The sequence below is a fragment of the Asterias rubens genome, chromosome 3, assembly GCF_902459465.1.
Source record: "Asterias rubens chromosome 3, eAstRub1.3, whole genome shotgun sequence".
Taxonomy (NCBI): domain Eukaryota; kingdom Metazoa; phylum Echinodermata; class Asteroidea; order Forcipulatida; family Asteriidae; genus Asterias; species Asterias rubens.
In genome coordinates this window covers 11202108-11333255 of record NC_047064.1, presented here as the reverse complement: position 1 = coordinate 11333255, position 131148 = coordinate 11202108, and the positions used below count along the sequence as shown (strand labels likewise).

The 131148-nt window shown below is 37.5% G+C and overlaps 1 protein-coding gene across 6 annotated transcripts; it reads right to left on the bottom strand.

The window, feature by feature from the left end:
• Positions 1 to 38710: 38710 nt before the first annotated feature.
• LOC117287869 (poly(rC)-binding protein 3-like) lies at positions 38711 to 128656 on the bottom strand. Of its 6 annotated transcripts, none has more exons than XM_033768440.1 (17): positions 128533 to 128656; positions 113244 to 113305; positions 98722 to 98795; positions 87967 to 88036; positions 77592 to 77820; positions 73002 to 73025; positions 67871 to 67903; positions 66873 to 66989; positions 65749 to 65886; positions 61489 to 61617; positions 60520 to 60594; positions 58353 to 58406; positions 57057 to 57135; positions 55905 to 55999; positions 55735 to 55784; positions 54641 to 54760; positions 38711 to 43114 (listed from the first exon to the last, which is right to left on the bottom strand). In XM_033768440.1, exons 5-17 carry the CDS (start codon positions 77679 to 77681, stop codon positions 43078 to 43080), a joined length of 1041 nt encoding a protein of 346 aa, XP_033624331.1. In that variant the 5' UTR covers positions 77682 to 77820; positions 87967 to 88036; positions 98722 to 98795; positions 113244 to 113305; positions 128533 to 128656; the 3' UTR covers positions 38711 to 43077. The 6 variants fall into 6 exon arrangements, with proteins under 6 accessions (XP_033624331.1, XP_033624326.1, XP_033624328.1 ...); XM_033768435.1 differs by lacking the exon at positions 38711 to 43114 and adding an exon at positions 44395 to 52689; XM_033768437.1 differs by lacking the exons at positions 38711 to 43114; positions 113244 to 113305 and adding an exon at positions 44395 to 52689.
• Positions 128657 to 131148: the final 2492 nt, after the last annotated feature.

Genomic DNA, 131148 nt, shown 5'->3' with positions numbered 1-131148 from the left:
TAATTTTTTGCATGTTTATGTTGAGATACATCAAGTGAGAAGACTGGTCTTTGACAATTATTACCAAAGGTGTCCATCCAGTGTCTTTAAACAAAAATGTGAGGATGGCAATTTTAATGTACGGGGGGGGGGTAGATAGTGGGTGGGGGGCATGCATAGTTCAATGACACCAGACGGTGTTGGCTTCGTGTTTGTTCACTTTTATTTTACTACTAACTTGTGAGACCAGCCGTCGACTTCACCAAACTCTTCCTAACTTAGGATTAATCTTAGGACTAAGGACGAGTAAAGTTCCGTATTCAAATACGTAGGGACGCATTGAACTCATCCTAAGTTAGGACGGGTTACTCATCCTAACTCGAGTTAGGATTCATCCTAGCGTTTCGTGAAATCGGCTGCAGTTCCTGCAAGTTCCTCGATATGGGAATGGGATATAGAGAGTTACTCATGAGCTGTACGCGACGACAAACATAGCGCATGCGCCCTAGAGTTGAAGTGCAAACACTCTTGTCGAACTATATTTCTCATATCAATAAGACCTTGAGAAAATGTTTGTTTTTACGCTTTTGTACGAGTTCATGGGTAAAAGCGACGCGATTGTTTGCAAGGATGAATTTGCAAGGTAACTGAGTGAAAAGTGGCAGTCATTGCTTCATTTCGAAATTGAAAAAAAAAGTAGCAGAGAAAAAGGAATATTCTGAAAAATGTTCATTATTGATGTTGTTAAACATACACCTGGTGTTAACGCGAACTGGTTTCACAAGCAATGTCAGTGACGAGTGGTGTTCTTAGCCAAATATCACGAGAGAAGTGTCTCAAGATCTCCCTGCCCTTTATAAAGAAGACACTTCATCTATTGTCACAAATCCACTGTCTCTGTTCGAAGAGCCAAATAATAATTCTAATTAGATGAATTGCCCGCTGTGACGTGAAAATTTGCTTCGCATTCGCTGGAAGTTTGACCCTGGCTTGAGTGTGTCCATGTCAGGTCACCTTGAACTCTTTGAGTTCAAGATACTCTCAGTGCACAAGCTTATACCAATGATACTATTTGCTTATACCACCGAGAGGTCAGTTTCGAATACAGACCTAAAATATTTACCAGATGGTTTTCATTGATTTATTGCAAGGGTTACAGCGAGTGAACGGGTCCAGGTGGGAAGTTCATTGTAACACGTCTTCCCTAAAATGGGTACAACATTTATCGACAGCATTAATTTTGAGAAGAAATAGCGTTCATTAACATCAAATAGGCAATACAGAATGGCAAGTGAGGGCGCTATCAACATTTTGGCTAATATTTGTTTTGCTCAGCCGCCAGAGCCTTGTCAAAGGCACTTGGATGGATGGGCTGATCATGGGCTGATAAATGCCTATGTATGCATCGGACCATTCCACTGACCTAATACCCAACGGTTGAAAATGGCGCCCGATTACAGCGTAGTTCTTCTTACAACTTTGCAACTATGGCGCTAATATCGTTTACATTTGCCATTGAGCCTCATCATGTTTTGGGGCATGTTGTAATATACAAATATTGACTGCTTCGAGTGCTATGGTTAAAACTATGACTCCCGAGGTGATCCCGGAGCGTTCTATTTTCCCGTTGCTACGGGGATCACCGAGGGAGTCATAGTTCTAACCATTGCACGAGTAAAAGCAGTCAATATTTGTTTTATAACACCCCAGACATTTCTAAATACTGTACTACTATTATTAAGTTACAGACCCGAATGCTACAATCAACGGACGACGAGAATACAGATTGGAAAAACTTTTACTGTGCTGCATGTAGTGTCGTGCAATCCGAAATGGTTACAGATTATTAATTTATAATCCTCGTATACGCAATGGACGTCTGGGTACTGCACGCCGTGCGGACTAGCGCACGGCAAACCGACGCACTATCACACGGCCGTCGTCTAGCAAAACTAAGACATGTCATGTGACGCGCTCTAAACCAATGAGCAGGCAGAATACTTGTAAGGGGTGTTATAATAGTTATTATGCAATTCAGTTGTATACTAGATGGGCCAAGTATCGTTGTTTTTAATATCCATTTTAATTACAACGTAGGCTATAGCACATCCCTGTGCTTCATCTTAAACTGCGACTTTTATGACAGTGTAGAAAACTTGAGCAATAATAAAGCTACAATCCCGGCTAAATCTCGTTGGGCCCCCCCTGCCCCCTTTCAATGTTGGTTCAATTTGCCGACTGTGTTCCGAATTACAGTCAACATTGAGCGGGGGCGGGCAAATGTTTTGAATGTAAATGGGAATGGGAAGTGCACAGGAAAGGGTGGCCCAAGCATTTTGGCCGGGATTGTCTGAGTGAATTTTTGAATTTTTTTGAAATTTTTGAACATGCAAAGAACGCTTCCAAAAGAGAATGAATGTCCAAACAAAGTGAATTTCTATTTTTAAAAGTGATTACTTTATGGGGGTAGTGGTGTGTTGGTTTTTTTTTTTTTTTTTTTTTGGGGGGGGGGTGGGGGTGGGGGGGTGGGGGGGCCGGGTGAGGGACTGGCAGAGAGTGTTTATTGCTGGGTCAATGGGGGTAGTGGTGTTTTGGGTTGGATGGTGAGAAAGCAGAATTTTTTGCAATCTTATTTGTATCAGCTTACTCGCCATACAATTAATATTAAACGCTTATACCCATTCTTTCATTTTCAAAGTGCATTTTTTATACTACTATTTTACTTATTTCTTATTAATGCTGACAACATAATACGGGCCTAATGGTGCAACCCCCCCCCCCCCCTTCTCAAAGAAACAGATAAAATACAAAAGTTGCCTGTGTGTGTACTTTTGTGTTGACACGCTGTACTCGGCAATAAATAATAATTTCTGTTAATGCACAATACAGTTAGCCACCTTCCCCAACCCTACAAAACAGCATTACTGATTTGCTAGTGATTTAGACTTTTTCCCGCAACCAAACATAATTGACTGTCAATTCCCATCATAGTCAGACCCCCGCCCCCCCCCCAGACCCACCCCAACAAAAATTCTTGCTGATTTAAAATCCGTTTTAATGCCCTACTCAGTTATAAAGGCATATCCAATGTCTTTTGATATTAACAGTCCTGTAAAAGCATTATCTCCTAATTTAAAAACAGGAACAAAATTACGAAATTAACTCAGACTGTCTGAGTGAATTTTTGAATTTTTTTGAAATTTTTGAACATGCAAAGAACGCTTCCAAAAGAGAATGAATGTCCAAACAAAGTGAATTTATATTTTTAAAAGTGATTACTTTATGGGGGTAGTGGTGTGTTGGTTTTTTTTTTTTTTGGGGGGGGGGGTGGGGGTGGGGGGGGGGGGGGGGGGCCGGGTGAGGGACTGGCAGAGAGTGTTTATTGCTGGGTCAATGGGGGTAGTGGTGTTTTGGGTTGGTTTTTTTTGTGATTTGTGTTTTTGGTTTTTTTTGGGGGGGGGGTGGAGGAGGGGGCGGGTGAGGGACTGGCAGAGAGTGTTTATTGCTTGGTCAATTGGGTGGACAGTGAATGTTTTTGAACGATGGGAATGGGTGGCCCAAGTATTTTGCAGGCGATTGTTTGCAAGTTCGTTTAGTTTATGTTGGCCACGGATTTTGCACGGGATTGTTTGCTAATTGGTAGAGATTATGTTGTGCAGTTGATGACTGCACGCACATAAAATTAATTGCAATCTTTGGTGGAGGAGAGAGAACGTGAAGCAAAGCTTTTCGATTGCATATTCATGCTCGCTTTCACAAATAAAACATAACTATATTCATGGGTTACACCTAAATTAATTATGTAAGTTGGCTTGCATCTTGTGTTGTTCGGTATAAAGTCCATAAAATAATATAAATGAAGACATGTGTAACTCCCGAAATAGGCCGTGCAAAATCTGCATTGCCTTTTACTCTGAGGCGCGATGACGATTCCTGACACGAGCGCCTTGCGCCTGCGCACACAAATAATGTACCTGTCCAATATTAGTTGGTTGCGTTCATGTCTGACGGTTCACCACACGGTTAACCGTAGCATTTTGACTGCTAACTTACCGGGAAATGTTTTTTTTTTTCAACACGAAAATGCCATTACAGTCCACAAAGAACACATAACCTGTTGTTATTTATTCAACCACCTCATTGTTTTTTTTTACACAAACTCAAACGGTTAACCCTTTATACCAAATAGAAAAGAAAATTCATTAATTTCCTTATTTACTTTACTACGGTGAACCGTGTAGACTTGATCCAAGCCTGCAATCGTTTCTTCCAGTCAACTTGATAGCAAATACAGTATTGCCCCAAATAGCGCCCTATTGTTACCTTGTCCCATGACAGCTAACCTATTGCGGGCGTATTTCGTGTCTCATACAGAGGAATAACAGCCACCTCAGACTTGAAATCAAGTCTATGGACGCTGAGCATCACTGTGCTTGAATTTGTATGCGACTCCATCATGTAATTACTAAGAGATACGCTTTACAAAGCATAGTTGAAGCTAAAATGACTCCAGGATGGTGAGAAAGCAGAATTTTTTGCAATCTTATTTGTATCAGCTTACTCGCCATACAATTAATATTAAACGCTTATACCCATTCTTTCATTAGCTGTTCCGATCCAGTCGGAACAGCTATTGTTTTCGTCGAGATTTTTATTATTTTTATTATTAGCTGTTCCGATCCAGTCGGAACAGCTATTGTTTTCGTCGAGATTTTTATTATTAGCTGTTCCGACCGTCCGTCGGAACAGGTATTGTTTTCGTCTAGATTTTTATTGTTTTTATTATTATTATTCTTTGTTTCTCCCTAAATCCCATAGTGTTTGTACACGTTTTTGCGGCAGCCTAATCTCCTAAACCATAATACGAAAGAGTGAGTTTATTATACCAAATTGAAGCTTAGAACATAAGCTTAATTCTTATCGTAAAAAATGTAAAAAATTTTAATTAATAAGCCTGAATTAAGCTTGTGAATATTTAATTAGCAAACCTAGTTAACACCATATCTCAAAAATTAGACCGCCGATCCTGAAACTTTTTTCAGCTATACACTAGTCAGGTCCTGTTAATGTGATTTCCGACATAAAATTCTGGACGACGTCACCATGACGTCATGTAATGCACGTTTTGTGTCTGTGCACAAACACAATGGCTCTTCAAATCTATAATTTAAACTGGTCAAAAACACAATAACTTCTAAATAATTTATTTGTTAGTTTCCTAAATATCATATTATGTGTAGAAAAATACACTGATTCTAATAAGATTTGTTTCAGTCCATAAAAGCAATCAATGTTTGTCTATTAATTAATTAATCAATTAGAATCTTGGCATCATGGGTACAACGTAGTACTTCATAAATTGGGGCAGTCACTTTCATTTCAGTATTTAGACATCTCTATGGCTCTTGCAACACACTGCGGACCTGTATGGGTTGAGGACTCTCGGGGAGAGTCTGAGAAGACGATGTCGTGATGTTTGCATCTTTAATTTGTTTTTGAAAAATGGCAACTAGTAACTAATTAACCACATGACCCTCATTTGCATATTCAATCAGAAAATCTTTGCAGCACCATATCTCAAGAAGCATACAGCCGATTTTAAGACTGTTTGTTGCTAAAGACTCTTTGGGGATTGCAGATTAATTTTGAAAAATCGTGACCTCAAGTTGACCCCTACTTCCGGGTCGGCCGGATGTGGGACCATATCTCAAGAACTATACAACAGATTATAAAACCTTTTTCAGTTATAAACTCCTTAGGCATAAAAATATAACTTTTGACAAACCGTGACCTCAAGTTGACCTCTACTTCCGGGTCAACCTGAAGTGGGACCATATCTCAAGAAATATACAACCGATTTTCAAACTTTTTTCAGTTATAGACTCCTTGGACATTCAAGATTAGTTTGAAACACATTTGACCCCACGTTGACCTTTACTTCCGGGTCGACCGGAAGTGGGCCAATATCTCAAGAAGTACAAAGCCAATGTTCAAACTTCAGTTATAGACTCTAAGGCAATAAATATTAACTTTGAAAAACTGTGACCCTATGTTGACCTCTACTTCTGGGCAACCGGAAGTGGGACTATATACAAGATCTTCACAACCGATTGCTTAAACTTTTTCAGTTATAGACTCCTTGGCATTGCAGATTAGTCTTTGGTAGCTGTGGGCCCATTTTGACCTTTACTTGTGGGTCAACCGGGAAGTGTGACCTAATACCAAGAGCTACACAACTTTTTTGAAACTTTTTTTTCCAGTTATATATTCCTTGGGCAATGAAGCACATAATCCAAGCAAAACATCACGGAACAGCTTCGTGTTTGTTCACAAACACTTAATGTCTAGTTAGCTGTTCCGATCCAGTCGGAACAGCTATTGTTTTCGTCGAGATTTTTATTATTTTTATTAGCTGTTCCGATGCAGTCGGAACAGCTATTGTTTTCGTCGAGATTTTTATTATTTTTATTATTAGCTGTTCCGATCCAGTCGGAACAGCTATTGTTTTCGTCGAGATTTTTATTATTTTTATTAGCTGTTCCGATCCAGTCGGAACAGCTATTGTTTTCGTCGAGATTTTTATTATTAGCTGTTCCGATCCAGTCGGAACAGGTATTGTTTTTGTCGAGATTTTTATTATTTTTATTAGCTGTTCCGATCCAGTCGGAACAGCTATTGTTTTCGTCGAGATTTTTATTATTTTTATTATTATTATTATTATTCTTTGTTTCTCCCTAAATCCCATAGTGTTTGTACACGTTTTTGCGGCAGCCTAATCTCCTAAACCATAATACGAAAGAGTGAATTTATTATACCAAATTGAAGCTTAGAACATAAGCTTAATTCTTATCGTAAAAAATGTAAAAATTTTTAATTAATAAGCCTTAATTAAGCTTGTGAATATTTAAGTAGCAAACCTAGTTAACACCATATCTCAAAAATTAGATCGCTGATCCTGAAACTTTTTTCAGCTATACACTAGTCAGGTCCTGTTAATGTGATTTCCAACATAAAATTCTGGACGACGTCACCATGACGTCATGTAATGCACGTTTTGTGTCTGTGCACAAACACAATGGCTCTACAAATCTATACTTTAAACTGGTCAAAAACACAATAACTTCTAAATAATTTATTTGTTAGTTTCCTAAATATCATTTTATGTGTAGAAAAATACACTGATTCTAATAAGATTTGTTTCAGTCCATAAAAGCAATCAATGTTCGTCTATTAATTAATTAATCAATTAGAATCTTGGCATCATGGGTACAACGTAGTACTTCATAAATTGGGTGCAGTCACTTTCTTTGCTATGTTGAAACATCTCTATGGCTCTTGCAGCACACTGCGGACCTGTATGGGTTGAGGACTCTTGGGGAGAGTCTGAGAAGACGATGTCGTGATGTTTGCATCTTTAATTTGTTTTTGAAAAATGGCAACTAGTAACTAATTAACCACATGACCCTCATTTGCATATTCAATCAGAAAATCTTTGCAGCACCATATCTCAAGAAGTATACAGCCGAATTTAAGACTGTTTGTTGCTAAAGACTCTTTGGGGATTGGAGTTTAATTTTGAAAAATCGTGACCTCAAGTTGACCCCTACTTCCGGGTCGGCCGGAAGTGGGACCATATCTCAAGAACTATACAACATATTATAAAACTTTTTTCAGTTATAAACTCCTTAGGCATAAAAATATAACTTTTGACAAACCGTGACCTCAAGTTGACCTCTACTTCCGGGTCAACCGGAAGTGGGACCATATCTCAAGAAATATACAACCGATTTTCAAACTTTTTTCAGTTATAGACTCCTTGGACATTCAAGATTAGTTTGAAACACATTTGACCCCATGTTGACCTTTACTTCCGGGTCGACCGGAAGTGGGCCCATATCTCAAGAAGTACAAAGCCAATGTTCAAACTTCAGTTATAGACTCTAAGGCAATAAATATTAACTTTGAAAAACTGTGACCCTATGTTGACCTCTACTTCTGGGCAACCGGAAGTGGGACTATATATCAAGATCTTCACAACCGATTGCTTAAACTTTTTCAGTTATAGACTCCTTGGCATTGCAGATTAGTCTTTGGTAGCTGTGGGCCCATTTTGACCTTTACTTGTGGGTCAACCGGGAAGTGTGACCTAATACCAAGAGCTACACAACTTTTTTGAAACTTTTTTTCCAGTTATATATTCCTTGGGCAATGAAGCACATAATCCAAGCAAAACATCACGGAACAGCTTCGTGTTTGTTCACAAACACTAAATGTCTAGTTAGCTGTTCCGACCGTCCGTCGGAACAGGTATTGTTTTCGTCTAGATTTTTATTGTTTTTATTATTATTATTCTTTGTTTCTCCCTAAATCCCATAGTGTTTGTACACGTTTTTGCGGCAGCCTAATCTCCTAAACCATAATACGAAAGAGTGAGTTTATTATACCAAATTGAAGCTTAGAACATAAGCTTAATTCTTATCGTAAAAAATGTAAAAAATTTTAATTAATAAGCCTGAATTAAGCTTGTGAATATTTAATTAGCAAACCTAGTTAACACCATATCTCAAAAATTAGACCGCCGATCCTGAAACTTTTTTCAGCTATACACTAGTCAGGTCCTGTTAATGTGATTTCCGACATAAAATTCTGGACGACGTCACCATGACGTCATGTAATGCACGTTTTGTGTCTGTGCACAAACACAATGGCTCTTCAAATCTATAATTTAAACTGGTCAAAAACACAATAACTTCTAAATAATTTATTTGTTAGTTTCCTAAATATCATATTATGTGTAGAAAAATACACTGATTCTAATAAGATTTGTTTCAGTCCATAAAAGCAATCAATGTTTGTCTATTAATTAATTAATCAATTAGAATCTTGGCATCATGGGTACAACGTAGTACTTCATAAATTGGGGCAGTCACTTTCATTTCAGTATTTAGACATCTCTATGGCTCTTGCAACACACTGCGGACCTGTATGGGTTGAGGACTCTCGGGGAGAGTCTGAGAAGACGATGTCGTGATGTTTGCATCTTTAATTTGTTTTTGAAAAATGGCAACTAGTAACTAATTAACCACATGACCCTCATTTGCATATTCAATCAGAAAATCTTTGCAGCACCATATCTCAAGAAGCATACAGCCGATTTTAAGACTGTTTGTTGCTAAAGACTCTTTGGGGATTGCAGATTAATTTTGAAAAATCGTGACCTCAAGTTGACCCCTACTTCCGGGTCGGCCGGATGTGGGACCATATCTCAAGAACTATACAACAGATTATAAAACCTTTTTCAGTTATAAACTCCTTAGGCATAAAAATATAACTTTTGACAAACCGTGACCTCAAGTTGACCTCTACTTCCGGGTCAACCTGAAGTGGGACCATATCTCAAGAAATATACAACCGATTTTCAAACTTTTTTCAGTTATAGACTCCTTGGACATTCAAGATTAGTTTGAAACACGTTTGACCCCATGTTGACCTTTACTTCCGGGTCGACCGGAAGTGGGCCAATATCTCAAGAAGTACAAAGCCAATGTTCAAACTTCAGTTATAGACTCGAAGGCAATAAATATTAACTTTGAAAAACTGTGACCCTATGTTGACCTCTACTTCTGGGCAACCGGAAGTGGGACTATATATCAAGATCTTCACAACCGATTGCTTAAACTTTTTCAGTTATAGACTCCTTGGCATTGCAGATTAGTCTTTGGTAGCTGTGGGCCCATTTTGACCTTTACTTGTGGGTCAACCGGGAAGTGTGACCTAATACCAAGAGCTACACAACTTTTTTGAAACTTTTTTTTCCAGTTATATATTCCTTGGGCAATGAAGCACATAATCCAAGCAAAACATCACGGAACAGCTTCGTGTTTGTTCACAAACACTTAATGTCTAGTTAGCTGTTCCGATCCAGTCGGAACAGCTATTGTTTTCGTCGAGATTTTTATTATTTTTATTAGCTGTTCCGATGCAGTCGGAACAGCTATTGTTTTCGTCGAGATTTTTATTATTTTTATTATTAGCTGTTCCGATCCAGTCGGAACAGCTATTGTTTTCGTCGAGATTTTTATTATTTTTATTAGCTGTTCCGATCCAGTCGGAACAGCTATTGTTTTCGTCGAGATTTTTATTATTAGCTGTTCCGATCCAGTCGGAACAGGTATTGTTTTTGTCGAGATTTTTATTATTTTTATTAGCTGTTCCGATCCAGTCGGAACAGCTATTGTTTTCGTCGAGATTTTTATTATTTTTATTATTATTATTATTAGCTGTTCCGACCGTCCGTCGGAACAGGTATTGTTTTCGTCTAGATTTTTATTGTTTTTATTATTATTATTCTTTGTTTCTCCCTAAATCCCATAGTGTTTGTACACGTTTTTGCGGCAGCCTAATCTCCTAAACCATAATACGAAAGAGTGAGTTTATTATACCAAATTGAAGCTTAGAACATAAGCTTAATTCTTATCGTAAAAAATGTAAAAAATTTTAATTAATAAGCCTGAATTAAGCTTGTGAATATTTAATTAGCAAACCTAGTTAACACCATATCTCAAAAATTAGACCGCCGATCCTGAAACTTTTTTCAGCTATACACTAGTCAGGTCCTGTTAATGTGATTTCCGACATAAAATTCTGGACGACGTCACCATGACGTCATGTAATGCACGTTTTGTGTCTGTGCACAAACACAATGGCTCTTCAAATCTATAATTTAAACTGGTCAAAAACACAATAACTTCTAAATAATTTATTTGTTAGTTTCCTAAATATCATATTATGTGTAGAAAAATACACTGATTCTAATAAGATTTGTTTCAGTCCATAAAAGCAATCAATGTTTGTCTATTAATTAATTAATCAATTAGAATCTTGGCATCATGGGTACAACGTAGTACTTCATAAATTGGGGCAGTCACTTTCATTTCAGTATTTAGACATCTCTATGGCTCTTGCAACACACTGCGGACCTGTATGGGTTGAGGACTCTCGGGGAGAGTCTGAGAAGACGATGTCGTGATGTTTGCATCTTTAATTTGTTTTTGAAAAATGGCAACTAGTAACTAATTAACCACATGACCCTCATTTGCATATTCAATCAGAAAATCTTTGCAGCACCATATCTCAAGAAGCATACAGCCGATTTTAAGACTGTTTGTTGCTAAAGACTCTTTGGGGATTGCAGATTAATTTTGAAAAATCGTGACCTCAAGTTGACCCCTACTTCCGGGTCGGCCGGATGTGGGACCATATCTCAAGAACTATACAACAGATTATAAAACCTTTTTCAGTTATAAACTCCTTAGGCATAAAAATATAACTTTTGACAAACCGTGACCTCAAGTTGACCTCTACTTCCGGGTCAACCTGAAGTGGGACCATATCTCAAGAAATATACAACCGATTTTCAAACTTTTTTCAGTTATAGACTCCTTGGACATTCAAGATTAGTTTGAAACACATTTGACCCCACGTTGACCTTTACTTCCGGGTCGACCGGAAGTGGGCCAATATCTCAAGAAGTACAAAGCCAATGTTCAAACTTCAGTTATAGACTCTAAGGCAATAAATATTAACTTTGAAAAACTGTGACCCTATGTTGACCTCTACTTCTGGGCAACCGGAAGTGGGACTATATACAAGATCTTCACAACCGATTGCTTAAACTTTTTCAGTTATAGACTCCTTGGCATTGCAGATTAGTCTTTGGTAGCTGTGGGCCCATTTTGACCTTTACTTGTGGGTCAACCGGGAAGTGTGACCTAATACCAAGAGCTACACAACTTTTTTGAAACTTTTTTTTCCAGTTATATATTCCTTGGGCAATGAAGCACATAATCCAAGCAAAACATCACGGAACAGCTTCGTGTTTGTTCACAAACACTTAATGTCTAGTTATTCTTTGTTTCTCCCTAAATCCCATAGTGTTTGTACACGTTTTTGCGGCAGCCTAATCTCCTAAACCATAATACGAAAGAGTGAATTTATTATACCAAATTGAAGCTTAGAACATAAGCTTAATTCTTATCGTAAAAAATGTAAAAATTTTAATTAATAAGCCTTAATTAAGCTTGTGAATATTTAAGTAGCAAACCTAGTTAACACCATATCTCAAAAATTAGATCGCTGATCCTGAAACTTTTTTCAGCTATACACTAGTCAGGTCCTGTTAATGTGATTTCCAACATAAAATTCTGGACGACGTCACCATGACGTCATGTAATGCACGTTTTGTGTCTGTGCACAAACACAATGGCTCTACAAATCTATACTTTAAACTGGTCAAAAACACAATAACTTCTAAATAATTTATTTGTTAGTTTCCTAAATATCATTTTATGTGTAGAAAAATACACTGATTCTAATAAGATTTGTTTCAGTCCATAAAAGCAATCAATGTTCGTCTATTAATTAATTAATCAATTAGAATCTTGGCATCATGGGTACAACGTAGTACTTCATAAATTGGGTGCAGTCACTTTCTTTGCTATGTTGAAACATCTCTATGGCTCTTGCAGCACACTGCGGACCTGTATGGGTTGAGGACTCTTGGGGAGAGTCTGAGAAGACGATGTCGTGATGTTTGCATCTTTAATTTGTTTTTGAAAAATGGCAACTAGTAACTAATTAACCACATGACCCTCATTTGCATATTCAATCAGAAAATCTTTGCAGCACCATATCTCAAGAAGTATACAGCCGAATTTAAGACTGTTTGTTGCTAAAGACTCTTTGGGGATTGGAGTTTAATTTTGAAAAATCGTGACCTCAAGTTGACCCCTACTTCCGGGTCGGCCGGAAGTGGGACCATATCTCAAGAACTATACAACATATTATAAAACTTTTTTCAGTTATAAACTCCTTAGGCATAAAAATATAACTTTTGACAAACCGTGACCTCAAGTTGACCTCTACTTCCGGGTCAACCGGAAGTGGGACCATATCTCAAGAAATATACAACCGATTTTCAAACTTTTTTCAGTTATAGACTCCTTGGACATTCAAGATTAGTTTGAAACACATTTGACCCCATGTTGACCTTTACTTCCGGGTCGACCGGAAGTGGGCCCATATCTCAAGAAGTACAAAGCCAATGTTCAAACTTCAGTTATAGACTCTAAGGCAATAAATATTAACTTTGAAAAACTGTGACCCTATGTTGACCTCTACTTCTGGGCAACCGGAAGTGGGACTATATATCAAGATCTTCACAACCGATTGCTTAAACTTTTTCAGTTATAGACTCCTTGGCATTGCAGATTAGTCTTTGGTAGCTGTGGGCCCATTTTGACCTTTACTTGTGGGTCAACCGGGAAGTGTGACCTAATACCAAGAGCTACACAACTTTTTTGAAACTTTTTTTCCAGTTATATATTCCTTGGGCAATGAAGCACATAATCCAAGCAAAACATCACGGAACAGCTTCGTGTTTGTTCACAAACACTTAATGTCTAGTTAGCTGTTCCGACCGTCCGTCGGAACAGGTATTGTTTTCGTCTAGATTTTTATTGTTTTTATTATTATTAGCTGTTCCGATCCAGTCGGAACAGCTCTTGTTTTCGTCGAGATTTTTATTATTTTTATTATTATTATTCTTTGTTTCTCCCTAAATCCCATAGTGTTTGTACACGTTTTTGCGGCAGCCTAATCTCCTAAACCATAATACGAAAGAGTGAGTTTATTATACCAAATTGAAGCTTAGAACATAAGCTTAATTCTTATCGTAAAAAATGTAAAAATTTTAATTAATAAGCCTTAATTAAGCTTGTGAATATTTAATTAGCAAACCTAGTTAACACCATATCTCAAAAATTAGACCGCCGATCCTGAAACTTTTTTCAGCTATACACTAGTCAGGTCCTGTTAATGTGATTTCCAACATAAAATTCTGGACGACGTCACCATGACGTCATGTAATGCACGTTTTGTGTCTGTGCACAAACACAATGGCTCTTCAAATCTATACTTTAAACTGATCAAAAACACAATAACTTCTAAATAATTTATTTGTTAGTTTCCTAAATATCATATTATGTGTAGAAAAATACACTGATTCTAATAAGATTTGTTTCAGTCCATAAAAGCAATCAATGTTCGTCTATTAATTAATTAATCAATTAGAATCTTGGCATCATGGGTACAACGTAGTACTTCATAAATTGGGTGCAGTCACTTTCATTGTAATGTTTAAACATCTCTATGGCTCTTGCAATAAACTGCGGACCTATATGGGTTGAGGACTCTTGGGGAGAGTCTGAGAAGACGATGTCGTGATGTTTGCATCTTTAATTTGATTTTGAAAAATGGCAACTAGTAACTAATTAACCACATGACCCTCATTTGCATATTCAATCAGAAAATCTTTGCAGCACCATATCTCAAGAAGTATACAGCCGATTTTAAGACTGTTTGTTGCTAAAGACTCTTTGGAGATTGGAGATTAATTTTGAAAAATCGTGACCTCAAGTTGACCCCTACTTCCGGTCGGCCGGAAGTGGGACCATATCTCAAGAACTATACAACAGATTATAAAACCTTTTTCAGTTATAAACTCCTTAGGCATAAAAATATAACTTTTGACAAACCGTGACCTCAAGTTGACCTCTACTTCCGGGTCAACCGGAAGTGGGACCATATCTCAAGAAATATACAACCGATTTTCAAACTTTTTTCAGTTATAGACTCCTTGGACATTCAAGATTAGTTTGAAACACATTTGACCCCATGTTGACCTTTACTTCCGGGTCGACCGGAAGTGGGCCAATATCTCAAGAAGTACAAAGCCAATGTTCAAACTTCAGTTATAGACTCTAAGGCAATAAATATTAACTTTGAAAAACTGTGACCCTATGTTGACCTCTACTTCTGGGCAACCGGAAGTGGGACTATATATCAAGATCTTCACAACCGATTGCTTAAACTTTTTCATTTATAGACTCCTTGGCATTGCAGATTAGTCTTTGGTAGCTGTGGGCCCATTTTGACCTTTACCTGTGGGTCAACCGGGAAGTGTGACCTAATACCAAGAGCTACACAACTTTTTTTAAACTTTTTTTTCCAGTTATATATTCCTTGGGCAATGAAGCACATAATCCAAGCAAAACATCACGGAACAGCTTCGTGTTTGTTCACAAACACTTAATGTCTAGTTATTCTTTGTTTCTCCCTAAATCCCATAGTGTTTGTACACGTTTTTGCGGCAGCCTAATCTCCTAAACCATAATACGAAAGAGTGAGTTTATTATACCAAATTGAAGCTTAGAACATAAGCTTAATTCTTATCGTAAAAAATGTAAAAAATTTTAATTAATAAGCCTGAATTAAGCTTGTGAATATTTAATTAGCAAACCTAGTTAACACCATATCTCAAAAATTAGACCGCCGATCCTGAAACTTTTTTCAGCTATACACTAGTCAGGTCCTGTTAATGTGATTTCCGACATAAAATTCTGGACGACGTCACCATGACGTCATGTAATGCACGTTTTGTGTCTGTGCACAAACACAATGGCTCTTCAAATCTATAATTTAAACTGGTCAAAAACACAATAACTTCTAAATAATTTATTTGTTAGTTTCCTAAATATCATATTATGTGTAGAAAAATACACTGATTCTAATAAGATTTGTTTCAGTCCATAAAAGCAATCAATGTTTGTCTATTAATTAATTAATCAATTAGAATCTTGGCATCATGGGTACAACGTAGTACTTCATAAATTGGGGCAGTCACTTTCATTTCAGTATTTAGACATCTCTATGGCTCTTGCAACACACTGCGGACCTGTATGGGTTGAGGACTCTCGGGGAGAGTCTGAGAAGACGATGTCGTGATGTTTGCATCTTTAATTTGTTGTTGAAAAATGGCAACTAGTAAGTAATTAACCACATAGCCCTCATTTGCATATTAAATTAGAAAATCTTTGCAGCACCATATCTCAAGAAGTATACAGCCGATTTTAAGACTGTTTGTTGCTAAAGACTCTTTGGGGATTGGAGATTAATTTTGAAAAATTGTGACCTCAAGTTGACCCCTACTTCCGGGTCGACCGGAAGTGGGACCATATCTCAAGAACTATACAACAGATTATAAAACTTTTTTCAGTTATAAACTCCTTAGGCATAAAAATATAACTTTTGACAAACCGTGACCTCAAGTTCACCTCTACTTCCGGGTCAACCGGAAGTGGGACCATATCTCAAGAAATTTACAACCGATTTTCAAACTTTTTTTCAGTTATAGACTCCTTGGACATTCAAGATTAGTTTGAAACACATTTGACCCCATGTTGGCCTTTACTTCCGGGTCGACCGGAAGTGGGCCAATATCTCAAGAAGTACAAAGCCAATGTTCAAACTTCAGTTATAGACTCTAAGGCAATAAATATTAACTTTGAAAAACTGTGACCCTATGTTGACCTCAACTTCTGGGTCAACCGGAAGTGGGACTATATATCAAGATCTTCACAACCGATTGCTTAAACTTTTTCAGTTATAGAATCCTTGGCATTGCAGATTAGTCTTTGGTAGCTGTGGGCTCATTTTGACCTTTACTTGCGGGTCAACCGGGAAGTGTGACCTAATACCTAGAGCTACACAACTTTTTTGAAACTTTTTTTCCCAGTTATATATTCCTTGGGCAATGAAGCACATAATCCAAGCAAAACATCACGGAACAGCTTCGTGTTTGTTCACAAACACTTAATGTCTAGTTTTTATTATTATTATTATTATTATTATTCTTTGTTTCTCCCTAAATCCCATAGTGTTTGTACACGTTTTTGCGGCAGCCTAATCTCCTAAACCATAATACGAAAGAGTGAGTTTATTATACCAAATTGAAGCTTAGAACATAAGCTTAATTCTTATCGTAAAAAATGTAACAAATTTTAATTAATAAGCCTTAATTAAGCTTGTGAATATTTAATTAGCAAACCTAGTTAACACCATATCTCAAAAATTAGACCGCCGATCCTGAAACTTTTTTCAGCTATACACTAGTCAGGTCCTGTTAATGTGATTTCCGACATAAAATTCTGGACAACGTCACCATGACGTCATGTAATGCACGTTTTGTGTCTGTGCACAAACACAATGGCTCTTCAAATCTATACTTTAAACTGGTCAAAAACACAATAACTTCTAAATAATTTATTTGTTAGTTTCCTAAATATCATATTATGTGTAGAAAAATACACTGATTATAATAAGATTTGTTTCAGTCCATAAAAGCAATCAATGTTCGTCTATTAATTAATTAATCAATTAGAATATTGGCATCATGGGTACAACGTAGTACTTCATAAATTGGGTGCAGTCACTTTCATTGCAATGTTTAAACATCTCTATGGCTCTTACAACACACTGCGGACCTGTATGGGTTGAGGACTCTTGGGGAGAGTCTGAGAAGACGATGTCGTGATGTTTGCATCTTTAATTTGTTTTTGAAAAATGGCAACTAGTAACTAATTAACAACATGACCCTCATTTGCATATTCAATCAGAAAATCTTTGCAGCACCATATCTCAAGAAGTATACAGCCGATTTTAAGACTGTTTGTTGCTAAAGACTCTTTGGGGATTGGAGATTAATTTTGAAAAATCGTGACCTCAAGTTGACCCCTACTTCCGGGTCGGCCGGAAGTGGGACCATATCTCAAGAACTATACAACAGATTATAAAACTTTTTTCAGTTATAAACTCCTTAGGCATAAAAATATAACTTTTGACAAACCGTGACCTCAAGTTGACCTCTACTTCCGGGTCAACCGGAAGTGGGACCATATCTCAAGAAATATACAACCAATTTTCAAACTTTTTTCAGTTATAGACTCCTTGGACATTCAAGATTAGTTTGAAACACATTTGACCCCATGTTGACCTTTACTTCCGGGTCGACCGGAAGTGGGCCAATATCTCAAGAAGTACAAAGCCAATGTTCAAACTTCAGTTATAGACTCTAAGGCAATAAATATTAACTTTGAAAAACTGTGACCCTATGTTGACCTCTACTTCTGGGCAACCGGAAGTGGGACTATATATCAAGATCTTCACAACCGATTGCTTAAACTTTTTCAGTTATAGACTCCTTGGCATTGCAGATTAGTCTTTGGTAGCTGTGGGCCCATTTTGACCTTTACTTGTGGGTCAACCGGGAAGTGTGACCTAATACCAAGAGCTACACAACTTTTTTGACACTTTTTTTTTCCAGTTATATATTCCTTGGGCAATGAAGCACATAATCCAAGCAAAACATCACGGAACAGCTTCGTGTTTGTTCACAAACACTTAATGTCTAGTTATTATTATTATTCTTTGTTTCTCCCTAAATCCCATAGTGTTTGTACACGTTTTTGCGGCAGCCTAATCTCCTAAACCATAATACGAAAGAGTGAGTTTATTATACCAAATTGAAGCTTAGAACATAAGCTTAATTCTTATCGTAAAAAATGTAAAAAAATTTAATTAATAAGCCTTAATTAAGCTTGTGAATATTTAATTACCAAACCTAGTTAACACCATATCTCAAAAATTAGACCGCCGATCCTGAAACTTTTTTCAGCTATACACTAGTCAGGTCCTGTTAATGTGATTTCCGACATAAAATTCTGGACGACGTCACCATGACGTCATGTAATGCACGTTTTGTGTCTGTGCACAAACACAATGGCTCTTCAAATCTATACTTTAAACTGGTCAAAAACACAATAACTTCTAAATAATTTATTTGTTAGTTTCCTAAATATCATATTATGTGTAGAAAAATACACTGATTCTAATAAGATTTGTTTCAGTCCATAAAAGCAATCAATGTTCGTCTATTAATTAATTAATCAATTAGAATCTTGGCATCATGGGTACAACGTAGTACTTCATAAATTGGGTGCAGTCACTTTCATTGCTATGTTTAAACATCTCTATGACTCTTGCAACACACTGCGGACCTGTAAGGGTTGAGGACTCTCGGGGAGAGTCTGAGAAGACGATGTCGTGATGTTTGCATCTTTAATTTGTTTTTGAAAAATGGCAACTAGTAACTAATTAACCACATGACCCTCATTTGCATATTAAATTAGAAAATCTTTGCAACACCATATCTCAAGAAGTATACAGCCGATTTTAAGACTGTTTGTTGCTAAAGACTCTTTGGGGATTGGAAATTAATTTTAAAAAATCGTGACCTCAAGTTGACCCCTACTTCCGGGTCGACTGGAAGTGGGACCATATCTCAAGAACTATACAACAGATTATAAAACTTTTTTCAGTTATAAACTCCTTAGGCATAAAATATAACTTTTGACAAACCGTGACCTCAAGTTGACCTCTACTTCCGGGTCAACCGGAAGTGGGACCATATCTCAAGAAATATACAACCGATTTTCAAACTTTTTTCAATTATAGACTCCTTGGACATTCAAGATTAGTTTGAAACACATTTGACCCCATGTTGACCTTTACTTCCGGGTCGACCGGAAGTGGGCCCATATCTCAAGAAGTACAAAGCCAATGTTCAAACTTCAGTTATAGACTCTAAGGCAATAAATATTAACTTTGGAAAACTGTGACCCTATGTTGACCTCTACTTCTGGGTCAACCGGAAGTGGGACTATATATCAAAATCTTCACAACCGATTGCTTTAACTTTTGCAGTTATAGACTCCATGGCATTGCAGATTAGTCTTTGGTAGCTGTGGGCCCATTTTGACCTTTACTTGCGGGTCAACCGGGAAGTGTGACCTAATACCAAGAGCTACACAACTTTTTTGAAACCTTTTTTTCAGTTATATATTCCTTGGGCAATGAAGCACATAATCCAAGCAAAACAACAAGGAACAGCTTCGTGTTTGTTCACAAACACTTAATGTCTAGTTTTCAAAGTGCATTTTTTATACTACTATTTTACTTATTTCTTATTAATGCTGACAACATAATACGGGCCTAATGGTGCAACCCCCCCCCCCCCCTTCTCAAAGAGACAGATAAAATACAAAAGTTGCCTGTGTGTGTACTTTTGTGTTGACACGCTGTACTCGGCAATAAATAATAATTTCTGTTAATGCACAATACAGTTAGCCACCTTCCCCAACCCTACAAAACAGCATTACTGATTTGCTAGTGATTTAGACTTTTTCCCGCAACCAAACATAATTGACTGTCAATTCCCATCATAGTCAGACCCCCGCCCCCCCCCCCAGACCCACCCCAACAAAAATACTTGCTGATTTAAAATCCGTTTTAATGCCCTACTCAGTTATAAAGGCATATCCAATGTCTTTTGATATTAACAGTCCTGTAAAAGCATTATCTCCTAATTTAAAAACAGGAACAAAATTACGAAATTAACTCAGACTGTCTGAGTGAATTTTTGAATTTTTTTGAAATTTTTGAACATGCAAAGAACGCTTCCAAAAGAGAATGAATGTCCAAACAAAGTGAATTTATATTTTTAAAAGTGATTACTTTATGGGGATAGTGGTGTGTTGGTTTTTTTTTTTTTTGGGGGGGGGGGTGGGGGTGGGGGGGGGGGGGTGGGGGCCGGGTGAGGGACTGGAAGAGAGTGTTTATTGCTGGGTCAATGGGGGCAGTGGTGTTTTGGGTTGGATGGTGAGAAAGCAGAATTTTTTGCAATCTTATTTGTATCAGCTTACTCGCCATACAATTAATATTAAACGCTTATACCCATTCTTTCATTTTCAAAGTGCATTTTTTATACTACTATTTTACTTATTTCTTATTAATGCTGACAACATAATACGGGCCTAATGGTGCAACCCCCCCCCCCCCCCCTTCTCAAAGAGACAGATAAAATACAAAAGTTGCCTGTGTGTGTACTTTTGTGTTAACACGCTGTACTCGGCAATAACTAATAATTTCTGTTACTGCACAATACAGTTAGCCACCTTCCCCAACCCTACAAAACATCATTACTGATTTGCTAGTGATTTAGACTTTTTCCCGCAACCAAACATAATTGACTGTCAATTCCCATCATAGTCAGACCCCCACCCCCCCCCCCCCCCCCAGACCCACCCCAACAAAAATACTTGCTGATTTAAAATCCGTTTTAATGCCCTACTCAGTTATAAAGGCATATCCAATGTCTTTTGATATTAACAGTCCTGTAAAAGCATTATCTCCTAATTTAAAAACAGGAACAAAATTACGAAATTAACTCAGACATGTCTGAGTGAATTTTTGAATTTTTTTGAAATTTTTGAACATGCAAAGAACGCTTCCAAAAGAGAATGAATGTCCAAACAAAGTGAATTTATATTTTTAAAAGTGATTACTTTATGGGGATAGTGGTGTGTTGGTTTTTTTTTTTTTTTGGGGGGGGGGTGGGGGTGGGGGGGGGGTGGGGGCCGGGTGAGGGACTGGAAGAGAGTGTTTATTGCTGGGTCAATGGGGGCAGTGGTGTTTTGGGTTGGATGGTGAGAAAGCAGAATTTTTTGCAATCTTATTTGTATCAGCTTACTCGCCATACAATTAATATTAAACGCTTATACCCATTCTTTCATTTTCAAAGTGCATTTTTTATACTACTATTTTACTTATTTCTTATTAATGCTGACAACATAATACGGGCCTAATGGTGCAACCCCCCCCCCCCTTCTCAAAGAGACAGATAAAATACAAAAGTTGCCTGTGTGTGTACTTTTGTGTTAACACGCTGTACTCGGCAATAACTAATAATTTCTGTTACTGCACAATACAGTTAGCCACCTTCCCCAACCCTACAAAACATCATTACTGATTTGCTAGTGATTTAGACTTTTTCCCGCAACCAAACATAATTGACTGTCAATTCCCATCATTGTCAGACCCCCACCCCCCCCCCAGACCCACCCCAACAAAAATACTTGCTGATTTAAAATCCGTTTTAATGCCCTACTCAGTTATAAAGGCATATCCAATGTCTTTTGATATTAACAGTCCTGTAAAAGCATTATCTCCTAATTTAAAAACAGGAACAAAATTACGAAATTAACTCAGACATGTCTGAGTGAATTTTTGAATTTTTTTGAAATTTTTGAACATGCAAAGAACGCTTCCAAAAGAGAATGAATGTCCAAACAAAGTGAATTTATATTTTTAAAAGTGATTACTTTATGGGGGTAGTGGTGTGTTGGTTTTTTTTGGGGGGGGGGGGGTGGGGGTGGGGGGTGGGGGGGGGGCCGGGTGAGGGACTGGCAGAGAGTGTTTATTGCTGGGTCAATGGGGGTAGTGGTGTTTTGGTTTTTTTTTTTGTAATTTGTGTTTGTTGTTTTTTTTGGGGGGGGGGGTGGAGGAGGGGGCGGGTGAGGGACTGGCAGAGAGTGTTTATTGCTTGGTCAATTGGGTGGACAGTGAATGTTTTTGAACGATGGGAATGGGTGGCCCAAGTATTTTGCAGGCGATTGTTTGCAAGTTCGTTTAGTTTATGTTGGCCACGGATTTTGCACGGGATTGTTTGCTAATTGGTAGAGATTATGTTGTGCAGTTGATGACTGCACGCACATAAAATTAATTGCAATCTTTGGTGGAGGAGAGAGAACGTGAAGCAAAGCTTTTCGATTGCATATTCATGCTCGCTTTCACAAATAAAACATAACTATATTCATGGGTTACACCTAAATTAATTATGTAAGTTGGCTTGCATCTTGTGTTGTTCGGTATAAAGTCCATAAAATAATATAAATGAAGACATGTGTAACTCCCGAAATAGCCCGTGCAAAATCTGCATTGCCTTTTACTCTGAGGCGCGATGACGATTCCTGACACGAGCGCCTTGCGCCTGCGCACACAAATAATGTACCTGTCCAATTTAGTTGGTTGCGTTCATGTCTGACGGTTCACCACACGGTTAACCGTAGCATTTTGACTGCTAACCTACCGGGAAATGTTTTTTTTTTTCAACACGAAAATGCCATTACAGTCCACAAAGAACACATAACCTGTGGTTATTTGTTCAACCACCTCATTGTTTTTTTTTTTACACAAACTCAAACGGTTAACCCTTTATACCAAATAGAAAAGAAAATTCATTAATTTCCTTATTTACTTTACTACGGTGAACCGTGTAGACTTGATCCAAGCCTGCAATCGTTTCTTCCAGTCAACTTGATAGCAAATACAGTATTGCCCCAAATAGCGCCCTATTGTTACCTTGTCCCATGACAGCTAACCTATTGCGGGCGTATTTCGTGTCTCATACAGAGGAATAACAGCCACCTCAGACTTGAAATCAAGTCTATGGACGCTGAGCATCACTGTGCTTGAATTTGTATGCGACTCCATCATGTAATTACTAAGAGATACGCTTTACAAAGCATAGTTGAAGCTAAAATGACCATCATAGTCAGACCCCCCCCCCAGACCCACCCCAACAAAAATACTTGCTGAATTAAAATCCGTTTTAATGCCCTACTCAGTTATAAAGGCATATCCAATGTCTGTTGATATTAACAGTCATGTAAAAGCATTATCTCCTAATTTAAAAACAGGAACAAAATTACGAAATTAACTCAGACAATCCCGGCCAAATCTCGTTGCCCCCCCCCCCCCCTGCCCCTTTCAATGTTGGTTCAATTTGCCGACTGTGTTCCGAATTACAGTCAACATTGAGCGGGGGCGGGCAAATGTTTTGAATGTGAATGGGAATGGGAAGTGCACAGGGAACTGTTGTATCAGGAAAGGGTGGCCCAAGCATTTTGGCCGGGATTGTCTGAGTGAATTTTTGAATTTTTTTGAAATTTTTGAACATGCAAAGAACGCTTCCAAAAGAGAATGAATGTCCAAACAAAGTGAATTTCTATTTTTAAAAGTGATTACTTTATGGGGGTAGTGGTGTGTTGGTTTTGTTTTTTGTAATTTGTGTTTGTTGTTTTTTTTTTGGGGGGGGGTGGAGGAGGGGGCGGGTGAGGGACTGGCAGAGAGTGTTTATTGCTTGGTCAATTGGGTGGACAGTGAATGTTTTTGAACGATGGGAATGGGTGGCCCAAGTATTTTGCAGGCGATTGTTTGCAAGTTCGTTTAGTTTATGTTGGCCACGGATTTTGCACGGGATTGTTTGCTAATTGGTAGAGATTATGTTGTGCAGTTGATGACTGCACGCACATAAAATTAATTGCAATCTTTGGTGGAGGAGAGAGAACGTGAAGCAAAGCTTTTCGATTGCATATTCATGCTCGCTTTCACAAATAAAATATAACTATATTCATGGGTTACACCTAAATTAATTATGTAAGTTGGCTTGCATCTTGTGTTGTTCGGTATAAAGTCCATAAAATAATATAAATGAAGACATGTGTAACTCCCGAAATAGCCCGTGCAAAATCTGCTTTGCCTTTTACTCTGAGGCGCGATGACGATTCCTGACACGAGCGCCTTGCGCCTGCGCACACAAATAATGTACCTGTCCAATTTAGTTGGTTGCGTTCATGTCTGACGGTTCACCACACGGTTAACCGTAGCATTTTGACTGCTAACTTACCGGGAAATGTTTTTTTTTTTCAACACGAAAATGCCATTACAGTCCACAAAGAACACATAACCTGTGGTTATTTGTTCAACCACCTCATTGTTTTTTTTTTACACAAACTCAAACGGTTAACCCTTTATACCAAATAGAAAAGAAAATTCATTAATTTCCTTATTTACTTTACTACGGTGAACCGTGTAGACTTGATCCAAGCCTGCAATCGTTTCTTCCAGTCAACTTGATAGCAAATACAGTATTGCCCCAAATAGCGCCCTATTGTTACCTTGTCCCATGACAGCTTGCGGGCGTATTTCGTGTCTCATACAGAGGAATAACAGCCACCTCAGACTTGAAATCAAGTCTATGGACGCTGAGCATCACTGTGCTTGAATTTGTATGCGACTCCATCATGTAATTACTAAGAGATACGCTTTACAAAGCATAGTTGAAGCTAAAATGACTCCAGGATGGTGAGAAAGCAGAATTTTTTGCAATCTTATTTGTATCAGCTTACTCGCCATACAATTTATATTAAACGCTTATACCCATTCTTTCATTTTCAAAGTGCATTTTTTATACTACTATTTTACTTATTTCTTATTAATGCTGACAACATAATACGGGCCTAATGGTGCAACCCCCCCCCCCCCCTTCTCAAAGAGACAGATAAAATACAAAAGTTGCCTGTGTGTGTACTTTTGTGTTGACACGCTGTACTCGGCAATAAATAATAATTTCTGTTAATGCACAATACAGTTAGCCACCTTCCCCAACCCTACAAAACAGCATTACTGATTTGCTAGTGATTTAGACTTTTTCCCGCAACCAAACATAATTGACTGTCAATTCCCATCATAGTCAGACCCCCCCCCCCCCCAGACCCACCCCAACAAAAATACTTGCTGATTTAAAATCCGTTTTAATGCCCTACTCAGTTATAAAGGCATATCCAATGTCTGTTGATATTAACAGTCATGTAAAAGCATTATCTCCTAATTTAAAAACAGGAACAAAATTACGAAATTAACTCAGACAATCCCGGCCAAATCTCGTTGGCCCCCCCCCCTGCCCCTTTCAATGTTGGTTCAATTTGCCGACTGTGTTCCGAATTACAGTCAACATTGAGCGGGGGCGGGCAAATGTTTTGAATGTGAATGGGAATGGGAAGTGCACAGGGAACTGTTGTATCAGGAAAGGGTGGCCCAAGCATTTTGGCCGGGATTGTCTGAGTGAATTTTTGAATTTTTTTGAAATTTTTGAACATGCAAAGAACGCTTCCAAAAGAGAATGAATGTCCAAACAAAGTGAATTTCTATTTTTAAAAGTGATTACTTTATGGGGGTAGTGGTGTGTTGGTTTTGTTTTTTGTAATTTGTGTTTGTTGTTTTTTTTGGGGGGGGGGTGGAGGAGGGGGCGGGTGAGGGACTGGCAGAGAGTGTTTATTGCTTGGTCAATTGGGTGGACAGTGAATGTTTTTGAACGATGGGAATGGGTGGCCCAAGTATTTTGCAGGCGATTGTTTGCAAGTTCGTTTAGTTTATGTTGGCCACGGATTTTGCACGGGATTGTTTGCTAATTGGTAGAGATTATGTTGTGCAGTTGATGACTGCACGCACATAAAATTAATTGCAATCTTTGGTGGAGGAGAGAGAACGTGAAGCAAAGCTTTTCGATTGCATATTCATGCTCGCTTTCACAAATAAAATATAACTATATTCATGGGTTACACCTAAATTAATTATGTAAGTTGGCTTGCATCTTGTGTTGTTCGGTATAAAGTCCATAAAATAATATAAATGAAGACATGTGTAACTCCCGAAATAGCCCGTGCAAAATCTGCTTTGCCTTTTACTCTGAGGCGCGATGACGATTCCTGACACGAGCGCCTTGCGCCTGCGCACACAAATAATGTACCTGTCCAATTTAGTTGGTTGCGTTCATGTCTGACGGTTCACCACACGGTTAACCGTAGCATTTTGACTGCTAACTTACCGGGAAATGTTTTTTTTTTTCAACACGAAAATGCCATTACAGTCCACAAAGAACACATAACCTGTGGTTATTTGTTCAACCACCTCATTGTTTTTTTTTTACACAAACTCAAACGGTTAACCCTTTATACCAAATAGAAAAGAAAATTCATTAATTTCCTTATTTACTTTACTACGGTGAACCGTGTAGACTTGATCCAAGCCTGCAATCGTTTCTTCCAGTCAACTTGATAGCAAATACAGTATTGCCTCAAATAGCGCCCTTGTCCCATGACAGCTTGCGGGCGTATTTCGTGTCTCATACAGAGGAATAACAGCCACCTCAGACTTGAAATCAAGTCTATGGACGCTGAGCATCACTGTGCTTGAATTTGTATGCGACTCCATCATGTAATTACTAAGAGATACGCTTTACAAAGCATAGTTGAAGCTAAAATGACTCCAGGATGGTGAGAAAGCAGAATTTTTTGCAATCTTATTTGTATCAGCTTACTCGCCATACAATTTATATTAAACGCTTATACCCATTCTTTCATTTTCAAAGTGCATTTTTTATACTACTATTTTACTTATTTCTTATTAATGCTGACAACATAATACGGGCCTAATGGTGCAACCCCCCCCCCCCCCCCCTTCTCAAAGAGACAGATAAAATACAAAAGTTGCCTGTGTGTGTACTTTTGTGTTGACACGCTGTACTCGGCAATAAATAATAATTTCTGTTAATGCACAATACAGTTAGCCACCTTCCCCAACCCTACAAAACAGCATTACTGATTTGCTAGTGATTTAGACTTTTTCCCGCAACCAAACATAATTGACTGTCAATTCCCATCATAGTCAGACCCCCCCCCAGACCCACCCCAACAAAAATACTTGCTGATTTAAAATCCGTTTTAATGCCCTACTCAGTTATAAAGGCATATCCAATGTCTGTTGATATTAACAGTCCTGTAAAAGCATTATCTCCTAATTTAAAAACAGGAACAAAATTACGAAATTAACTCAGACTGTCTGAGTGAATTTTTGAATTTTTTTGAAATTTTTGAACATGCAAAGAACGCTTCCAAAAGAGAATGAATGTCCAAACAAAGTGAATTTCTATTTTTAAAAGTGATTACTTTATGGGGGTAGTGGTGTGTTTTTTTTGTTTTTTTTGGGGGGGGGGGGTGGGGGTGGGGGGGTGGGGGGCCGGGTGAGGGACTGGCAGAGAGTGTTTATTGCTGGGTCAATGGAGGTAGTGGTGTTTTGGGTTGGATGGTGAGAAAGCAGAATTTTTTGCAATCTTATTTGTATCAGCTTACTCGCCATACAATTAATATTAAACGCTTATACCCATTCTTTCATTTTCAAAGTGCATTTTTTATACTACTATTTTACTTATTTCTTATTAATGCTGACAACATAACACGGGCCTAATGGTGCAACCCCCCCCCCCTTCTCAAAGAGACAGATAAAATACAAAAGTTGCCTGTGCGTGTACTTTTGTGTTAACACGCTGTACTCGGCAATAAATAATAATTTATGTTAATGCACAATACAGTTAGCCACCTTCCCCAACCCTACAAAACATCATTACTGATTTGCTAGTGATTTTGACTTTTTCCCGCAACCAAACATAATTGACTGTCAATTCCCATCATAGTCAGACCCCCACCCCCCCCCCCCCACCCCAGACCCACCCCAACAAAAATACTTGCTGATTTAAAATCCGTTTTAATGCCCTACTCAGTTATAAAGGCATATCCAATGTCTTTTGATATTAACAGTCCTGTAAAAGCATTATCTCCTAATTTAAAAACAGGAACAAAATTACGAAATTAACTCAGACTGTCTGAGTGAATATTTGAATTTTTTTGAAATTTTTGAACATGCAAAGAACGCTTCCAAAAGAGAATGAATGTCCAAACAAAGTGAATTTATATTTTTAAAAGTGATTACTTTATGGGGGTAGTGGTGTGTTGGTTTTTTTTTTGGGGGGGGTGGGGGTGGGGGGGGGGGTGGGGGGGCCGGGTGAGGGACTGGCAGAGAGTGTTTATTGCTTGGTCAATTGGGTGGACAGTGAATGTTTATTGAACGATGGGAATGGGTGGCCCAAGTATTTTGCAGGCGATTGTTTGCAGTTCGTTTAGTTTATGTTGGCCACGGATTTTGCACGGGATTGTTTGCTAATTGGTAGAGATTATGTTGTGCAGTTGATGACTGCACGCACATAAAATTAATTGCAATCTTTGGTGGAGGAGAGAGAACGTGAAGCAAAGCATTTCGATTGCATATTCATGCTCGCCTTCACAAATAAAACATAACTATATTCATGGGTTACACCTAAATTAATTATGTAAGTTGGCTTGCATCTTGTGTTGTTCGGTATAAAGTCCATAAAATAATATAAATGAAGACATGTGTAACTCCCGAAATAGGCCGTGCAAAATCTGCATTGCCTTTTACTCTGAGGCGCGATGACGATTCCTGACACGAGCGCCTTGCGCCTGCGCACACAAATAATGTACCTGTCCAATTTAGTTGGTTGCGTTCATGTCTGACGGTTCACCACACGGTTAACCGTAGCATTTTGACTGCTAACTTACCGGGAAATGTTTTTTTTTTTTCAACACGAAAATGCCATTACAGTCCACAAAGAACACATAACCTGTTGTTATTTATTCAACCACCTCATTGTTTTTTTTACACAAACTCAAACGGTTAACCCTTTATACCAAATAGAAAAGAAAATTCATTAATTTCCTTATTTACTTTACTACGGTGAACCGTGTAGACTTGATCCAAGCCTGCAATCGTTTCTTCCAGTCAACTTGATAGCAAATACAGTATTGCCCCAAATAGCGCCCTATTGTTACCTTGTCCCATGACAGCTTGCGGGCGTATTTCGTGTCTCATACAGAGGAATAACAGCCACCTCAGACTTGAAATCAAGTCTATGGACGCTGAGCATCACTGTGCTTGAATTTGTATGCGACTCCATCATGTAATTACTAAGAGATACGCTTTACAAAGCATAGTTGAAGCTAAAATGACTCCAGGATGGTGAGAAAGCAGAATTTTTTGCAATCTTATTTGTATCAGCTTACTCGCCATACAATTAATATTAAACGCTTATACCCATTCTTTCATTTTCAAAGTGCATTTTTTATACTACTATTTTACTTATTTCTTATTAATGCTGACAACATAATACGGGCCTAATGGTGCAACCCCCCCCCCCCCCTTCTCAAAGAGACAGATAAAATACAAAAGTTGCCTGTGTGTGTACTTTTGTGTTGACACGCTGTACTCGGCAATAAATAATAATTTCTGTTACTGCACAATACAGTTAGCCACCTTCCCCAACCCTACAAAACAGCATTACTGATTTGCTAGTGATTTAGACTTTTTCCCGCAACCAAACATAATTGACTGTCAATTCCCATCATAGTCAGACCCCCCCCCCCCCCCAGACCCACCCCAACAAAAATACTTGCTGATTTAAAATCCGTTTTAATGCCCTACTCAGTTATAAAGGCATATCCAATGTCTTTTGATATTAACAGTCCTGTAAAAGCATTATCTCCTAATTTAAAAACAGGAACAAAATTACGAAATTAACTCAGACAATCCCGGCCAAATCTCGTTGGCCCCCCCCCCCCTGCCCCTTTCAATGTTCGTTCAATTTGCCGACTGTGTTCCGAATTACAGTCAACATTGAGCGGGGGCGGGCAAATGTTTTGAATGTGAATGGGAATGGGAAGTGCACAGGGAACTGTTGTATCAGGAAAGGGTGGCCCAAGCATTTTGGCCGGGATTGTCTGAGTGAATTTTTGAATTTTTTTGAAATTTTTGAACATGCAAAGAACGCTTCCAAAAGAGAATGAATGTCCAAACAAAGTGAATTTCTATTTTTAAAAGTGATTACTTTATGGGGGTAGTGGTGTGTTGGTTTTTTTTTTTTTTTTTTGGGGGGGGTGGGGGTGGGGGGGTGGGGGGGGCCGGGTGAGGGACTGGCAGAGAGTGTTTATTGCTGGGTCAATGGGGGTAGTGGTGTTTTGGGTTGGATGGTGAGAAAGCAGAATTTTTTGCAATCTTATTTGTATCAGCTTACTCGCCATACAATTAATATTAAACGCTTATACCCATTCTTTCATTTTCAAAGTGCATTTTTTATACTACTATTTTACTTATTTCTTATTAATGCTGACAACATAACACGGGCCTAATGGTGCAACCCCCCCCCCCCTTCTCAAAGAGACTTTAATACAAAAGTTGCCTGTGCGTGTACTTTTGTGTTAACACGCTGTACTCGGCAATAAATAATAATTTCTGTTACTGCACAATACAGTTAGCCACCTTCCCCAACCCTACAAAACATCATTACTGATTTGCTAGTGATTTAGACTTTTTCCCGCAACCAAACATAATTGACTGTCAATTCCCATCATAGTCAGACCCCCACCCCCCCAGACCCACCCCAACAAAAATACTTGCTGATTTAAAATCCGTTTTAATGCCCTACTCAGTTATAAAGGCATATCCAATGTCTTTTGATATTAACAGTCCTGTAAAAGCATTATCTCCTAATTTAAAAACAGGAACAAAATTACGAAATTAACTCAGACATGTCTGAGTGAATTTTTGAATTTTTTTGAAATTTTTGAACATGCAAAGAACGCTTCCAAAAGAGAATGAATGTCCAAACAAAGTGAATTTATATTTTTAAAAGTGATTACTTTATGGGGGTAGTGGTGTGTTGGTTTTTTTTGGGGGGGGTGGGGGTGGGGGGGGGGGGTGGGGGGCCGGGTGAGGGACTGGCTGAGAGTGTTTATTGCTTGGTCAATTGGGTGGACAGTGAATGTTTATTGAACGATGGGAATGGGTGGCCCAAGTATTTTGCAGGCGATTGTTTGCAGTTCGTTTAGTTTATGTTGGCCACGGATTTTGCACGGGATTGTTTGCTAATTGGTAGAGATTATGTTGTGCAGTTGATGACTGCACGCACATAAAATTAATTGCAATCTTTGGTGGAGGAGAGAGAACGTGAAGCAAAGCATTTCGATTGCATATTCATGCTCGCTTTCACAAATAAAACATAACTATATTCATGGGTTACACCTAAATTAATTATGTAAGTTGGCTTGCATCTTGTGTTGTTCGGTATAAAGTCCATAAAATAATATAAATGAAGACATGTGTAACTCCCGAAATAGGCCGTGCAAAATCTGCATTGCCTTTTACTCTGAGGCGCGCGATGACGATTCCTGACACGAGCGCCTTGCGCCTGCGCACACAAATAATGTACCTGTCCAATTTAGTTGGTTGCGTTCATGTCTGACGGTTCACCACACGGTTAACCGTAGCATTTTGACTGCTAACTTACCGGGAAATGTTTTTTTTTTTTCAACACGAAAATGCCATTACAGTCCACAAAGAACACATAACCTGTTGTTATTTATTCAACCACCTCATTTTTTTTTTTACACAAACTCAAACGGTTAACCCTTTATACCAAATAGAAAAGAAAATTCATTAATTTCCTTATTTACTTTACTACGGTGAACCGTGTAGACTTGATCCAAGCCTGCAATCGTTTCTTCCAGTCAACTTGATAGCAAATACAGTATTGCCCCAAATAGCGCCCTATTGTTACCTTGTCCCATGACAGCTAACCTATTGCGGGCGTATTTCGTGTCTCATACAGAGGAATAACAGCCACCTCAGACTTGAAATCAAGTCTATGGACGCTGAGCATCACTGTGCTTGAATTTGTATGCGACTCCATCATGTAATTACTAAGAGATACGCTTTACAAAGCATAGTTGAAGCTAAAATGACTCCAGGATGGTGAGAAAGCAGAATTTTTTGCAATCTTATTTGTATCAGCTTACTCGCCATACAATTAATATTAAACGCTTATACCCATTCTTTCATTTTCAAAGTGCATTTTTTATACTACTATTTTACTTATTTCTTATTAATGCTGACAACATAATACGGGCCTAATGGTGCAACCCCCCCCCCCCTTCTCAAAGAGACAGATAAAATACAAAAGTTGCCTGTGTGTGTACTTTTGTGTTGACACGCTGTACTCGGCAATAAATAATAATTTCTGTTACTGCACAATACAGTTAGCCACCTTCCCCAACCCTACAAAACAGCATTACTGATTTGCTAGTGATTTAGACTTTTTCCCGCAACCAAACATAATTGACTGTCAATTCCCATCATAGTCAGACCCCCCCCCCAGACCCACCCCAACAAAAATACTTGCTGATTTAAAATCCGTTTTAATGCCCTACTCAGTTATAAAGGCATATCCAATGTCTTTTGATATTAACAGTCCTGTAAAAGCATTATCTCCTAATTTAAAAACAGGAACAAAATTACGAAATTAACTCAGACAATCCCGGCCAAATCTCGTTGGCCCCCCCCCCCCCCCTGCCCCTTTCAATGTTGGTTCAATTTGCCGACTGTGTTCCGAATTACAGTCAACATTGAGCGGGGGCGGGGGGGGGGGGGCGGGCAAATGTTTTGAATGTGAATGGGTTCTGGTCTTCCTGCATGTCGTCGTTTTTTCCGTGTCCACCCGATAGTCCGAAGGTCCGTTAGTCCGAAGGTTCGATAGTCCGAATCACAAATTTCCCATAACAGGGGGGTTCATTGGTTGGAAAGTGAAATGGGGTTCGTTAATCCGAACATGTGATGTGATAGACCGAAGGTTCATTAGTCCGACGATTCATTGATCCGAAGGTTCACTGGTCCGAAGTTTTGGTAGTCCGAATCGCCGATAGTCCGATAGTCCGAATAAACGATCGAACCTTATTGTCAATTCGGACTATCGAACCTTCGGACTATCGAACCTTCGGACTATTGAGCCTTCGAACTAACGAACTTTCGGACAAACGAGCCTTCGGACTAACGAACTTTCGGACCATCGAGCTGTAGCTGTTTTTTCTTGGTAAACACTTTCTGCGTGGTTTTAAAGGCATGAAGGAGGTACACTCTGAGGCTACTCTGAATCCATTTTAAATCTAAAAATGGATCGTTCCCTTTTTACAATCTTTTGGATTAATTTTGAAATCTAGTCTCCCATTTTGAGTGAGAGGTAGTTGAACTCAGTACGCAATGTTGTTTAAGGATAATCCTACCTCCATGTTTTTTCATAATGAAAATATATAGCATGCAAACGATTGAGTGGGAGGAAACGTCACTTGCCCTCTTTACCCTTGTGTCCCATTTTCCCAAATACGAAGCATAACACTACATAAAGTTTGCAAAGCATCATATACATAATTATTCTTTTGTTTCCTCTGAGCGCTTAGAGACTTTCTTTTGGAGGTGTTAGGCGCTATAGAAATGCGGTTGTTATTATTATTATTACTATTATAATCAAGCGCGGATCCAGGGGGCGTAGGAGCCCCCCCCCCTTTCCATCAGAAAAGAGAGAAGAGAAAACAAATAGGGGAAGTGAGGAAGGGAACTTAGGCCTCCTCAATATTCGTATAATTCTTCAACAAAGCTACTAAATAACCCACACCTCGTAAATTTTGTTCCAAATTTGCCGGGACTATATTTGACTGGCATGACATTGTCTCATGATAAATTTTACCTGAATCTGTCTTCATGACATTTCCCATACTGAACAACACCCATATGCCCAAATGCATGGCTCTTACTAGTCTTGGTTCCAAGACCATTGGTGTTGCGCGGTCACACACAACCAACGTTCCGATTATGCACGGCAAAAACTATACACGCTTGTAATGAACGAACGCTAGCGGGCGCTCTGTTTTATTGTTTTTCGGCAAATCTCCCCCGACTTTCCGGTGGAGCCAATCAGAGGCTGCGTTGCGGTTGGCTCATGAATAATTCATCAGTGTTGTGCATGCAGAGTACAATGCATGCAGTAATTGCGTTGCATGACTTTTGCTATACTCTGCATGTGTGTGTGGGTATATGTTTTTATCGGAGTATAACAATGTCCAGATCAGTAGGATTTTAAACTTTGCCACATGGTGGAAATACGACATAGAAAGGTTTGCGTTACCACCACAAACCTTTCTATGTTTAATATCCAGATCCAGACTACTGCATTGCCATGATGCAGCTTGAAATGCGATCGTGGCGTTATGCTCCCGACGTGCCAGGGCCCACACTGATGAAGATTGTATTGACCATGGAGCAATCCATGTATTTACTAAACAATTTGCTTATAGTTAGCACAAAATAGTATTGCTTAGGTTAGCAGAAACTGGTTACCAGCCAATTTTTAATTAAATTTGAAATGTTGTAGACTTATGCCTAGTGCCCACCTAAATTTTTGGATAGTAAAGAAATTTTGTACAGTATTTTCTGCCAAACAGATATTAACTGGTGGGCCCTGTAGTGTTATTCACAGTGAAAGTTTTTTAATCTTGGGGGAAGGAAATCTTGAGGGATTCAAAAGCGTCTTTGTGAGAATGTATTTTTAAACGTAACCGTAGCTGCAGATCTTGGAACGTAAGCGTAGCTTGACTCGGGATTGAAAGCGTACTTTTTGATATTGTAGCGTAACCTAAACGTATCTTGGAGTGTATAAGCATAGCTGAGTAGCTGCGTAGCTTGGAACGTAACAGTATCTTTTGGAGCGTAAGCATATCTTGGAACGTAATTCGTAGCTGCGTATCTTGGAACGTAAGCGTAACTTGACATGGGATTGAAAGCGTACCTTTTGATATTATAGCGTAACTTGAAGGAACATAAGCAGATCTGTAAGCGCAGCTGAGTAGCTGTGTAGCTTGGAACGTTGACATCTTTTGGAACGTAAGCATATCTTGGACTGAAGCGTAGCATCTTGGAACATAAACATAGCTGCGTATCTTTGAACGTAAGCATAGCTTGACTCGGGCTTGAAAGCGTACCTTTTGATATTATAGTGTAACTTGAAGGAACGTAGACCTAAGCGTATCTTGGAACGTAAACGTAGCTGCATATCTTGGAATGTAAGCGTAGCTTGACTCGGGCTTGAAAACATACCTTTTGATATTATAGTGTAACTTGAAGGAACGTAGACCTAAGCGTATCTTTGAACGTAAACGTAGCCGAGTAGCTGCGCAGCTTGGAACGTAACCATATAATATTTTTTGGAATGTAGTCGTAACAATATCTTTTGAAACAACTCATGAGAAATTGCGAATTTTGATTGCTTGTCGGTGGCGACTACTGCTATTCAACTCCCAGTTATTTGAGGCGAATAGTCAGGTCATAAATTCCACTAGTTGCCCAGTTTGATCATTACCTCAAAAATAACTCTTCATTCACAGAATTAAAAAATAATACTTTGTTTGGCAAAATTATGCTTTGAGGGAATTTTGTTTTAGCATTATTTTTATTTCAACCTTTTATAAAAAATTCTCATAATAGGTAGATGCGATATTCCTACGTTTTGACATCATCAAAATTACCTGAAAACTCATAACAAAAAGAAATTAGGGGGCCATGAATCAAAATGGAGCATATTGGAACGTTGCGATCATAAGAAACAACGGAGTCGACACCCGCAAGCTGGGAGTTCATAGCGCCCGGGATTTAACACCTCCAACCCCCACGAGACACGGCATGGGCGGTACGTGATAATAATAATAATAATATAACAGTTCTTATATAGCGCATCACACAGTGTCTCGATGCGCTTTACATACAATATTCCACAAGGCTTATTTCACGTTCCGATTGCTCCACGCCGTGGGGCCATACAAGCGTCCGTTACACGGACACTCTGAATGCTAATCTTACGTTCGATTTTTGACCATTATTTACGATTTCAAATCGTCACGTATCCATAATCTGAATAGGTAGTCTATATCTAAAATTTCACTGTTTTCCTTTTAAAAGGCCTGTAATGACCACGGAATTACTCTTTGAGCAAAGATTATTTAAAATAGAGCGCCGGTCATATTGACCTTTGACTCGGTCTAGTTTGAATAGTCATCTTCAATTCGTCACGTGATATGAATATTGCATACATTAAAAGTAATTTACATAGTCTGGCCACGCCTTCAATTTGCAAATGTCCTAGACCTTGGTGAGCACAGGACATGGTGAGATCCGGAAATCAGAGAAACAGAGCGCCCGCTAGCGTTCGTTCATTACAAGCGTGTACAGTTTTTGCCGTGCATAATCGGAACGTTGGTTGTGTGTGACCACGCAACACCAATGGTCTAGGAACCAAGACTAGGCTCTTACTGCCGAAATCTGTGCTGACGATGAACTGAACCCTCCTCCTCCAGCCTGGGGACAGAATCTCCGGCACCGGCAGACAGAATTCCGTGGGACACCGGCCTCTTCTAACTTGCGCTTTTTGCACAGACACAAATTGATTGACCCGCCCCTGAATTTGGGGTGTTTGTACGGCCGGAGTTGAGTTTTAACATCGGGGAAGGGTATAACAACCGCCAGTTTCTGGTTAGTCTAGGTTCCTAGACCATTGGTGTTGCGTGGTCACACACAAGCAACGTTGTGAGCACAGGAAATCAGAGAAACAGAGCGCCTGCTAGCGTTTGTTCATTACAAGCGTGTACAGTTTTTGCCGTGCATAATCGGAACGTTGGTTGTGTGTGACCACGCAACACCAATGGTCTAGGAACCTAGACTAACCAGAAACTGGCGGTCGAATAAAAGAACCAATGCTCTTCTCAAAGATAGCTGCTAGGTCCAACGATTCACCCATCATTGAGGAAGGTTACACATTGAATTCGGTTTTGGACCTAACAGGCTAGTTTGCTCTAAAAAGGGGTTGAAATAAGCTTCAGTGTTGGTTTAACACTATTTTGTGGCAAGGAGGTCATATATTGGGCTAAAGGTAAAACCGATTATCTTTAATAACAAGGATGGTTAAAGTTGGTTTTCCAAATGACCTATAAACTCAAGAGAAGTGTTAACCATCAGGGTTGGGCTTCATTGAACAATAAACAATCTGTTGGTCTTAAGGTAACTAAGTTTTGTTACCAAGTGATGTCGTGGTTAAAAGGTTTTTCCAAATGACCAATACAAGTATTATGTAAGATTTAACCATCGTAGGGTTGGTCCAAAAACAAGTCTCAATGTTGATCAAACACTTATAAACCAATATAATGGAGAGCAAAATATCATCTGATGGGGGGGGGGGCCCAATTTCATGGCTCTGCTTACCGTAAGCACAGAATCGGCGCTTACGGAAGCAGGGAATTCTGTGCTTACGGCAAGCATATTTCACGGGTTAGCGGCGAATTGTGGCTTCTGCGCGTGCGTACTCCACGTTCCTAGGCATTCTACGCTTACAAGGCTAGCGCAAAAATTCGGCGCTTGCACGTAAGCGGGGAATCGTGTTCGTAAGCGCAGAATTCGGCGGTAAGCAGAGCCATGAAATTGGGCTCAGGTAATGGAAACGAAGGTTTTCTAAGCGCGACTTGGGTAAGTTTTTACCATCAGGGTTGGGCTCATTGCACTCACCAAATGTTGCGTCTAGATTTACCAGTAGCCGGTATTTGGAAATTAACTCAACTCATAATGAGTGTGGTAAATATTTCTCACTAGATGGGGTCACTATTGACCAATAAACGTCAAATGACTTTACCCAATAAGTATTTTACCCAGTGTTTTTATATAGTGTGATAGGACATTAGTTGGACATATTGTTATATGTCTAATGGTTCGTTGAACACAATGGGTCGGACATTAGTAGTTGGTTAGACTTTACGGTTGGACATAGAGTTGCGTACAGCGGCGTAAAATATTTTTAAGGGGAGCACATGAGGGGGTGGCACCCCTATTTACGCCACTGGGAGCGTAACACACGTTTCTTAATGTTAAACCGCGACATGGAAACTGTGTTAAAGACACTGGACACGTGGCTATTGTCAAAGACCAGTATACCCTCCAAGTGTATCCCAACACAATTAAATGCAAACAAAAACTGTAAAAAATATTTGTCTCAATCGGACATCGAATTCATAAGGGATAATAACAGGGCAAAAAACACCATTGCTGCACGAATCAGTGCGCTCTCAAACCATACAAAAGGGCTTCAGGCCTGAATTCTTTAATTATTTGAGTGAGAAAGTACCTCTTTCTAATAAACGAGGGAGCCTTTTTTTTTTCTTTTCACAAATCACAATGGTTTGTACGATAGGCCTCCTATCAACAGCTCCCCATTACTCATTACCAAGCCAGTTTTTTATGCTAATAATAATTTTGATAACCAATAGTGTCCAGTGCCTTTAAGTGTTTCCTTCCTAAAAAGAAATACGCTGAAACAACTCAAGAATATTAAACGAGCTCTGAAATTATCCCACCCTTGTGTTTTTGTTTATTGTCAGACTTGACCAATCAATATTACCCTGTTCATATGGAATAAATCACTTATATTGACTTATTCTCATCATTGGTATGAAGACGTATTTAGGCTATTAAAGCTACTATAGTTATAATACTGTTAAGTGACTTAAGTACTACCAATAAATCAAATGAACATTATAAAAATTTAGTATTGACAAAATCAATCATACATTCGAAAACCCAGTTATAAAGCAATTATAATTCTTTCTAGAAACGTAAAATTCATGCATGCTGTACATTAAGCCAATATATTAATATCCTGAAAACAATAAACATAAAATGATCATACTTTATAAATAATCAAAATGCAAACTTTATTTCTATGTATTTTACAATTGCACACAATGCGATACCGTAGCTATTGTTACTGTTGAATTGTTTAGATGATGATGAATAAACTGACAACGCATATATCTTCTTTCTAGCTAGCTAAAGAAACTAAACTATATGTAGTAAATCCCGCCCATTCTTTAAAACCTGTTGAACCGGTTCATAATCAGCTATCTCAATTCACCCCCGAAAATCAACTTTTGACGTTGGATCTTTTCAAAATCAAAGTTCGATCGAAACGAACAGTGGCAGTGTCCGAATTATCTGAAACTACGTTGGTTGACATATAGCAATATTTAGCAATTACGGTGTGATGACTTTACAACAAAGGAAACTAAAACAAAACAAAAATTCTACAAGACGTTTTAAAGCTAGCCAAGCTAAAATAAGTCTTTTCTATTAGCCAAAATTCGCCTGATCATCATGACCCTGGATGTGCCATTTTGTGAGCTAATGTCCTCTTGTATTCAATACAATGCCCATTTTAGAAATAACTTGTTAACCGTCAAACATGCAAAGCGATTCTCAAAATGGCGACCATAGTCGGAGGGTCATTTAGGGCAAATGGAAGGAATGGCCTGACTGTCTTTCCAAAGTGCAAATTCTGCTTATAGTCAGAACTTCTTACACTTGTGTAACCAATCAACAAAACTTACACTTATTTGATTACATTTTATTTTAAATAAGGATAACATTTAAAAAACTGCATTGGTTTATTTTCTGTTTTGTTAGGTGCGACCGATTCGGTAACATAGCACCATTACATAAACTTGATGATTTCTTGTATGGCAAAACAATATTATTTTAGGGACGTTTTTTGTCGAGCAGCAAAGCAACGTTTGATAGAAAAGCAGTTTGTGCAATATTAAATAGTGTGCAAGTTTGCAAGTTTGCAGACCAAACACAGATTACTCAAAGTAGGCATAAACATTAAGCAACTGTAGACTTTGTTTAAATGGAACAAATGGAGGCTTTCTTATACCCACTTTTCCAACGAACACCAACGATGTTAGAGCCTGGATGATAAACTACGCTACATAAATACACATTCTGTTTATAATAGCTGTGTAGTGTTTAAATAACTTGAATATCAAATATGCTAGTTTAAAACAGTACAGTGTAGTAGCATAAGTACTGTGAATATAAGATACAGTGCTAAAAGGTTATTGCTTTGTACTTTCTTGTTTGAAACAAAGTATTTACAGACACATGACAAAATCTTTATATATTATTATTAACGCATACCTCGTCATTAATGGCATCATAGATTTACCTAAGTACAGTTCCTAAGTACAGTTGACTGCAACCTTTACTGTTACATCAAACTATTAAATAAAGAAGTTTCTAAACCCAGAAACTCCGAAGTAAAACCCAAGCTAGCACGGGACGGGATGGGACCCTGAAACGCCAGCTAATTAAAGACCATAATAGATGAATCCACTCAGTCTTCAACAGGTTGCTCATGGCAGATAGTTTTAGCGCCACCAATAGTTGCAAGGAAAAAAAGGAACGCACACAACTTATCTGAACTACTGGGGTTCGTTTCTCAACTTCGCGGGGAATTTACAGGAAAAGGGTGTTTAGGCAAAAAAATGTGTAGGCAAACTCCTGCTTAGCTTATTCTAAAGAGGAACCAAGTTCGTTCCGTACAGAGCTCAACGTATGGTCATATATTGCTTTTTTAATTAGGATAAAACAAACTCAAATCAAAGCGGCAGATCTGGATAAACAAAACATGATATCTTAATTTTGACTAAAGGTTGCTGGAAGCAGGGCTCATCGTTAACAAAATATGTGCAAACAATAGATTGTTATTTTAATCAATATGGTTGTCATGATAACATGGTATCACTGCAAACCTTGTTAGAAAGTTTTCAAAACACTAATTCTGATATTTTAATTGTAAACCATTATAACGTGATTATACAGAATAATGTCATATAAAATACAAACAAAACTTTGATAGAGAAAGCCCTTTTCTTCGGGTTTTGTTTAAAAACATAGCAAAAACACTGCAGCTTTAACTTGAGTTGTTTTATCAAAAACACAGCCAACTCTGAACAGTAAAACACAACATGACTCTTATTTCAACGTAAATTTCTTTCGTTTTTCAACGTTTGAGGGAAATGTTGAATACTTAACTTAACAGGGAGAGATTTAAAGGGGATACTGATTTAATGATGACTTTATTAAACCTTCTACTGTTGATAAAATTCAACAGGTTTATACTAGATGGTGCAGATCACCATCCAGTCCATATTTGCATAGCAGAATATCAAACTCGGATGTAAAAGGGACGAATAACCGCACATGATACAAATGTTGGGATTCATTATAAAACTCGGCCATGACACAACATTAAGGATCCACACACTCTAATTCAAATGACTTAATTCTATATATATAAATATAGACCTACCCTAATAGGCTTTCTACTGTAAACCTGTCATTCTTTAATGGGAAATCAAGCCTAATTACATGCTACAATGAAATCACAAGAAATTCTCACTCTTCTGGGTGTATTTAGTTCGATTTGAAAAGCAGAATTTCTAAGAGTCATTTCTTTGACATCTTCACTTTAGTTGGGAATGCAAGGTGTCGAATGGTGAGTAACATCCCTACAACATAATCTCCAAAGTGTGCCTTTGTTAACCCCTAAAAAAAAGTATTCTGTATTATACTATCTGTAAATGGTGTCTGCATCATGCAAAGTTTTCTCCCATACAATGTTTTATCATACCATTATATGCTATGTATGGTTTATCTCCCATCACACACAAACAAAACCACACCAACAAGCCCCACGTAGCACCAGCAGTAGACATTAAGTAGAATAACTGACAAATCTCTTTAAAAACAAAACTGTACAAACTGTGGCCCAAACTTAGAATCCCTGTGTACAAGGATACATACTATTCAGCGTGGACCAACTACTTATTAGTAGATTGTATGTGATGTTGGCAGTGTCACTCTTACAGCGTGTGCATTATACCCGTATCCTAAATATGAAAACAGTTTTGTCAGATGGTGTGGCCTGTACAATACAACGAGCTTCTTATATACACCATGGAGGTACCAATGAGAGCACTAAAATACACCCCAATATCTAAGATATTATGACTTATTGCGTAAACAAAGTATACCCAGCCAACATCACCATCTTTGCCACTAGGTTGAAGATGGTGTACACTTTTGTTTTAGAAACGAACATGACGTTTTCATTTGGTGATCTGTTATAACAATGTGATGTACAACCACACTCTGTCAATAATTTATCTGAATGAAGTATTTACAGCTAGCCAGATTATGCCTTTATGTAAAATATACGCATACATGACGACCTGGCTCTCTCTCTTCCTGACCAGACACAAGTCTTTTTTAACTGATTTATATACTCCATGGCAACACTTATTTAACACTTTTCCAAATTAAATCATTTAAACAATACTATAGGCAGACATGTTTAAACTTTCACCTGCATAAACACACATTACTGTTTAGTTTGTGAGAGAGTTCTTATTCCTGTAAGCCTATAATGTTAGCCATACCTTTTGGAGCTATCAATAATCTAATATTATTGACACTTATAGACAAGGTACATGAAAAGATACCTTGATGCTAGCCTACTGTGGTTAAGTTTGTCATTATAGGAACCTCCACTACATCTGAACTCGGCTTCTGTTTAGTTAATATAGATAGTTATTGCCATTCATTTGAAATGATGAAATAGAATCATTTCCTAGTTTGAATTGAATACAAACCCTTTGAGATGTTGACATTTGAATATCAGTATTAATATCGTACAGCAGCTTAACTGTATCCAACTAGACTATCTACCTGACATGTACATCTTGTGAAGACTGTATAATGTGTGTTGCAATGTCCCCTGTACACCTAAATACATACCGCTGCATATATAATGCTTATTGCGCTTGAAATGGAGTGGACGGAAGAGGCTTTAACCAATCAAAAAGCTGGAAGACCTGTGATTTCCGATGATATTCTGCAGATAATTGTAAACAAACAAATGCATACAAATTAATCTTCTTGGAAAATTTAATAAAACAAACAATTTGTACATTACAATCCGAGAGTTGAGTGGCAACATACACATTGAGTGAATAGAAAGCTTAAATTATAAAATATTAAACAATAAGCATGGGTTATGTGATGAAGTGACTGAATTTAACTATGCCAAATGGAGACCTAAACATCGTGCCTCCACCACTGTAAGTTATCACCAATACCATGAGAAGCTGTCGACTAACAGCAGAATGTATCCAGCTTGTATTTGATGCCTTGCCTTGATGCAATATCCATTGCTGTAATAATCGCTAAACAGCATATCAAATTATACAGGTAGCAGGTACACCTGATGTAGACCAAGTAATGTTTGCAGGTTTGATCACAAAATGGTGGTTGGCAGTTCGTCCTGATTATAGATTGTTTATTCTCTACTACTGAATACCATCTTCCAGTTAAACAGGGGAGTAGGCAGGGTTTTTAAAACTTAAAACAAAAAAAGTTGTTTTACTTTATTTACACAAATATTTCAGTTAGTTCTGGGTTTGTCGACTAATTTTGATATGGATGATTTTGTTTCCAAGTTGTATTGCTTCTTTTGTCGACGGCGACAGAGGTTCTGCGATTGGAAGTGTGTCATCCTCTCTACCTTAACTAGCCCCCCCCCCCCCCAACCCAGTTGATACAGCCATGTACTAGGCTTAGATAATTGTGTACTCTTTGCTGTCCCATTTGAAGTTCCACCATGGTCTCATTCGGTGGTATCCATTATTGTCTCATTATGAAACATCAGGCATCAGATTGGTAGCTTGTTTTGATGTAACTTTGCTCCGATGGTCTGTCATATTAAAGGCACTGGACACCCTTAAAAATAATTGTCAAAGACCAGTATTCTTACTAGGTGTATCCCAACATATTGTGCATGAAATACAAAATTTGTGGATATTAGAACCCAATTGGTCATCAAAGTTACAAGAGAATAATGAAAAGAAAAACAAAACATTGGTGCACAAATAATTTGTGTGCTTTTACATGCCTGAAGTCTTTTAAGTTTTGAGTGAGAATTACCTCTTTCTAAAACCCTTCGTTTTCAGAAGAAGCCGTTTCTAACAATGTTTAATATTTTCAACAGGTCTTCATTGCTCGTTACCAAGTGAGTTTTCACGTTAACAATTATTTTGATTGATAATCAATAGTGTCCAGTGCCTTCAAGCAAATCATACACCCATTTGTATAAAGGTTCATTGAGATTCAATGCCATAATTGTGTGCAGCTGTTTTATTCACACATCAAAGTATACAATAAGCATGCTTTATATAATAAGCTTAATCTAGACTAGTATGTCCTGCTTATATTAAACCATCATGGACCTGTTTATAAACCACAGTTCCTTCTTGTAATGCTCATTTTATATAATGACCTTATCTAAAAGATTTCTGTCAACAACCTCTGGTATGCAACTGAAACATAAACTTAAGAACTTCTCAAGGGATCTTAAATCTGTGTTCAATTTAGTTAGCAGAATCTGCATAATAGAGACATATTTTTAGGGTGCCCATTGACAACTCAACAATGAATGATGTTGGTAAACATTACATCAGTATGCTTGGAAGGACAACATAGCACAGACTTTCAATAACTGTCAATAAGTCTGTTGTCAGTTCAGAACACACCAAAGGTAATTCACAAAATGTGCATTTTGTCTACAGCAGGGGTAAAGGTTAGTTTGCCATACTCAACATACATGCTGCTCACTGAACATACATGCTGCTCACTCAACATACATGCTGCTCACTCAACAAACATGCTGCTCACTGAACATACATGCTGCTCACTGAACATACATGCTGCTCACTCAACATACATGCTGCTCACTGAACATACATGCTGCTCACTGAACATATATGCTGCTCACTGAACATACATGCTGCTCACTGAACATACATGCTGCTCACTGAACATACATGCTGCTCACTGAACATACATGCTGCTCACTGAACATACATGCTGCTCACTGAACATACATGCTGCTCACTGAACATACATGCTGCTCACTCAACATACATGCTGCTCACTGAACATACATGCTGCTCACTGAACATACATGCTGCTCACTGAACATACATGCTGCTCACTGAACATGCTGCTCACTCAACATACATGCTGCTCACTCAACATACATGCTGCTCACTCAACATACATGCTGCTCACTCAACATACATGCTGCTCACTGAACATACATGCTGCTCACTGAACATATATGCTGCTCACTGAACATACATGCTGCTCTCTGAACATATATGCTGCTCACTGAACATACATGCTGCTCACTCAACATACATGCACCCGAGTCTAGGTTCAAACTAAATTATAACTAACATAATGAACAACGTTAAACCTGCAGGTCAAGGCAATTCCTTTTAAATATTTGCTCATCATTCTTCACAGAAAAATTGAGAATAAAACTTTGAAAAGCAAAATTCCAGATATACTTGCCACTCCCTTTCGATGACAAAATATGGGAAAGTGGGTATTCTGGACAAACCAAACCCTGATACCTATCGCAAAAACCACAATAAATACTAATGTTAGATTCAACCGTAGCTATCTTTAAAACCAGTTGTTGTGTTCCAAATTATATTTTAAATCAAACTGAATATTAGCAATCGAATATACTCATCAAATAGATTACAGGAAAAGGAAGGTGGTACTCTTTCAGATATTAATGGACCAATAAAAACACAAGTTGTTAAAATACAAAGTAGACAAATTTCTTCTTTTAAATTCCCCTTTCAATCTTCTTATTCCTAAAACAAAACAAAAAATTAAGATAAATATTCTTGTTGTGACACTCTGATTGAACATATAACCAAAGAAATACATGGAACCATGATTGACCAGTTTAATATTGTGACCTTGCAATTTATACATCTTTCTTTATAGTCACAAGCTAACTCGAGGAGTTGTGTAAAACAAATGCCCAGTCAAGTAAATGGGCGACATGAAGTTGAGTATTTTCCTTTTTCAAACGGGCTTAATTTAAAAGAAGAGAAGACTGAAGGCCCGGTCACACAGGCCTTGATAACGATAACGAAAATGAAAACTTTACCAATACCTTCCTTGATTGGTTGAATAAGCGTGTGCGTGAGCAATTCAACCAATAGAATGCCTTGTCTTTGCGTCGTTATCGTTCTCAATATCGATGCAGTGTGACTGGTCCTTTAACATCACAGTGATGGTTGCATCACAGTGATGGTTGAATATATAAAAGGAGCTTTACAAGATTTGCAAAGCTGCCTTTCTTGAAATGTCCAACAAACGTTTATTTTCTGGAAGACGTTAATGCCACAAAAGATACCAGGATCTATATTCACTTGCCGTGAAGTCAACATGAACCACTTTACCAACTATCATCTGGAATTATATTAATACTGTCACATTGTTTTTATAAGTTATATTAAGCTATTATACATTGAAACTGGCTTACGCTATGGTTGCTGCGAGAGGAAGTATAAGTAGCTTAAACATCTATTTTAAAATAGCAAATGCTTAAAAAGAATTAATAATCTACAACCAATTTGTTTCCAACATTATTATAACTAAATGTAACTATTACAGTCCAATGATTAGCATAGTCCACTTTGTCCAATCCACCAGCTATATACCACTTTCATTTTCACTCACTTTCTTGGGAATTTTTTTTAAAACAATTTGCTAAGAAACATGAGTGCCATAGTAAATGAAATTAAGTATTGAATAGTATGACATGAACACAAATCTACAGCTGGTATACCATAACACGGGTGGTAATATCGACACAACAGTGTCAGGTTAAAATGAATCATTACAGTAAATTGATTTATATATATATATTTATATATTTAAAGCAATATAAACAAATTAAGTACAACTCAACCTAGCCTTACTAAATAAACAAACAATTGTTATAATATCAGCACACCTCCCAGAATTAAGGAAGTTTTAAGGGTGGAAATTTATTTAATTGGTTAGATATTTTGTGGAAGAGGGTATACAAACAATGAGGTTGTCATTAACTAAGAATTAATACAGTCCATTTGCAGTTATCCCCATCCCATAATAGTTAGCTAAATGCAGTCATGACAACACCAGACCTCGGTGTTATCTAACACCAGACATCGGTGTTATCTAACACCAGACCTCGGTGTTACCTAACACCAGACCTCGGTGTTATCTAAATGTGTTCTTTAAGGAAAAGGGAAAGACTACTTTCCTTGTCCAGATCCATTAAAGATGAAGTACAGATTCGTTAATTCAAATCAAAACAAATACATACATATGTGTTGACTGAGAAGTTTCAATATGAAAGCTTAACGATTATATACGGGTCATGCCGGAGTTTGTCCACACTATAACATTCGAAAACCCCTAAATATTGTGTTGCTTAATTCGATTGTGGCAATCAAAATAAGCATGATACGAATTTGCACAAAATCTGTGAGAAGACGTGTTTTCCACTAGAATGTGACAGCCAATGGAGATTGCACTTCGGCAGATTGGTCGTGATCAGTTTGTTGCAAGGAAGAGGAGGGGATGATTTGACCTTTCCGATCTACAACGATGACCTCTTGATGGAAGTATCCAATTGCATCAGCAAATTTAATAAAATAATAGATTGAGATGAAATATGTGATAGTCATCTGTGCAGAATATGATTTGTTTGATGCAAATAAATATATTCCAGTTCCTTTTTCACTTAGAATTCAAAATGAGATCTGGAGTAATGTAAGTGGTGGTAGAGGTAAAGTGATTTTATTCAGTGTAGTCGGCACATTGCATGACATTAATGTGTTAAATAATTGCTTGATAAATATATTGTTGAAAGTCTAATAATTCAAATACAACCTAGTTACGTAAAGACAAATTACTGTGCTAATAATTGGGGTTTAATTGTTGTGTATTATTCTTGTTTATTTTTTTTTCGAATGCATATTTATTGTATAAATTAATGTCATTGCTTAATGGCTTATATTTAAGACATGTTTAGATGAGAGGGTAAACAAACTCTACAAAGAATAAAGATTATTTTAAAACAGGAACCTGGAAGTCAAATTTGAGTCTGTGAAGATTCTAAAATTCCAATTATAGGTTATACCTAACGGCAGGGTTACACAAGTAACCATGCCAGTTCAAAACCATCACCAAACTGTTATTTAAAAAAAATTAATAACATTATGAAAACGATCAAAAAACAATACTGATTAGCCCACAAATCTCCCTTAATTATATTTTCACCAAAATAAAAGGAATAAATACCAACAAGTGTTATAAAGATTGCAATTGTTATAATGAATACACACTAATTTACTACTTGGTTTCAAATACAATTTGCCTTGGTCGTATTAGTTGGAAGTGCACAAATGAGTCAATGAAACAATAAAATACAATTTTGTGTTCAACATTAAAGTGAAACACTTCAATTGACTTAACTTTCTTAATTATGTTTAATTATGTTGTAGATTTGCGTTTGCTTTTAGGAAAACAAAGAAAGTAAATGTAAGAACCACTTCACAGACTTGTTTCTTTTGTCAGGGAAAAAAATAAAGACGTTCATACGAAGAATAATTAAAATCTTACCACCATGATGTACTTAAAATGAACCTACAAGTTAGGCCGTGTCCGAAACGACGACTTCGGCTACAGCTACGTCTAGACTAGCGCGTCTACCAGTGTTGAAGAATAGGCAGACGCGCGCGATCTAGCCGTAGCTGTAGCCGAAGTCGCCGTTTCGGACACGGCCTTAGGATATATACTCTCAGCAGTAAAATACTAACAAATAATATGTACATATTTAGCTCTGGAAAGTCTTGTGCAACAACACAAGACCTAGGCCTATCTATTACTTCTAATATAATGCTATCAATGTGTAACATGATGATGTTAAGATGCAGTGATTGGTAGGATGAACTGAGGAAAGAAACGGGATTTAATCAACCGGCAAATTAAATTGTCTTTCTTCTGATTAAACTTTGTTTAGTCTCAACCAACATTTGATTGGATCTTTACACCAAATGCTCAAAGGTACACAGAACACCATGCTGAATATTTTGTGGAAGCAAGCATTTGTAAAACTTGAAACCATACTGAAACACTCAGCATTGGTCTGCATCTTTAAAATGAGATGGAAATGAAGAAACTCATCTCTCTTCAACTCAACAAAAGCCAAAGCGTCAAATCCCTTTCAAGCATCGTCTTCTCAACACATTTCCCATTATATTTACTCTAACAAGACTAAACATTCACTAATCAATACATAGGTCAGGTTCATTTTTTATGGCCTCACAACTTCTGCTGAATTTATACATAATTTCGTCAAAAAAGTGGAAGATGTTGTTTCTATTGTCATGCCAAATTAGCAAACTATTCTACAATAACCTGAACATGTCTACCCCGCACACTTCTTTCACCAAGCACACATTAAAGTGTTAGATCATTCCCTGCGCTTAACGTTTGTAAAAGACTGTCTGCGACCTGCGACATTATGGACGGACGGAAAACTGGTTTTCGATGTTTCCTTAATTTTACAAGTTATTATTTATACACAATCTAGGCAATCACATAAAGTGATTTGGGAGCCTCTTTGACACAATGGAAGATGAGCTAGAGAATACTAATTACGGAATACAGCAATTGTCATTAACAAGTGCAAAACAATTAATTTAGTTTCTGAGTGAACATATTAACTACGTACATAGGGTTACCTCATGCACGGCTACACAATGCACACACAAAATACCAGACAATTGCAAGCTAATCAAAACACACTACACGATGCTGCATACTAGCACGAGGAAGCAGTTTCGCTGGTTCACAACTTAGATGCTTTCCCATCCCAATATTAACAAAAAACTAAAGACTGAAACCATGAAAACATAAACCGCTGGTGTAAGTACAGAACAACGATCTCTTATTATTTATGCATTGCCTTTTGGGGAATAAAGGCCAACTATACAAAATACATAATGTATATTCACTTTAAGGTGTTTTGAATTTTTTTTTTATTTATCAAACCTTTACCAGCTTTTTGCTGATTAAATTAAATTCCACATATCTAACTAATCCTGAAAACCAATGCTGGAAGTTATTTTTAACCAGAAGTTGGATGTTAACTTGAAAAATGAGTCATATCTGTAATATTAAAAGAAAACCAAATATTTAAAGCTGATATAACCAGCATGTTTAGAATGCAGAATAAAATAAAATAAATACATGAGTGATCGATGATACATGTGAATACATCTGCTGGGTACTAGTTGTGGGTACTAGTTGTGGGTACTAGTTATAGGTACTAGTTATGGGTACTAGTTAAAGGTACTAGTTATGGGTACTAGTATGACTGTCCCCCTATAGTCTAATCTATTTGAACCCTACAAGCAGAACTAATTTGTAAGCCTTTCGTCTCTACTTATTCAAGTTTTAATTCAAGATGTGAATCTCTAATATACTAGAACACTATTAAGTTTTGTACAGCACATAGCTCTGAGCAACCTACAAACCAACCTACAAACCAACCCATTGGAGGTGATTCCTTTGGCCATTACAGGCTTACATTCACAACACTTCAATCTCATGTCAAGTGCACTTTCCTAATACACCGGTAGGAGTGGCAAATATGATATCAATTAACATATTCTGTAAACTAAGTTTGCAACATCACACCAACAAAACTAGAAATGATAACGCCCTAAAAAAATAAGATTGATTAATTACAAAAATGTTATCTTCAAATAGTTGTAGAACTTGCTGAGAATGAAATGACTGCTTAATGTAAACTCTTTTTCTTTTGTTAATCCTGATTAATCAAACCATATCCTAATACTTCAGTTGGAAAAAGCTCCAAACGATACAAGCATTTCGTTGATTTGCAACTTCCTTAGCCATAAAATCATAAACGCACAATTTATAGGGGAAGATGTTCAACTTGTAGTTGGTATGAAATAATTAAGATTGAACAGTACAGACAGTAACATGTAAAGAATAACAAAATGTCAATCAATTTAACATCTTCTTTTCTTGCATCTTAACTACCACACAGGATTAATGATCCAAACACCTGTTGTATTAACTTTTACTATACCTCATACATATTCATGACCGAGAGTCGAGTTCTCATTGGTCCATTGATTACCATTACGTGCCAGGTGTTAATTTTGCTAATTACCAAGCGCACATGTGAGTATTCACGCAAGAGATAAATGCGCATGACAAGTAATAGCTCCGTCTACTTGTCATACCATTGCGCGACTTCATCCCCGGGCGCTATTGATCGTGGTACTGTTTTGTATACACGCAGGAACAGCGCTCTCTAAGCGACATCCAACACATGAATCAAACTTATCATGTGCATTTTGTTTCACAGTCATCATTTTCTCTAGATCAAAACTCATGTTCCGGTAACCGAATATGTATTAAGTATAGTAAAACAAATATAACATGGTTTATTTCGGGTGGCTAGTCAATAAGCTCCCCTCGGTATTGGAAGTTGACAAGCTAGTTTGTCAACTTCCAATACCAAGGGGAGCTAATATCAAATAGTCACCATCAAACCACTTTGTATTTGTATAATACCTTCAACCCAGCAAATGAGAACTAAATAAATGCATATGTTTTGAGTTTACATGGTTTCTTGAGTCAGCAATGGTGATAGCCAGTAGCAATGATATGACAGTCAGTAAATCTCAAAGAGTAAATCTTCAGATAAATATTCTTCTTTGTGCTTTGGGATGGTTTTCTAAGTTGAAGTAATTTGACAAGCTGATATTCACCTACAACTTCAAGGTATTTGAGTCAGACCCTTGAGAGACATCAGCAATAGTAACATACTTCAAAGACCCACCAGAACAAAATTCAAATGCTGACTAGTTTGATACAAGTAGGAAATGAATGTCTCATTTTGCAATATTTGTCTGCTTAAACTAAGATCAAATTGTGTTCTTCTAAACTGGACCATAAAACCCAGTTAAGAAGACGTCCGTAACTTGGCGAACTAAAGTACTATTGTTTCTCGACACATATATTTAATTTTGGAAGTGCATGTGGAATAGCAAATACATCACAAGTGAAAACACATACATAAACAGCACAATTTACAGGAAGAATCTGACTTATTTAAATGAGAACCAATTTCGGAAAAAAGACGAATGCCACAATATTGTCATTCCCCTTAAACTAAAAATCAACACAATTAAATAAAGAGCGTGAACCAGCGAAAAAACGTGCAGTGCGTGAAGTTAGTATGGGGAGTATTTCTTAGCTCCAGTGACGGCAGCAACGGTGGCAGTGCGGATTTTGGTTGTGTAAGCATTGCTGCTCTGCTGTAGCGCATCCAGGCTGAGCAACGGAACAGGTTTCATCAGAATGTTTGAGAGAGGATTCGTGGACATGTCGTGGGAGATGGTCGGCGAGGGTACGGAATTCGGGGTCAGGGTGGTGGGTGATGAAGAGGTGGTGAAAGAGGTCATCGAGGTCACAGACGGGTCAACAGTCACAGAGGTCTGGCTTTTGGCCGTCTCAAGGCTGTATGGAGAAAAACAGGAAGGAAAATGAGGGAAGGTTAGAGGGACGGGATAAGGGTCATAAGGGGGGATTAGAAGGGGGGATATATGGTTCCAAAGGATGGTATGATGAGGAGGTGGGGGAATAAACATTGATCAGGAATGAGGAATTCAGATACGGGCCACAACTATGAGGTGCTTAAATGAAGGTCTGCCAAACTCAAATCATGGGTTGTGGATTAACAAAAGTAAGAGAAGTCAACACTTTAGCCCAAATACACAGATGGTAATGGTTATGCAAATAACATGACCTTAAGAAGACAACTTGATGTTTATTTTCCCACTGAGCTTGTACAAAGAATGAGTTTCCACTCCAAGTACCAAGCAAAGACTTGTCTTGTACACCTGCGGGTCTGTGCAGAGTACTACAAAGTCTTCATATGCACAATATTAGCCGATTTCACGTTGTTCAACCATTTAAAATCTAAAAGTTGTCGTTTCAGATAATTATTTCTTTAGCATAATTTTTTATCATCTACAGATTAATGTGCAAAGACGGAATGAAAAGAATAAGAAAAAATTCTCCAGTTTAAACTCAATCCCCACAAAATATGGTGTTCTTTTCCCACTCGTTTTTACTTATTTCGCTAACATGCGTCTTTACCACTTGTGTATATGGGCTCAAAGAAGCATCAAATTGTGTCAATCGTCATGCTCATTACCTTTTTAAGTGGGAACACAATTTGTTTTTTAATTCATGCCAAAAGATGATGTGGAAGAAGTCATTAAGAGGAATGGGTGGAAAAAGAGGGAACATGGCAGCACTTAGTGGAAAAGCTCATGCAGAAACATGAGTTGCAAAGAAAGGGGACGTTGGACATTCTCACTGAATAACTAGTTAAAGCACCTCCACCATAGTTAGTTTCACTTAGTTCACCAAAACAACAATAAACCTAATCTGCTGTTACCCCATGGTTTATAGGAAACAACAAAAACCTATTGTGCTGTTAGCCCATGGATTATAAGCAACAACAAAAACCTACTCTGCTGTTACCCCATGGTTAATAAGCAACAACAAAGACCTATTCTGCTGTTACCCCATGGTTTATAGGAAACAACAAAAACCTATTCTGCCGTTACCCCATGGATTATAAGCAACAACAAAAACCTATTCTGCTGTTACCCCATGGATTATAAGCAACAACAAAAACCTACTCTGCTGTTACCCCATGGATTATTGGCAACAAAAAAAAGCCTATTCTCCTGTTACCCCATGGTTTATAGGCAGAGGATGATGATATCATTCAAATTGTCTTCAATTTGATATCATTACTTCATCAGTAACAGCAACAATAATATTCACTTCAACACATTAACTTTAACACAAACTCCAATTATTTGTTCTATGGAACTTTTCTCACGTAACTAACTTGATTTAACAACATTGCTTTTATCACAAGAGTGTTTTACCGAGAACATAAAGATTTTCTTTGCTCATATTTTTGAAATTCTGCAAAACTATAACAAAGCTTTTGATGTCATTTTTATTCAATTTCAACACAAACAAAACATAGAAATGATATTATTGGCACACCATAAGAACCCACCCTTTAGTTGAATTACTACATTCGACACACATTGTGACAAATAATTATTTAAAGTAAAGACAAATAGATAGCTTCTATGAGTGATGTATTCAAGTTAATCACCAAACATGGAGAGCCATCATAATGCAGAGACTGTGCAAAAACCATTGAAACATTTGTCATTATAAAAAGATGCAATATTATATTACAATCAAATTGCTTCCAAATAAGAGAGTAACTGTTTTGTGCTTCACAGAAAGTATTTGTCCGATTTCCCTGGGGTAAAAAGCAACCATTCACTCAAATAAAAATAATAAAAATATGTTTAACCGACCAATCGATTGGCTTTAAAATAAAAACTAGTTGTTGATGTTAATTTGTACTCACCTGAAATTGATAAGATATTGTGCAAAAGCAATGCTTTCTGTTTGGCCTGTAATGGTTACTACCCTGTCTAGGCTTCCTTCTTTGGCATCGTTGATTTTGATATTTGCACCCGATAACTGCCTAAAAATACAAAACAATTCAACAGGAGAATGTCATGCCTCATACAAATGAAGATGGCAATGGGTAGATGCAATTGGGTAGATGTCACTTAATTCATGATGCAATAGATGGTTAAAGACACTGGACACATTTGGTAGCTGTCAAAGACCAGTCTTCTCACTAGGTGTATCCTAACATATGCAAAAATAACAAACCTGTGAAAATTTGAGCTCAATTGGTCGTCGAAGTTACAAGTGAATAATGAAAGGAAAAAACACCCTTGTTGCACAACTTCGTATGCTTTCAGATGCAAGGCTTCAGGCCCAAGTCTTTTATTATTTGAGTTAGAAATTACCCCTTTCTCAAAAACTACGTTACTTCAAAGGGAACTGTTTCTCACAATGTTTTATACTATCAACAGCTCTCCATTGCTCGTTACAAAGTAAGGTTTTATGTTCACATTTGTTTTGGGTAATTACCAATAGTGCCCAGTGTTAGAAAGACTTCCCTACCTAACCAGACGTTTAACACTCATATATACCATATTTTTATAGGTTATAAATTTGTGTGTTTGTAACAAATAGGTTTACAGAATTGTTTGTATATTAAAAAGGCCATGTGAAACTCTTTGGCCTGGTGTTTTATACAATGTTTTAAATGTCTATGTCCTTTTGTTTTCTCAGTCATAGTTTTATTTGTGGAATGTACTCGTTGTTTGCAAGTGTAAAATGTACTTAAAACATACAAAACTGTCAGTGGATTTCTGTTTTTATTTTAAAAGAACTAGACTGAAGGCTAAGTCACACTGAAAACGATCATGAAGCAAAGAGAACACATTCTATTGGTTGAATTACTCTACGCAGAATACCCCCACTAATCAAGGGCGTGCATCTTAACATTCTCGTTTTTGTTCACGTCATCCAGGCCTGTGTGTGACCGGACCTTTCGCATTCCCTATGGCCAACCAATTAAGAAACCAAAGTTTAGCACAGTACCTTATTTCCTGTATCTTGCTACCCTGTCTTCCTATAATACAGCCGATAACCTAAATACAAAGAGAGACAAACCATTCTTATTACATTAATCTTGTTTGAATACCTAATTCAAATCCTATGAGTCAGTTAGAAAAGTAACACAATAATTCATACTATTTTGTTATACTTACACTATTGGGTATTGTTATCTCATGAGTTTGTTGGTTTGCTGCTGCTACTGGTACACTGTTAGTTGCTGCCGCACTGTACTGCTGAATTGCACCTGCTTTATCGACACAACCAAACAAATATACAATTTACATTCAACTGTTACATTCAGACAAATAACACATCAACTATTTGCAGAATTACATAAGGCGTTAATTTGTCCTGCAGCCGATTTCACAAAACGCTAGGACTAATCCTATCTCAAGTTAGGGAGAGTAACTCCTAACTTAGGATGGGTTCAATGCGTCTTAAAGTCTATGGATACGGAACTGAACTAGTCCGAAGTCCCAAGATTAATCCTAAGTTAGGAAGAGTTTGGTGAAATCGATGGCAGAACTGTAAGCAATGTGGGGAAAACTATATCTCCATGGGCATTGGTTATAAACAACAACACTAACATCAACATAGCAAAGTCAAGATAAACTGCTTAAACATTTGTTCAATTTCCAAATGTCTTTATTCCTGTGGAGTGTAATACAACCTCACTGATTCCTTGCAAAGAAGTAACCACTAAATGAGTTACATACTGAACATACTGTTGACATTCAAAACTGTTTATAAGTTTTGGTATACTGTTAAAACTAAAAAGCAGATATACTGTACCAAAAAAATGACTATAGTGGGATTCGAAACATCAACCTCCAGATTAACGTGCCGGCGCTCTACCAACTGAGCTATCTAACCCTAAATTGGCGGTGTCCCTATTTAGTCAATATCTTTGTTCGGGGGTGCCAGTCAGAAGCCATACAACCGTTAACTGCCGTGTAGCTAGGGATCACACCCAAATTACGATACAACCTGGGAAGCGGCAGCCAGGGGATCACCTTAAGGGGATGCGACTTTTTGTTTCAGATATCAATATAAACCACAAGGGAAACTGACCGTGTCAATTTTAAATATTGTTTAAGTTTCTTACATGTATATTAGAACAAATCCACACACACAAACCAAGGGTGATTTATGTTCATGTACATTTTAATCTAACCAGAAAATAAAAGAAACATAAACGACAACATCTTACTAATGAAATGTCAAAATGGAATTGGGAGTCTTAGGATGGGTAGACTTCATTGCAACAATGCAGAGAGGGGAAGGGGAAAGATATTTCGACATACCTGCAGGAAAATGGGACTGCCCTGGGATAGTGAAGGGGGTGGTGGTGTGTTGCATGGCATATTGTTGCAGCTTGGTTAACTGAAACAAATAACAAACAAACCGAAAGGGATGAAAGGTCAGAGGTTATAGGTCAGGTGATTTCTCTTCTCCGGTGTGCAGGTTTACAGGTTGGAGGGAACTGATGAATAATATCATAGAGTTGAAAAGCAGAGAGTTGCAGAGTATTACGTTTGTAAAGTCAGTATGTTTCAAATGAAACAAAACTGGTTATCAATTCTTGAGAAATTGTTTACATCATGTTCAGTTGTAGATCTGTTTAGTAGACTCTTCAATGATAATGCTCCATCTAACTTTACCATATTGAAAAGTAGTGCAGGCTAAATTTCATGTTGTAACGGAGTAAGCAAAGGTCCTGATTAATCATACATTGCGCATACTCTAAGAATAGCTATTCATTAAACATATCTTTACTACTGTGTTTTGTGGTATTACACTGCATATGACATGTCAATTGCGCTCTAGTGCTGAGATATAATCAACAATTTCTAACTATTTATGCCATAAAACTGGGTATGTTTTTAGACAGTAATATCTTGTACTTTGACTGTAAATGGAGTGCCTTTACAAAAAGCAATGCGCAAAAAACACAATTTGCAGAGTTGTGAAACATCTTAGTGTGCAGGAAAGACAGGAGTGGTCAGAAGGGGGTAATTAGTCTCCATTTCACGATAAGTTGTTTTATTAAGTGCCAATGGTGGATCAGATGAACTTGACACAGCTGAAAGCAATATAAACAACTGCTTTAACCCAAGCAAAAGAAAACCCAGCTTTATGAACAAGTCTGATAACTGACTTGAATTTCAATGCAGATAATCCCTTATGAACTCTGCATCAAGAAAAAACAAAACGATGGGCATTGCCAAGAAATCAACCCCCACCCCATGTATGTTAATCATGATTTAAAAATCTTAACTCCAGAGAAGTTTGACCCCCAAAAAACTATTGCATAATACATTCATTTAAATCAATTCAAGAAACAAATGAACTGCATGAAAAGAACCAAAGGGTGAAGATATCTGTTTAATTGATTAGTTTCCATCACCATGTTGCAACTCGTTCGGGTTTACAAAATGTTCACACAAAAATATTAGAATGGGTGATAAACGCACACCAATATTTGTTCAGGGAAGGTAAGGCCTTGGTTGTTTTGAAGTGAACAATGGTTGAACTCCTCCAATGGTTAAGAGAAAATACACATAAAAGTCCATTGACCTCCAATGATGCTTGAAGCTTACCTGGTTTCCCATATCTGGTTGTGGTACAGCATAATTCCCATGCACTGCATATGCCTGTTCAGAAAAATATGAAATTTAACTCAAGTAAGAAATGTTATATGTTGCATAGATTAGGGTATGGAAATTAACCAACCGATGAATATCAAAAGGTACCAGGCATCTCTGCTGAAAAACTGGTGTAAGTAAGATTAAAGCACTGGACACTATTGGTAATTACTCAAAATGAGCATAAAACCTTACTCGGTAACGAGCAATGGAAAGCATAAAACATTGAGAAACGGCTCTTCTCTGATGAGGTAACAAAGTTTTTGAGAAAGAGGTTATTACCTTTTTCTCAAAAAAAGAAAAGATAAAATCAAATAATAAAAGACTTCAAGCCAGATGACTTTTACTAGGCATCTGAAAGCACAAAAGCTTGAGCAAATAAAGGTGTTTTTTCTTTCATTATTCTCTTGCAACTTTGATGACTAATTGAGTCCAAACTTTCACAGGTTTGTTATTTTATGCATTAGTTGGGATACACCAAGTGAGAATACTGGCCTTTGACAATTACCAAACATGTCAGGGGCCTTTATATGAAGGAAAACCATTTTGAAAATCGCTGTTTGATTTTGTTGCATCTTCTCAACAGTTGAAGCTATCAAGATGTATCTGGTTTTTTCTTAAACACTGTTGCAGATAACTGCGGTGTGTCGTGGTCGAGCAGTCTAATTTCACAAGACCCAGGCTCTGGTGTTGTCAGCAGCAGAGTGTGGCGTCCAATCCCAGTCATGACACTTGTGCACTCGAGCAAGGCAATTAACCATTATTCCTTGGTAAAAAGTTGGGTAGGTAGTGCATCCTGCTCTACCAGCCAGGCTCATAGTTGATGATACCCATGCCTACAGTGTACATACGTGTAGGGGGATCAAGCCCCTGTTTCAGCCCCATGAGTAGGTAGCAGCATGCCCTGTTGGCTGATAATTTGGGTTTATAGCCCAAATCAATTAAGTGTAACCCTCACCTTGAAGTGGCCGTCCGGCCTTGTGATGTTAGGCGATATCTTTTATAATAAAAAATAATAAAAAATAAAAATAAAAACTACATTCGTGATTGTAAATGTTGGCAGGATGAAAAGATCATGATGCAAAATATTCATAACTTGAATACAGCTAGATATCTAAGAAATGATGTAGCTTTGATAATAATGCAGTAGCATGAGTTTTAATAAACCTTGTACATCATTCAAAAGATTGTGAAATTCGACCCCAAAAGTACCCTGACAAAATTTAACAACACTATCAGTTTTGTTTTTCCACTACCAGCTTTTGATGTGCTATGATTGTAGCCAATGCCAATGAGTCGTTGCATGAACTAAACAGAACAAGTGTCTGAACGAAGTTACACCCGAGTACTCAATGACATGATAAACAAGTCAACTTCTGCTTCTGACAGATACTGAGAACGGAAACATTTTGTGTGCATTGTACCACCTGAGTGGAGTGTGTTTGTGGTCAAATTCCCACTTACTGTACCACTGTTACTTTCACGATTGCTGAATGTGCATGTGCACCACAGTGGCTGAGCATCAACATTGTGCATTGTGTATTGACCCATTTCACCTGACATCATCAAACAAATCTTGAATGCGCCATACTGGTGGGCAATTTCACTGTTAGTTTTTATATATAATACTATGATGTGCGTTATGCAGTGAAAGTGCGCGTATTAGGCGACGCGGCATTAATACACATAAACCTTACTTGCCCACCAACATGGTAAGCGGATCAGTCGCCATGTGTGACGCGCGTGCAAGGGGTCAATACATTGTACATGATGTGTTTCCTACTCAATCTGAACTTGAAAATAAGTAGGGCATGGACTCAACGCAAGTTATGTTGATGATTGGTATAATGGTTCGTTTAAAATTGCCTTGTGCTTAGCTATTAAGAACACCGGGATAGTGAACCATTTACCCTGTTCACATACAATATAGATTGCAGATTGCAGAGTGTTTCATGCCAGGCATTGTTTGGTGCTCAACAATATAGATAGCAGATTGCAGAGTGTTTCGTGCCAGGCATTGTTTGGTGCTCAACAGATTGATGAAATGTTGCACTTTTAAGACCCACATAACTTGTTGAGGGGTTGTTGTCATGACAGATATAAAAAGAATGAACAGACATACCTGACCCCCTGCAAAGATGATAGGAGTTGCTGTCTGCTTGGGTCTATATGGGATAGTAGCTCCTTTGGGTGGTGACTGTAAACATTAAACATAAACACATTACCGTATCAGGTCCAATATCCAAATTACAGCAACAAACTCACAGTAATTTTGAAGCTGGCTGTTTTTGTTAAGCCCAGTTCATATTTCCTGCGAATGCAAATGTGAATGCATCACTAATTTGACGTCACCCACTCGCAACAAACAAAGCGCAAAAGTTGAAATGTGCTTAACTCCTGCAAAACATTCGCTGCGAGGGTAGCCCTGTGACATCGAAATTCGTTTCACATTAGCAGGAAGTATGAACCATTGACCATTGATGCGTATTAGTTTACTCAGTAATTTCCCAGGCACTGGGCAATCTTGGTGGTCTAGTTGGCAGACACTGCTCTATAATTGCAAAGGTCGTGGGTTCGAATTCCAACTGAATAACAATATAGCTTTTCTCAACTCCCAAGATCTTCATTAACGGCAAAGGACACTATTGATAATTACTCAAATTAATTATTAGCATAACACCTTACTTGGTAACGAGTAATGGGGATAGGTTGATTGTATAAAACATTGTGAGAAACGGCTCCCTCTGAAGTGACGTAGTTTTCGAGAAAGAAGTAATTTTCCACGAATTTGATTTCGAGACCTCAGGTGTAGAATTTGAGGTCTCGAAATCAAGCAGTTGAATGCACACACGTTCGTGTGACAAGGGTGTTTTTCTTTCATTATTATCTTGCAACTTTGCCGACCGATTGAGCTCAAATGTTCACAGGTTTGTTATTTTATGCATATGTTGAGATACACCAACTGTGAAGGCTAGTCTTTGACAATTACCAATAGTGTCCACTGCCGTTAAGTAATGTGATCTCTTGTGACCTCAATAACAATCTTCTAAATAAATATCCAGTGGCAAGCCTTGATGAGAGATTAACTTACCTCCAGCATAACACGACAGACATGATGTACCGCCTTAGTTATTGCTTCTGGTGTTCCTGAAATAGTAACAGCTCTCTCTGTTGAGCTAGGTAGCATCTCACTGGCAACTTGTATTGACGCCCCTGTTGACTGTAGGCACAAACAAATATCAATAAATATTACAGCTGATTTGTCATTAAAAGGCAATCTTTGATTATTAATGGGCATTCAACGGACACATCTGATCCATGGATGGGTCAAGTCCACATTTTAGTTTAGAATGATCAACTTAAGCCCTGATCACACTCCCTGCGAATGCAATACAAATTTTGACATCACAGGGCTGTTTTCGCAGTGAATATTTCTCAGAACTTGAGCACAAGTCAACTAGTACGGATTATTCATTGCAAATTTGTGACCTCAAAATAGACACGCTCACACACACACACACCACAAAAAATTTGACCAACATACTTAGTAACACTAAATTCACGTCCTAGCTCAATTAACGACATGTTCTCACATTTTGCCAGCTGAAGCTACATACATACCAATTAGTAGATTTGTGACATACTGTACGTTTAATGCAAACCATAGTTTGTATAACATGTCTTGTGAAGTAATTGGGTTTAATCATGTATGAATGATGAATCTGATTAACAATAATGTTGACATGACTAACTCAACAACTTAGATATGAACCTCAGGCTCAAAGAAAAGTACATTCATAATTACATTTCTGTCATTTTATGGTTAATGTTTAATCAAGGACTATTCTCCATCACTGTTAACCTCTTCTAGTCATGTACGCCATAATTCTATACATGCCCAGCAACACATTTCATAACCAACATGGCTGCTATGGACCCACTCTATTGCACTTCAAACATCTTCAATTTTAGGCATTTTGAAATTTTACCTCTAAAAAAATAACCCGTAAATGAGAAAATGTTGATAGGAATGGACTTTGAAACAACTCTGCATCAGCAACATTAAAAACATGAGGAGATGTCAACATGTGTAATATACATGCAAACAATGTAAACTCTGATCGCAAAGCAACCTACAAGATATCACCCGCTTGAGGGTTGACTGTTTGTATTAAGAAAGAAGAAATGATGATGCTGTAAACTAAACCAGAGTTGGGTTACAATGACATGTACTCAAGGATTTTAAAGAAAGAAAAGAAGACTTGACTCATCCTCAATATTCTTAGAAACCACCATTCATTCATTCATTCATTCATTCATTCATACATTAAGAAATTAAATCATATTAGGTTCTCATGTGTAAATAGGGTGTCTTCTTTAACCTCATGAGCAATTCAGTTTGACTGACATCTGAAGCTGCCTTTTCCTCCTAATGAAGACAGTATCTTTTTCAACCGAAAACAGTACGTACATAAACATGCATATTTATGCTATAATGTGTGACTTCAAAATACTCTATGCCTCTAAAATTAAAGCTATGTCCTAATATTGGCTATCTTTGGGGTAGGAAATGACTGTTTAACCAATGACAATTCTTATTTATGCCAACGTTATCTTTGTTCTCGTTTAGTTTTATGGACACTAACAACTGATAGAATCAGCAGACAGTACTGGAGGAGGATTCCATATCCTGGCTCAGCAGGAGAGTTTTTAGGTGTGGCGTACATGTAACCAAAAGGAGGAGATTTGAACCAATGAGAACCAACATTGTAACAAATTAAACACCATCAGGCTCACATACATGTATGACATTTTTACTCCAGAATTTAACTGTCCTTATTCATTTTATTTTCATAGGTATACCTAATTAATCACAGCCATAGAAGTATGAAATAAAGTAGAATGGATATAGTTATTTTCACACTCTCCACTTGAGTGCACGACAATCAAGCTCGACTGGAAACCATTTTATGATTTGACTGTAATTTAAAATTAAGCAAAATCAAGTGGTAGAACTGTGCAGTGTATCCAGGTCCATCCAAATGGCGGGGTTGTTTGCCTACAGCCAGCTGCTGCCATATTCCCATTATTTCATTAACCAATGACAACTCGCCGTACAAAACTCAATTAGTGTGCTGAACGGTTACGCCAGCTGTTTGATCAATAGTGCCACTTAAAAATGGTGCTTTGATCCAATCCTTAGGTCTGGTCTGCAGCTTTTAGTTTCTAGGCAGAATTTGGGAAGGTTTTCATGGCATGTCAAACAAAAAGCATGGTCAAAATAAATGACATTTTTAGCAAACATTTCAGTCTTTCCTTGTTGTAAACAGGGTGTTGTGGTAATAAACATGATTTGGGGGGAAATCTTGAAGGATAGGCAGCAGTCTGCACCTGGTTTCAAGCGCCACTGTGGTGCCTTACTTTCAGAAAAACTGTAAAAACATTTTCTTTTTTAAACAAAATCTTCTAACAGTTTCACATTCATTTATATTTTTAATGTTTATCGCAAATACCAGTTGTACAGTAGATCAAGTTTTTGGCAATTAAGTGCAAATACTGGGGTCCATAGCAACCAAGTGAGTGACTACAATGATAATTATAAATGACTCATATCAGAGTCAACTTTTTTCTAGATACCTTTTTTGATATACTAATTACAGAACCAATCACAAACAGTTCAAGAACAAGGGTGGATATGCCACTGGTTGAGGAAGCTAAGATGGTTATTGAATCAAATATCTTGAAAAGTGAGTAGTTAACCTATCATACTGTCATTTTAGATAAAGCATGACAGAGATAAAGACAAAAACTATGTTAACTATTTAGCACCACGAAAATGGGGAAAACAGGTCACAGAATGATACAAGGAATCAAGCAGGGCCCAATTTCATGGCTCTGCTTACCGTAAGCATTGAATTGGCTCTCGCCGGAAGCAGGGAAATCTGCGCTTACGTCATGGGCATTTCACAGGCTTGCAAAAAACTTTGGCTTTTTGTGTGTACTCCACGTTACAAGGCATCTTTGCTTACACAGCTAGCGCAGAAATTAAGCGCTTTCCTGCAAGCGGAGAATGGTGATTGAAACGCAGAGTTCGGCCGAAAACTGAGCCATAAAATTGGGACCTGATTAGTCTAAAACTATGAACTGATTTGCACTCATCAAATCAGCTATGTACTGTTAGAAGTTATCTCAAAATAGTTAGTTGGGCATCTTTAATCCCTTCTAACCCATGAATGTCTCAACACGTCATCAGCATTGATAGACTTTTCCCAGTAGAAATCCTCAGTAAAGGTTAGGTTTAGATACCCTTGGCTAAACAAACAACTAATAACCTACATAGCCCTAATGGGAATATAGCAAGTCCCATGCAAGTCACTTACACTATCTATTGCAACATGAGCAATAGTTCCATGCCCTGTAGTTCACAAGATGTGCAGGATCTATAGTCCTTACAACAAATTTTAACACATGTTTAATGCGTAATAGATTTGCTTTCAACTAGATGATTTTTCTGTACCATTATGTTTTCCAAGCTTAGTAGTTACCAACTTCAGATACTATTGTGATAAAATTTGTGATGGTGTGTCATCCCTTCTCAAACCCTTTATCATTGCACAGTTCATGTTCACTTCAAGCACACATCGTATCTGCTACAATGACTGTGCCATGTTTATCATTTTGGAAGTCAATGCAAGGCAAGTGTGTAGTCTTTAACTCAAAATGTAAGTGTGTCTCCTACAAGTATTGTATTGTATAACACACAGAGACATTGAATCCCTCAATGGTGCAACAAAGATAATTGTGATGATGACGTCAGGTGAATGCGGGACTTTTGGGATGCTAGGTGGCAGCAGACTTGCCAGATAAATCCATTGTTCTCCGTAATGTGCGTATTCTCAGAGCTACGTAAACGATTGAAATTTGTCTGGTACATGTAGGTCTGCTTCCTCCTGGTATTCCAAAGTCTCCCATTGGTTCAATACACAATACACTTCTGTTGTACTGACCAATGAAACGATTGGATTCATACAAGAAGGTCCACACTGGTGTAATGAAACAATGATAAGTCCTAGGCTACATTTCATTGTTCTTACAGTCATCATTTTCAGTCTACAGGGTTAGTGTTCATTTTCTGTGCGCTAGCTGTGTAAGCAATGAATGCCTAGTCACATAAAGAACCAAAAGGCGCAAGGATCATTCCATGCTTACCTGTGAATTTGTTTTGCTTACAGTAAGCCGAGCCATGACATTTAGTTCAGGACGTTACACAAATATCATTGACATTATCACTCTCTCTACCAAACCAAGAAACAGAAAACATTTACTGTGGTACATAGTTTGTAATCCTTACCTCTCTGATATCTTTAATTTTGGAGCCAGCTTTGCCGATAAGTGAACCACATTGGCTAGCTGGGACGATAAGTCGCAACGTCACTGGCGGCTTTGGTGCACCTCCAGGAGTATTGTTGTTTGGATTGGTGGACAAATCCTGCATTGGCATAAGGGGTTTAGTATAAATTAAACAGAATTATTTGAAAGCTTTGGGCTATAAACTTTAATCTTGTCTGATGCTCCCGTCTCTACTAATGACATTCTCCTTAAGCAGCTTTGGCTGACAATTAAGTCCCTTGAACCCTAAAGGGGGATTAGAAATTAAGTAGGAATCTAAATATCCCATGAAATAAAACTCTATGTAAGTGCAGTGGACAACTCTATACAGACATGTACATGTCCAAACTAACATACCATTATCACCATGATGAGCAGACACAAAACAAGATATATACAAAATGTAGCAATAAAGTAATATATGACCCAAAATATTTGTACAGATACTCTGTGTTATATTACTTTTACGACTTCCAATTACTCTTATTTCAGTGGGCATTACATTGATTTCATGTTTCACCAAATCAGTATGTAGTCAAGATGGTTTGGGGAAAGTCTATGTATGTTTTTCTTCTTCTTCCCCTACCAAAAAATCATCACAAGTTTGTTTCTAATGACTGGATAGCTAAATTCATCTGTCTAAAAAAAGAACACAATTCCACAATTGATAAATTTTACACTGTGTTTAAATCTAAAGGTGTGTGTAGCACGTACATATAGCCCAAGACTATTGGTATCCCCTACCCTATACTGTAACTAACATGAGCTAGGTCCAGTACAGTATCCCCAGTACATACATTGTACATAGAATAAGCCAGGTCCTTATGGTACATGTATCCCCACCACTATACCCTGCCTCTATACCTCAATGTAGCCCATGCTACATTAGTGTACAGAGTTTGGGCTACATTTAGGTTCAGGCTGCAGAGTTTGGGCTACACAGAAATTGGGCTACACAGAATGGGCTACAGAGTTTAGGCTATAGAGTTCAAGCTACAGAGATTTGGGTACAGAGTATGGGCTACAGAGTATGGGTTACATATAAGTGCCGCACTGTGGTTTTATTATGCAAAAGTAGATACTTGCCAATTCAAACTTATTTGTTATTAGTGAGAATGCTGCGTTGATTGACTCGGGTGAGCCTGTGATGGTAACAATTCTCTCTTGACATGAGCTATCTGAGATGTTAATACGTGCTCGACTCTGAAATCAAATCAAATAAAAGAAGTCAAAACATATTCAAGATAAACTACTTAACATATAGTTAAATTAATTAATTGTGTTTTAATCGTCATGAGAATTATGTAGGTCTTCAGAACCATATATTTTTCTTAGAAGTTGTTATCCTCAAACTAACAACTACTTGCGTACACTTCCACCTTCCTTTTTTATTGGCTGCAAATCTCTCCAGATAAATGATTGTACAGTGACTTTGCAGTACCCTCATAATAGCACATTCACCCCAGTATGTTATCCAAATTGCAAGTGTGTAAAGTGGGAATGTTTGTTACTCGTCCAAACCCCCTCATGTACTTGAATAAACATTCCAGAGATGGGATCTGTGTTGATATAATAAATGCCAAAGTCTACCAATGCACAAAGTCAATGTACAAAATCAGACTGACAGACATGGTAGAAATGTCACATGCTTCAAGCAAAATTTAGAACACTTAAGTGGTACATGTATGTTATTTTTTTGGGGCCAACACATACCATAATGCACTGATTGATAATCAATAAATAAGTATATGACATTAATGGTTTGAAGGCAAAGCTTGGCGACTTGCTCACAATCTACAAGTATAAACAGTGCATTTAACATCTCACATTTTGTCACTAACCAACTAAGAGACAAAGCATACATGGTATTGTGATCCTTTGTGCATGCTTGCTTTCAACTAGCTAATGTTATACTATCCAAAGAGCAATATATGCTGTAAATTTATTTATTACTTTACTTTAGCTAATTTTTTCTCCACTGTAAACAAGTCTTAATATGTTCCTTCTCCCAGGTCTAACACAGTTTCGTAATGGTGTTTGACTAGGATCAGATGTTTGTAATACTATTTACATATTTCACTCACCTCTGCTCTGAATCTTTTGACAGTTTCTCCATTCTAAAAATCAAACAAAAACGAAAAGAGCTGTTAAATAAAAAAATTAATGTCAAATGGATTACACAGCTGACATACATGTTTAGTCTTGTAGTAAACCAACAAACAGGTGGTGAATGGGTTGGCTGGTTAAGTCTGCTTTAGAATCAAATCTTTATAATGCTGGTCTATCCCTATCTTAACTGGTTCATCATTGGGCTTGAGAAGAAGAGTTTTCTTTTAGTCTCGCAAAAATAAATGCACAGGTATCTGAGAAGCGCCTCTCATCACCGGGCATGCTCAATGGTTTAGTGGTTAAGACATCTATCTCATGAGAGAGTGCATAGAACACTCCTTTCAATCTCTGAGAGTAGTAGGCCTGTCGATCCCCCTCCCCCACAGTACTCAGGAAAACATTGAATCACACACCAGGGTAGGGTAAAACCAACGATAAATGTCTCTGTTCCTAATAAAAATTACTACATCTATTCTACTAGAATGATAGTCGCTGAAGACTAAACTGTACGTAAACGGATAAAACTCAGTAAGATCTTGGTCTCGCTTGCAGAGAAGTTTAGGCTGATGGAGGAGGGGATGGCAATTCCTCCCACAGGAGGCTCCTTAGTATTTACCTTTCACTTTCACCACAACAGGTAGGCCCCTACTTTTCACTCAAACATTCTTTGTAGTGTAATGATAGACTACATAATAGGTGGCTGAGTAGGCATCTATTTCATAGGCCCTATGTATAAAGATATTCAGTCAATAACGATTCCTGGATGTCACTTGCCAGGGTGCTTGGAAATCCTTATGCTTTTTTGTGGTCTTTCCCCTCAGAAACTACTGAAGTCTTCCTTTTATCCCCTCAAATGAGTCCACACACAACAATGTGATTTTCATTTTGATGGTCAGACATCCACCAATGCCAGCCAATCCCCAACACCCATCCTAAAAGAACAAGGGTCAAACACTAATCTTCATAATGTTATAACAATTTTCACTTTTTACTTGATGAAATAAATAAAATTGAATTGAATTTTGACAACTCCCTAAATTAAACAGATATGACCGAATTGTACACTTATGTGAACTAAACATTTCCTCACAAAATCCATATCAAACTTGACTAAATTGCAATGTTTTTGTGATTAAAAAATGAAAGAAAACCCAAGCTTTAATTATTTTGTTTGACCAACAATATAAAGTGTGGAGTGAACAAGCCTCTTGAGTGTGGTCCGTCTCTTGATAAAGCACTTGAGAGGAATGATAGGGGTTAGATGACAACAATCTAGACTCCACATTGAGTTCACCTTATGTAGTGTTATCATCAATCAACCGGGCTTCACTATCATGTCATTATTTGGACTCCCACACTCGGCCTTCGGTTTAAGCAACGACCATTTATTAGTTATTTGACTTTCCTTAACAATTTTTGAGCGGTGAATACAAATAAATCATATAATTCATTTGCTATTTGGGGCTTTTTTTAAAAGAAATTCACAAGCACTCTGTTTGACTAATATTCAATGTTGGGTGAGAAAGAAATAACTCTCTTGTTTTTGTCCCATTAACTATTAAAGCAATTCTATGTTGAAGACTAAATATTCTTTAAAATATTCTTATTGTATAATAAAGATCCCAAACCACTTGTTTGTTATTACAATCTTTAATGTTTTAGTAAAAGATAAAACACATGCTCTTTAAATGCATATTGTCATCATTAGATAGATTGAGAATCGTTGTCCTTGAAAATTAATTCCTGAAGGAAAAGGTTATTTAAGACGAGAAGATAAGTAACAGTGGATCATTCACACATTCAACGTTTCCTTGAAAGTCATGTGTAGTCAAGAAGAGTTGCTGTGTCAATGGAGTTCAATACCAAGAACACATACATGTCCACATGTACATCACCATATGGCAGTTGGGGATAAAATATTTGGCTTTGTGCAATTTAAGCTGGTGATTAAAGACAATAAGTACATTGTGCCTCTGCCAAAGTGCCTACATTCACCGAGTATTAAAAACTCCATTGCATTAAGCATACAATAAATTGGCTGAAGAGTCTAGAGCTAATTATCTTAAATCAGATTTCTTGGGATAGAGGTCAAAAAGTGGACCTGCCAAGATGAATCCCATACACCTATTATACACCTTGTTCATAGAGGTTGATATCAAGGAGTACTACATGCACACAGTTGAATATGCTAATGATTTCTATTTTGTGGTTTTCCATTACCAATATAAATAAATCTGCAATACTGTTGTACCCATAGCATCTGCAAAGCACAAAACTCATTAAGTAGCAAGTCATTGAATTGATGCGTGAGTAGCCTACTTCCAATTACTTGCTGCTGGGTGCTGAGTGCTGAGTGTATTATAATGATCAGAACTCACGACAAACAGGCAAGATGGGGAATAGAGAGAGTAATTGAGAAATCTAAGCATAGACCGAAAGATGACAAAGGGCAGTTTACAATTTGGGATATCACAAATACAAGCTCAAAGCTCATAATAATACATGTCTGAGGCACACTACCTAACTACAGGCAAATTGAGGCTTTTCAACTTGCCATTAGGCCCTATAGGACTGGAGTTTTGCTTTGCCAAATAATCTGCTTGCAATATGTGATTGATGACCATCTACTATGTCATAATAAATATGAAGACCATGGCTGCTCATATATGGAAACATCTCATTGTGATGATTTGTGCAGCCACAAGGCAAGAACAGACAATCCACTGGCTATTAAATATCAGGTGTAGCAATGGTTCTAGTATAGGACTCCAATATTGAAGTCATCCAGTACATGTTATGATTTAATACTTTTCACAACGACTGCCACTAGCAAACACTCTAATCCATTCAAAAACGTCCCTCTATTTCATTAATACCAGTGCCACATGGATTCTCTTTTAAAAGGACACAATGTATAGTAATGTAAATAAGTGGAGCAGTATTTTTCGTTTGAGTCAGCTATTCTCAATCAGTCTGGCCCTGGCCCTAGATTCCCGAGCCTAAAATAATGCCGCTCTTCGTTTTTAGGGTCAGGATTGGGCATGGCCCAAGATATTTCACAGTCAGAAATAAGATACTAATATCCCCAAAGAGACCCCAAAACATCCTCACAAAGGACAAATTTCCAACAGCCAATTGAAATCAGACACCCCTTCCCTAGATCACCTGTGGTCTGGCACAATAACCAATCAGTGGAAAACTCTAGCAAAATAACAGGTGCACCCACTACACAAACACCCCACCAACCGTAACACCCCTCTACTTGGAAATGGACTGGTCCCACTCAGGGAATTCATGCAATCCCATGCACTTCTCAGGAGGGAGGAGGGATAGGGATTGACCTAAAGACGACTGACTGTTTTCAACACAAACGTATTCCCGGGTGGCACAGAATTAAGTCTGACGTAAATTGGGCATTGCAAATTGCAGCTTAAACGGAATAAGACTTCTAGAGCAAACAAATAAGCATTAAAACAATCAAAACAGGTACTTAGGATCTTCAAAATGACTCAAACTCTTGGCATTAAATGTCTAGTTTTCTGTCCTGAAGGTGCAAGACTGTGAATTCATAAGCATTGGGCAATATAATCATTTAAACATGGCTGGAAATAAGGCGACTCTGCAAGCATGTCACGCACCATTCTCTTGTGATCCAGATAAGAAAACATTTCATCGTAAAGTTTCTCTGAAATAATCAAAGCCCTCCAGTTCAATGTTAATTTACATAGAGACTTCAAGAACAGATCATTCATTACATAGTTAGGATATGGGTTTTCCACATAAATGAGCAGCATGTGGGAATAGGGAAATTGTGGCTAAAAGGTTGTCAACATTTTTTGTTTTGTGCAGCTTCAAAGCCCTTTGAGGCATGTGCTTAAAAAAACACCTTTAGGGCAAATGTAAAAGTATTTAAGAAATTGACTGCATATTGGAACTAATAAGAGCACTCATAGGAGTGTCTGTGTTCACTACCTGCTAAGGTTAGGAAAGTAAATGGAACATCATTTACAAAATATGTGTCTTCTATTTTTACTTATCGAACTATTCTGTATCTATTCCTGTTACATACATGACTCATTTTAACTCTTTAGAGGCCCTTCCATATCAAATATCACCATAAGTCCAGACATTTCAAATCATGTTTATTTTTGCCCCCTTATTTTCAGAAGAAATGTCAGGAAAATGATTAAGAAACAGAAATTCATGTTTTTTTGCTTTAGAATTTTACATTCTAAGTTAACATGGGAAACATTGTAAAATTTTGGTTTGGTGTGATACTTTTCATTGACACTCATGTTTGAGTGGAAGTTGGTAAAATCTTTCAGCCATCTTGTTGGAGCAGTTTGGAACATGCAAACCAATTGCAACCATAATGGTCACAGTAAAAAATGAAATCATAATTTTGGTGGTTAAATTAGATATTAATAGAATTTTAAGTGTATTCTATAGCTTTCATATTCATCACTCAGTGACGCTCAAGGCGCTTCAACATTCAGTATTTACCTCCAAGGTATGTGGGACTACGTTTGAACTAAGAGACCTACTCCTTTTACATAGCATCATGTAATGGTTTACACAGTGCCGTGGCACACTATGCAGCCAATCACCATACCACACTCTCTCATGCCTTCCTTTATACAAATTAAGTTATATTAGGACCATACAACAAAACTGAGTTCCTTTGTAGTGCTCCTTACTTAACTTGAATTCATGATTCAACTTCAACTATTCAAAGCACCCTATCAGAAGTTAATTTTCCACAATTTTAATAGAGCTACATTTTCCTTTTGATTAAAAACAAACGAAGAGAGCAGAATATATTTGTTGAAATTTTGATGAACAAGTTAACCACACGCCATAATTGTAGTCGTGTATGCAATTTCCTCCTAGAGTCGACGGTGGTGTAGGCTAGATGACAGATATGTAGTTTGGTTGTGTACTCTGTACACAGAAAATGGTGCCAAATACTTATGAGTAGCAATTTGAATCAAAACATGTTGATGGAGCAGATGAAACCATGCCCCCACCCCCCACCCTTTAAATACAAAAAGAGAGCCACAGAGAGGGCGGAGACAAAGCCAATAATGCTTGGCATGAGGCACTCACCTTCCCTATGATGCTGCCAACTTCCTGCAGGGCAAGAAAAGAAAGAAAAAACCAGGAGGGGATTAATTTCCTGCCAATGGATTGCGTGAATAACAAGTAGTCAGTGGACAGACAGCACACCCAGGGCAACAATATGCACAAACAGGGACCCGGTTTTTAGACATGTGTGTAGTTAACAACCTATACATCTACACTTGGTTTATGCACAGACGGATCAAGAATGCGGGGGATGGGAATCGGTGTTTCTATTGTTTGTTAGGTGTCCAGACAATGTTTCAAGGAATCTTGGCTTTGGGCTAACAACACCCTTCTAAATGTCTCTTTATTGATTGTTCTTATACTAGTCAGAATGTAAGTGCATGTACCTGTTCTAGTTGCAGGTCATTTGCCCAATATAAGAACTGTTTTCTATTACCTTAATAGTCATCTATGTGATTTTTCAATAACACATGGATGATCACACCAGGGCATTACAATCAATTCAGACCAGTTGTAAGTGTAACCCATTACAAATGTAGGCCATTATAAAGAGTAACTGAATGTAAACTGTTGAAGTTAAGATCGCAGAAGTGTACATGTATAACAATGTCATGAAAAAATGTACATGTATACGACAGGTCAAGTTTAAGATGCATTCTGCGATAAGATAAAGGTTACTCATGTGGATGTACACCCTTTTATTTCAGTGTCTTTGCAACATGTATAAAAGCTCACACATGTATGACAAGCATGTACACACGTATTGCAGTTTCTGCACAACTCTGAACTATGCTGGATTCAGCCAGAACAGCATGTGAGAATACTTGAGGGTCCATGACCCAATATTGCATCAATATAAGAATTCTCTGAGCCTCCCTAGAGAGATGATCTTAGATATAAGTCAAGGGGTCACCAGAGTCTCTCTCACATGCTATGGATCAATGCAACAACCAATAATGGTCTCACAAACAACCCTTCCACATGAGTCTGCCATTTATTATATTGAATAAGGACAAATAAAAAAATCACGCGCCAAGCCATATGAAAGATTTGTCAACTCTTAACTTTTTATAAAATCAAAGACTGGGAGGTCATGGCTTATATGGGGTCCGATAGTGTGTCCCAGGGTTGCTGATTTCCAACCTACATGTGGTAGTGTATTTTTTTGGGTATACTACACCCCCTAAAACTTGAATGTACATGTATTTTGCTATGTAACGGTGCAGGTCCCTTTTAAAAGTTTATAGGTATTTTTTAATTTTGATCATTTAGCACTGGTTGATCTGGGGACCTTGGTTAGTGGTGTGCACTCATAAGGTTACTCACTTTAAGGAATGGAACAGTCTAGGTTCTATCTCACTTTAAGGAAGGGAACTCTCTAGGTTCTACCTCACTTTAAGGGAGGGAACTCTCTAGGTTCTACCTCACTTTAAGGAATGGAACAGTCTAGGTTCTATCTCACTTTGAGCAATGGAACAGTCTAGGTTCTATCTCACTCTAAGGAATGGAACAGTCTAGGTTCTATCTCACTTTGAGGAATGGAACAGTCTAGGTTCTATCTCACTTTAAGGAATGGAACAGTCTAGGTTCTATCTCACTTTAAGGAAGGGAACTCTCTAGGTTCTACCTCACTTTAAGGGAGGGAACTCTCTAGGTTCTACCTCACTTTAAGGGAGGGAACTCTCTAGGTTCTACCTCACTTTAAGGAATGGAACTCTCTAGGTTCTACCTCACTTTGAGGAATGGAACAGTCTAGGTTCTATCCCACTTTGAGGAATGGAACAGTCTAGGTTCTATCTCACTTTAAGGAATGGAACAGTCTAGGTTCTATCTCACTTTGACGAATGGAACAGTCTAGGTTCTATCTCACTTTGAGGAATGGAACAGTCTAGGTTCTATCTCACTTTGAGGAATGGAACAGTCTAGGTTCTATCTCACTTGAAGGAATGGAACAGTCTAGGTTCTATCTCACTTTAAGGAAGGGAACTCTCTAGGTTCTACCTCACTTTAAGGACTGGAACAGTCTAGGTTCTATCTCACTTTGAGGAATGGAACAGTCTAGGTTCTATCTTACTTTGAGGAATGGAACTCTCTAGGTTCTACCTCACTTTAAGGAATGGAACAGTCTAGGTTCTATCTCACTTTGAGGAATGGAACAGTCTAGGTTCTATCTCACTTTGAGGAATGGAACAGTCTAGGTTCTATCTCACTTTGAGGAATGGAACAGTCTAGGTTCTATCTTACTTTGAGGAATGGAACAGTCTAGGTTCTATCTCACTTTGAGGAATGGAACAGTCTAGGTTCTATCTCACTTATATGAATGGAACAGTCTAGGTTCTATCTCACTTTAAGGAAGGGAACTCTCTAGGTTCTACCTCACTTTAAGGAATGGAACAGTCTAGGTTCTATCTCACTTTAAGGAAGGGAACTCTCTAGGTTCTACCTCACTTTAAGGAATGGAACAGTCTAGGTTCTATCTCACTTTGAGGAATGGAACAGTCTAGGTTCTATCTCACTTTAAGGAATGGAACAGTCTAGGTTCTATCTCACTTTGAGGAATGGAACAGTCTAGGTTCTATCTCACTTTGAGGAATGGAACTCTCTAGGTTCTATCTCACTTTGAGGAATGGAACAGTCTAGGTTCTATCTCACTTTGAGGAATAAAACTGTCTAGGTTCTATCTCACTTTGAGAACAGTCCGGATATATTTCTCCCACTCAACTCTAAAGGTTGGCATACTCAATATTTGTATATCACATCCATAAATGTCTGTGCATTTCTATTCGAGTGTAGGTAATACAAAAATATATAGGGTAGCCATATATGCCCATGTATGGCCTCTAACAGGGTTAGGGCACAGCGACCATTCTGTTTTCTTCATAATTCAATTTTTCTTTACCAGTGTGAAGTAGTTCAACTCAGCGAGAAAACATTCTATGACCAAATGCAATTTAAGGAGCAACGATTGAATTTCGTATTAAATGTCATGCTATTTTTCTGAAAATAATCTTTGTTTACAAGTTGTTTACAATTGTCCGTTCCCGAAAGCTTTAAAATACAAAGAAATCAATTGTTCTTTTATTATCCAACGGTAGGGAGATAAATTTGTCTGTGTGTTATTTGACACAAAATATGTGTACTATTCATTTTAATGAATGTCAACATTCAAGTTGTGTTACACACATCAGGCATTGAAAGCAACGTCATAACCAATCATGATCCCAAAGAGGATATAGATAATTCACAGCCAGGAAAATAATCTTCAGGCCAGTCAAAGAGTTGATGTCTACATGTTTACAAACATGCAAACTGTTTGGGCCAAGTAGGTCAACTTGTTTGCATGAATAATGCTTCAAACAATGCCGAGTGTTTCATTGTACAATTCAATCTGACTGACTTGAACTGTTTAACCCAGTATGATGTAATGTGTGTTCTTGATGTCCACATATTGCAGCTGTACTTTAGTTCTCTGTCACTGATCTTGATTGGATAGGATAAGGTTAAACCCTTGAAACTAATACTTTTCATTGGGATCGCTGTAAAATGGAGTGCTAAAAGGCACTGGACACCTTTAGTAATTACTCAAAATAGTCGTTACCATAAACAATTACTTGGAAACAATAAATTGGGGAGCTGGTGATAGTATTTGTAAACCATTGTGAGAAACGGCTCCCTCTGAAATTACATACATGTAGTTTTTGAGAAAGAGGTAATTTCTCACTCAAGATAGTAAAAGACTTCAGGCCTGAAGCCTTTTACTATGCATCTGAAAGGACATCAAGTTGTGCAACAAGGGTGTTGTTTCTTCCATTTTTCTCTTGCAACTTTGATGACCAAATGAGCCCAAATTTTCACAGATTAGTTATTTCATGCTTGTTTTGGGATACACCAAGTGAGAATACTGGTCTTTGACAATTACCAATAGTGTCCAAAGCCTTTAAGAGTTAAGATGACCAGCTGTGTAATACCACAGAGAAAGGACCGCTATGGTAATACAGCGTACATCACCCTGAGATCAGCCTGTATCTTATGACTACATCAACAATGGGGGTATTCAATGAACACTTTTAGTGCAGTCGATGTTGACACAGAATTTTGACAACAATCTTATTAACTTTGAGCCCCTGTTTCTTTGTAAAAACAAGAAAACAAGTGCAAATGAACATTTTGTATTTTATATACTGTATTAAAATATTGGCCAGATGTTACTCATGTTGAATATTGGCTGGAACATGTACATGGCTGTTACACCATCTACCATTATGTTCCACAAGCCAACGTCATTGCCCCCTTTTTTATTTTGGGTTAAATCATTTTCAGCATTGGGAATGACATTTAATGTACATCTATAGCAATCTCCAAAACTTAAGTTTGCCCAGCAAAGCAACATTTTACTTTAGCTTTTCAGTACAACATTTTTCAAGCAGTTATAACATCAACAGAGCCAATAAGTTACACATTGTGCTTTCTGGTCAGTTGGTGCATGGTTGGTGTATTATAGTTTGTACATCTATGCCAAATGTGTCATTTATAGCAATACTGTGTGATCTGCTCCTGACCAATGTCTGATACAGTCTACACGTAAAGTCAAGCTAGTGTTATCACTATTACCTTGCCCTGCATGATCAGTCTAATTGTGAGAGTCACACTCGGTGTGTCGCTATTTCCCACCATTCCTGGTGTGTCGTCTGTGGTTGTCATGGTGTAGAATGGGGATGGAGGAAAAGTGGGGGTGGGTAGGATGGTCAGGGGGTATGAGGGAAATTGGACGAAGGTCGTCAGGTTGACGGTGTGGTGGTTACCCTTGGTAGCAATTCAGTCTCTCCACGCCTCCTCCAACCTGCAGTCAAGAAAAACAATCAACAGCCAGTTTTTATATCAATCGTTTTTGTTTGTTTGAAAATGGACTCGCTGCATAAATATAATTCAGTAAATGAAGCATTTCTTATTAGAGATACAGATCAAAATCAAATAATTGTTTTGTTACAAAAATGTTGAAACATCAGAACTCTATTTTCATCTCCACATTCCGCAAACAGTCTTGAGTTTTTAAACCACATAAGAAAGCACCAATGGACGAAATAGTGTTCACACTGGTGCAATTCATGGTGCAGAGTACTGTATCTCACTCTTTGAGCAGCATGGCATCCATATTGATTCAGTGGACAAATGAAAAACAAAGGTATCGTTGCTGAAACAGAGAGCACTTACAGCATCTCACTCCTCTGCTATATTGATCCATTAAAAGTGTCCACTGATTTCTAAACACAAGGCAAAGTGTATTACCTAGTCTGAGCGGCAATTAATTCCAATGAGAGACTCATTTCAGAGCTGCACAAAGTGGACCCACGGGACCTGGTACAGTGTATTTCTTTAAAAAGCATCGAAGAGAGACATAGCATCAATTTGCAACAATCCTATGACTTCCTATGTATGTATAGGGCGAGATGGGTTCTGCTGTAGTTCTTCGATCGATAGATAAGTCACTAAAAGCCATCCTATAGCTATAAACCAATCGCTTACGCATTCTGTTTGTTCCTACGCCAGGTCCAGTGATTGAAAAAGGTCATTTCAAAGCCTATATTGCTATAAGCAATGTGCCCCTAGCAAGGGGCAATACAAGAAAGGGTTTCCGTTTTGGAAACAAAAATCTACAAAAATCAATTGATAGTGGAAAAATGTATATCATATCTTGTGTGTTTTTGTGAGTGCTCGTCCCTCGAAAAAAAAAACAGAGAAGAGAGTTTGTAATCAAGTTAGGAGCAAGGAAATTGGTTTGCTGACAGGATTGACTGAAAGTGATACATCTGAATGACATGCAATCAAAACTACTCCCAAGGGAGCTTAAGAAAATGCTGTGAACTGTTTTGGAATGGATGGGAGAAAAATCATGACTAGTCTGTAATACGTCTTAATGTATGCAGCTCAAACAACATGGGAATACTCCTCAAACCACTTACATACATATATCAATCTCCCTACTGCCCTTGCCTGCAACTGACATAGATTTATTAAAACCATAAGCCAGGGTAATACCACAAATGAATTCCTTAGCTCACTAGAGCGTTCAGTGTGGACCAGTACACAATCTCATCTTCTTAAACTAATAGAAGAAGGGGGAAGTGTTGTCTCTCTGCAGAGACTAATCATGCGAATGTGTGTGCGTCACAGAGGCCTGTCGTGATTTCAATTTGCATGCAGATTGCTGCTGGGATAATGTCTTTAAAAGGTTAAATCAGTAAAGCCCAAAGCATAGTTTCAGTTGAATATATCGTTGACTAACTAATCAATACTGTATGATCAAGCATGCACATCAATTAATTTAACCTTGGAAGACCCAGGGGTAAGTAAAGAGATGGGAGGGGGGCTATGTGACTAGTGCAGCACGACTCCACTCATTCCAGCCAATTCTCACACCATTAAAGCCACCATTCATGATTGGTAATCTTAGAAAACTAATCAATCTCACTCTTTACAGCAACTTTAATTGGTGTCAAGTTTCAAGTGAAGAATCACTTAAACTTTCTTGTTGCCGGTCCATTCGCTTTAGTCAAACTTATCAAGCAGTTTTTGAATTAGCTTTTTGTCTTAATCAAGGACGCATTATTTAGTTTGCAAATATTAGGTAAATTAAACTTGATAAGTAACCACCTTACAGTCCCAGTTCCTTCAATGTCCAATTGCCAAAGTGAAGGATTTGGAAGGACTTGGGCTAGTGTGTCCATTAAACATTGCTAATCAGAGCGACAGGCATTCAAACTACTGTATACCATTGGGGTGTGGATGGCAGGATTCCAGCCATATCTGCCATACTAAAAGTATAACCCAAACGAGTCGTCTGTCAGGTCACTAATACAATATAGTTATCAGGATTCCACTAAATAAAGAGAACACGAAGTACACATTGCTTACAAAACATCAGAGTATGCGTACAATCAAAATCAAAATTCAGAAAATAGTTTGAGAGATACATGAGTTTATGAAATACTTAACTTGATTTTAAGTAATTCAACATTTGATGATGTCAAAACGATGTTTCTTAAGCTAAAGGATTTAAGTCTATGTGCAAAGTTTCAAATTCATATGAAAGTTGCAAACATACATGTATTTTTGACAATTGAAGCAAAAGAAAACCAGAGCTTAATTTAAATAAATTGTGAACAAATACCCTGCTGTCTCTGTAACTTGGTTGAGAGTTTCTTGTGTGAATATGATTTTCATAAACTAAGATTTTCTATCCCAGTTTGGAGAAGGAAAGGTCATATGGGGTCAATGCTGTGTAGCTACGCTCCACCTCCACCCACCCACCAACCCACCAACCCACCAACTATATATGCTCAAAATCTCCTTTGTGCTATGCTTGATTTCCAGACCTTTATCCTTTTGTTGTACACACAAAATGAGTATTACAAGAGATTGATAGTCTACCTCTATTGTTTTTCACTGTATTCTGCATAATTGTGAAGCAAGTCCAAGATTCTAGCATACCATGGCTGGTTATCAGCTCTGGATTACAGCCAGAGTTCAGGCCTGTTCAGGGTAAGACATTCCATACTTCCTTCAAGACAAACATGGTTTACTGGTGTATTTTGGGGGAAGTTTGGTGTCTTAACCTTATTTAGTTACTGTGAAAATGATATTCTGAACATTAAAAACTACATGAGAATTTCCAAAATATTTTCGTTTCGACTAGAAGGAAAGGTAAAAACCAGACAAACAATCAAAGTGATTGCAAGAAGATTGTTTGTTGTCCTGAGATGAGTAAGTAAAGTGCAATTATGTGATTTCATCTTATATCAATCATACCGACTCTCAAAGTGGCACACATGTAGGTGGTACACATGTACATGAAACTCACTTTATCTGAATATCAGACCCTTTGAGGACCTGGGGCTAATTTCAGAGCTGCTTCTTGAAGATCAAAAACTCACGTACATGTAGCTAAGCACCAAATAATTTTGCTGACGTCAAAAAGGTCACCAGCCAATAATACCATTCAATATGTACCATGGAACTGCTTTTATGCTACATTTTGCTCAGCAGAAAAATGGTAAGCAAAATTGTTTATTTTGTATTTCCATGATTAAAGTAGCTAATTGAAATTGAGCTCAGGTCTTCTAAAGTTAACTTGTCTACAGTACGTAAAATGTAATCATGTAAGTATAATATGTACATGTGGAAAGCACGTACGTTCGCAGTTAGAAAATTTGCGATAAGGAAATCAACAATACACCTCCTTGTCTCATTTTCTTTCACTTCTTAAAGCCTTTTGCATAACAATAGATTCAGTGTGATTATATATGTATACCGTATTGTTTTCAGAATAAGTTTGGGGATTTGATTTTTTTTTCTTCCTTTTTGGATAAACAAATATTTTGCAGAACAGGGTATATGACGATGCTTTGACAAAATACGTAGGTACTTTGACCGGTTGCCATGGCGATATATCATCTACCTTCAAGGCAGATTTGCACAATGATGACATTGGTTCTTATTTACTGTTCAGAGAGAGTGTAATGGCAAATTGGATAGACAGGTTCAACGTTTCATTGTTGAGCAATCAGCACATTATATATTTGTACATGTTCAGTTCCATGCATAAATTCAAGTAATTTAGAATCAATCAGAAATCTCAATGTTAAAGTATGCAGCGTTACCATGTCAGTATGCCATACTACCATGTCAGTCTACCATGTAAATGTTTGCTATAATAATTTGAATCAGCTGAAAATACACTTTTCCCCATCATATAGTTTTAAAGCAGCTTCAAATAATGGTCTCCAGGTAAAACCAGATCTTGCTCAGGATATGACTTCACAGTTTATAGTTTAAGCATTTCAAAACATTTTCAGTCCCACTAATGACGTCATGTAATAAAACCAGAGCCAATATGAAAAATATTGCAACAGGTTTATTTTCAGCTGATTTATTGGCCTGTTTATAACTTCAAGCATTTTACATTGTCATGTGGATAAGGTAGTATGGTACACATCCTTAAAACAATCTTGCTGAAATCTTTCTCCATGGTCAAATCTTTCTCCATGCTGAAATCTTTCTCCATGGTCAAATCTTTCTCCATGGTGAAATCTTTCTCCATGGTGAAACCATTCAATGTTGGCAAAACCATTTAATATTGGTAAAACCTTTTAATGTTGGTAAAACCTTTTAATGTTGGTAAAACCTTTTAATGTTGGTGGAAACATTCAATGTTGGTGAAACCATTAAAGTGTACAGAACCACAATTTTTAACTATGATCAGTAAAATGTGAGAATTGAACATGTGTATTGAGTTTTCATACATATTTTGTCTGTTTGATGCTACGTGTAGGTGTCATTAATTGGAGGTTCCTACATTATGTCTCATTAAACAAAGTGCCCTTGGTCTCGTATTATTGATAATAGGGTCATTTGTCTCATTAAAGGCACTGGATACCTTTGGTAATTGCAAAGGTATACAACCTTTGATAATTGTCAAAGACCAGTATTCTCAGTTCTCACTTGGGATATCCTAACAAATGCATAACAAATCTACAAGAAATCTACAAGAAAAAACCACATTTGTTTCAAATTTGTGTGCTTTCAAATGCCTAATACGATTCTAGCAAGATATCTGTTGTTATTATTATTGAGCACACTATTACTTCGCTGTTTCACACAATGTTTTATAATATCAACAGCTCTCCATTGCTTTCAACCAAGTAAGTTTTTATGCTAACAATTCTGTTGAGTAATTACCAATAGTGTCATTGGTCTCATTAAGGGTAGGGTATTTTGTCTCATTAAGGGTAGTTCCTATGGTCACAAGAAGTGTAGTTCCCTTAACTTCAACAAGGGGGTTCAGTGTAAGCTCCTAAGTATTAAGTGTAGGGCGCTTGATGCCATTAAGGTTAGTGTCCTTGCTTTCATTAAGTATGGGGACAAGTCTCAACAAGTGTAGAGTCCTTAGTCTCTTTAGGTGGATGGATCCAAGTCTTGTTAATTATAGAGACCTATGTAGGTCTCATTAAGTGTAGGGTCCTTGGTCTCACGGTCTCATTAAGTGTAGGTTCCTATGTCTTAAAGGCAGTGGACACTGTTGGTAATTACTCAAAATAATTATTGGCATAAAACTTTACTTTGTAACGAGCAATGGGGAGAGGTTAATGGTATAAAACGTTGTGAGAACAGCTCCCTCTGAAGTGACCTAGTTTTGGAGAAAGGAGTAATTTTCCACGAATTTGATTTCGAGACCTCAAATTTAGAACTTGAGGTCTCAAAATCAACCATCTAAACGCACACAACTTCATGTGACAAGGGTGTTTTTCTTTCATAGTTATCTTGCAACTCCGACGACCGATCGACCTCAAATTTTAACAGGTTTGTTATTTTATGCATATGTTGAGATACACCAAGAGAGAAGACTGGTTTTTGACAAATACCAATAGTGTACACTGTCTTTAATAAGAGTATGGTGCAGAGTGATAATGATCTCACGCCAAATACAAGCGTGTCAAATACAAACATATACTTCAAAGATCAAATATAAGTCATTTATTCTTGGGTTCCCATAATGCTCATCCCAGTCATGGCAGTCCTATATACTGTAGATGTGATTACAAGTTCAGTTAGCAAACTTTCATTCCTCCACGTACGTACTTATCATAAGAAGCACTAGGCATCCGGTTAGACATAGGCTCCTGTGTGTCATCACACTAAATTTAAGATTGTTTTATAATCTTTATCAATCTACAATTCCCTTATCATGATTGTAAAGGAGGATGTTGTCAGGTCGGCGAGGTTATAGTGTTTCTTTAGCTACAGGGCAATTCTGTAAAGCCCAAACGTGTGTAAATTAATACTTGAGTACGAGTCAGTACACACAAGATGCAGATAGTAATCAATCTTAGCACTGTGCAAAAGATTGAAAAACACTGTTATCAGTATTTCTCTACTGGAATGAGACGAATAATTGTCAGCCCTCAAATCCTCAAGAAGAAAACATCAAGACATGAACCAGTTTAGTTATTTCTGTAGAATACTAAATTAAATCTACAAGAAAATCTCCAAAGACGAGTATTCATCTGAAAACAGTCTTCACCCGTTATGGGTTTGCAATTATTGTCAAGTGTGATAATGATATTTACAATAACATCAAACATTTCTCATCAATTAACATGAAGTCTGAATGTAAAATCATAATGTACGGTCAAACTTTGGTTAATAATAATCTTGCTGCATCCTTCATAAACTCAACTCAATTTTACTCAAGCTTCAAAAAATGTTTCTTTTAGAATAACATAAACATGATAATTGATATGGGATTTGAGGCATTGCATGGTGAGGTATCAATTTATATTTGGTTTGTGGTGCCACCGTGTGTCTACTTGCCAAGTAGAGTTTGTTCTTTAGAGAATAATTTGTCTTGCTATATATTTTACTACCGCGGAGCAGATTTTCGGATTTCAGGAGACTTCTCAATTTTGAAAATGGTCTACCTGACAAGTAGATACACACGTGGTGTGACTACAAACCAACCATATAATGATAATTGATATTGAGGGTTGACCCTAGGATGTGCTGACAACCTTTGTATTTACAGTGTTACATAATGAACAGCTTCAACCATGAATGCACACCTTTTATTAGTTCTGCTATTTCTAAGTCAAAGGTTATGTTGGGGTACCCAAGTTTTTAATGAAAAATGGCTGTGTGTGGCACATCAGAGCAATCTTTATGTCTGATCTTATGTGTGGCCCACATGTATACTTACACTGAGTGTTACCAAAGGATCTGTCATATTAGTAACAGCCTCTCTTCCTCACCATGAAATCCAATGCCAATGCAGCCCATTAAGAATTCCATACTTTCTGACTGAATTTCACGCGCCGTCACTTTGTCAAGACATGCTCTTGTGTGCTTGTCTTTGGTGCGTGGTTTCTTAGCCGAGCAAGGCAGCAACATTTGTGTATCAATGTATAGTTGTGTATGTAAGCAGGCATTTATGGGTGGGAGTGTAAACCCTGTATAATGTATTTGGTCATGATTATTGTGATCTAAAGTACATTCGTCTAAAGCCCTGTTCGTATTGGACTTAATTTTGGTAAACTAACCAAACCAATGGGTAACTTACCCATTTTAAGTCCAATGCGAACAGCCCAGGAATTTTTCCTCCCCGATAATTTACCCGACCCGAATGGGTAGTTTAACTGAGTCAAAGGTGCCCGGGAAGATTGACCAGGTCAGTTTAACCGAGCCAGAAAGCCCAATGCGGATGTGACGACTCGGTTAAATCTCCCATCAGTCCGTGACTCGAAGCAGCTGACATGTTTTTTCATGGAAGAATAAGATTTTCGTGACTATCAAAACTATTCAATATTACGCAGGGGGCCAGCTCTGTTAGTTTATCCCTGGTCTTGGTATGTTTACCGAGTCAAAAAATCCAAGTGCAGACAGTGGGAAAGTTAACCCGTCGGAATGTTACCCAGCGTCAAGGTTAAGTTACCCAAAATATTAATCGCACATTTATGATTTAGAGTAAAATTCATAAAGTGTCATAACTTTAATCCTAACTTTAATCCTAACTTCAGTTGAAGTTTAAGTTAACCATTACACTTGAAGAATGCAACAATAGGAATGTAGTAAAAACTTTGTTTAATCCAATTAAATTTTGGTAACAATAGAAATTTGATGTTACCACAGCAAATTCCTTGGTGTTGATTATTATTATTGGCAAATTAAAATTTCTGTAATTTCTGCACTTGTATGTTTGGGCATTTCACAAAATAAACAAGGGAACAACCAAAAATTCTGTAATTAAAAAGTACACATTTCCCCATTTGTAATAGTTCCCCATTTGTAATAGGGAAGCATTGACAAATGAATTTAAATACAAGACAAGGTAAACATAAATAAGCAGGCAAATACATTTTTAGGCTAAAACCATGGAGGTAGAAACTACCTCCATGCTAAAACCAAGAAAGGTATAATCTGATAGTTGTTGGCAATCATCAGATACATGTATGTGTTGACATAGTCAGTAGCCCACATCAGAAACAACTAACACATGTACACTAGGCATAAATGTCTTGAGTACATATTGACATGTAGACTGAATTAAAGTGTCTGACATGATTCTCTACAGTAACCCTTACAGCAGCAGGGTGATCTGTTGTAGAATGACAGTCAACTCCTATTCTACGCGAGGCTCAGCCAGTACAACTCAAAGTACAACTCAACCAAAAGCAAACAAGACTTGACCTAGATATCTGCTAAATCCAAAATACATGCATTTGAGGGACTCTTCTCCCATCTCCAGGCATGCACAGCTCAAGACCTTCAGAGCTGAGTTGACATTCTCTGCACATGTAAATGTAGGACTTTGTAACCTTACATTCAAACAATTGTCTTGGGCAAGTGTTGAGGTTAGCACTTGTTATCTTCCTGTCAATTGTAACAATGGAATTGACTTGAAAATACAGGTTAACAGGGCAGTCATATTAAGTCGTGTTTGCAATGTATAATCAGGGGATAGAGTTTGTCAAGGCAATGTTAACTTAATAATTTTATTGTGGTAAATAACCACTATTCACATGTGGAATATATCATGTCACAATAGTCTGACCAAAATTTAATCGCTGTTTTAATAAATATTTCAAACTAATGTGAGGTTTTAGGATTTTAATATAAATTAAGCGTTGTTAAAATAATTTTATCAATTTTTCAATGAGTAGTTTTCCTCGAGTTAGTCAGCCCAGTCTTACCATCCCCAATATGGGCTTTACATGGAGTGTGGGTGCTGATGCCTGTGTTATCTTGCCTAAAACTCTGGACATAATGCTCAATATTCAGACATGCATTTGTTTAGCGTTAAAGTTTTTCTTCTTCGAAAGCAAGTTGCAATTGAAGTAAAACAAATTTGCCTGAAACCCCAAGAAAATTTTAACCTTAATGAGTAGACCTACGTAAATGGTTTGTTGGAGACTGCCTGAAACTGGTTTGTTGTAAAAATTATCTTGTGTGACAAGACCCTTATGTAGGGATGGGGCCGGGGAGGAGTAAAAACTTCACAACATAAATTGTTTATCTTGAAAACCATCCCAACTGCGAGAGTACAAGATCTTCCAGCCAATTATTTTGTTGCGATTTACAATTACTGTCTCTGTGCAAAGTACACATATAACTAGAGTGTAAATAAATAATAACTGCATGCTACTTGAACATGCACTTTAGGATTCAATTTCCTAATATCTGAATTCTAATAAGCTGGAGGATCTTGGCCGGCTACTCTGAAGTTGAGCTGGCCACCGTGTTAATTAAGGAATTTAATCCGATTTCAGCACTTAGCCAGCTGCATGAGACTAATCTTATCAAATTGGTCATATCATGCTTAAATTCACACTTTTACAGTCCAATATATTGGCCAATGATTCAAAGAATTACAGTAGTTGTCTAGTGTAAAATATCATCAAACTTTGACATCATTTAGAGTTTCATGGTTAGTTTAATGGAAATTAAAATTTAAATCCCCCCCCCCCCAAAGAAAAAAGTAATAATAATTTAAAAAAAACATTCAGTAGCTGGTAAGCCGTCCTATACTTTGCGAAGATGACTTACCCCTAAAACTTCCCTATGAATTATTTTAAGTGTTGAAAAAAAAGTAAACTAACTTTCCCCGGGTGCCAATACCTACGTGACATAGGATGACAATCTTATAAATGTGTACTTTCTTGAGATGAATACCGAACTGTAATATTGTACTCTAGAGCTATTATAAGCAACTCTTTTGTTTTGATTTGCTGCAGGGAATAAATCTTGAGTGACACAATTTGGCAAGTGACTTGACGATACCATTCATTATTACTAGTCAGGCAAACACTTGCCCGATCACAACTTGTCATAAGAGTGGCCATTTTTCATAATGTGTTAACGATTGAATGGCATGTCTTGTCACAGTCTGAACTCACAAAACGACAGCTCACAACGAATACGGAAACAACACAATCCTTACCAGCAGTTCTCTCGCTTCAAGTCACCCTGGTGCCTTAGGCTAGCAATGCATCCGTTTAGAACAAGTCAACCTGCAACAAACACAGAAATAATTTGTTTCACTCAAACTGTTTAACCCATAAACTTATTCATGAAAAGTTATCAAGTTTGTAAAAGTCAATAAATGTGTTATGAGCTGTGATCAGTTTGTTTCTTGATTTTAACATTTTTTGTGGACTTCTGATGTGGTTTGTCACACAAGGGCAACTTTGGTCATGGTAATAATAGCAATCAAATATTGGTTTCAATGCTTTAGCATTTTAAAAAGATTAACTATTGCCCAAATAATGACAAAAACAGAACATGGGTTTCTAACTTGAGTGTCAGTAATATGCTCATAACAAATCAAATGCAGTGTGGAAAAAGCAATTCATCAAATTATAGTATGAGTCCTTCATCAGATAAGTAGGTTACTGAAGTTCAAACAGGCATTTTCTTATTGGACCCTGTTTGCTCCACTGTTCATAGCAGACCCTCCACTACAATACTACTCTTAGACCATAGACAAGTAGGGAGGGGGGGCAGAGATGGTGATATATATGACCTGCGCCCAATTACAAACAGGCTGCTTTTAAAAGCAGAAATTATTGCTTAGCAGAACTGAGCAGGACACCAGTCACAATTTGTGCATTTGATGTGGCAGTTTGACTGGTAGCCGTTTGCTAGTACTTTTGTTGTGCTTAAAGGGTCTGGGTACTTATTGTAGGACACAAAACACAATGTCCACAGATTTACAATAAACTCACACTATGCACACAGTTTGAAGATATGATGGTAGAAAGCTTCCCTTCAAATATTATTTGCTGAGGTGCTGTAGTTTTTGGGAAATTAGTAAAACAAGTCAAGAAAATAACTTTCTGTAGAGATGCTATATTATTTTAGCATGTAAAATGTATTTTGGTGACATTGTTTTACTCGTTTCTTAAAAACTACTGCACTTCAGCAAGTAATATCTTAAGGTAAGCTTTCTTCTATCATTATCTTCAATTGGTGTAAATCTAACGTAAATCTGTAGACATTGTGTTTTATGAAACAAAGAGTACCCTAATCCAAATTGTTAAATGCTAAAAGCAGCTCAATGAAATTGGGCCCAGACCACATCACACCATCCAGAGTAATCCAGCTACTACACCACATGATGTCTAGCTGACAAGATTATATCATCAGCAAATCCACAGACCTCTGACCATCAGAGGGCCATGTAGAGACCTTAATAACTTAGCATACCTCCTTGATTGTTAGTGGGTATTACTTGCATAAATAATGTGCCATTTAATCAGATAGGATTATAGAGAGGGTATCTCTGACGGTAGACAGCGTCGGTTAAAAACAACATATCATTGTGCTTTAATATAAAACAAAACAACGAAGGTACAGAGTGTGGTATTGTGGTATTGTACTAAACTAGGCTTCCTCAAACAATGTGTGAGAAATTATAACAACGATGCAATTAATAATCCCTAGCACACAAAGCACCTTGACGACAAGATACACAGCATTGATTGGTAGTAAATTTACGTAAACTTGTAAGATTAGACCAACAAAGTGTACAAAAGGGAACTTTTTCAATAAATATGCAACGTCATTTTCTGTTTACGAATGTCATTGTTACAAATGTCATTGTTAGGAATCTTTTTGTTGAAATTATCACTTAAGGCTCAATCAAATTAATAGTTTATTGTAAATATTTGTTTGAATTGGTTGACTTTGGCTCTTTCATGATGGAGTGTGTAATTACATGAGCCTGCAAACAAAACCTGCTGGAAAGGGCACAGTTCTGGAATACTTAAATTGTTTAATCTCAGTTCAATCAATTTCCAGACTAAAATTGTGCACGTATACATCTACTACAAGACTTTGAATGGCAATAACCCACGTACTATATGCCTACATAGGTCGTATTGGATCTGAAGAAGCCAAGAGAGAAATCCAAGACCAAATGTACGCCACACTGGCCATTCAATCCCGTTATGTGTTATACCAAAGCATCAAATATTCATACAAGGAGAGTGGGTGGGTTTCAATTTCTTAGCTACTCATAAATGTAGTGTTAATTTTGAACATGGGCCTGTAATGCAAACCAATACAGGTGTACATAAGAATACACTGTTGGCCTACAGTCTACACACCTGCTTTGTCAGTCAAAGAAAGGCCAAACAAACTATGTTAATAAATACAACATATTCACAAGTTCAAATGGGAAATACTACTAGCAGCTCTGATTGTAAATCCAAAACCCATGTTCGATTTGGACAATTTCTTTACTCTTTACACTCAGGTGCATCAATGTTGGTACATGTAGGCCTACATCGAACATGCAAGGCCAAAAGAAAACCAAGATGAGAATCCCCGCCCCCTGCCTTTTTAAAGGCATACATTTTAAAAAAGGATACATTTTAACGATCTCAGACTTAAAAAAATGAGATTTTTAATTAGCCAAGCCTTCATCCTCCTTTCTTTTTTGGAAAAAAGGCAGCATTTATCTTTTTCCTTTTATTTTGCCTTAAAGACACTGGATACTACGGTAACTGTTAAAGACCAGTCTTCTCACTTGGTGTATCTCAACATATGCATACCTGTGAAACATTGAGCTTGATTGGTTGTCGGAGTTGCGAGATAACTATGAAAGAAAAACACCCTTGTCACACGCAGTTGTGTGCTTTCAGATGCTTGATTTCGAGACCTCAAATTCTAAACTTGAGGTCACGAAATCAAATTCGTGGAAAATTACTTCTTTCCCGAAAACTATGTTACTTCTTTCCCGAAAACTACGTTACTTCAAAGGGAACCGTTTCTCACAATGTTTTATATTTATACTATCAACCTCTCCCCATTACTCAATATTTTCAGTAATTACCAATAGGGTCCACTGCCTTTAATTGTAAATGACCACAAAAATATGACTTCATCATTATCATCGTGTATATTCTCTATTTTGTGCTTCATTTAGTTTCAAAGACAAGAAAGGTATGCAAGGAGTTGGTAGTAATTTGCAGCCTGGTTCCACATTTCCAACACTATCAAGGATTGGGCTACAATATGCAGAAGCAGGTAGTATATTTACAGACATAACACAAGTGTCTGTCATTGAATTCAAGACTACGCCATGTCTATAATGGTACAATATAATAGTTGGGTTTAATCAAATCATCAGTGTCTACTGAGTGGCAATGGACAAGTAGACAGACCACTACACTGGTTTGTAAATTCATATGTAGCAAACAGAGTAATAAGCTGAGAGAGAATACAGGAGCAAAATTTGGAGACAGTGAAGGACATGGTGAAATGGTTGCATAATGAACGCACACTAGGGGGAGCCAGAGAGGTAGGCCCTAAGAAGATGACATGTCACACTGCTAACCCAACAGGAGTTACGACCCTCGTCTACAAACTCTAATGGTCACCCTTCACATCTTATAATGTAACTCATGAATCTCATAAAGAAGCCATTGATTTCATTTTCATTCATATCAATCGTTTGACAACAAATGGATACAATGGTCAATGGGGATTCAGATACAACTGAAATTTACTGTAATTGATTGATGTAAAAGTCTCCAACATGTAAAGATGGCCGGCTATGGGTAGATGGATAGTAGTCACTTATTGAGAAATTATACAATCAACCATGGACATTTTCTTGGTGATATTCAACCAACACTATTTCTTTTAAAGGCAGTGGACACTAATTGGTAATTACTCAAAATAATTATTAGCATAAAACCTTTCTTGGTGACGAGAAATGGGAAGAGGTTGATGGTAAAAATCATTGTGAGAAACAGCTCCCTCTCAAGTGCCATAGTTTTCGAGAAAGAAGTAATTTTCCACGAATTTGATTTCGAGACCTCAGATTTAGAACTTGAGGTCTCGAAATCAACCATCTGAACGCACACAACTTCATGTGACAAGGGTGTTTTTTTTCTTTCATTACTATCTCGCAAGTTCGATGACCGATTGAGCTCAAATTTTCACAGGTTTGTTATTTTATGCATATGTTGAGATACACCAACTGTGAAGGCTAGTCTTTGACAGTTACCAATAGTGCCCACTGCCTTTAAGAGACAAAACAAAGGCTTGTCATTAACTTGCATTGCATTATTAGTGTACGTACAATCAATCTACGATACAGGAATATTTCCTTTCATTAATAGTAAGACAACAACGATTCCACTGAGCTTACCACTAAGTGCAGGATAGGTGCAATGTAAATATAGATACAAACAAGTACTCAATTATACTGGCAGCATCACTCATGTATGAACAGTGTAATTTATTGTGTAGATACCTACACACCAGTGCATTAAAAACAACTTTAATTTATGCTACACCTCCTACATAATTACACTACAAGTGCATATTGACCAAAGAATGTTGGATTTAATTTCATTCAAGGTTTACAAGTTTTTAACAATTAGATGGATATATATAATTACACTTGCTCACAAATGACCCTAAAGTATTTTACCAGCTCAATATCATCCACCAGTGTTTCAGCTAGGGTTTATAATTGCATGCGTCTATTGGCTACCAAAGTATGTTTAATACATTGAACACAGGTGCATCGGTTTTCAATATTGGTATAAAAATAGCTTTTTGATCAGTCACTTGTACTGAAATACAGCAGCGATGTTTTGTAAGTCTGCGCTATTGTGTGCTTAAATCCCAAGCAGCTGAAGCACTTAAAACGGCAGCATCCAATCATGCTGATGCACAGATAAAATGAATCTCAGTCACCGAGTCCTAAGGAATGAAGGAATGCATCACTCATGCTGAGCGCTCCATTAGCCTCCTTGTATATAGGCCCAGCCTGTAAACACCAAAGCTCCAATCTGGTTATTTTTACCCCACAAAGCTTGTGAGCATGCGAGCACAGTGTACCAATATGTGAAACTATGTGCATTTATACTTCTAGATGTACTGGCCATACATGTACAAGTATTTGTACTATATTGGTGACTGCACTGCATCAGCACCTAAAACATTTGAATTCTTGCAAGAGTCCATCATTGCCCATACACCATTTCAATGTTGGAAAATAGGATAGAAAATGGGGGGAAAAAAGGTACTTTGTATTTTCTAATCTATGCAAAGAATTTCAATGGGAGCAGGAACAAAATTTCAATGAGAGCAAGCATGTAGCATTTACTTGCTTTATGAGAATGAATTTACTGGAAGTTAACAATCAAACACAACTATGCACTCAGACACATTTCAAACTTCAGCCACAACTAACCAATCCAATATCTACAGCGTACATGTATCTTAAAATAGTCGTACTGAAATATTCCCTGCTTCTTCTTGGATGCACCAAGAAGCAAATCCAAACAGAACTACATCTCCGTGACAATTTGCAATAAATTAACAATGTAGCGTTTCGTTAAAAAAAATGAAATTAATACTAGTCTGATGCATTAGAATTGCCCGATTACAAAATTACAAGCTCTACTGCAGGAAAATTACAAGGTCTATGTTAATGAACGTATATCATATGCATCTGCATTGTATGTACTTGGAATGTCAAAGCTGAGTGACAGTGTAATGAACAATAGGTAAAATGAACTTTCTTAAAATCTTATCGAATTTGAATAAAGAGAAAATGGAAATATTATGATTAGACTGGACACATCCATCAAGTACAGTACAATCATGGTACAATGTAGCTCCATCAAATGACACTAAATGTTCATGTATGTGAAAGTGTTCATACATTGTAGAAGTGAACAAGTAAACTGACTGAAGAGTTACACAGTTTGCCTGAGGGCTTAAACAAGTTCACATACATTAACATGTACAAGCCTACTTTCATTGTGGTTTGACAATTATCCACAAACCAATTTACAACTTGAATTCTCTACACAGCACCTGTTGGGCATACATGTAGCCATACCAGACTGTATGGGTGTAGTACTGTAGATCATGGAATAGTCAATCTAGATTCTCAATACATTCCACTGATTTAAAATGAGGTGCATAACAATACCTCAGAACTTCCCTGGGATACACCAACATAATCAATTCTCTGGCTGACCCGTCTCTGTATAAAAGGCAATGAACCCATTCACTAAAGTCACCCCACTAAACCCAGACACATTCTTGATACTCAGTCCAGACTACTGTCCAATAGGGGTTTCAAGGCTTTGGATATTACCAGGATTGGAAGAACACAAACTAGTAGGAGTTGACAGAAGCAAGAGCTGTACAGCCATAGGCTAAGATAGCAATAAATGTATTAGTTCTGTATAATTTGCCATCATTTGTTCTTTCTTCACAATGTAGCATAAATGGGAAAATTCTCAAATAATTATTTAATTTGTGTCAAATCCTATTAGCTGATAACATTCTTATAAATATGCCAGAGAAAAACCCAAACTGTCCAAAGCAACTGAGTAGCATTGTACCATTAATCAGATGAACACAAACTAAACAATCTCAAAACCTTAGCATTCTCCCTGCAAAACACATTGAGAGTGGAAGGACAGTCAAAAGTCTCATCAAGTGTCTGGTTAGTTCAGTATTGAAGAACATCCCTATTTCATGAGAAATATTGACTTGTGAAAAAGCTGGACTAGTGAAATTACAAGCTACTGGTCCTGCTGGCTAGTCACTAAGAAACTTCAAGGTAAACCCTGTGTAAAGCCCGGTTCATACTTCCTGCGAATGCAAATGCGATGCGAATGTAACGTGAATTTGACGTCATAACATCCCCTTTGCAGCGATATTCGCAAGTGAGTTGCCCAGAGTTTAACTGCTGCCAAATATTCATTGCGAACTTTGTGACGTCAACATTTGCTTCGCCTTCGCATTCGCAGGAAGTATGAACCGGGCTGATCTGTATACTGAAAGATTAAGAAACACATCAGTCAACCCAGGTAATGGGCAAAGGTTATCTAAAGTAACTCATCATCTTAAAGTCTTGTCTCAAGCTTTCCAATCTGCCAACAAATAATTACCAATAGATGTAGATACAGCTTTGGCAAAAAAAAAAAAAATTATTTGTAATAATCCCGTTAAAAAGTTAGAGCACTTCTGTTTGATATCAATGATATGACACTTAGTGGTGACACAATGAACCTACATGCCCCATTAACAGTCACCTCAAGTAAACATCAACCACACACACACAGATATCAGTGTCAAGTACCCTGACCCAGTATCCATGTGCGTACACTAGTTCATTTACAGCATGGTCTTCATACTCAACTGTCCTCATATTACGTTTTTTGAGAAAGAAGCAGGTTGGCACCAGCCATTAGTTGGAAAAACAAAAGAAAAACTTAACAACACTCTCAGACTATGTTCGATTTGGCAGCTACAGCTAGGGCTACAGCTAGATCTCCGCGTCATCATGCATTAAGTTGAGGTATAGGAACGCCCTTAGCAATATCCCTTAATAGCAATAGCCGTAGCTGTAGACACCAATTCGGATACCGCCTTATTCTCATGATGGAGGCAGTGCTTGTGGACAAAGTTGCCAGGCTTCAGAACTTTAGGAACAAGTAAAACATGGTAATAAAAGGATTCAAACATGAAGAAAACGCCAACAATTTGATAACATTTTGCACAATGTATGTCGAAAGTTACATGAAATATTAAATTTAAATGTTTATCATTTTTGTAAAAGTACAATGTCCAGATATGCGCAAACACTTGTATCAGAAAAAAAAATAACATACAGTACTTCTCATATTTCAATAATTACAGTTTGTGTAAAGACAAATGTGAACAACAGATTTTTCAGATTAGGAATGCACTTTCTGCGGGAACTTGGTGGATTAATAAAGGAAATTACTGCTACAGTAAGAGTTAAGTGCTTTGTATCGAATCTAGAGCCATGGTTTCCCTGTGAGCATACCCAACCCAGGTGATTTATTGTTATGAGAGTGCCCTTCAAAAACTGCTGTTGACACCAGAAGCAGGTGTGTAATATTTCAGTAATGAATGGCAAGGCTACACAATCATTGTTATAGGTTCAGATATTTATTAAGGACCTGCTGGATAATTCCATGACCCTCCCTGTATCCTCCAGCTGCTGCATTTTACAGCAATTGTAAATTAAAAAAATATATAAAAAAAAGAAAATGAATGAAGAGCAGAGGCTTTAACACCATTTTGTTAAAATATATCCATGGTTCTTGCGTAACATATATTTCAGGAGCTATAGACAGCATTGCAATCATACATAACTACCGAGAATCAAGTGAGCGTTCTAGTGTCACTTAAGCCTGGTTTTCATACCTCCTCCTGCGGATGCAAATCAAACTTTGACGCCACAAACTCGCAACAAATAATTCACAATAGTTGAAGTGATAATTCAGAGATATGAACCGTGCTACTTTTAACACTTAGAAGAGATATCTCAAATGTGCTTTTTTGATGCCGGACATGCGGAATAATATTGCAGAAATAGGGGCTGGAAGAGTTTGCTTGTATTCCGCTGGACAACACCACATTTACCTACCCAGAGTGGACTCCATAGATTATCAACACATGTGGCACCATAGTACAACAATACACATTACTCTCAACACAATGTGCATTATAGTCCATCTATACAGTCAAACACATCATGGACTCTTGATATATGAACACTTTGTTGTATTTCTATGGAGTTATCCAACCAAAGCGTCGGCAGGGTTAACAATTACACTGAATGACAAAGTTAAACACACCAACGATATTAAGCATTCAGTTTGTTATAATTTTAAGTCCGTTAACTTTTGCTTTTCACTCTAAACATGTTTATAATATATTCCCCCTTCCCGCCCCCCTAAACAAAAAAAATCTTGGATCTCAAAAGCTTTTAAAAATATAACTACATTACTTCAAACTGAGCACATGGGCACAATGAATGCCTTATCTGTAGCTTGTGCGTTGTTGGCATACCATTAATGCAATTCCAAGAAAGCTCATTCTGATCATAAAACCATCATTTGTTTTTCAACAAAATGTGTTTATTTAATGCTGGATCATGCAGAATAATATTGCAGAGTGTTGCTTGATAAAGTGCTATGCAGCACATGGTGAGCCAAGCAGGGCTATACAGTTAAATTGCTCATGTAATACGTGAGCTAGGCACTGTACACAATTAGCCAGTGCTTAATATTACATCATTGTACTAATAGGTAAATTCTTATCATTGATCCAATGCAAAAATACAGTTATGCCCAGGACTACAGGTTCAGAAAGTATAGGATAAGATATTGAATCCAACTGCAATTTTGTCACTCACTATGACCCAATTTAGGTTTTATTCAGGCTAGAGAAGAGTTCAAATGTTGGTCATAAATGAGTGAAAATGTGGCCGTCGGATTTTACATCTTTACCGATCAAGGATCTATGAACATGTTTTACATGGTGGTTCTTGCTCAAGGATCCCAAATCTTGTGCTAGTGTCTTACTGTCGTTCATAAAACCATGATAAAACAGAAAATGAAACATTTATTTTTCAATCACATTATCCATGCTTGTCCTACTAGTGTACTTAGTATGTGTACAACTACCTCCATGATCTGGTTTTGTACATCAAAAATACACTACAGACACAATTTGAATACTGATATATCTAGGCCTATAATCAGAAATGCAATCCTACCTTGATTTCACAACAGCAACTAGACAGCTCTGCCAATATAGTTACTGGATAAATCCTTATCACTTAATTGTTGGACAGTTGATAAAGCCTTTGATCTTCTTAGTAGGTCAGACAAGGCGGACAGGTACATGTATGCAATCATCTACTCACAATCATATACATTTATGTACATTATTCAGTGCAGTCATACCTCAAATGGCACCGATTAAAGACTACTGTACACTAAACACCGCTGACCACGTCCATGTACTGTACACGCTGCTGCTGCTGTAGCTACCACACATCCCCTGCACATAGGCCTACAATCTTATAAATCAGTGAGCAGCTTTCACTGCACTCAATCTAGCTGAAATAGTTAAGTGAATGGAGCTACAGTGACTCTAGTCACCAAATATCTGCATTAGATGTGCACTACAATAGCACCATGTGTGAGTTCTCTATGACAGCTAAAGCACAGACACTATGGGGGTGCATAAGGGTCTACGCTTTGCTGACCACATAGCCAGAGGCACCCAATGAGCACCACTTATTAATGGGATATCCCAAAATAAAGCCTGCTGCCTACCTTAACTAAAGCTCAGTGGCCTGATCTACTTTCAGAATAGGGGTGTTGGTTGTGTATTCAATGGTGGGAAGCTGTGGACCTGCTGACTTGACAGTTGAGCTGCTGCTTTATCTAAGATCTTTACTCAAGACCAATGGATTTGTAGCTAGCTTCAGATCTAGATTTACAGTAGTTGACCCTAAAATGTCAACAAAGGTTGCATAGGTACACAAGTACACAAGTCCACATGTACCAGTTTAAGGCCAAGCGATTGTTAGGTGATAAGACAAGTTTAAGGCCAAGCGATTGTTAGGTGATAAGACACGTAGTAGTAAGTAGAGGTCTGCATTTTATTTTTTAGAGCATCTTTCAAAATGTGATTGTCACATTGTAATGAAAGCTTGTATGATCCAATTGAATCTGATATGGTAACATTATAGCATTGACAGAATTCATGGAATTATAATCACTGAAAGAACACAGGACATTCTCTTTCATTATACAAGCACAATGTCATCCATTTTAACTTCCATAACTGAACATGCACACAATAATACCAGTCAACTTAAACCTGTACTTACCAAAAATAGTCAGGGAAGATTAAGTAGGCTTGATTCCAGATTACATATGGCTTGTCAGTGTCAAGGAACCAGATCTGTAAATTTTAACAAAATATAAGATCAAACCATGTTAAAAAGGAATACACAACATTATTAACGCTTAGCATCAGTAGAACAGGGAGTAAGTTCTTTGTGTTATTATATAGTGCACGCATCATATTGACACTCTCCATATATGTACTATTATATTCATTTCAGATGAAAAATAAAGAAAAACAGGTTCAGACTAAGATGTGTTTGGCTCCACTCATAAGTACAACTGCTATCATGAACCAAATTAATTTTTAAGTAAATCATGTCAAAATATATCACATTTATTTTGAATTAATTTTCTCAGTAAATATAAAATCTGTTTTGGTTTCTCAAAAATGACTTATTCTACATTTCTATAATTCATAATAATGCCTTTGTAACCAAATTGTATTGCGCATAATTGATGCCATGCACCACTACAAGAATATAAATAGATACATTTTTCACATTGAAACAAGATTCTATAATGTAGTTTTTTTGATATTATGTTTCAAAAAAAAGATGATACTGTGTGTAGCATAACTAATGGCATACCATGATAGTATAGCACCCACAAACTAGTCGTACTGTAATCAATATGCAGAAATAACTACCTCCACGTAGATGTCCTCAGAACAGATGTCAGGGAATCTTGTTCACATGGACTCACTAATATCCTACAACATTGTCTGATTATTATGGAATGCACAGATAGACAGCAGATGCACATAAGAAGGATAACAATAGCCAGACCAGAGATTTTACAAACAATCAATAAAATCAGCCACACCAGCTGTGTGCAGTTTACAAACAATTCAAACTTAGCAAGAGCGTTATGCAAATTCTAACACAAAGGTAATTGTCAGCAGTGTTGTGTAGACTTGCAAATTTGTAGAGATATTGATTTCATTAAATTTCCTTAATTTGTGCGCATGCCAATATTTTAACCAATTGCCTAGGTGTAATGACACAGGCACTTCTAATGGCCAGCAGAAATTTGTAAAAGATTTTTATAAATACATATGGAAACTCAGACCTAAAAATCAAGAGCTAAAATTGGTTAATAAACAAACCATGGCATATGTTTACAAACCATGTAAATGCTGTAATGGTTTGACAATGTGCATTAAGTTACACTCAAAATTCAGCATCAACTTGTTCTACAGAACAAATATTTAACAAACTGTGAAATATAAAAAGTACAAATTAAAACACAATTCTTACTATGCATTGTGATTTAAAATAGTGTTAAAATTAAATATCTTAAAGGCAGTGGACACTATTGGTAATTGTTAAAGACTAGCCTTCACAGTTGGTGGGTCTCAACATATGCATAAAATAACGAACCTGTGAAAATATGAGCTCAATCGGTCATCGAACTTGCGAGATATGAATGAAAGGAAAAAAACATGCTTGTCACACGAAGGTGTGTGCGTTTAGATGTTTGATTTCGAGACCTCAAGTTCTAAATCTGAGGTCTCGAAATCAAATTCGTGGAAAATTACTTCCTTCTCGAAAATTATGCCACTTCAGAGGAGGGTGCCGTTTCTCACAATGTTTTATACCATCAACCTATCCCCATTACTCGTCACCAAGAAAGGTTTTATGCTAATAACTATTTTAAGTAATTACCAATAGTGTCCACTGCCTTTAATACTTAGATAAAATCTTGTATTTTGAAAACACAGGACCGACAATGTTCTAGTTCTCAATTCTCGCAACCCAAATCTCCACACCAAATTTGGTAACAGTTTCTCATTCTTATTCAGAAAAACCAAAGAAAAACCAAAGTGAAACAAAATACTGTGAGCCATCCTCAGTATTCAAATGCCCCGAAGTCTTGAAGACCAGCGAGCATGAACCTGTCTCTTGGCTGCCTTGCCTATATGCTGAGTTATGCACACTATTCACTTTTGGCGAAAATCAAGAGTGCTGTCATTTCTTGTTGGTAATTTGTGTTGATGTTTTACACTTCTCTAAAGGCAACCAGTGTGAATATACGTACAGTCACAGGTAAATATGGAACATTTATATTTGCATTGTAAACTAAAATACTGGTACATGTACCTACAGAATGTCCAACATTTCAATTACAAAATATTCCAGATGAATTATTCATCATTAAAATTAATGGAGAGGGATAAAGAAATTATAATCAAACTAATTTACTCAAAATACTATGTAAATTTACAAACACCCTAAAGCTAAAATCAACATTAACCAAAACACCCATGTACGTACGTTTATTTTTGCTCAGTATTTATAATATCATCCATTCACATAACTTTTACAAAATCTTCTTTAAATAGGTATGTACATGTATTTACATTAGTTCTGATCATGAGAAGCAACTTACATCTTTCACGTCTGTTTACACCGGGCCTTGTACAACAGAATGTAAAATCTGCCCATACCATCATATGGCTCTAAAATACAAAATGTGTAACCCACTGTACACAATGATAATATTATATGGATTCTCTTGATATTGTGTAGGACTGAGTGAGCAAATGAAATAAAAGGACTTGCCAGAAAGGTTCTAGAGGTTTTCAAAGAAACTCTTACTTACTACTGCTGAGATTAGTAATGAATAGAGTGGGTGTTAAAAAGCTAAGACTTTCAATGGGTTATTGTAATTCAGAAAGGCAGCTAGAGACTAACAAAGGAACTGAGGGTAGCTCAAACTGCAGGAAAACTGCATATCCTGGCTAATAATCAACATTGTGACTCTCAAGAGTCTTGAGACTAGTCTCTGTTTCAAGACTGAAACATAACATGTGTGTACATCTCAGTCTCTGTCGCAACATGCAATGGTTTTAACTCTGTCTATTTAGGTCTCAATAGTGACAGGATTTAAGGTGGGATATGACTAGGCCCTATACTTGTAAAAAGAAAAGTGCTGAGGTATAGTAAAGTGAACTCCTAAAACACACAAAATAAATCCAAACGCATTCCATTCAAGTCAGAATAAAAGAAACTTTTCTATGAAAAATAAAAATAAAATGATTAGTGGATCTTACTTTCAACCAGTAGTTACTGAATAATTTAACCATTTCACTAGTTAGGCATACACAGTAGGGCCCAATGCTAAATTACTGCTAAAAAATCCCTGCTTAGCAATAATGAGAGGGATACCAGTCACAAATTGTACAAGTGACCTGGTATTTTGGCAGTTCACCTTACTCTGGTTAGTATGTTGTGCTTAGCTTATCGTTGTGCTTAAGCAGCTCTATGAAATTGGGTCCTGTACACTAAAAAGTACCTCCATATGTAACTTGTCACATGTATGGTATAAAAAGGCATGCTTTGGACAGGAGAAATAGTCATTTTCAGATGTGTACTTAAGAAATCTCATGAATTTGACCGTCTATTTGCTCAGCTTTCAAATCCAAGACATTGATTGTTCTTGGTGATATTCATTCCTACACTAATACAAACACCTTCCATGCCAACAGTAGTCAAATCAAAATGATTTGTGGGATTATTTGAAGAGGTTTAAGACATTTCGGCAGTGTGATGTGTAAACTATAGATTCCTTTGATGTATCTAGAGAACTAGTAGAGTATTGAGATGGTCGATAAGCCATCTCAATGGTAGGTTCAAATCAATCTTACAGTCAAGCATTCCAACACCCAATTCATCATATCAGAGTACCGCCGAGATAATTAAGAGTTCCTCATGATTAGGCACGCAAATAAGAAGAATCTAGCGATGCTCAATGGAGCATGATGCCAGTCTGGTATGGTCTGTGGTTTGATTTGTTCTATGAGATGAATGGTGTACCTGCCTTCACCTGCACCAGGTTTTAAAAGCTAAGCGTTCAGTACATACGTAGGTTTGTTTGCACGTTACTAAATGACAGCCACACAGTGTATATGATTTGTGACAGTAGTGTTTATCTTGCATACCTACAAAACTGAACATCATCACAGCTAGTCAGCAGTGTTCAGTGTCGTAGCCCTAATGGGCGGTGCCGGGCAGGCCTCCCCAACACTAACAAATTTCACCCAGCACTGAGCAAAATGCAATGTGCTGCCCCAAGCACAGGTTCTCCCCAATTTGCACTTCGGCAATGATGGTCCGATATCTAAACATGAACAATTTTGTCGAACCACCTGCCCTTGATGGACTAAGTTGGATTTTGAGCCCTAAACTAAGATTGGTCTAGCTACAACACTGTGTTCCTATCCTATATTGCTGGTCCACCATGATGTACATTGTAGTATGCACAATTCTGTTGTTATAATAATATACACATATTTTCCTACACCATGAGAGATGCATCCATGGCCACATGTGCTTGTTAATGTGTGTATTTTTTAAATATTTATATCTATGCATTTGACCCAAATTCTTAATATATATTTTTGAGCCATATTAACTCTACACTAAACCATTACTGTAAGTAAGTGTTCATCAATCAACCTTCATTACAATGTACAGACATGTAAACATCGCAACCAAAATGTCAGTTACAGTTTTCTCCCGCAAATTCTTAAATGAAAAATCAACAAATACTAAAGACAAAAGGAAATGCAATGCACATAATGCTGTTTAGCTTTGATCATAGCTCTTGGGTACAGATTTATTAATTTTGTTAATTAAATATTCATTTATTCTTTGTCAATAATGCAAACTGTTTCTCTGTTCTGGTTTGCACTTTTGACTTAGCTCGGCGGGGCTTTGATGAGTCAGACTCTGTAATCATTGATTAAGCTAGGTTGAGTTTACCAATCAAACCGTACACATACCCATGATGTACATGTACATACAGTTAGTGGGGTCCTACAGTAAGTGTACATGTACGTACAATAGCAGTGTACATACAATTAGTTCTAAAGGATGGTTCAAATAAAAAGACGCTTTGTCTTTATTGAATATTCAGAGCCATATTATGTTGAGGCCTACATTAGACTCTTCCTTAATCTGCAAGGATGAAATTCAGCAGATTAATATGACCAAACGTCTACGCACTTCCATACACTGCACTATATTTCATTTGCAGAAATAAAACTGTATACACAAATGTACTGTAATGTACATGTACCAGATTCTGTACATTATCCAGAAAGCAGCGACTCACTGTGATCTCAACATCAAATCTACCTAGGTTCACAACAAAAAAACAAAACCACTAGATTTAAAAGCATTTATAAAATCTGGAACATTTCATTGTCTTTTATACACTGTGCTATGGTACTCTTTTATTTTGTTTTTTTATCCCTCAATTAATTTTTCCCTACACCTTAGTAGCCCCCCCCCCCCACCCCACTTTCTTGATTCTTTGAATTGTTTACTCCCCCAGAAAGACACACCTATCTATCTTCGGTGCATCCTCACTCCAGAAAAGAATCAACTATGGGTAAAGTGTGTTCACAAGGACACAACAAAACGCAGGTCTACAATGTACGTAACTACCTGCCAGGATTACAACACTTGCTTTGCAGGCATCAAAGTCTTTTGTTACTGTACAAAAACATAAACACTGTTCATGTTGTGTAAGGAAAACCAATCAGTTCTTTTTGTACAAACCAACACTTTCTGGCAAGATGCTCTCCGCACTTGGCTAGACATTTGACACTATACAGATGTTTTCAGACTGAATCATTAAGCGCTGATTCCTTATACACTGTATTCAATGTCTACAATCAAGCAAGTTTTAACAGCTGATCAATGAAGAAGGTATTGCCTGCCTAGGTACACAGTGTGATGTTATCATGGTTCTATTGATGCACTATCTCTAAAATTATGTGCAATAGTCCGTGTGTATTTTCATTTAAAAATATTGTGCACTGCGCTATATGCACCGGCTTTTTGCACAACTCATGACAGAGACCTCCATTTCCGGCCATAGTAAACGGATATTAATTATTTCACCCACAAACACTCGGTTTTACAGGCCTAAAATGCAAGCAGGTAATTGTTTAATTGCAATGAAAATTGTTTACCGTAAGCAATACCAATAACATTAAGGGATGATAATTTGTACGCATGAACTCACATACTAACACTTCATAAAGTTTAAGAACTTAAATAGACCTGTGCACTGTAAATGCAAAACTGACCTTTATTGGATGCTAATGAGGAAAAATAAAGCATGGAAACATACACTGTAGCTTCGAAAATCAAGCTGTTTTAATTGTCTATTTTAAAAAGTGAAAACCCCATGTTTATTGTAAATGTTGGATTAATAATCAGATGCAATGAGCATTAAGTCCGGTTCAGCGAATTTTAAGTGAATTTGACGTCACAACCCTCCTTTCGCAGCGATATTCGCAAGTGAGTGGGAATATCGTTGCGAATTTGTGACGTCAACATTCTTATCACATTCGCCTTCGCAGGAAGTATGAACCGGGCTTAAGTCTGATTGAATTTGAAGAACATACACCCAGGGTCCATCCAGGCATTATAAACTCTAGCCTCCACGTCCTTGGTCTTTGCTTTCAGTGCCTACTTCAGTGCCTCCCTTGTTCACCATAAAACATTGATTTTGATGTATATTTCACGTGTTTAACTTGTAAGCAGAAACTTTCCTTAACCAACACAGTATAACACTCTAGACAAAAGCTATGATTAGCATCTTGATATTTACAAAGTTGACTGTCTGGCTCTCTCACAATTTTCCCAACGGGTGTTGGGCAGGGGGTGCATTTGCCAAATTTGAGCTTCGTTATACAGGAATGAGACTTGCCATATTCTGAGTGAAAACAGGACAGCCAGAAATGTTGGGGGAAAAATGGGAGAAAACGCAGGAGACATCAGTGACCTAATCAAGTTATGGCCAGCATAACTGATGCTCAGGGTATATAAAAAAGGCATCAGGAGACAAGATACTGGAATTCAAGAAGGAAAAATTAGAAAGGATTAGTAGATAATAAGCACTCCAAGATGTGCCAGCATGAATGACGTGCTTAGACTGATCAAGCAATTTCAATATAATGCTGTGGGTCAGATGACAGACATCTATCCTTGTAGTGAGTATCATTCATAGCACTGAATCATGAAGCAACTCAAATAAGCTATTAACATACCAAGGTGACAATTGCCAAAACAAAATACACAAAATCATTCATACTTCCATCCAATACACTCATGTGTCCATCCAATGTCAAGGAGAAGGCCTACAGTCAATTTATTCATGTGAAATGCACTATTTCCACACAGTTTTTGCAGCCTGACACTTTTGATGCAAAAAATCTTAGGCCCTGTAAACATACCCTGTACAAGAAGTTGAATATTTCTAAGTTCCTGATTTCAGTCTTTTTCAAACACGTTTGGAAATTAAAAAGTATCAATTTTTCAAAATACAGTTTAAGATTAGACGGCATTGAGATAGCTTTGAAGATAGACGGGAGCTACATAACACTTTTCATATCTCCCTTGTGTGTATTATCCTTACAATTGACCTTATGAGCATGGTGTCATTTGAGAAGGGCGCCCTCGGCTAGAGTTTGTTGGCCCATCCTGCGCACGCATAGATGTGCGTTTTCCATTGTTGCATCATCTTTTACCTCTAAGATGGTGACGTGATGACGTCAATGCTTAAAGGTCTATAAGAAGCTATCAACTTCAATTCTATGCAAGTAAAAACATGTCCACTGTGGGCCTACGTACACATCATGCAGTCAAAAACAAAAAATTCCCTTCGTGGCAAGTTATTTTAACCTCAAATTCTGCACCCTGTGCTATTTTCTCCTAGGCCAAGTAATTCCGAATTGCGACTCCAAGTTTCAGGGCATATCAGGTTTATATTGGCTCCTGGGCAGAATGCACATGTAAGAATTCCATCCACACACAACCAAGGTATAGTCCACTCATGAGTGTTTTACCTTCTGATAAATGTCTTTTAAGTGAAAGTGACATGTCCTCATTCAAACTAAACACAGTGAACTGACTGCTAATTAACAGCTTTCTGGATGCATAATGAACAACATTTCTCCAATTCCTACACATGAAATCAAATGGTAAACTTTTGGGTAACAATAAAAGTATTTCATTGCATTCGCTGATTAAATCTAAATATGAAGTTAACAATACTCCAACGTAAGGCTGACCTTAAGTGTTTAAAGCCACATTTCATATAACCCCTTAACTTAATAAAAACTGTTTCTGGACACTGTCATTGGTTCAACTTACATCGTATCCACTAAGCTAGAATTACATTGCACTGACGTTAATTACCACAAGTTACAGGTTCATATACTGTACAAGATAGCAAAATAGCAGGACACATAGCAGCTGTAAAGAATGAAAAGCAAAGTGGGCATGTATGATCACCTGATGCTGTTAAAGAAATCCAAACATCAGGGTCAAACCCTTCATGACCCTGTACTGGGGTCAAACCTTCATGACCCTGTACTAGGGTCAAACCTTCATGACCCTGTGCTGGTTACATTTAATTTCTCTTCGGGAGGGGGGGGGGGGAGACCAGTTCACTATAATTTCACTAAAATCTCCAAGGGAATAGTTTTGAGATTTATGCTAATTGATACAAGGTTATTTTGCCCCAAATTTTGCACCCAAAGCAAAATTTGCCAGGGTAAGTACACGTATGATGAAACCATCTGGGTAGATCAGTGATGTGGATCACAGAGTAATTGTCCTTGTATGTACAACTACAAGTATAAATGTATAAATTTGGGTACATGTTGAAGGCTTTCTTGTCAATCTGAAAATATAATTCATTTTGAATGCCAATCCTCTGAGGGAAATCTTTCCTTCTGAAAAACAAGCAGAGAACATTTTTGTACACCATCAAAATCATTGATTTACCCTTGTCAAAACAAGTCCATATGAAAAATGTACAATATTCTTGACATCTACTTGATTTTTTTCCGCATAAACATAACCAAAACATTCAACAAAGTCGTATTCGTGTTAATTTGATAATTTATGAAAATGCCAAATATTCTGCAAATGACAAATCAATGGCACAAACAACTATTTCAGATTCTGAAAATATATTCCATGTTATTGATAAACAGGAACAAAACGATAATCCTTCTATACAAAGACACACAACCAGAGAGATGAATAGCCATAGAAAATTGTGAAGAGGGAATATAAGGCGTGAAAACGAAGAAGCGGTTACAGTGTAGGGATGAAATCCGAGGTGACAGTGTCTGGTTTCACATATCATCCTTCTCAGATGCTGATTTGGTCCAAAAAAAGCGCAGCGGCTCAAAAACATAATTGATCGGGTATTGGCAAATGTACATGTAGTAGATACACCTTCAGCCAAACAGGAAATAACGTCAGCTATCCAAACAAAACACCCATGCCTGGTAACCAATTTACAGGGTACCTTGCATTGATTTATGCAAATTAATCATGCATTTGGCTTAATTTATTTTATTTAAAAAGCGCTTAGTGTGAGTATAGTACACTTAACTTGTCTCTTTTAAGTGCACCCATGCACAGTTGACTAATCATGCGTAGCAATTGTATTTGTGTTACAATTTTGTTTTTGCATTGCATCTTAATTAAATGGCTTTTTTTCTTTTCTTAGTAAATGTTTTTTGACAAAATTGAATTTATATTGAACACTTCTCTGGTTATATTTTGTCAGGGATTATTATGTAATGTAGTCCTAACAACACTGTGTTTTTGGTGGGAATTCATGGGTATGAAGTACAGTAATTATTGAATCCTATATTAATTGACATAGCTTCACCATCTCCATAGAAGGACCTTGCCTCATTTGGACAAACAGACAGGGAATTTAACAATTCTACAAAGGGTCCAATAATTATTTGTATTTATTAATGGATGGGTGCCTGTCCAATATTCAAATTTTGGAGCGTTGCGGCAGTAAATACATGGCAACCAAATGTACATACACTGTACATGTATATTCCACCAATCAAATGACGAGGATCTGTGTGCGTGGTTTACATAAGAAAATACCCTTAGCAAACAGCAGGACATCATATAATGGTCGTTTTCAACCTCTGCAATCGAACAAATAAAGCAAGCAAATCCAGGATCTCCAATGCCCCTTTTGGTTATGCCCCCTTTGGCTTTTCCAATTAATTAATAGTCATTCTGTGTTTAAAAAAACAAGACATCTTAACGCTCTATCATACTTCACAATGTAGTTTACTTTAATTGTGCACCTGCATGAAGTATACGCGCGGAACGTCAGTTTGATTGCAATAAAAAAGGTGCATCACTATATTCTTACGTTATTTTATTTTAATTTATTGACCAAACCAACAGCGACTGAGCTGCCAGTTACAGGAAAGAATGATTTGAGAGAATTCACTGTATAATTTGTATATTATTTCGGTAAATAAAAACGTCATAGTAAAACTACATAATTTGCACAATCATTCTTTCAAATTACAATGATCCATTCAAGTCCACGTGTGCATTCAAAATCTGGTTTTTTTTTCCATGCACTTAGAGATTCCAAATGTAGATTTAGAGTAACTCTAAGGGCTTTCAGATGCAGAGGAAGGCCCTTATTGACCCTCTCTCTGTGATTTCAATCACCTCCAAAAAAGCTTCAAGTCAGATTGTTCCTTGAGGTAATGAAAACTTGACCTCACAAATTCAGAGCAAAAGATTCATCCTAAGCAAAGTGTACTCGCCTTTAGTGAGTACGTCACTTACAACTTCCACTATGACATCATGACTGGCTTTGAATTGAATGAATTGGTATTCATATTGAGTATAACCCAGCCTTTAGACAGAAAAGAGGGGAAACACTTAATTAGCCACACATTTCTAGTACATAGAGTGAAATACAAAAAAAAATAATTATATTGGCCCTGTTTCTGGCAGGTGCTAGTCAGTTGACAATCAATACACATCCGGTTACTTTCCAATTTGACTAATGCTACAGGAACTTTACCACTCGGATCCAATATTTTATAAAGTACAGAGTACATTACGCACCACGGGACAGCAGATGAGGGCAAGATGCACTCCAAAAGTCTTCATGATGCCAGTTTGTACAAAGCAGGTTCGAACTGAACTTATTTTGAGTAAACTAAAGCGGTTTTTAAGCGAAATAAAATGATCAACCCATTTCCAGGAATGAAAAGTTGCTTGCTAACTATATCACATATATATGACTATGTCCAGCAGAGTTAGCCTACATGTATTTACTTTGTGCATGTAAACAGCAACCTTACTTTCAAATTAACTTTCAACAAAGTTAATGAATCAGTGTTAGCCTATTTTATGTAGACTGTGCAAGTCTCACATTAATTTTGCCCAACACATGTAAATTTAATGTTTTAAATAAACCAAACATTTGGGGACCACTTTGGTCCCACATACATTTGTTCAATGCGTGAAGGATGCACTTTCAATGTTGGAATACACGGACAGACTTGCACAGTGCATTTCATACATAATATGTACATGGTTCACTCTGAATAGAAAGTCACACTGTACACAATACATACAAATTAAACACAGAGAGTAAAGTGAGTTGAGATTCAATTAGCTTTCATACAGTGTGTAATTATGAGTACAGAGTCAATCTGTCGTGGTCGTATTATTATTACAATACATGTGTACAAGGCTAGTTGTTTAATTACTGTTTCCACTTGTCCCTTTGACTCCCTAATGGATAGACGAGGATCCATCCACTATAATGGAGAATCCTACATTGCCATAGTGTACAGGTATCATTCAGTGATGGGGAAATTATTGTTTTGCTTTTTAAAAGCAGTACTTATTCAAAAATCAAGATACTGTATGCACATAAGTCTTGATCTAAATCTGTCAAAAGAGGGCTCCCTTGCATCGTCCTACATTAATACAATAATCCAGCCATGCTTTATACAATGTACTTTTTGTATCATTTTCTGCTATCACAGTACAATGCATTGCACTGTTTTTTATTCTCCTGGCTTTCTACATGCCCACAAATGAATCATCAGCATATTGATCAGCCAAGCAGTTTGTTAGCCATATATTCAAAAATACTTACTAATTATGTAAAGTTGTAAGCACCTAATTAAATAACTATAGATTAAGGAATCTGGGCATGGATTACGGGTAAGCTCCAATGGTTTCTGGCTGCAGTTTAAATGATGTTGGCTTCTCCCATGTCCTACTACACATTGGAGGTGCTTCAAAGCACAGATTACCAAGGTCTAGAAGATATTTAAATTGCTAATGCTCACGTTGCCAGGGGTAATAAGATCAATGCAAAAGCATTCAAGCATTTATATTTAATTAAAATACGTAGAGCCTCCATTTGATTAATGAGCTTCTTGGGCAATATCTCTGTGGAATAATTATTGTAAAAATCCAGGGTCTTTTAAATTTGAAGGATAGTGACTCAATAAGAAAAACAAAAACAAAAAAATTCCAAATGTACTTGGAAAATGTTGTGTATCTTGTGTGCAAAATAAACTTTTCCATTAATGTACAGTGTTTTACACACAATAGACCTTCAGGTTTGATCATCAAGGCTGTTGAAACAATGGCACTATGGCTAACAATCAGTACCATACATACCAAACAGGTCCATTTACAGCCCTTGTTCATTAACCAAAAAAATGTTGAAATTTCACAGCCTTTGACAAGACCGCAGATAATTTTTTTATTAAGACTGGAGACTGATACCCCTTTTGAAAACTAAAACCCTGTTTGAAAAGAGGAGTGTGCACACAGCACTGTGCCTGTAGTGTAAGGTAATACCAAAACAAAGTGGGATCAATATAACATCTGTTCAAACCTCAGCAAATGCATAATTGTTAAAAGACAACACATAGGACTCAACAATACCAAGTAAAAACAACCGCTGCAAAAATGGACAAGATTTGTTTAGATTCCATAGAGATTGAGCATTGTATCAGCAATCGATAGTCATCACTTCTTTGCAATGGGGTGTGTATGCATGCTGTTTCAGACAAAGAAACCATTGGTGTGTGACTAATGTCAGATACATGTAGTTGTGTATGAAGCACGTGGCTACCATGAAGGAATTCTCCAAGCAATACACAATACAGCAACTCAAAACGCATGCATTTCAAATTAAATTCAATTATGAAGGCAGTGGATATACCTTAACAAAACAATTCTATGAAGGGCAATATACAGCTAATTTCCTGCAATCGTACGAGAAGAATCTCTCGGGAATCTTTGTAAGGAGCAAAATGAATAACAACATTTCCGACAATTCTTTTAGCACTGTCACAATGCACAATCATACTGATTTGGAGCCAGGCAAAGATGCACTTTCCATACAGCTGCATCTTGCTAGAGGTTTCATCTCAATATTTCCTTTTCCGAACTGATGTACACATTGAGTTCTTGTGTAGAGTCAATGAACCTCTGTACTGACGTTCATTCTATAGATTGGTTGAATGACATCATCACTGGGGCCTTTTAGGATATTTCCTTGGCTCTTTCATGCTGCCTAACTTCACAATGACATGCATACATGTAATGTGCATTGAGACTGCCTGATGTAAATTCATATACACCTGTTTTTAATTGGCAAGACAGATACCTTTTAAGAGGCAAACATACACATTTACACATGCATCTTCACATTTAAGTGTATAATGACTGTTTCTGTTGTAAGTCGTTAATAATATAAATTCACGTACTCTCTGTATATACAGTATCACATCAGCATACTCTTTGAATTAAAGAGCATGACACATATATAACATCTGTAAATAATTACCAAGGCTTTCGTGAGATATATGGGTTTTTTTGTTGGGGGGGGGGGGGATATTTGTGAAGGCTATAAAAATGCACTTTGTATAAAAATTTGTGTCCATTAACACAAATTAAAAGCCTGCTCATTTGATTATCAAAACAAGTACATGGAGTTACTTGAGAAATGGCTGTGATTTCCCACTAGAAACTGAAACTTAGCCAACTACATTGTACATACACGCTTCTCAACACAAAAACACAGACAATTCAACACCTATTCAAATGCACTCCAAGAAAATACTCCAGAAACTTAAAAGGGCAAGAGCACCATGGCGTTTTCTCCTTGGTAACGGGCACCTCAATGAGGAAATTGTAGGTTTTGACTGTAGGGCACCAAGGCAATGACCAGGGAGCATGGAGGCAATCACCTTCGTATCAGAACAGGGACAGTCCGAGGTAAATACCATCACACAGAATGTATTTAACACACTGTAACATGTGGTATTTTGATACACTTAAAAATACTGATGCACAAAAAGCGAAAAACAAAAATAATATCTAGAATTAAGAACTATTTATTGTCCCCTGCCTGTAAGTATAAGACTGCAGACCAAAACTTCCCTAAAAGAGTTCACATCAATTGGCCATCTATATTGCACCTGGATCACAATTTGTCAGAGGTCAACGCATTCTTAACACAAGCCAATAATAACATAATTCACATCACATCGGCAAGCGCACAAATGAACACAGAGAATAAAAGAGAAAACACTATACTTTCGGTTGCATATTATAGGCCATTTGAGCAGACAGATTAGCGAACAAGTAAAAACAGTATTTACCCTTGTGCAACCATTGATGTGTGGATGCAGAGCGTAGGTCAACTTGCCTTCAGTCTAGTACCCTGTGAACATTACAAGTTGAGAGATAGCAATGAGATGATGGCGTAAACATAAATCAGTGTGCCTACAGATTCCTGGTCCCACAGCCTACTGCCGCTGCAGTTCGCTCCACAATCAATACCATAGATTAAATTTACCAAATCAATGTGAGGCAAGCCGCATGCAGGGCAAAATACAATTAAAATGCGCATGGCACAAATTAATGCACACAGGCATGCCAGTGAGTCTCAAGGCACAGTGGGTAAGAGCCCTCCTGTACTGGCAAAATTTCCTTGGCGTAATTATAAAGCAGGTATTCCTAAAATGTGTTCATTATATATTCATTGAGAGGCCAATTGAGAATTAAATGTTAATTGTACGGTAAATGATGGCACTATAAATTATTACCCAACTAGTACAGCTTTTAGTTTTATTAAATTAAAAAACAATTTTTTTATTTTGTTGATTGGCTTTCACAATCAGAGCCCAAGCTTACCGCAGAATTCTGCACCTACGCTTACCTGCAAGCGCAAAATTTCGGCGCTAGACTAGAATAGTATAGAATGCCTAGTAATGACGAGTAAGCCCAATTTCCCTGCTTGCCGTAAGCACAGAATTCCCTGCTTGCATAAGCACCATTTCCTTGCAGAGCCATGAGATCGGGCCCTGCTGTGTTCATTACACATTTAACAATTAGTGTTGGTATCCTTATAATTTATATGAAAAGTAAATAGGATGGAAAATCCTTGAAGAACAAGAGTGCATTGTTGTTAAAAGTTACTTTAAAACTTAAAGTGCACATGGTCAAAAGGACCACAGTTTCAAATTTTCATCAAGAAATGTGTTTATTTTGAAGTAATTGTGCATTGGTGCATGCGCCTCCTCAAGATTTGTACTTGACATTTTTATCGATTCATTTCAAAACAATGCAAGATAAAGCAACAAAACGCAAGCCCCACACAACTGTAACTTTGGGCAGAAAAGTGTTTTTTTTTGTTAACATTTAGAGTCGAGGGACCAACACTAAATAATATTTTAGAAATAACTGGTGAACTATTGGTGAAAAATAAATAATGGTTTTTGTTATTAATAAGGCTTACTTTTATGTCTAAATGTACACCATACATTTTATGTAGATGTATCAACCCCCCAAAAACATTTATATCCTCAAAAAGAACCAACCCCCAAAAAAACATTTATATCCTCAAAAAGAACCGTTCCCTAAAAAAAAATCTTTTTAATACCAAATCGAAGCATTCAAGTGACATGCATAAAACAAAGCCTGAACCCTTATTGCTTTTTCTACAAAAAATAATCTCATACGAAGAAATTGTTACGTAATAATACTCCTTACCCAAGGGAAATATCAGTGTTGTCTTCCTAGCAAATTATAAAACATGTAAAACTCATCAAGCAATCTCAATTGCAAGATAAATAATGTCACAAACATTTTGTATTGTTTACATTCATATTTTTTGTTTCTTTTTAGACACAGAATTAATTAAAAGAAACTTTAAATCTGAAAGCCTTAGTGCATTAAGCTTTGCATTTTCAGCGAGCAATGACGTACATCTGTAAGTATAATCCAACAGATCCCCTTGGTAACAAAACCAACTACCATGTTTATTCTCTTTGTCTTTATCCCCTAATGGATTCTTAAAATACCCTGATGGGAAGGTTAAATTAATCAGTTAATTAAAAGCGATTGACAAATTCTCCCAGATTACACACACACACTGCGAGTAGCTAGGCAGACAATTGTGTGTGTGCCTTTGAATCTGTGAATAGACAAAATTAACAATTTAAATTGTCACTTGCACTAGCTCTGAATAAATCACTATTAAATTGGACAAGGTGAACAAGTTTATGGAATGTACACACTGTACATTTTTATATTCAGTATATGAATGCATTAACAACATACATCTATATTCTCTAATGTTTACCTTCTATACTAGATGCTTAATCCTCTAATGAAGAAAACAAATTATGTGCCAAGCCAACTGATTTGAGGCAGTAACTGATCAATAGACTTTAGCTAGGGCTGTAGTGTAGCCATAGCCAGCAGTGACAGGTACAAGCCAACTGATTTGAGGCAGTAACTGATCAATAGACTTTAGCTAGGGCTGTAGTGTAGCCATAGCCAGCAGTGACAGGGCAATAGACTTTAGCTAGGGCTGTAGTGTAGCCATAGCCAGCAGCTAGGGCTGTAGTGTATCCATAGCCAGCAGTGACAGGTACAATTGTAAGGACTTTACAGTATCTGGGGTCGATTTCACAAAGAGTTAGGACTAGTCCTAACTTAGGACTAAGGACTAGTCCTAACTAAGGACTAGTCCTAAGAGATATCAAAAATGTACAGCTAGTCCTACGTTAGGACTAGTAACTCTTCCTAACTCGAGCCAAGGCTGGTCCTAATAACTCTTTGTGAAATCCACCCCTGGCCAGTATCTGGTGTTGCAAATATAGCCAATTTATTGCCTATTCAGGGTGAGTACAAACAATCATTGGATGGGAGCTATATTTGAAGAAAAAAGACAAATCTTGAACAAATTATGTAAATGTTTTAGTTAGGTCATAGATTTACCTTTACAATGGTGAAAAAATGGGAATGATTGATAAAGGCGTTCCATACAAAGGTTGTTTTCAATCGGAAGGCATAAACAAAAATTGTCCTTGTCTTACTATATTTCATAGTCTATGTTTAGTCATGGAGGTAGAGTACATATCCAACATCATTATTCTTTAGGTAAGCCACACAGCAAAAATGTTCAGGCAACTTGTTGGAGGCAACCATCTGCACTACATGCAAGAGGAACACTTCGGCAGTACATTTTACTGAGAGCATCCTTTGTCCTCAAGACAGTATCAAGTAAATTAACACATGTGAATGTTTTTTCTTCTTAGAGACTGCCTGGAACTGGTTGCCTGTAAGTTGCCTTTTGTGACATGGCCCTAACAATACGAACATACAACATTGCTCTGAACTCAATGCACAATAAATTATCATCAGTCCTACATGATCACTGCTTGCTGTATGTGTGTGTAAACATTCCTGAGTCTAGTATAGCAAAATCTTTTATATTGTACTTGTCGTACGGTGTTTGGCGATCTCAAGATGACTTTGAAAACCCCCATAGGTTACCCTCATCTGGGTTGAGGGTAACAATGTAAATGATGTAGATTCATTGCAATGCTAAATAATAGGACATGTACAAACACTCAAAGAACACTGACCTCTTCTCTAAAGTGCATTTACAGTAATTGGCCGTAAGTGCAGACATGTGTATGTATTTCAACAACATCCATTCCCCTAACAGTCACACTGGATAAATCCTACTTAATTCCCCTAGTGCTTAGAGACTACTGAGAACCCATCATAATTGGGCTTTCCAAACACCTATAAGAGTATCCAGGGGCAGGTTTTCAAGTAACGTCAAACAGACAAAGATATTGGGATGGTAGAAAGATTGCTAGCTGAGGTTGTTTTCTCTGGCTCCTTAGACTAAGGTTCTATTAATGGAAAGAGATCAAGAATCCATTAGTAATGTCACATCCTCTTTGTTTTCTATACAATAATCCACATACTACTGGGAAATTACTTTGTTTATTGACATACAAGAACAGTTATGAAGATTTTTTTGCAGTCCATAAAAGCACAGGGCAAGACAATAATTAATTTTAGAGCAAACACAAGATACAACTCAATGAACATTCATGGAACTTCAAGTAAAATTTTCTAATTTCTGATAATTTTTTCTTCCTTAAAAAATATAGCCGACTCTTGTGGGGCTAAAGCCTTGCCTCCACGCTACTGTAAAATGTAGGTTTCCCCAAGGTAAACGTGAAGACTAATTTCCTGCGGAAAAGACGCCTTAATCTGACTTTTACAGGTCCCAAAAAAATCACTGCTTCTTATCTACCAGTGCGCCTCATCTAATATCGATTGAGTTCATTGTGATGATCACCATGTGAAATCTTACATTTATACTGCAAAATAATACCTTTATTTTGTCATTTTTCTTCAAATAAACCTGCGCTTTCATGTTGTGTAGTTTTAACAATCCTTGATGCTTTGACGAATGTACATGTACTGACCAAAGAACTTAGTCATTGCCATGCTGCTGCCCGCAATAATTATAATAATGTTCGGCCCAATCTTTTTTAAACCAAGCAAGCTGCAATTGTTTTACCGCACAAACTTTGTTTCAAATTTCAAAATGCTTGCGCGATCTTCTCTCTATCATAGCTTGCAACAACAAAAAAAGAGATACAAATAGCAGTCCGAAACATTGGGAAACGCATGTTTTTGCAAGCTCCTTATGTGACAATAACAACTATAAGGCTTTTTTTTTTTTTTTTTTAATCTATGAGAAGAAAATGAGCCAAAGGTAATACAAAAAATAGAAGCAATGATTTAACAAAACTACAAAATTCCCTTTATATCATCACAGTGACACCCGTGTGTCTTGATGTACACCTACGTACCAGCAGTGGATGGGTCATGGCAAGCCTGTGTCAATTAACAAATGCATAATGTTGTGCCTTGTGCGGCAATGCGCCTTAACATTGGGCCTAACATATTTTTTCGGGGGTTTAGGCACTTTATCCACAGCACCGAGCACCTTATCCACAGGAAATTACGTTACAGTTCTTTTACTAATGTTTCAAGAATACCAAATGTTCTCATCCCATGTGTTTGTTGCAAACATGAATGAATGCATGGAATGCAATCCCTTGACACAATGATCCTTTTGTTCAGTTTGCCCATCAACCTAATGAGAATTACTCAACAAGCCTGACTTATTGTACTGATTTATCATCAATGTCACTTGCTCATCACCTTTATGCTTAATTATACACCTAAACTCAAAGACCGTAGTCAACTGCAATCAACTGACTGCAATGGACTGAAGCTGTTGATCAGGCTACATGTATGTACCTTCTTGTTAGGACCAAGGTAAACTGTTAACACCTGAAGCAATGATCAGTGCTAAGGATACCATCTCAATCATTAGCTCAATACTTGTAGTACATGTATGAGTCACTTGCCTCTGGTGTGCTCATTTCTTATTAGGAGTTGTAAGTGTTAGTTATTTCGCTGTTATTGGAAGATTTGTGAGCATCTTCAATAGACAGATCATATACATAATGAACACCAAACACAAGGAGTAATGTATAGTGCATTAATTTCAATAGGTTCTGAATTCTGACATTTATAAAGAACATTATTGTGTAAACACACGGCTGTGGCTATAAGTGGCTGTACAGTGTACCTGTAGCTAACGCTTTGAACAAGCAGAGCGGATGTGGCTACATATTTGCTTTTAATGTACTCACAGTGAGCAATATAGCGTACAGTGGTGTGGCTCCTAAAGTGATCCCACAAGGACAACAATCATGAATCAAACTACGGAAAGTTATAGCAAAACTACCGATGATCGAGTTGCATGGGAATTAGACACATTTCATTTGAAGTACATCGACAGTCCAATACATGGGATGCAAATAATGGTTAACAAATTTGAAAACAAAGAAGAGACTGCATAAAAAAACTTAAAATTTTCCAAAATTTGTCAATCTCATTTGGGAATTTAGAATGTTTCAGAAGTTTTGAAATGCTTTAAAGCATCTTAAAAAAAAAACTTGAATATTTCAGAAAATATCCTCGAGAAAGACCAACTCAAAGTTAGATGCTAGGGCTGTTGTGCTGATAAATAAGTGTTTGACTTTAACACTACTAAACACGCTGCAGTAAATGCTAATATCATCAGCATAATGTGTTTAATATGCATGGAGCATTCAATACGCAGTGCTCATGAAAAGATTTCGGAGTACATGTAGAAATATATCTCAAGGCTGTTGACGAATCAGAAGCAAGGATTCTAGTTTGTTCGAGGATACACGTACATCACACACTGGGGATGTGGCTTCAGGAGTCCAATCAATGGACTCCAAGCATGGTACATGCACAGGCATTTATAAAAACATGTAGAAAGGGTGGGGCTAGTATTCATCTGTTCATCTGTACACTGTACATTAGGGAGAGGTGATGTTAGTAATGGGTGTCTGTGTATTGTGTTTTGCAGCATACATGTACTAACTGACAATCTGGGGGAGTGGCTTCATACATAATACTGTGCATCACACTCAGGGTGTTTGGTTTAAATGCATTGTACATACATACACAATTAAAGAACATAAGAACCACTGTTTTAGTGTCAGTGGGCAGGGCTTAAAGTTTGCACAAGAGCCATGTTCATGTCAACATAAACCATAAGGCCTTTATAGGCAAACTCGGTGGTCTAGTTGGTATGACACTGCTCTAGAAGTGCAAAGGTCATGGGTCTGTATCCCACCCAAGTAATATGCCTGGTGATTTTTTTCACAGAACTCGGGTAAGTATAAAAAATACAGTGCTAACACACATCGGTGTATATGGAGTTATAATCAAAATTTATAACCTTGGTAATATTGCAAAACATGTCAGCAATCCCAACTTCAAGATCAAAATACACATAATAAAATGTATTAAAGTACTTGTCAAGATTTTAGGCTACTCTTCACAAACCATGTTGTTTGTATCAATTCACCAAGGTGTAATCATGACTGTCAAATGTGACTTGGGACCCAGCCTGTAATGCATGCTGTGCCAATGAAATTACAACACGATGCAATCTCTCAGGGATGAGAGTCATTGCTGACAAACACGATGCAATCTCTCAGGGATGAGAGTCATTGCTGACAAAAAGGTCTGAAACTGGCATCCAGATCTTAGGAGGTACAATCAAATAATATAATTTCGCCTGATTTCTTTCCACCTTTTTATAAAATAGATTCCAATTATCCATTAGGGGGAAAAATTATGCTTTGTTCAGGGCAGACTTTCAAAAGTCTGCAAAAAAACAATATCTCATCTCTGATCTTCTAAGCTGACTTGAAACTTCATGAAGTCAATACAGATCAGACCTGTGTAGAAATTGACAAGTGTGACAAGGCCTACGAGTAAAAGCCAGTGGGAGTGCATCTATGTATTGACGTGACTGTACATGATACATTTCCTTCTAGAAGACTGAACAGAATGGGGGTGTGGCTAAATGAACGGTCTGCCCCACAGCCACTACAATTGCACAGTGGGTGTGGCTACCTGTGCCTGTACTAATGCTATCTGTAAACAGCTAGTACATTGTACATGTACATCACATCACATCAGTAAAAGGGTGGTCACTTGTGCAAACTTAAACGGTATTTATTCATAGACTTTTGCTTTTATTAAGTGGGTGTGGCTAACTTGTGCAAATGAAGCCTAAAAAAGTACAATAATAGTGGATTTTGGTTCAAAGGGCAAATTTGCAAACTGTTTTACAGTACATGTGCATGTAAAGCACAACATAGATATTATTTTTTTAATGCAAAAGGCAAAGCTACACAAGGAGCTACCACAACAAATTGTGACAGGTTGCTCGATTAATTGATTGATCAGTATGCTTTATCCCATAAAGTGTCTACAAAACCAAAAGAAATTTGACTACTGCTTAGTCCTTGCAATTAAACGTCAAGCTCAATTTCTGTGTGAACACAGTCACATTTTATTTGAGTTGGGTTGCATACGTCTGTGGTAGAAACTGTACTGCAAGTATGAAGGCATGTAGATTGGTTTGTTCCTCAAAGCGTTATAACAGGATTGATTTGGACTGCAGGAAGCACAATAACGGAAACACAAGTACTAATCCACTGCCATACAGTATGAGAGTAGGACTTAAAGACTACAATGTGTAACTTGCGAGAAAGAACCAAAGACTAGTGCACATCACATATAATATTCACCTTCATATTATAGCTGTACATTGTACAAAATAATGTGGTCATAATGTTACTGGTAGTGCCACTGCAAATGTAATCTAGTATCACTAAATCATGTGACATCAATTGACATTAAACTCAAGAAAAACACCATGGGAGCAATGAAATAAAAGTTTGTTGTCTACAACTTGTAGAATTTCATTGGAACTAAGAATTACACATTGTTATGGTGTTTAATACCATCAGCCAAAACTATTGTAACGCTCTTGAGGAAAGAATGGAATATCAAATGATATCTTATGAAACTAGAGTCTGCATGACACCAGGCTTGGAATTTCATCTACATATGAGAGGGAAGTACTTCCATTAAATAATAAAAAAGTCTATGGGAAACTCCTGAAGGGGCACCATGGCCACAACGGAGGCCATGCCCTCCATTGCATCCATGTATTTCCAGGCCTGTGACACAAAAACACAATAGGTAATGTGCACATTACACAATCAAACATACAATCACTTTCAATGCAGAGAATTGTGGAATGCCATCATCAGTACTCAAGTCAGTTAATGCACATGAGTGTACTATCTCTTTCTCCTCACTGAGAAACTTCTTTCAAGAGAATCTGATGACCCAAAAGAATTTTGAAAACATTCCGATTTAAAGAAAATTCATAAGAAATCACATGCTGAAACACCAAGTTTGCCTACACAGACAGCCCAGCCCTGATGATGCTTTGTTCTTAAAAGGAAAATTCCTAAATAAAGGCGCCTCAAAGAGGGAATTTAAATTTCCACTGAAACATTTCAAAGAGCACCACGGCAATGACAAGGGGTATGGCGGCTCTTGTCTCCGTGTTGAACTAGCATCAGAGTTTCATCTGCAGCTGTTGAAGCATCTTGACTTAGCAAGGGGGATTTGAACCCCTCCTCCAACCCAATGACAATAACAATAATAAAACACACAGTGGACAGGTGATGGCAAATGAAGAAAGAAATTGCAGCTTGGAGATGGGAATGGGAAATTCCCAACCCAACATCTCTGTGCTCTTTATCATATGGTGCGTTTGTTCACAGCGGTGGTATGGATTATGCATACCACACTCTGGATCTTTTTTCAGGGTGACCCCCACCCCCTTAACATTTCTGTCTAGACGTAGTCAGTCCTGGTAATTCTATTCACGATGATGACAATGAAATAATGTACGGCTGGTGATTTCAATTTTCTCATCTTAGACAACACAAATACGCACAGGCCTTGGATACAGAGGATGTTTGTAGACCTGAATATAGCATTGGAAATGCACAATATTATCAATGCAAGAAGACATGCCATGCTACACCCATATTCTGCTTCTCTGGTGCACTATTTCCAAAAGATGCCACATTGGCCTATAACATGTACCTACTTCAATGAATCAGAGTCATGGAATGTATTGTAATATGACAGGGTAGATGTTAGGTTGTTGTCTTGCAGTGGACAGAGAAACCACATCAAACATGCATGCAGAATGTGCTTGATCTCTTGTAGGTTGTTGTAAGGCATAATTATTTACAACTTACTAATTGTCATGTCATGTGAATTTTCTACAGAAAATATGAGATAATAGAACAAAATGGATTATGCTCTCTTAGTCGTGGGGCATGTAAATTACATGAATACTGATTGCATTCATTGGTCATAGCTACAGAGCATGATTCTAGACACAGCTACAGAGCATGATTCTAGACACAGCTACAGAGCATAATTCTAGACACAGCTACAGAGCATGGTTCTAGACACAGCTACAGAGCATAATTCTAGACACAGCTACAGAGCATGATTCTAGGCACAGCTACAGAGCATGGTTCTAGACACAGCTACAGAGCATGATTCTAGACACAGCTACAGAGCATGATTCTAGACACAGCTACAGTTATGTCAACAATTTACAACATATTCTTCATTTAACAGTCCTTTTGTACACTTTTTTGCACCCAGCCAACTCTAGGTATTCATGAGTGGTCCTGTAGAGCTGACCTTCAAAATAATCGAGGGTCCAACATCAGATCTGGACACTTTCGAAGTGTCATTGGCAACTTAGCAAAACTAAACAGTATCTAATTAAACAATAATCTTGTTACATCAATGAATTGAACATTGGCGGCTCAAAATAATGCGTTAAACACCTTAAAATCAACGGAAGTTTGTAACAATACTAATTGATTGAAAACCTTTTGCCTAGAGTTTAGGTTGTTGGGTAACCTTTGTTGCTCATGTGTTTGTACATACGTGTATGATCGCAGAAAAAACATCCCTTTCTAGCTACACAAGATCCACAAGCCAACCCTGGTCAAGACTGCATGATTGTACAACTGTGCCTGGGGGTCTAGCTGAATCATTTCCCATTGATCAGCCATTGATCAGTGGTCACCAACAGGGAATTAACTTCACAAAGAGCTGTTGATAGTTACATTCAGGTCAAAGACCATTTAAGGAGAGTACAATTGATTAGAAATTTTCCATTGTTACCAGTTTGAATAAGTTTTGCACCAACCTGCACCAACCTGCACCAACCAGGTAGGGCAAGTTGCCAAAACTTGCATGGGTGTACATGTATTGTACATGCTGTTAAATATAGTACATGTTTAACAGTTAGTACTTGCCTTGCAATGGGCACACTATCACAACGCTAGTAGTACTGGGCAGGGCTTTTGGGTCAAAAAGTACAATTTGATTTACATGTTGTTGTCTCTTTTCATTTCTTTTTAACTGCCTGTACTGAGTTCCTCAACATCAGCAATAATTAAACTGAAGAAAGTGGAACATGAATTGTTAATCCAGAACTTTAAATGTCTATTCTTTTTAATCTTAAGAGAAATCTTTCCAATCTTAAAACGAGAGATTGTATTCCCTTATCAATTTGCAGTAGTCATTACTCCTAGTGCAAGGACCTAGTCTTCACTGCGTGTTAATGACTGGGTTGATGGTTTGCCACTGTCAGTACCATGAAGGGAAGACTGGCCAGCTCCTCACACTTGCATTAAATCATCATGATTTTTGGAGGCCTATTTCACAGATATTTTTGTAATAATTTTCAAATAATGTAACAAGAGCTGGCCATGCATTCTTTAGGATGTATATTTTTTGCATGTGACCTAATCTCTACACACGTGTTTTAAGAACCAAGCTACACATTATCAAATAACATCACCGTAAAAAAAGAAATGCTTTGATTGGTGTTCATCCTAATGCTTTAAGTATTTAATATGTTGGTTTCATGCACGTGGTACATATGCAATGTGCAACAAAAGTGCATCAAGAAAACAGTTGATTATGACAGTTCCCAGCACAAGAAGCACATTTATAACTTTTACAATAATATTAATAAAAGCTTGTTACGGGACCAATTATTCGCTTGTTTACAGATCAGATGTTGATACAACCCCAATCCCCATGTGAACAGTCATAAGGTGTTTATTAATTTGCTTTCATACTCACAACTTGTACTTTATTGACTTGTTTATCCGAATTATGGAATTCTAATATTTGAACCTTAAATAACAAAATTGTGTTTCTACACATGTTCAGACTTCCATGTGCAACACTTCGCTTCCTTCAATTTAGTATTCATTGAAGTGTTAGAAAATTTGTGGAAATATTTACTTGCATTTCTGATGTCTTGTCACCTATCATGTACTTGTAGGATGTGTACAGTGTACATGATACAAAACATTTAGGACAAGTAAAATAAATAACATGTTGCTCTTCCGAAGTTTTTGAAAAGTTGGAGAGGGTGGTCCTTGTTGTTTTTTATTTTCAAATGTTTTGTTATTTTTTCAAAATGGCAACCATGTCAAAGATGGCCGCAATGTCGTATTTGAAGATGGTTTTATGGTTTTACGGCATGTCCTCCAATTCAGTTTAAAGTCAATATATATATATATTTTCTTTCCAAGAGTGCTTGCTTTTGCTCCAAAATTATTCTGTGTGTGGCATCGCGTCCTGGTGCAAGATCTATGGCAAAATGTTTCAAAGAAAATTAAGATTTTCCCAAGATCTTTGCGTTGGGGAAACAGCAATGTTTTAGGCCTACATGAAAGAAAGATGATGAAATTGCTCAATAAAAATAAAGGACTCATTTGGCAGGAGTTCTGCAAGGCGACAAGCTGGCTCCGTTTGTATTCATCATTGTACTTGACTACGCCCTGAGACAAGCCCTCAAAGAACACGAGGATCTAGGCTTCACCATCACCCCAAGAAAGTCTAGAAGAATTGGCCCAGTGACCCTCTCTGACCTAGACTTCGCAGATGATATAGCCCTACTGTCTGACAACATCATAGAGGCACAAGAGCTACTCAGCAGAGTTGAGTCGGAGTGTGAGAAGGTTGGTCTCCATCTCAATGCCAAGAAGACGGAGTATATGGTATACAACATTGGGGATCATGCTCCACTTAAGACCTTCGGAGGTTCATCACTAAAGGAGGTGGACGACCTCAAGTACCTCGGCTCAAGGATGCAGAGCACAGAGAAAGACATCACAGTCCGTAAGGCGCTTGCATTGAAAGTTCTCCATGACATGAAGAAGATCTGGACATCTCAGCTCTCTAAGGGTTTCAAAGCTGAGATTCTTTCATACCCCAATAGAAACATTCCTGCTAGCTGTATGGGTGTGAGTCTTGGACTCTCACAAAGGCATTGACCAAATCTATCAATGGTTGCTACACCAGGATGCTACGGATGGCACAGAATGTCTCCTGGAGGGATCACATCACCAACCTGGAGCTCTATGGCTAGGAAATACATCGCGATATTGTGATACTAAATTTATATCGCGATATATCGCAATATATCGCGATATATCGATATTTCGATTAAAACCAAATTGAACCGATATCGTAATATATCGCGATATTCGATAATATCGTGATATCGCCCAAGCTTACTACATGAAAGATTTTAACGAGGATTTGGTATAAGACACCCACACACTCCTATGCCTCAAGCCTGGTTCATCTGACACGAACAATTTGTGACGTCAAAGTTCATTCGCAGGAATTATGAACCAGGCTTTACACTATGTTGAAAATTGTACCTTGCATTTATGCCTGGCAGAGTTGGCATAATCAAACTAATTAGGGTAGGGTTAGGGTAAGGTTTAGGGTATACAGGACATGTCCACACGTGTCTAGTGTACACACACTGGTACCCTGTGTGAGCTTCGTGGCTCCCAGACGCGTTGACATATGTTTTGTACATAAAACACTGATTGGGTATTTTTTCTTTGCTGGATGAACATGTGCATATAATTCTCCACGTTTCGTCCTGGGAAAACTAATAATTTTATGCGCACGATCGTCACGAGAGTGGTAAAACGGGAAAGATGGGGACTGAATTACAGAAAGAATTTTAAAAAAAATTAAAAATTGAGATTGTTGAGTGGACTTCCTGGACCATTTCCTGGGTCAATGAGAGTTCAAAAATGCGTAGAGCCTTATTTCGGCGCAATTTGATTTAAAAAAAAAAAAGCGATTAAACCTCATATCGAAATGCCAAAACCCCCTTGTTTGTGTTGTGAGACATGTCAACCAATGACTCGAGGTTCGTGGAGACGATAGCAGAATGAACCTCATAGGGGATAGTTTTAGGAGTAATCGTTGACCAGGCTCTAGCCCAGGTTGGACTCCTCCGTTGCATGCAACGCGACTGAGTCCAGGGTATTAAGGTCCTACACCATTGCGAAAAAAATTCACAAATCTGTTAAAAATATTTCTACCCAACTCAGGAATCTGAACTTTTACTCACATGTTCCTTGTAGTTGGAACTCAAAGAGGGCATTATTTAAAATAGTTGAATTTTCTCCTTTGGTGTTAATATTTTGTGACAAGAAAATTGAAATTGACGTTTCCCATCCCACATCGTGCGCTAACTTCCGTGTAAACACTTTCTTGCACTGACTACTGGCGGCGCCATCAACTTGCATCAACCACCCACTACGTGTTCGGATAATAGTCAGCGAGCAATTTACACAAAGCGCAGAACATAGTATACCGAGCATAGACGTCTTGTGCCAAGACTCCATGTGCTGGAAGCGTACAGATGAGGCTATGAAATTGGCGTATGCTAAGTGGCCTCATCTTTCCTAGGAAAAAAATATGGGCGCTCAGGAAAGCACCCTCTGTTGTCCGTCCATATGTACAAGAAGAAGCCCTGTGAAAAAGCAAGATGTCAGCAGACGGCTTTGCTGCTTATAAATATTTTTTTAAGGAAAAAATTCGCTTTGTAACCGAAATTCAACCTGAAACTTATAAAAATTCTATTTGAGCTGTAGTACTTTCCAGTTTTATTATGCCTCCTGGATTTTAAATGTGTATTGAAGGAGTTGAAGGTGAGTTGATGGCACCTACCAAGTTGACGGCGAATAGCGGCAAGACAACGCACTGCACTCAAAGCCATGCGCACTTGGGCTCTTACTATCCATTGGTACATGATGATCCACATCCCCAGTGCAGAACTTCGACATATTTTCGGAAATATTTTCTTCCATGGATATATTTGTTGAAAAAGTTTCCGTATGGCGCCGCCACTTTTCATTCGATATGAAATAATATAGTATCTAATTTACCTCAATGAGATATCGTTTTTTCTAAAAATGAGTGAAAAAGCGGTGGCGCCATACGGAAAGTTATCCTATTTGTTAGCTGTAAACTCGTTGAAAATATAGTGAGGGACACTATGAATATATGAACGATATTTCAACTTCTCAAATCAGGTAAAAAAAGTCAAATTTGTGTTTGCATTGTAAAGAACCTTTATAATTCCCAGGACATAAGTACAGTGGCGCTGATCTTAATCTAAGTTCTATTCTATTCTATTCTATTTTTATTAACTAACTGGATAACTTTCCGTATGGCGCCACCACTTTTTCACTAATTTTTACAAAAAGGGATATATTGTATCATTATCAATCAGGTAAATTAGATAGGCCTACTATATTATTTCATATCGAATGAAAAAGTGAGTGGCGCCATACAGAAACTTTTCCAAGTTATTATTTTAATACAAAAAGATAGCTATACTCCATGCTTTTTTAACCACTCTACAAACAAATCAGTCACCAGCAGCATGAGCAGTGTTAGCCCACCTTGTTGAGCTGTACATGTATGTAAATGGCTCCGCTTTTAACATCGGTCTCATCACTGTCGCCATCACCGTAATGGCGACAGTGATGAGACCGAGGTTAAAAGCGGAGCCATTTACAGCTCAACAAGGTGGGCTAGAGCAGTGTGACAGTGACACTGCCGAGTGCTAAAAAAATTTACACGAATCTTGTCTTCGATTAGTATAAATAAGGTTCAGATCAGGAATAAAGCAACAAATTATTATCTTTTCTATCGAACGTCAGATTAACACTAAGTTTGGGTTGAACCAAGGAGTCCGTGCAAAACGTACTCACGTACTCTACCTACCTTTCAAAAACTGTCAGTTGCATTTCTTTTAAAATGTCTTGGTTTTCTTGAGGGGCTGTTGTTCTGCGATCGACTTGAATAATTTCTTCATCCATGAGGTCTGTCGATTTATTGCTGCTCTGCTGCTCGCTGTCAATTACCTAGACTGGTACCTGATTTTAAAAGTGTTTGTAACGTACACCGAACTCATGAGGATTCTAGAAACTATACTGAAATTGCGGACTGCATGCTTCAATTAAAAATTCATAAACATGCTCAAGTCAACCGACTTCTTAAAATAGGACACACTTGGGACATTCTTCTTCTTCTTCTTCCATTCAAGTGTTGCTTCTATGAATTTTCTACATGTATTCTAATTCACAAAACGAACTGTCAGGGATTCTGGCTGAATACATTGTTGGTTCGTTTAATTGTTTAAAAACAAACAATAATAGCATAAAAACATTCTTACAGAAATAGAGGGCGCCCTGTGAGTTTTTCTTATCAAGAGGCCTAGGCACTAATTTCATGAAGCCTCGATAAGCACAACAAATTGTTTAGCATGAAATTTCTTCCTTGATAAAAACAAAATTACAAAATTTTAATTTTTTGCTTCTCACTGGCGTTCAGCTGTTGTTTGCTTATCCTGAAAATCACGTGGAATTTTGGTGGGTAATCCTGTTTTTATCAAGGAAGAAATTTCATGCTAAGCAAGTTTTTGTGCTTACAGGCTTTATGAAATTGGGCCCTGTGGGCGCAAGAATTTGATAAGCACAGACAAATATTACCATGGCGCATCGCTCCATGATAAGCACAGACAAATATTACCATGGCGCATCGCTCCATGATAAGCACAGACAAATATTAGCATGGCGCATCGCTCCATGATAAGCACAGACAAATATTACCATGGCGCATCGCTCCATGGTAAGCACAGACAAATATTACCATGGCGCATCGCTCCATGATAAGCACAGACAAATATTACCATGGCGCATCGCTCCATGATAAGCACAGACAAATATTACCATGGCGCATCGCTCCATGATAAGCACAGACAAATATTACCATGGCGCATCGCTCCATGATAAGCACAGACAAATATTACCACGGCGCATCGCTCCATGATAAGCACAGACAAATATTACCATGGCGCATCGCTCCATGATAAGCACAGACAAATATTACCATGGCGCATCGCTCCATGGTAAGCACAGACAAATATTACCATGGCGCATCGCTCCATGATAAGCACAGACAAATATTACCATGGCGCATCGCTCCATGGTAAGCACAGACAAATATTACCATGGCGCATCGCTCCATGTTAAGCACAGACAAATATTACCATGGCGCATCGCTCCATGATAAGCACAGACAAATATTACCATGGCGCATCGCTCCATGGTAAGCACAGACAAATATTACCATGGCGCATCGCTCCATGATAAGCACAGACAAATATTACCATGGCGCATCGCTCCATGGTAAGCACAGACAAATATTACCATGGCGCATCGCTCCATGATAAGCACAGACAAATATTACCATGGCGCATCGCTCCATGATAAGCACAGACAAATATTACCATGGCGCATCGCTCCATGATAAGCACAGACAAATATTACCATGGCGCATCACTCCATGGTAAGCACAGACAAATATTACCATGGCGCATCGCTCCATGATAAGCACAGACAAATATTACCATGGCGCATCGCTCCATGATAAGCACAGACAAATATTACCATGGCGCATCGCTCCATGGTAAGCACAAACAAATATTACCATGGCGCATCGCTCCATGATAAGCACAGACAAATATTACCATGCGCATCGCTCCATGGTAAGCACAGACAAATATTGCCATGGCGCATCGCTCCATGATAAGCACAGACAAATATTACCATGGCGCATCGCTCCATGGTAAGCACAGACAAATATTACCATGGCGCATCGCTCCATGATAAGCACAGACAAATATTACCATGGCGCATCGCTCCATGATAAGCACAGACAAATATTACCATGGCGCATCGCTCCATCATATTACTTAATCCACCCATATTTTGCCTGGTATTGAAATTTGCCAAGTGGTACTTTCTGCTTACAAATAGCTTTATGAAATGGACCCAATTCCCATGAAAATATGCTAATTACATTCACACATAATAATAATAATAAATAATAATAACCACCAGCTCTTATATAGTGCAAAGTTTTTCAACAAGCGAGCATTGAGAATGGGGTAATTTAAATTCTAATGACACAGAAACAAAACTAATTTTTCTTTTTTATTACTCGAGTAAACTTGAATTAACAAATGATAAATAAAGTCAATAATGAACTTATGGTAAACTATATCTGATAACCGCTCTCCTGACAGCACATTATCTCAAACAATGCCCTCATTGTGATCAAAGAATGAACTCAAACTCATTGGCCAATTTATGCATTGCCAGCGACTAGGTGCAGCTTTCCATTGTTTGACCTTCCTACAATGATGGTGACTGCAAGAGGTTTGAATTCTTTCCTCCATGAATGGACTTGTCACAAAGGTAAAACAACTTAGAAGATGCTAGGTCAAAATTGTTGCTTAAAGCAATTTAAGTTTTAAATAATTCTTGTACAAAAGTG

Coding starts and splice junctions, on each gene's coding strand:
- LOC117287869 (XM_033768435.1), bottom strand. CDS start 77,681: ATGACAACCACAGACGACACACCAGGAATGGTGGGAAATAGCGACACA. Junction 73,026..77,591: donor GACTGATCATGCAGGGCAAG/GTAATAGTGATA, acceptor CTTGCCCTGCAG/GAAGTTGGCAGCATCATAGG. Junction 56,000..57,056: donor GCAGTCCCATTTTCCTGCAG/GTATGTCGAAAT, acceptor GTGTCGATAAAG/CAGGTGCAATTCAGCAGTAC.